General features: G+C 49.3%; 4 protein-coding genes and 1 long non-coding RNA gene across 8 annotated transcripts; 2 read left to right on the top strand and 3 right to left on the bottom strand.

Annotated features, from left to right (window-relative positions):
• Positions 1-436: 436 nt before the first annotated feature.
• On the bottom strand, positions 437-34204 carry Usp20 (ubiquitin specific peptidase 20). 4 transcript variants are annotated; one of them, XM_059260009.1, is made up of 26 exons: positions 34121-34204; positions 26942-27021; positions 24520-24566; positions 23841-23938; positions 22576-22629; positions 20210-20272; positions 19775-19906; positions 18479-18575; positions 18008-18077; positions 16334-16447; positions 14880-14958; positions 11128-11575; positions 10610-10750; positions 10199-10314; positions 9874-10046; positions 9300-9394; positions 5899-5932; positions 5657-5702; positions 4941-5121; positions 4734-4860; positions 4360-4529; positions 4191-4272; positions 3459-3567; positions 2300-2402; positions 1271-1342; positions 437-837 (listed from the first exon to the last, which is right to left on the bottom strand). In XM_059260009.1, exons 4-26 carry the CDS (start codon positions 23919-23921, stop codon positions 677-679), a joined length of 2748 nt encoding a protein of 915 aa, XP_059115992.1. In that variant the 5' UTR covers positions 23922-23938; positions 24520-24566; positions 26942-27021; positions 34121-34204; the 3' UTR covers positions 437-676. The 4 variants fall into 4 exon arrangements, with proteins under 4 accessions (XP_059115992.1, XP_059115991.1, XP_059115993.1 ...); XM_059260008.1 differs by lacking the exon at positions 34121-34204 and adding an exon at positions 30757-30990; XM_059260010.1 differs by lacking the exon at positions 34121-34204 and adding an exon at positions 29652-30555.
• Positions 34205-34363: 159 nt separating this feature from the next.
• Positions 34364-46670, top strand: C4H9orf78 (chromosome 4 C9orf78 homolog). Its single transcript, XM_059260006.1, has 9 exons — positions 34364-34723; positions 35424-35483; positions 37923-37974; positions 40226-40296; positions 42470-42547; positions 43656-43853; positions 45436-45572; positions 45657-45755; positions 46166-46670. The coding sequence occupies exons 1-9, from the start codon at positions 34641-34643 to the stop codon at positions 46255-46257; spliced, it is 870 nt and encodes a 289-aa protein (XP_059115989.1). The 5' UTR covers positions 34364-34640; the 3' UTR covers positions 46258-46670.
• LOC131908893 (uncharacterized) lies at positions 37434-40271 on the bottom strand. Its single transcript, XR_009378681.1, has 3 exons — positions 40165-40271; positions 39659-39728; positions 37434-37932 (listed from the first exon to the last, which is right to left on the bottom strand). It is a non-coding gene; the product is annotated as an uncharacterized LOC131908893 (long non-coding RNA).
• Positions 46671-49944: 3274 nt separating the features above from the next.
• Tor1a (torsin family 1 member A) lies at positions 49945-56828 on the top strand. Its single transcript, XM_059260004.1, has 5 exons — positions 49945-50166; positions 50510-50775; positions 53651-53826; positions 53923-54050; positions 56242-56828. Exons 1-5 carry the CDS (start codon positions 49986-49988, stop codon positions 56490-56492), a joined length of 1002 nt encoding a protein of 333 aa, XP_059115987.1. The 5' UTR covers positions 49945-49985; the 3' UTR covers positions 56493-56828.
• A 2511-nt stretch (positions 56829-59339) lies between these two features.
• Tor1b (torsin family 1 member B) lies at positions 59340-65043 on the bottom strand. The gene is made up of 5 exons (XM_059259024.1): positions 64817-65043; positions 63938-64203; positions 61100-61275; positions 60348-60475; positions 59340-60103 (listed from the first exon to the last, which is right to left on the bottom strand). Exons 1-5 carry the CDS (start codon positions 65010-65012, stop codon positions 59862-59864), a joined length of 1008 nt encoding a protein of 335 aa, XP_059115007.1. The 5' UTR covers positions 65013-65043; the 3' UTR covers positions 59340-59861.
• Between the last annotated feature and the right edge of the window lie 44558 nt (positions 65044-109601).

The following is a 109601-nucleotide window of genomic DNA, read 5'->3' as shown; positions in this document are numbered from 1 at the left end:
AGCCACCCCCCAGGGCAGATGGCACCCAATCTGCTAGCAGCTCAGCAGACAAGGTGGTAGGTCCTCTCTCTCCAAGTAACAACTGCCCACTCTCCATTCCAACCACGAGTCCTGTTTCTATAGTCAATAACAAACACGGGGCAGCCTGCACCTCCAGGAGACTCTGGTAACCAACATGATGGGAGGGGCTGCTGCCAACATGCAGAGCCCCTCACAACCGTTCTGCCCCCCTGGGCATGGGAATCTACCTCTGTGAGTCCCTAAGGTGTTGGACCAAGTACACAGCAGAAAATACCCCAGAAGTGGCAGCCACTCCCAGCACCCCATCCCTGGGGCCAGCATTGGCTGAGGGGCAGCATGGGGCTCCTGGGACACAAGCTGGGCCCGAGCTAGCAAGAGGGCAGGTTTGGGGACACGGTGATGACAGTCAGAGTCCTCCAAGTCTGAGAGAATATATTTCCCAGCCCAGCATCTCTCATGGCAGACGGACCAGCCGCACTTAGCCTCTGCACCAGGCACACAGCAGCGCAGCTGCAGGGCACAGACACACCCTCGGGGAATGGCAGGTACCAGCCTTCAGGGACAACGGACACTCAGCAGGACGCAGCCTTCAGAGGGACGCAGGGCTGTCTGGAGAGGGAGGAGGGCCAGCCATAGCCACTCAGCCTGGCCCAAGTCACACAGCCCGGGTCTCAGCCTCAATCTTTTGTTCTCCATGCAGGCTCTCTGGGTCTGGGAGCTGGGCTACACTCTGCCGGATGGCGATCTCAGGGCCACCCCCATACAGGCTGTTCAGATAGGTCCAGGTCTCCTCGGAAATCTGCCCATAATCAGCCCCTGTGGAACAGGAGAAGCACACTTACACAGAGTCCACATTGTACACCAGTCCTCAGAGGAAACACCTTCTAGGTAGTGAGGACCCCTGGGATGAGGATGGGACCGTGCCCCAGAAGGGAGGGAGAGTAACCCCAGACCCTCCCAAAAGCTGCTACATGTACAAGTGCCATTCTTCTAGGGCCCCGAGGACAGGTCTCTGACTGTTGTCTCTTTCCCAGGGTTAGCTGACGGAAGAGTCAACCAGGCTAGCCGGAGCAGAAGAGGCGGGGTGCGGTGAGGGCCCGAGGACCTGCACCATGGCCTCTGGGCCTGGACTTGGATAACAGGACTTTGACAGGTGGCAAAGCTTCCTGGAAGGACAGGCCCTCATGTCAACCTGGTGGCATGAAGGTACTAAGGGCAGCCTGGCTGGGCTGGGGTGCTGGGGACTCACCCTGCTTTAGCTGGATATGGCCACTGCCTTTGACCTGAGCAATCCTGCTGTTGTCAATGGGCCCAGGAGGCTCTGCAACAGACAGGGCCGGGTTCAGTGTTCGAGAGAGACAGTGCTACCCTTCAGCAAGGCTTATCACCCAGAGCCCACAGAGACCATCCTGGCCTCAGATCAGAGCCAGGGCTAACAGACACTGGTGCACTGATGCCTTCTCTCCGGATTTCATGCCAGCCTCTTAGTACTCCAGACCCAGAAGAGGTACCTCCAGGGGGCATGGGATTATTTTAGACCAATGTTTCAGTGACGAGCATTGGTGGTAGCTGCCACCAGCTGAGTGTCCTTTCCTGGTCCTCTACCATCTCATCTAACCCTCAGCAATGATGGGAAGTGAGGACTGTTTACACAGGACAGAGGTTTGGCCAGCTGGAGAGACCAGCCCAGCTCAGAGCTGGAGGAAGGCAAGGCCAGAAGCCACATGGACAGAACCCCGGGCTATGGTCCTGACCACAGCCACCTGACTGCTTCAGCCAGAAAGGATGGGGCTGGGAAAAGGGATCCAACACCCTCTCCAGAACTGGCTGTTCGTGCTCTGAGAAGCAGGCAAATGCCTAGCACATGACATGCATGGGCTCTGCCAACCTGCCAGGCCTAGCCTGAGAGCCTGAGTGGCTGGGAAGGTGGCTCAGATCCATGGGCTGCTCTTTGCTGGTAACTTTCAGGATCCTGATAGCTCACTTATTACACGGCTGTCTTCATTTCTGCAAATCGGAGCGGTCAGACAAGTACCCCAGGCTTCCTAAAGGTCTAGAGCTAGCTACCCAGGAGGTGAGAACCCAAGGACACGGCCTTGCAGGAGGAGGGGCAGCTGCCCAGGGTCAGCAGGAGTGGACGGAGGATGGGGGGTGGGAACGCTGCTCTGCCATAGTGGCTGGAGAGCAGTGCCAGCCAGGCCTGAGGAACACGGCCCTCTGAATCCCAGGATGGAGCACCAACGACCCGCAGGCGGTCTCCCCAGGCCCTCCCACTCACCGCTGTCCTTCCCCTTGACGAAAGCCTCCCACTCTCGGAACCAGTGCATGCTGATGCAGTAGATGACTCCGGGAGACTCCTCTGCTTGGAATGCCTTGTTCAGCTGGGGGAGAAGGCAGGCTGGGGGGGGTCAGTCTGGTGCCTGTTCCTCATGACTTCCCAAAGTCCCAGCCCAGCCCCTGACCCTCACAGACACTGGATGCCCCAGGCAGAAGATCAATGACTCCTTGACATGTTCAAGAAAAGAGAAAATTCAAAGGGCAGAGAGACAGCTCAGGGGTTAAGAGCACTCACTGCTCTTGCAGAGGACTCGGTTCAATTCCCAGCACCCACATGGTGGCTCACAGCCATCCATAACTCCAACTCCAATGTTCTTCTCGGACCTCTGAGGGCACCAGGCACGCACATGGTGCCCATACATACATATATATATATATATATATATATATATATATATATATATATATGCAGGCAAAACATTCAAACACATAAAATAAATCTTAAAAAAGAAAGGCCAGTTTCCATACTGACCAGCTAGGTCACAACAGATAATGCCTGTAGCACTTTCCCAAAGGACGAGCACACAGAAGATGCTATTTTCTCCACTCACTAGACCTAACAGCAGCTCACGCGGTTCACTGTTCTAACAGCTCTAATGCTGGTGCTGGAGACGATGCCCAGGGCATCCCAGGTGCGGAGCCACACCTAGAGGCCCTCACTGGCACTTCTCTGTGGCTACAAGGCAGATGCCTTACGTACTTCTACCCACTATTTTAAATGCTCGAGGTCTCATATGCCCTGTTGTAAGCACCATGAGGGGAGCGGCCCCACCCACAGCAGTCCCGGTCCCAGCAGCCCCTCTTCTGATGGGCACCACACTCCTCACACTTTCTGTGAGTCTCAGGCACCTTCCACATGAGGGTGCAGAGCCCAGCAGTCCTCAGCTAGGAGTGCTCCATCCCCCAGGGACAGCAGTGCTCCTGTGGGGCACAGGATGGTAACCACTGTCAAGAGGCACTCAGCCTGGACCACTGAGACCGGCGCAGGCAGAGCAGGCCGGCCTCTCACTAACGCCAGAGGCTCTTCTCTCCATTCCCTACCCTCTGCTGCTCTGCAGAGCACTGCCTTTGGTCCCCAGGTCCCAACTCCCCAAATGCACCTTGATGAAAGTGTCAATCTCCACTCTCCTGCGCTTGGCCAGGGCCTCGATCTCCACCTGGCAGATGGAGCACACGTACAGATGATTCACAGCAGGGCCGCCCCCAAACCTGCTCGGGAAAGGAGGAAGAGCCAGCATCAGGCAGGGGAGGTGCCCCCGCCCCGTGCCCTCAGCCACACTCAGCGCAAAGGCAGTCAAGGGTCCTCTGGGCCTGCTTCTCTGTAAAAGGTGCCTGGAGCCCTGCTTCCTCCCGGGTGGGCCACCGAGCTCAGTGTGTGAGGCCTCAGTGCAGGGAGGCTGTGGCGGGAGACAGTGGCCCGGCCCCGGGGCCTTCCAGGATCAAGGGCTGTTCCCCACCACCCACTGGTAGCTGGCAGGAGAGCCCCTCCTTTGCAGGGGCAGACCCCACATATCCAGCTCCACAGGGGCCTGGGACTGGGCTAGGCTGCCGTGGGAGGGCTCTTGGGGTCACCGCACTTAACCCCAGAAGCCCCCAGTCCTGGCCCCACACCAGAAAGCCTGTGCTGAGTGGAGGTCAGAGGCCTAAGGCTACCCCCACCTCAGCCCTGAAGGCAATAGCCAAGGGCTTTCTTTCCATGGCAGAGCCGACAGGCTGGCCATGTGTCAGGCTGGATTCCCAGCAGCCACTGTGTCACCTTCGCTGGAACTGTACTGCCCAGGGAACCAGGGCAGTGGGGTCAGTCACCACTCCAGCCCGCTCCCAGCACTCACCTGCCATACAGGTGCTCCCAGACGCTCTGTGGCAGAATGACCACCAGGTCATCGATGTAGTGGTATTTGTTGGGTGGGATACCTGTGAAGGGAGGTACAGGAGGGAGAGCTGGGGCTTGGGCCCAGCCGGGCACCCCCAACACACCACCTCTCCCAGGGGAGACCTCACCTCCGTGCGAACACAGGAAGGTGTGGTTGGTGATAGGCCCTGGCTCTGCAAAGGTGTTGAACTTGTTCAGCCATTCTCGAGACACGTAGAACCGCAGCAGGCTGGGCTCCCGCATGGCAGCCAGGGACACCACCTGCTGCCGCTCCCGCATGGCCTCCTCGCTGCTCTTCCTGAGAATGGGGAGGCGGGGATGAGCCAATAGACCTGGGCCCAGGTTGTGCATAGACACCAAGCCATGCCAAGCCATGCCAAGTATGCACGCTGGGGTGTGGCCTGACCTCTCACAGGGCCACCACAGAAAAGCTCAGGAAAGCTAGCTTACAGAAACTGCAGACACAGACAGACACGTGGAGTGGGCTCCCCACCAGACCTACCTGTAGAAGAGCACATAGGCCTCCACATTCTGCACCACTGTCTCATGGACCTCGGTGACATACTGGTCATCGAATTCATACCACTGCCCATTGATCACATTCTGACAATAGGCAATGTAGTGCCCACCTGGCAGACAAGGACAGGTTATGGAGACCACAGGGCACGGACAGTGAAGGAGGGCTGGTTGGAGTGTGGGGCATACTCACTGCCTGCTGTGCCATGGTGACAAATGACAGAGAGGAGGTCATATGTGGTGACCTGAGACGTGCATTCCTTGGCCAGAAAAGGGCGTAGGTCGAGTCCCTCGAGGGGGAAGGAGACATGGCTGCTGACTTTGAAGGAGTACATCACCTCATGCCGGAAGCGCTTCAGGTGGACACACAGAATCTGAGGGGAGAGGGCAGACGCCAGTCACCCTGGCCATCTAGGGGAGATGACAGGGAAGCTCACAGATAGGACCCCCACACGGGAGCGAACAGCCCACTTTCCCTCACGAGGACTGGCGGCCTATGGTGTGGCTGCTAGGGAGGCGAGCTGGGCTGGTCCCTGAGGAAGCCGACTCTGCCCCCCGCTCGCCATGTTTACTTTCCAAGAATTCTGACACTGGTTTGGGGACTTTGAGGAGCCTCCCCAGGACACCATGCAGCCGCAGCCTGAGCCTTGTCTCTGCTCCAACTACAGAAGACTGTGCCAACCACAGCGACACTGCTCTCCTGGGGACCTCAGCAAGCCCCCGAGAGAAGAGGGAACTGAAGTCCAGAGGACACCTGTTACGATGGGACCCTGTCAGCACTCCCTGGGTGTCTCACCCCAAGCCCTTCTGTGTTTGTGCAGGGACAGGTCAGTCTTCACACGGCCCACAGGCCATGCCAACGTCCTGTCCACACGGACCCCAGCCTAACAGCCAAGGTGGTTCACTCACCTCAGGCAGACACAGGACTTTACAGTACTTCACACCATTCCGAAGCCTGCAGAGGAGGACACAGAGCCACGGTCAGTGTCCTGTAGGGAAGGAGTCAGTAGAGGGACCAGGGTACAGTCCCCTCCAGATCCTTGTCATCCTGGAGGTTAGCACAGGACTATCCGAGGGAACCCCTGGGGAAGTGTAAGCAGGAGGACTCTGGGGACAGGGAGCTGGGGACAGGCCCCCAGGGCACAACTTACTTCTTACACCGCTCACAGCTGTACATGTTGTCACCTAGTGCAAAGGAGCAAAGGTCAGAGGTCAGCAGGGACAGAAAATGGGGACAGAGAGGGCAAATAGGAATTATGTTTAAGGGGGAAATGGCAGGAAGTGACGGGACTCCAGAGACAGAACAAGAAACAAAAAGGTTTATTTGACAGTAACAAAAACAAAGGCACAGGCAGGCAGGGGGCAGAAGAGGAGGGGGCAGAAGAGGAGGGGGCAGAAGAGGAGGGGGAAGAAGAGGAGGGGGCAGAAGAGGAGGGGGCAGAAGAGGAGGGAAGCCAAGGCTGGAGGAGGCAGGGGATGGAACCTGGATGGAACCTGATTGCCATCGCCGGCCTCCGAGAGAGAGAGAGAGAGAGAGAGAGAGAGAGAGAGAGAGAGAGAGAGAGAGAGAGAGAGAGAGAGAGAGAGAGAGAGAGAGAGACACACACAGAGACACACACACACAGAAAGAGAGGGAGGGAGGGAGGGAGGGAGGGAGGGAGGGAGGGACAGAGACAGAGAGACACACACACACAGAGACAGAGATAGAGAGAGAGAGCTCAGCCGAGCTTTACGACCCGAGTTCCTCCCTGGGACTTACCTGGTGAAAGCAGAGAGCCAACTCAAGCTGTCCTCTGACTTCCACAAATGCAATGTGACATGTGACCACACGCAGAACAATACAAATATGCTTCAAATGTAAAACTCCATCAGTGGTAATAGTGCACACCTTTAATCCCAGCACTCGGGAGGCAGAGGCAGGCGGATCTCTAAGAGTTCAAGGCCAGCCTGGGCTACAGAGTGAGTGCCAGGACAGCTAGGATTCCACAGAGAAACCATATCCTAACAACTAATTAATTAAACTAAAAAATTAAAAATTAAAATTTTTTAAAAACTTCAAAAATCTAAGAAAACGTGGGTGTTTAGATTATAACATTCCAGGTGTGCAGTCTGTGCAGCCCTGGTGACTGAGCCCAGGGCCTGGTGCGACTAGACAAGCAGTCTGCCACCTGAGCCATACCCGCAGCCCGCTTCAAATTCTGTACCTGAGAAGGGTGCACAGAAAGACCTCCTAAAAACTCAACAGCCAAGTGACCTGCTATCAGAACAGACAGAGACTAACATGTATGTGTATGCACCTGCATTGTGGCTGCACATCTGAGCACTCGCCTGTGTGCGCATGTGCAGAGGCTAGCATTCACTATCGGGTCATCTTCCTCTATTGCTCTCTACCTTGTCTATTGAGACAGGGTCTCCCACCACACCCCTGGAGTTCATCAGTTCATCTAGACTGGCTGGTCAGTGAGGCCTGGGGTCCTCCTGGCTCTGCCCACCCCGATTATGGGGTTATAGACACACGCCACCATCCCTGGCTGCTGGGGGTCTGAACTCAGCAAACACTACTCACTCGATCGTCTCCCATCCCCACAAACAAACAGGAGGTTTTTAAAATAGATTATGATTTATTTTCTGGGTACGGGTATGTGCCATGTATGTCTACACACCATGCATGTGTGCAGTGCCCGAGAGATCAGAAGAAGGCATTGGTTACCCTGAAACTGGTCACTCGAGTTGGTTGTGAGCTGGTTGTGAGCTGCCATGGGGTGCGGGGAACTGAACAGCAACTGCTCGGACCTGCTGGGCCGTCTCACCAGCCCCCTTAGCTCCCCATGAAATATATTTAAGGTGCTCAGCATCACTAATCATTAGAGGATACAGATCAAAACCACAGTGGCACCACCGCACGCCCAGGAAGCTTGCAACTGCTCCGGAAAAAAAAAAAAAAAAAAAAACAGCAATGAGCTGGAACATGGGGAAACCCGAACCACGTGGAACTCTTCCATGATGGAGGTGTAAACTGCCGTTCCCACAGATCTAGCAAGAGTACTCCTAAGCGTACACAGACAGCATTATGTTCACGTTACGTCAGATCACGGATGTCCGCAGTAGTGACATCACAGCAGCTGATGGAGTCACAGAGGCGGGGTCCATCCGTAGACAGATAAAAATGGGAGAAAATTCTGAACCTTGTTTCCACAAGGGGGAAGAGGTCTGCCAGCTGGGAGGAGTCAGTCTCACACATTCAGAAGGAAGAAGAGCTGGGTGGGGCTCAGGGGTCAAGCACAACCCTAGCCAAGGCAAGGCTCTGAATTCAACCCCCAGCCCCACAAAAAGGACATTGTGGGGCTGGCACACAACAACGTAGAACGGTGACTATCAGGGACAGGAGAGGGACAGAGCCGTTTAATGGACACAGTTTTAGTTTGGCAAGATGAAATATTCTGGAATTGGAGGTGGTGGCTACAGTGATATTAAAATACACAACACTACTGAACTGTACATCTGAAGTCAAAAAACAATTAAAATGGTTAGGGTAGCAAAATTGGTGTTATTTGTATTTTACAATTGGAAAAGAAAGCAAAAAAAAAATTTTTTTTTTTTTTTGGTTTTTCGAGACAGGGTTTCTCTGTGTAGCTTTGTACCTTTCCTGGATCTCACTCTGTAGACCAGGCTGGCTTGAACTCACAGAGATCTGCCTGCTTCTGCCTCCCGAGAGCTGGGATTAAAGGCGTGCACCACCACTTCCCGGATGCAATTTTTTTTTTTAAATCATGAAATCAGTGTTATGGATCAGCAGGTAAAATGCTTGCCATCAAGCCTCACAGCCTGAGTTCGATCCCAAGACCCACATGCTGCAAGGACAGATTCAAGCCCAGGTGTCTCCTTGCTCCATACTAGGACAGTAGTGTGTACACATTAAGTAAATAGGTAAATATTTTAAATTACATTTAAGCACTCAAATTGGACATTGGTGGTGACATCTACAATCTCAGCTGGAGAAGTGGAGGCTAGAGGAACAGTGGTTTAAGGCCAGCCTGGGCTACACAATGAATCTGAGGCCAGCCTGGGCTGCACCAAGACCTTGCCTCAAAACAAAACAAACCACTTCTTTAATAACCAAGGAAGCATAAGGCTAAAGTGGAGTATCCCTTCTACCCACTGACCTAGTAGAAAATAACAATAGGTCAACAGCCAAGAGTCACAGGCAACAGTTTGGGAGGACAGGTGTCCAAGCCTTCCCTGGTGAGTAGCAGGTGAACATCTATCTCCTTTGTTTGGAACAGTCTCATGTAGCCCAGGCTGGTCTTGAACTCACTATGTAGCCCAGGATGCCCCTAAACCCTAATCTCTTGCCTCCACTCCTGGAGGGCTGGGGTCACAGGTGTGCACCTCCTGTAGGCTGGCAGTGGACTCTAACAGGTCAGTTTGTAAAACACTGTGGCCATGAGTCCATTAGCCCTGGGCTGTAGGTTAGCTGAGGCACAGCCATGATGGATGGGCTCTTTGCAACACCCCACTCCCTGTGGTCCCATTCTGGTAGTAGGCCACTCACCCTTCAGCTCATCAGCAGCAAAGAAAGCAGCCAGGCAGTCCTCCAGTGTGACGACAGGCCCCCAAAACCAGCTGGGGGTACAGGATACCACGAACCTGGACAGGAAGGGGGTGATAGGTGCTGTAGGGCCTGGGTATGGGGGTGTGGCCGAGGTCTGTTCGGGCCTGACTGGCAGCTTGACACAGCTGGAGACTAGGCCTTGAGCTGGACATTTTGTGTCCATAGGCTATGCAGGGGCCCAGATTACGTGCCCTTCCGTGAGGCCAGCTGCCTCGGGGATTAAGGAAGCTGCCCGCGATTCTCAGGTCACGCATGGGCCCAGATGCTGCCTCACTTTTATTTGTGGCTTGGCCACCCTCTGGGTTGTCACTTACCCTCTACCTTCAAGGAGCATGTAGTCAAGGCTATCCCGAAATGACCAAGACCCTGAACCCAGTTATTCATCTGCATCTTTGGCCTCCAGCTCCCCCGATCCATGGACTCTCCCTGGCCCCAAGAATGCTTGTTCCTGCATTTCTGGGTAGACCCAGGAAAGCAGGCCAGGCTGGAAGCCCCAGCTAGCAGGATGGCGTACCGTCGGATGTACTCCACGATGAAGGCCAGCCAGCCCTGGGAGGAGTAGCTGTCCCCACAGGCTCCCGGCTTGGCTGGTACATTCTGGTAGATGGCAGAGTGGAGTTTGGCTAGGTCTTCCTTGCCAGGGATGGGCAATGACAGGTCCTGGAATGTCTCCACCGTGGTAGACACCTATGGGGTGAAAACCAGCCTGGTGCCCACCTCTGCCAGTGTCTGTTGCCCCAGCAGGTGAAGCAGACGGCTTGCTCCTGGGGTAGGAATGCTAAGGGGAAGTCCACCCTGCCCTAGGTAGTAAACAATGCCAGACTGCCCTGGACACCCACCCGGTCACAGGTGAGACACTGCACCAGGCTGAGGACAGAGCCATTGAAGACATCTGAGATGACACTGCGGTAGCTCTGCTCCTTCCGCCTCCGGCCACCAGTACTGGGCACCTGGGCTGGGAACACAGCACAGGACTAGGCCAGCCTCCCCCGCATGGCAGGCACAGGCACAGACAAGAGGCACCTCAGCCACACTGTGCAGCCCTCACTGTGGATCACATGATTGGTTATATACGTCACCCCTTGGCATCTTAGCACCACCGTTTGTAAAATGGGGCTCCCTCTCATATCCCAAGGCTGCAACAAAGGTTTAAAGGCTCAAGTGAGCAGCACACAGACTGGACCAAGGTTGTAAGTGCCCCAAACTGGCCACCATGACATCCCCAGCTGAGCTCATCACTGCCCCCGAACCTTTCTTGAGCACGTACGATGGCCCCATCCTCACAGGGCTTGCACGAGGAGGGCTGCTGGACAGCTTGGTATGGCCCTCGTGGTGGTGGACAGGGCTGCAGGGGCGAGAGGAGCTGCGGATGTGAGCTTCGTTGTCTGGCTCTGGGGACAGCAAGGAGGAAGTACTGGGCCAGGGCGGCCACGCTAGTGCCCTCCATGCCAGCTCTGGGGCCAGAGCAAGAGAACCTGCCAGCATCTCCTCCCACACCTTCCTCTATGTCCATCCCCAACCCCATCAAATACACCGGGACATAGCAATCCAGTCTGTTTCCAACTAAGGCTCAAGACTAGGCAGGGCTGTGGCTCTGAAAGCCCAGTGAACCTGGTACTGAGGCGGTTCCCCGCCTGTGAGCAGGGCCCAGGGGCAGAGTCTCCCCCACCCCATGGCTGCTGCATGCTAGTGCTAGGCAGGCAGCAAGCACAGGGCTTACAGGCGGTGACTTCCCCGTGGCCCAAACAGTGACCTGGTTGACTGATACCTGGGGTCCGGCAGGGGCTGGTGGACCTTGGTGATGGTGGCTGGGTCTCGATGGGTTGGTTGTCAAGGGAGGCCATGGCCGTGTCCACATCAGCATCCTCATCCACTTGCTCTGAGTTGGTGCGCTGCTGGCCCCAGGAGAACTTGCGGTCCTTCATGCGCTCCTTCTCAGAGATGGCTCGGCCCGCCTCATCTGGGATCAGCAGCTCCATCTCAGCCTTCGAGTTACCTCCACCACGCCCTTGCCCATCACCCTCCCCCCTGTCACTGCTCGAGTCACAGGACAGAAACTCGTCCTCTGACGGGCTCCGGTCTCCATCACGCCTCTCCTCTGTGTCACTGGAATCTGAGTCCCGGGCATCAGTGAGTGCTGTCACAGCAGCTACCATGGGCTCCTTGAGCTCCTCGTGAAGCTGGTCCATCAGGCAGCGTAGGAACTCCTGGGTGTCCTGCAACCAGGGCCATGTCACCAGGGCTTTCCAGGGATATTAGAGCCACCATGGGCACTGCTGCTTCTGCCCACAAGGCCGCCAGCCACCTCCAGCAGGTCCTGGTAGGCACCCATGTAGACAAGTGGCTTAGCCCCCATGGCAGTCTCCACCATAGTTCTGTGCTAAGCCCCACCTCCAACCGGGGCTCAGAGAGACTATGGGACTCCTCCCAGGTCACACAGCACACGAAGAGCCAGGGGACACAGAACCAGTTTCAACTCTGATTCTGCACGAACAGCCACACCCAGCCACTGACATCTCCTTGCTCCCTGAGCAGAGGTCAGCAGGGTGGCAGGGACCCGGGAAGGGTGAAAGTATAGGATGCTGCAAGCCAGACCTGTCAAGAATACTGCGCTGAACAGCGCTACCCAACAAGCCAGGCAGCCAAGCTGATCCCTTCTCTACGGTTGCATCTTCCTGCTTCCCCACACGGTGCCACCATGTGTGTGACACTGGGGCAAGGAGAGAGGCCCTGGAAGTAGACTCCCATTCTCCTGGCTCACATGGGCAGGACAAAGATCAAGTTGCTTCCCCCAAAGGATGATGTCATTTTGGGATCCAGTACCTAATCCAGCCCTGCAGGAAGCTGGGAGGTGACCTACTTAGAGGCAGAGCTACTCTAAGGTGGTGATGGCAGATGACCTCAAGGGCTGAGAGCATTGGAAGACATGGGCTCCAAGGCCAGCAGCAGCCTGACGAACCCTGAGCCACTCCTGGACCACACGAGGGAAGTAGCTCATAGGCATCCAGAGGCAACTGAGGTTCTACCTTGGATGGAAGTCCCCAGGAGAGGTCAGTGGGACCCACAACTGGCCTCTGTCCATCAGGAGGGCAGGAGTAAGAATGACCACCTATTGCTCCTTCCTTTTACAAGATTAGGGGGATGGTTTGCTCAATGTGCCAAGCATAAGACCTGACTTCAAGCACCAGAATCCACATTAAAAACAAAATCAGATGTGGTGACATGCACTGGAGTCCCAGCACTGGGGGTGCAGAGACAGACAGATCCCCGGGCTAACTGGTCAGCCAGGCTCAACCAATAATCAGTGAGCTCCATACCAGTAAGAGATGCTGTGTCAAAGGGGGTGGTCCCTGAGGTCACCTTCCAACCTCTCTGCAAGTGCAGATGCATGTACACGTACACACACACACACACACACACACACACACACACACACACACAATCTTTTTAAAAAGAAAAAAAATTTTTTTTTTAGATTTATTTGTTTATTATGTATACAGTGTTCTGCCTACATGTGTCCCTACAGTCCAGAAGAGGGTACCAGGTCTCATTACAGGTGGTTGTGAGCCACCATGTGGTTGCTGGGAATTGAACTTAGGACCTCTAGAAGAGCAGCCAGTGCTCTTAACCACCGAGCCATCTCTCCAGCTCCAAAAAGAAAATTTTCTAGCCAGGTGGTGGTGGTGGTGCACACCTTTAGTCCCAGTACTTGTGAGGCAGAGGCCAGGCCAGCCTAGTCTATAGGATACAGAGAAACCCTGTCTCAAAAAACCAATAAATAAATAAGACTTAGAAATGTCTGCAGAAGTACAAGGACCAGGGAAAGCAGCTTCTGCTGGGGTCTAGATGGATGTCACAGCACAGCCAAGTGGCACCACTGGATGGTGTCCACTTGGTGGTAAGGGACAGGCTCGGTTGTACATCTTCTGAGCCTTGCTCCCCTGGGACATGGGGAGCAACATGCCCCCTTTGCAGTAGACAATGAGCCCAGGCCACTGGGGTCCCCACTTCCCAGAACAGGCAGTAGAGAGGCAGTGTAGACTTTCTCAGGCAGACAGCCCGGTACCCACTCCAAGGACCTGAGCACATGCTCCAGGGCCCCCAGCCTGGACTGGGTGGCAGACAAGAGTGTGAAGGCACCTCTAGTGTCCACCACTGCATCTGAGAGACCAGCATATAGGCAGCGGAAGATGTGGCCCAGACAGGTCCAGCTCTGACTGCAGGTTTAGCTAGGAATCCCTACCATACAACAGGCCATGTGGGCCCAGCATGGGCTGAGGACTCATACGGCACATTCTAGATTTCATGATTTCCTTTCTTGGCTGCCCTGGAACTCACTGTGTAGACCAGCCTGGCCTCAGACTCACAGCAATCCACCTGACTCTGCCTTCCTGAATGCTGGGACCAAAGGTGTATGTCACCACGCTTGGCTTGTGATTTTCTAAAAATCACAAAGGTCTCAACGGTGCTCTCTGAGTTAAGTTTTTCTTGCTAGGGATGGTAGAGCATACCTGTGATCTTTGATTTCAGCACTCAGCACTCAAGAGGTAGGGGCAGGTGAACTCTGAGTTCAAGACCAGCCTGGTCTATACAGTGAGTTCCAGGATACCCAGATTTACATAGCAAGAACCACAAAAAGGAAAAAAAAAGCAACAAAGCCGGGCGGTGGTGGAGTACCGCCTTTAATCCCAGCACTTGGGAGGCAGAGCCAGGGCGGATCTCTGTGAGTTCGAGGCCAGCCTGGTCTACAAAGCGAGTTCCAGGACAGGCTCCAAAGCTACACAGAGAAACCCTGTCTCGAAAAAACAAAAAACAAAAAACAAAAAACAAAAAACCCAAACCAAAACCAAACAAATCTCCCCTCCCCCCCAGAAAAAGAAAAAGCAGGGCTCTCTGTGCAGAGAGCTTGCAGTGGGAGCCTGCAGCCCCCAGCCTGGTCTCCAGATCCACATCAATTGGGGCCTAGTGGTACACCTATAATCCCAGAGCTAGGGAGGCAAAGACAGCAGGGTCTGGGGTTTGTCAGGTCAGTAAGTCTACCCTAACTGTGAGTTCCAGGCTGTTACGTGATCCTGTCTCAAAACAATAAGGTGGGGAGTGACTAACGAAGAATATCCAACACCAACCTCTGTCCTCCACACACGTGTACATGCTCATGTGCGTGCACCACACACACACACACATACACACACACACACACACACACACACACACACACACACACACACACACACATAAGTAAACAATAAGAATTAGTAAGAAAAGACTCCGAGGAGGCTGAGGGGCAGGGCTGCTGCAGGCAGGTGTCTGGGCGTCCTCTCCACTGCTTCTCTCCTGTGTGGCTGGCTTGGGGGACTTGGTCCCTTAACCCTCAGTTCCTTGTCTGCAAGGCAGCACTAAAGGGTAGCAGGTCACTGGAGACCTCATTTCCGTTAGTAAAAGGGCTCTGACAGCAGCCTTTCTGCCTACTGTGAGGTCTGTTCTGGCTGGGCCAGTGTCCCAAGCAGCTCGACAGCTTACCTGCTGGGCATAGCCTCGGAACATCGGGTTGACCAACTTGATCCCATGGGACAGGCTGGTGGGGACCACATAGCTTGGCCTGTGGGGAGACCAAACCTGCTAGCACAGGTGGCCAGCCTGGAGCTACGCCATGAAAGGCAAGAGGACAAGGCAGATCAGACCCCACAGGGGCTGTTCCCACCACCCCCACTGGCCCCGCTGGCCAGGAGACAAGCCCACAGGGTCCATTGCTAAAAAACCTAAAACTTCACAGAAGTACAATGAAATACTATCACCAATGTGTCCCCACCAAAGAGGACACATCAAGACCCTAGTGGTCCCTAGAAGAGCAGGCTACAGTGCACCCAGGAACCCCAACAGCAACTCTGACCTCTGACCTGTGGAACAGTATAAGCAGTTTCTTTTCCTTCTTTTCTCTCTCTCTCCTTTCTTCTTTTTTTCCCCCCTCCGAGACAGGGTTTCTCTGTGTAGCCCTGGCTTCCTGGATCTCACTCTGTAGACCAGGCTGGCCTTGAACTCACAGAGATCCGCCCGCCTCTGTCTCCCGAGTGCTGGGACTAAAAGTGTGCACCACCACCACCCGGCTGTACTGTTAGTTTCTTAATCCATTTCCACACCTACTGTGTGTGGTGTGGGCACGTTCAAGTTCTCCCTACTTCACTTTCCTTTCTTTATTCTTACATTTGTTCTTTTGTTTGCTTGCTTTTGTAAGCTTGAGGACTATTTTGTTACAGTTTGAGAGCAGAACAGGGCAGGCATGCTGTAAACCTTGCAGTTTCAGGGAGAAGGGGAAGATCTAGGAGAAGGGAGAGTCGGCCACCCCCCCCACCCCCCCACCCCCCACCCCCTGTGAGCTAGGGACTCTCAGCGAGCAGGCGGTCGGTCAGCAAGCAGCTGATGGGAGGCCCTTCAGGAAAGGGTGAGAAGCCCCAAGGGCCAGAACAAGCAGGGTGAGGGTTTCGGCCAGGATGTGACGCAGGGACAGAGGGAATTTAGTGAGGGTCTGTAAGCAACTGCCTCCCCTTCCACTTGCCCAGAGACCATGCTTCTCATCTTTACATGCCATTTACTCTGCCACAACCCTGGCCTGGCCAGCACCCAACACTCCTGGGCAAGCACCCCACCCCCGACTACAGCCTCAACTGAGACCCGACACTGGCAGGATGGTCTGCAGCTCTCTGCACAGACATCTGTCAAAACAGCTGTCGCCCAGACTTGATGTGAGTTCAGACCCTAGTTCATGGTCACAGGCTCTGTGGCTGCAAACAAGAATCACGCCTCCAGCTCTGTACCTGTCTCCCCACTCATCAGACAGAACTAGATCAAACCAGACACGCGGTGCAGGATTGCTGTGAGCATTCGAGTGCTCTGGAGAATCCAGAGGATGCGCTCCATCAAGACAGCAAGGCTGTCCTGCCCCACAGATCTAGTCAAGGTCAGACTCAGACACTCACCGTCTCTTGTGCCAGACCTCAGAGATCAACTTCTGGTAACTTTTGCACAAGGCTGGCTTCTTGTCCGTGCGCACCAGGCCACCACACTCCAGGAAGAACTGGGTGAGTGGAGGGCTGGGTTGTGGGTGGAGAGCCAGGACAGAAAAGAAATGGGAGGAACACAGTGTTATTCAGAAGGACTAGGTGAGGGCTGAGAGATGGCTCAGTGAGTCACTGAGCCTGGTGAGCCGAGTTCAGTCCTGGACCTGATTGGTGAAGGAACAGCCAACTCCTATGGCTGCCCACGACTCCATCCATGCTCACACACACATTCACAATAAATAAATAAATACCCTTTTTTAAGGAGCAAAGTGAGCAACAAAAGACCAAAATGGCCATGGAAGATGAGGCCCCCACACCCAGAACTCCCTGCAGATGACTAAAAGGACCCCACCTAGACCAAAACTCCCCAAATTCATGTTAAAGTCCTGACCCCTCATGTCTCAGTATGTGACTCCACAAGAGACAGGACCTTTAAGTAGTAGTCAGATCACTATGGAGTGCTGGATAGGCCCCAGGCCAGTCCCAGTGTCCTGACAGAGGAATTTTGGGGTGTACAGAGGCAAAGACCTCAATGGAATGTGACTACCTACTGGAGGAGAAGGGCCTGGGGAGAAACTGCTGACAGTGGGTCTCCAGGATTGAGAGCCAGGAAGGCCTTGTCAACTGCAGCAAACAAATATCCCTTTCTCCTGAGTCAGATGGGGGCTCCCTGCCACAGGTCCTGAGGCCGTGACTCTGTACGAACAGAGGTGGAGCGCCCCCTGTCCCCCAGAGCCTACACTGCAGGACTTGTCAGGTGGGAGGGCACCTCAATTCCCTTTCCACATGTTTTAGAAGTTATCACACTGCAGGAAACCACATATTCGCATGTGTGAGCATGCACACACTGGTGCATGTACACACATATGTCAAACATATGCAAACAATGTCAATTGACCATATAGCCATGAGACAGCCACCGTGAACCTTTGGGGGCTGTCCTTCCAGACTTTTCTAGGTGTTCTTATCTGTTCCCTTTCCCCCTCCTCCCCTCCCTTCTGTATGTATATTGGCTGTTAACATACAAACTATATATACATAGGGAAAAGGGGAAGGCTGCTGGGTTTGCCCTATCATCACTGGGTCAGCTGTGTGTGTGTGTGTGTGTGTGTGTGTGTGTAAATGATGAACACACATACTCTCAATCACAACTGTTTAGAGACCCCCACTAAACAGGCCTGCACCACACCTGGCAACCTCCCTTCTACCTGCCAGGTTCTGCACCCCTCCAGTAAATGTTGGCCTACACTCCCCGAAGGACTGCAATACAATAAACTTATTCTCTTGCAGACAGGCCACATGTACACAGTATCAGGGTGGAACCCAGGGACTCGCACATGCTGGGTCAACCCTCCCCAATCACTGGTGCTGGGCACCCCTGTGCCTGTCATGGCTCCTCCTCTCTGTCATGTGAGGGCTGGCATGAGACTAAAAGGGATGGCAGTCACTGGGCATGCCTGGTTCTAGGGGTTTTGAAGTCTATCTTATCCCATGTCCACGGCCAATGTGCAACACACAGAGTGGAGATGGCTGCTCTTTCTAGGGTTTTGCCAGGGACATCTCCTGCCCTTCCCTTAGGAGAGGACAACCTACCAATTGGACAAGGCCTGCAGGGCAGCGTTCATGTAACAGGAGTTCCCCAGGTTCTTCATGCCTGTAAGGCCTAAAAACAACATGGAGAAGGACTGAAAACCCTGTCCAGAAGGACCCTCACAAGCCTCCTCCACTGAGGAGCTCCACCCAGGCCCTGCTGGAGCATAACTGTATTCCACCCAGAGATCTCTCAGAACACCTAAGCAGGGCTGGGTGTGCCAAACAAAAGGGCCCTTAGCTACTCTGCCCAGCTCAGGCTCCCAACCACATGGGTAAGGAAGCCACACACACAGGGCCTATGACCAACACTTCGTGCAGCTGAGAAAGCAATGACCGAGTCACTAGGACGGCACACCCTGTGCACATGCCACCCTGCCCACTGCACCATGGCAGCTGGAGCCAGCAGGGACAAGCCCCTGGTACTCTCCATGCCCAGCCTGGCCCAGCGGCTCTCCTGTTGTCAGCCATTACCTCGAGGCTTCAGGTCATCGTCCTCAGACTCAGATTCTCCTTCATCAGCCACAGCAATGGGGACGGCTTTCAGAGGGTGGGAGGGGGGTGGGGAGTCCTGTGTTAAAGACCCAAGTGAGGAAACTGGGGTGAAGGGGGGGACCTGATGCACTCACCTCCTCCCAAGGGAAGCATGTGCAGCCCCTCGGCATCTAGCTAGCCCTGAGTGACCCAACAAAGTGAAGGATATCATGCAAAAAGGGAGGTTGGGGACCTTGCCCTGGGAACTCCCAGACTTGTGTTTAATTTGTAAGAACTGCTGTTTCCTTTAGAAGACATTGGAAGCAGAGGAGGAGCAAGAAAAACCACACAATCCCAGTTTCTCCAGCAAGCACTGCTAACTACTGTCCACATCTGGACATGTTTACCACTTGACACACAACAACGGATATTATACACTGTCATAGGCCGAAAAACTTAAGGGTTGGGGAGGCATCTCAGTGGGTAGGAGAGCACACTGCTTTTGCAGAGGACCCACATCAGGGAGCTCACAAGAGCCTATCCCAGCTCCAGGGCATCTGATAATTCCCTCTTGCTTCCTCAGCTCCTAAACTCATGTGCACAAACACATGCACACATACAGAAGAAAAATACAATCTTCCCCCCTCCCCTTTTTAAAAATTAAAAATAAAAACTTCTGCAAACATCTCCCGGTCACACTGTATTCAATAAATGCTTTTAGCTATGATATGCTGTCTCAGCAAGAAGCCAACAGAGAAACATGCACACACACCCCCCACCTGCACATATCCAAACCCTCCTGCACCTACCCACATACCCACACACATCTCTGCCCACAATACCCTGGCCTTCCAGGGTTGCTAGTCTAGCCTGACGGATGAGTTTGCTGGCCCCTACCAAGCACCAGCCAGGCAAGGGTGGATGGAGCCTGCCATCCTGAGGAGTGCCCAGTGCCCTGCTGCCAAAGGGACAGTTCTCTCACAGGGGTTTCCACAAAGGAGTATGCCACAGTAACTACTCTTGGGTTCCTCAGGATATACTTTAGGTGTGGGACTGCCAGGGACTACCTGTGACTTTGCTGAGTCCTCCTATAGCCATGAATGGACCCCTGCACCTACCCAACCCACCCTGCCCCTGCTCATCTGTCCCCTCACAGCCTTACATGGGTCCTGTCACAACTGGGCTCAGCGAGCACTGAGCTCCTTGTCACATACTTCCTCTGGACTCCCTGGCTCAGGTCACACTGCTCCATCTGGACACTGTTGTCCACAACCAGCCTGAGCTCTGCGCCCCTACCTGCTCTGAGAGCTTGGCTGAGGAGCTGGGCAGGTGGACTGCCAGGCGCTGCTCCAGGAAGACTTCGCGCTCACAGGCATAGCACCACACCCGGAACGTGGTCAGGTTCACAGTCAGGTTGTGCTTTTTCACCTGGAGGGGGAGACCCCAAAGAAGGCTGAAGACAACATGGCCGAGCAGATGCCCTGACCCAGCAAGTCCCCCCCCAACCCCCTGCACCACAGGGAAGAGGCAGCCTGGTCAGTGTCCAGGAGCTGAGGCTAGCTCCTCCTCCGCCAGGGCAGCATCCACCAGACAGGGCTAGTGTGGGAGGCTATGCCTGCTTCCCGACTGCTCTGCTTTCTAGGCCCAGTCACCAGCACCTAGGGCCGGTGGAGCTAGGAGGCTGCTGGCAAGGGCTGGGCCCTGGGCTCCCCCCCCCCCCGCCACACCCACCTGTGCGTGAATGGTGCTGTGGTCAGCAAAGGACTCTCCACAGCCAACATAGGGACAGGTGACCTGGGGAGAGACATGAGAGTGGCCTGGAACCCGCAGCAGAGATAGTAAGTCCCTAACTGTACCCCAAGGCAGTATGACTTGGAGCTATCCAACACATGACTGAGGGGCTCCCACCCTAAAATAACAAAGGCCTATGCCACCAAAGATGAGGGTGGCCACCAAAAAAAAAAAAAAAAAAGTGGCCCTGCACTGAGTGAAGGAGATGCTGCGCCCAGATGCTGGGGCCAGTGCCTGTCCCTTTACTTCATGGGCCAGGAACAAGGGACACTAAAAGGCCTGTGGGTGCTCAAAAATAACAGTGTCAGCAGCCAGAGCCCAACACTATCCCAACATCCCATAATCGGGTCTGCTCACCTCTGACCCCTGCCTTTGGCCTCACATTTGTCTCTCCCAGCTCTGCCTCCCCGCAAACCCAGTTTCAGAGTCTCTTCCACGGGCCTTTACCCCACTGTGGGAGACAGCAGACACCAGTCCCCCTTCTCCAGGAGGGCCTGGTGCCACGGACAGTCTCGGGAAGACCACTGCCTGTGACCCTAAATCCGTGCTCAAAGCATACCATTCCTGGTGTCAGGCTCCCACATCTGGCCTCTGGAGAACCTGGGGTTCCAGTGAAGCGGGACTAGGTCCCTGGAAGCCCTTCCGGCTGTCTCCTGAGTACCTGGTGTGCTACAATCCTCACTCTGAGTGACAGGTCAGAGTACCTCTGGGGTCCTCTAACTTCTGCAAAGATTGACTTGGTGTTTTCCTCACTTAACATCTTGCTGGAGACTGACTCTTTAAGACCAAGTATGCCAGGTAACCCAGGCTGGCTGTGTAGACCAGGCTGAGTGCAAACTGTGACCATCTTCCTGCTTCTGCCCCTCACACATTAGGAGTACAGTTTGCATCAGCACACCCAGCCTGCTAGAGTTTATTTTTTAATAGTTTTTCCCTGAGCATGGTGGCATATGCTTTTAGTCCCTTCAGGAGGCAGAGGCAGATGGATCTCTATGAGTTCAAGGCCAGCCTGATCTACACAGTAATTTTCAGGACAGTCACGACTACGTAGAGAGATCCTGATTATAAATAAATAAATAAATAAATAAATAAATAAATAAATAAATAAATAAATAAATAAATAAATAAATGAATGAAAATTTTGGGGGCTGGGTCACATGCCTTTAATTCCAGCATTTGGGAGGCAGAGGCAGGTGGTTCTCTGATTTCGAGGCCAGCCTGGTCTACAAAGGAGTTCCAGCACAGCCAGGAACTATACAGAGAAATCCTATCTCAAAAAAAAAAAAAAAAAAAAAAGGATTTGTTTTAAACAAACAAACAGGGCCTCTCTGTGTAGCCCTGGCTGTCCTAGAGTTCACTGTGTAGACCAGGTTGGTCTTGAACTCACAGAAATCTTCCTGTCTCTGCCTTCTTCTGAGTGGTGAGATTAAAGATGTGTACTACCATACTTTTTTGTTTTTGGGTTTTGGTTTTTTTTTTTTTTTTTTTTGGTTTTTTAGAGACAGGGTTTCTCTGTGTAGTTTTGGTGCCTGTCCTGGAACTCACTCTGTAGACCAGGCTGGCCTCGAACTCACAGAGATCCGCCTGCCTCTGTTTCCCGAGTGCTGGGACTAAAGGCGTGTGTCACCACCGCCCGGCCCATACATGGACTTTTAAAAAGAAATTTTAAATAACATTTTTGAGAGTCATTATAAAATTTACCACGTATTTATAGGAAATTTGAATACTACTTGTAATTCTACACCCCAGAGAAAAGTGGCACATCTTGATACATCTACCTTCATTCTTTCTTTTTTCTTTGACACTGAGTCCATGTAGTCCAGGCTATCCTGAAATTTGCTATGTAGACCAGGCTATGCCACCACACCTCTCCACTTCCATTCTTTCTGATGACGGCATTCATGGCACTAAGGGACGCCCTGGATGCTAGTGAGGGCTGCATACCACCTTAACCCTTGACAACCCTTCACAGCATCTGGTTATTCCACGCTGTCCCCACTGGAGGGCCTGCAGACAGCGTGACTGCCCGTAGTTCACACACAGGGAGGGAAGTGAGGCCCTGGAGACACTGCTCCTGCCAGGAGGCTCAGGCCCCAGCCAAGACTCCACACAGGCAGAGTTTGCAGAGACAGGCCCACCTGGCTCAGAGTCTTCCCCACTTTCTTTCCTCACTCTTCAAGGCTGCCTGAGTAGCCATCCCAGGGACTACCCCTGGGGCCTGAACCTGCAGTAGTACCCACTGGGGCTAGGTACTCCCAGGCCAGAGTCCAGACTGAGCCCACCCGTGGACCATGAGGGTTCTTTACCTGGAGGCAGGCCCATAGGTTAGGTCCAGCAACACCACAGGACTGGCAGGTTCCCTGAGGGAGGGAGGGAGGAGAGAAAGGTGTAAGTGGCTGAGGCCGTGAAGCACAGGGCATCCTCTCCATCGGCTGCCACTCACACAGCCCAAAGGCCTTGGCTTCAGAGCCCTTTCTCAACCTACCATCATACAGGGGCCTGTGGGCACTGTGTCTGAGCGAGTTTTTTAAATCACATGTTTGTAAAGGTATTTCAAGTCAAGTCAGTTAAACCTTAAGTGGCCAGCAGACTCCTCACACTGACCCCCACCCCAAGTTCTTCTGTGACGTCAGCTGAGGGGCGGGACTCCAGCCCTGCCTGAAGGCAGTCTCGGTTTCCATTAGCAGCATTCCAGCAGGCCAGCTCAGCAGTCCCTGGATGTCTGCACTGGACTCACTGTCAGTGCCCTCTTTCGTCCTTGTCCCTCAGAGGCTTTTAACGCTACTGGCTTATTCTGGAATTTTCTGATATCCAGAGAGACGCTCAAGACGGCTTGGTCTTTCTGCCAGACCCAGCCAATCCTCTCCCACTCCTCTTCTTCCTCCCTATACTAACTTCTGCCTCCTTTGAAGAAAACCTTGTGGTCTGCTCACTTTTTTTGTTTTGTTTTGAGACAAGGTCTCACTATGTAGCTGTGGCTGGCCTGGAACTCAGAGATCCATCTGCCTCTGCTTCCCCAGTGCTAGGGTTAAAGTCGTGCCACCAAACCTAACAACCCAGGGCCTTGCTTGCACTCCAGCATGGGGCCACATCCTCAGTCCTTGCAGGCTTTTTACAGAATTTCACTTCAACACCTAGAAGACAATGACTCCCTGTCACTCAGGGAGGAAGCTCCTCTTCCTCCTGCTGGCATCCCAAGCAAGCTAGGGGCTACATCTGTAAGAAGGGATGGGAGGCTAGGGTGTGGCTCAGCAGTTCTGTACTTGCCCAGAGTGCAGAAGAAAAACAAGAACCACCTCTGTACGCTCATGCCTGCCTTATGAAGGCTGTGCACCCAGCCAGTGGAAATGGATGGAGCCATTAGTGACTCTCAGGGGGTTGATCTAAACTGATTAATGGCAACAGGACCCAGCGCCGGAAGAAAGCTCCCAAGCAGATGCCAGCAGGGCCATTAGACACAGAAGGCTTTGCAGAGCTGGGGGCAGGGCAACACTGCCCTGCCTCACAAAGGTCCCCCCAAGCATATGGCAGCCCAAGGCTGGGCCCCAGTTCCTGAGGACTGTTCCTCTACCTTAGACTTAAACAGCAAGTCCTCTTTGGTCACCTCCCCTATGGAGTCCAGGTGAGGGCAGATGTCTCTGGCGTCTCCCATTCTGACCCAGGCTTCCCTGTAAGGAGATACAGCAGGTTAGCAGCAGCCCCTGTTGACGATACCACAGGGAATGAGAGGATTGAGCATCCCAGCTCAATCTCATACCAGCCGGTAAGCCAGCAGGCTGCTTCGCCTCCCTGGGCCTCCCTCTCCTAGTCTGAGAAGAGGGCAGCTGTCTCACTAGGTTGGTATGAGGGTCCACAGAGCTAGTGTCAGAGTAGGGCTGGCACATGGCTTGACAGACAGCATTTTGGACAATGCTCACTGGTGGGGAGACACCAGAGTCCTGCCGATCCCCCAGGAACTGCACACTACCCTGTCCAGACCCATAGGAGCTGTAGGTGATTTAGGAAGAGGTCACATTCATGTCCGTGATCTCCTGCACCAAGTGGGCAGGCAGAGGAATGGCTGCTTTCAGAACTGCCTTCTCTGACCAGGCAGGGCCGTCCTCTAAGGAGCCCAGGGGAGGCTGAGTGCCTGAAGTGGCAGTCTCTGTGGAGAAGCTCAATTGGAGGTCACATCAGAGGCAGACAAGTGGCCCTGCCTTCAGGAGCACCCGAGGACAGGGAGAGTGGCTGAGCACTGGCAGAAGACTCACCAGGAAGCAGGATGGAAGAGGTCGCCAAAGCGTCAACAGCAGCGTATCTGGGTGACAGATGTCATGGAGTAGAAAAGTTAGCTTTGCTGCTGTGGTAAGTGACACACTCACAGGAAAAGCAAACTCAGACACTAAAAGTACTAGGGCAGAATAGCTAGGTCCCTTCATTCGTGACAGACATCCCTCCTGATGTTCATCTGAAAACCACTCCTCTTTAATCAGAAAAAGAAAAAGGAAATCTGTCTGGAAAAACCAATGCTTTCCTACCAGATGGGGGCACACTCTGACCATCCAGGCTATAGTCTGGTCACAAGGCAGAGGAGCTACACTAGGCAGGCTGGGGGAGGGCACATAGGATATCCTGGCATGCTTTTGCAAAATCCTGGTAATCCGATCATTTTAAAAGGAGACACCAGGTCTGTAGTGGTCATGTCTATAATCTCAGCACCTGAGAGGTAGCAGGACAATCACAAGTTAAAGGCTGGGGCTGGAGAGACGGCTCAGCAGTTAAGAGCACTGGCTGCTCTTCCTGAGGACCTGGGTTTGCTTTCCAGCAACCACATGGTCTGTGGCTCACAACCATCTTTAACTCCAGAGGGTCAGACACCCTTTTCTGCCCACTGCAGGAACAAGGAGAGCAAATGGTGCATACACATATATGCTGACAACACAATCACACACACACGCACGCACGCACGCACGCACGCACGCACGCACGAACGCACGCACGCACGCAAAATAAAATAACTAAAAAAAAAAGTTCAATATCACCCTCTGCTACACAGAAAGTTGGAGACTAGCCTTGGGTATATGAGATCTTTAAAAAGATCTTTAAAAAAAATCAAAACAAAGCCAGGCTTAGTGGCATGCCTTTAATCCCAACACTCCGGAGGCAGAGGCTCATCTCTGTGAGGTGAGGACTAGCCTGGTCTACATACTGAGTTCCAGGACAGCCAGGGCTACATGGAGAGACCCTGTCTCAAAAGAGAGAGAGAGAGAGAGAGAGAGAGAGAGAGAGAGAGAGAGAGGAAAGGGAGAAAGAATTCAAAATAAATAACAATTAAAAAAGAAAAAACAAAAAACCCGCTTTAGGGTCAGGCAGTGGAGGTGCACAACTTTAACCCCAGCACTCAGGAGGCAGAGGCAGGTGGATCTCTGTGAGTTCGAGGCCAGTCTGGGCTACAGTTCAAGTTCCAAGACAGGCTCCAAAGCTACACAGAGAAACCCTGTCTCGAAAAAACAAACAATAAAAAAGCCTGTTTCCATGCTTTAATACTTCAGTAGGATCAGTCTAGGAGCCTGACAGCTGATTCTGGCTCAACTACTATCAGGAAAGGTTCAAGCCGGGCGGTGGTGGCGCACGCCTTTAATCCCAGCACTAGGGAGGCAGAGGCAGGCGGATCTCTGAGTTTGAGACCAGCCTGGGCTACAGAGTGAGTTCCAGGAAAGGCACAAAGCCATACACAGAGAAACTCTGTCTCAAAAAACAAAACAAAACAAAAGAAAGGTTCAAATCAACCACAGGTGTGGGTAGAGTGTGGCGTGCCCTTATCAACAGCCAGGGCTGCACTCTCCCAAAGCCAAAGGTAGACACAGTGCATTCCCTCTCCACCCCAGGGTCAGGTCAGCCAGGCAGAACATGAGACACTGTGCTGACAGTGCCGGCCACTCGGCTGGACACAGTCCTGTACCAGCCCAAAAAAGCCTCCCTGTTGTTTCCGTGGCTGTCACGGCCCCGGTAGCACAGACCAGGATAGTTCCTTCCCATCTCACATCTCACCGAGGGCCATCCCAGAGCAAGGGCCAAAAGGTGGTCAATAGGCTTCAGGCCTCTCTCACTCGCTCACTTGTGAGTGCTCTCTTTCTCTCTAAAATGTGTTAGCCTGGTCTATAGAGCGAGATCCAGGATGGGCACCAAAACTACACAGAGAAACCCTGTCTCGAAAAACCAAAATAAATACATACATACATACATACATAAAATAAAATGTGTTAATTTTTATTTATGTGTGTGTGTCCAACAGCATGTGTGTGGAGGTCAGAGGACAACTATGGGAGTCAGTTCTCTCCTTGCACTATGTGGGTCCCCAGGGTTGGCACTCAGATTGGGAGCCTTTGGACGCAAGCACCTTGACCTTCAGAACCATCTTGCTGGCCCTTGTTCTCTAAATTAAAAACAAACAAAAAAATCAAATAAAGGCGAAGCTTTGCCATGCATTCCACACTCCCCACTTCACTTTTATCCTGAGCATCCTGGGACTGGTGTGACTTCATCCCGCATCTGCCTCAAAGGCAAATGCCCAGCGCAAGAGCCATGTATCAGCAAAAGCGACATGTGAGTATAATCCCATGGTCTTCTAGGACAGCCAGCTCCCCTGTCAGTATTTGAGGGGTACACCTTAGAGGAGGAGGTGGGACCTACCTGAGTCAAAGGCACATGCAGGAGGAGGCCAGCATGCACATTCTCTGTTGACAGTGACCGGCTGCTGAGGAGGTGTGCACCTGGGGGTAAACAAAACAGAATCTACTTTAAAATTTCTCTTAGTTGGGCTGGAGAAATGGCTCAGTGATTAAGAGCATTGGCTGTTCTTCCAGAGGTCCTGAGTTCAATTCCCAGCAACCACATGGTGGCTCACAACCATCTGTAATGAGATGTCATTCCCTCTTCTGGTGTGCATGAAGACAGGTCACTCATATACAAAAAATAAATATCTTAAAATTTTTCTCTTGGTTGAAAACATCCCACACCGCCTGGGGGAGGCCACACACAGTGGGCTGTCTGGGGCTTCCACAGGCTTTGCGTTCCTCATGGACGGTGACAGCCTGCTTCCAGGATGGGCATAGAACTGGCAGGAGCTCTGGACAACAAGGCCTGGCCCCTCCACCCATGCCACCGAGTCCCTCACATCACCTTTTGAGCCTTTCCAAAGCCCTGAGCTGCTCTGAACCCCCAAGTCTTCAGCCACCGGGGGCTACACCACCACTAGGTTGATCAGAGTTGCCGCAGCCCCTGCTTCCTAAGTGGGCGCAGTCTCCCGGATGTGGAGTTCAAAGAGGGAGGGGCAGTTAGAAGGTAACTTCTCAAATGGCCACATGACAACAACAGGGTTCAAAGTTCTAAATTCCAAACCTACTTGCAGCCAGGTTGGGTGATCTGTTCAGAGGCCGAGTGCCTGCTGGCACAGGCCCAGAGCTATTTGGGGCAGAGGTGGGGTTTTAGTGTCTCTGTCACATGTGCCAGCATTCCAGAGGGATGTGCTGAGGAAGAAGGAGTCTAGTTATGATCTTGGTGCCCACAACAGAATGACAATGACAGGCCCATTTTTCCCCCCACACAAAGTCTCACTATATAGCCCAGGCTGGCCTAGATTTCACTGTATAGCCCAGGCTGGCTTCAGACTGGTGATATTCCTGCCCTTGGGCCTGGGACTGCAGACAAGCATCCACACACCCAGTGTCAGGCATACTTTTAATTCACAAGAGCAAATGGAGTCCAGTTCCCACAACTTGAGAAAAAAAAAAAAAAAAAAAAAAAAAAAAGCCCCACGGCTAAAGTCTCAGAATCGTCAAAACCTAATCCTCCCAGGAGGAAACAGGCGGTGTGCCATTGAGTTTGTCCATGGTCAAGCACCTGGCTGGTTGGATGGCAGTCAGCTTTGCAAACAACTGGTATTGGTCCACACAGAACCTGATTTTAAATCTTTCCAAATGAGCAGACATAAATAGCTGGACTTTCTGGGTCACATCGAGGTTTCTTAGGACCCCACAAGACAACCCTGGCTCACTGCATCAGTTGCTAGTGCCTGTTGTATGTTGCTATGGTATTTGGTTCTGAAGCATGAGCATACCATCCACAGTTTCACACAAGGCAGTTTAAATGAGAGTGCAACCCCACGTGTAATGGCACACACTTATCACCTCAGCACTCAGGCTGCTGGGGCGGGAGGATTTTGAGTTCCAGATTTGCCTGGGCTACAGAGAAGGGCCTTTTCTAAAACAACAAACCCAACTAAGAGGGCTGGGGACATGGCTTAGTTGGCACAGTGCTTGCCTGGCACGTATAAAGCCCTGGGTTTGAGTCTCAGCACTGCGTAAACTGGGCACAGTTGGCGCATCCCTTTAATCCCAGCCCTTGGGAAGCAGAGGCAGGTGGATCTCTGTAAATTCAAGGCTAGCCTGGTCTACAGAGCAAGTTCCAGGCCAGCCAAGGATACACAGCAAGACCCTGTTTGTTTCAAAAATAAATAAATAAATTAAAACAAAAGAAAAAGAGAGGGGGAGCTGAAGATATGGCTCAGCCATTAAGAAGAACACTTACTTTTTCAGAGGGCCTCAGTTCAGTTTCCAACACTCACAATGGCGGTTCACAGCCACCCATTCATTACTCTAGCTCCAGGGAAATACCACACCTACTTCTCCAAGAGTGTCCACACCAGACATGTGCGCACATGCACACACACAAATGAATAAATAAATAAAAACAAAAACAATAAGCCAGGTGCAGTGGCACATGCCTTTAATCCCTCAGGGTGGGGGCGGACAGAGGTAGGTGAAATCTCTCAACTGAAGGCCAGTTTGGTCTACAGAAATGAATTCTAGCCAGTCAGGATACATAGTGAGACCTTGTCTCCAAACAAAAAACTAATCAAAAGAAACCTTTTTAAAACACTTTAATTCCAGCACTCAGAGGCAGAGGCAGGCGAATCTGAGTTTGAGACCAGCCTGGTCTACAGAGTGAGTTTCAGGACAGCCAGTGCTACACAGGGAAACCCTGTCTCAAAAAAACCAAGCCGGGCGGTGGTGGCGCACGCCTTTAATCCCAGCACTCGGGAGGTAGAGCCAGGTGGATCTCTGTGAGTTCCAGGCCAGCCTGGACTACCAAGTGAGTCCCAGGAAAGAAAGGCACAAAGCTACACAGAGAAACCCTGTCTCGAGAAAGAAAAAAAAAAAAAAAAAAAAAAAGAACGAAAAAGCCACAGAGAAAGGGGACGGGAAACTGAGGAAGGGAGGGAAAGGGTGGCCCTCTTCTCTTTAAATTAAGGGTGGTGGTGGTGGTGGTGGTGGAATTACTGAACAGTTAGCAAGCTAGCATACGGACTAGACATTAGACAATAGTATTTTTAAGAATTTACCTGGGAGTGTGGGTGAGGGTGCACATTGTGCTTGTGTGTGTGGAAGCCAGTGACCAAGCTTGGGTGTCCCCTTCTCTGGAGCTGTCCACCTTGTTTCTTGAGACAGGGTCCCTCACAGAACCTGCAGCTCATTGATTAAGCTAGACTAGCTGGCCACTGAACCCCACAGATCTCCTCATCTTTTCCCTCCAGTGCCGGGATTACAGACATATACCACATACCCAGATTTTTCACATGATGACTGAACTCAGGTCCTCATGCTGGCTAGGAAAGCACTATGCTGACTGAGCACCTCCCCACCACTGATAACCACTGAACTGTCCCACCCCACCCCAAAATTCCTACATGTATTTGGAGGTAAGGACTTGGGAGAAATAAGTGAAAATCAGGTCTCTGTGGTGGCCCTGACGGGACTCAAGCACAAAGAAGCAATGGAGGCCGTCACACAGAAGGCCAAAGAGTCCAATGAGAAGGTGCTGTCTGAAACCTAAACCCGTCCAGAACTTGAGACCACTAATTGGTATTGCTTAAGCAGCCCCTCCTGTGGCCCGTTGTCACAGCATCCTTGGAGAATGGTTGTTATAAAGGTTTTCCAGAACATCGTTCTCTGGCTGTGCACGATGATAACCTCCCTTATTCTCTGACGACTGCTTGAGATACGTGGGCACAAAAGGCCAGACTGCCTGGGCTTACTTTCCCATGAATCAGCAACAGTGACATTATGAAACGCAGATATGGAAAATAAAGGGGAAAGCCAGTAATCGGTGACGGCAGAATGAGGCTGATCGGACTACTCAAGCAACCCTCTCTGGCAGGAATGGCAGCTTCGCTTCCGACAGAAGAGCAAAGCCTGAGGTCACACAGTGAGGAATGGACACAGCCGGAAGGGTGTGCCAGCAGGCCCCTAATAAAGGCTGAAAGGGAAGACCTGTTAAAGCCCACGGTGCTGGGTACGGGTCCCCTGAAGAGCAGCTGGTCCTACTGGGCAACCGTCCTCAGGGACCCACTAGACTACACCCCCATGTCTTGGAGCTGGAGAGTAAGGACGGAGGCAAAGAGCCCACCTCTCCTGCCCTGTGAGACCTGAGACCTTAAGAGTCTGCACCTGCAAGGACAGCCTCTGGCACCTTCCCAGGGAGCTGGCAATGGAGGAAGCCCCACCCTCAGGGGCCGGGTGGAGGCGGGGCCTAGAAGAGGCAGCGCGACTGCGCACTCCCTCCGAAGGCCTGGCAGCTTCAGGTGCCCGTTACTCATCACTTTCCCCAGAGCTTCTGGTAATATTCCTCCAACTCCCAGGGAGTCGCTGGTCCTTTGGGATCTGAAGGTGGCACTGCCGGGCCTCCGCCCACACAGGTTCCTACAACTATCACATAGATCCTCTCACTAGCCAACCACAGCCCCTTCCCCGCACACCACACTCCTCGCGGACACATGCACCTTCCTTTTCCAGACACTGCCCACCTCCCCACCCCAGTCTTACTTCCCTAAGTCCCCCATCCCTTTGACTCTTCACCTAGAGCCATGTGGCACCCCACCCCCTGCCTGGAACTAGGCCAGCTTCTCTCACCTCAGGGTCTCCCTGCCCACCACGGACCGACCCTACCTTAGGAGCTCTGCTAACAGCTGCAAGTCTTGAACTTTCCCAAGAATAACTTCGCAGGACCCTCACACTGCCCAGGGAGGCCAGGATGCAACCCACCCATCACCAAAGGTGGGGAATGTGAGCCTTGGAGTACAGGAATAACTGGCTGAGCCCCAGAGCTCCGGAGCCCCAGAGGCAGGACCCAAACCTGGGGGACCTGCCCTGCAGCCAGTGCTCTAAATGAACTGTGGCTTCCAACATCCCCAGTGTACCAGCCAGCAGGGCACAGGGACAAATTTCACCTCCAAGCTCCAGCTACGACTACACAGCAAGGCCTTGTTTTGTTTTTAGAGAAAAAGAAAAAATCGTGCCAGCCTGGGAAAGCCCCAAACCTACGCCTTTCCTTTTCATTGACTCCTAAAAGCTGCCAGCAGAGGGGTGCAGGTTCAGGCCCTGATCTACACTTCTTGAAGCTGTGTGGAGCAGTGAACTGCTCTCTGGAGGATGGCTCAGGAGAGGGTGGGAAGGAAGGCTTCCGTTGGAGCTAGGAGGTAGCCTGGCTAGCCTGAAACTTACATGGTAGACCAGGCTGGCCTCAAACTCAGAGACCCACCTGCCTCTGCCTCCCAAGTGCTAGGATTAAAAACCTGCCCCATCATGCCTGGATTTTTTTTTTTTTAATGATTTTTTAATGGTGAGATAGTCAAATTTAGCCTAGACTCAGGCTGGCTAGTCTAAAATTCTCTATATAGCTGAGTATGACCCTGAACTTCTGACCCTACCAAGGGTTGGGCCTACAGGCATGAAACCGTATGCCAGGTTCACGCAATGCTGGAGATTGAACCCAAGGTTCATCATGCATGCTAGGCAAGAACTCTACCAGCTGAGCCACATACTCTGTCCTTCAAACAAGAATTATTTTTCTTTTTTTCTCTCTCTCTCTCTCTCTCTCTCTCTCTCTCTCTCTCTCTCTCTCTCTCTCTCTCTTCTCAAGACAGAACTTCTCTGTGCAGCCCTGGCTGTCCTAGAACTTGCTCTGTAGACCAGGCTGGCCTCAAATTCACTCTGCCTGCCTCTACCTCCTGAGCACTGAGATTAAAAGTGTATGCCACTGCTGCCTCCACCACCTGGCTCAAATAAGCATTTCTTGCATGCTTACAATGGCAGGGGCAATCCAGATGTGAATGCTCCTTGGGCATCCATCTAGCTTTAGAGAAACCAGCACCTATTCCCAACTCCCAAGCCAAACTAAAACCAGAGACTCATCTTGGAACTAGAAGAGGAAAACCCCTTACTTTCCTAAAGGATCCCTCTGTGAAGCAGTCTCACTTTCAAGAACCTGACTCAGGGGCTGCTGTCTCTCCACCCAAGCACCTTAGGTCAAATTCCCGGCTGTCAGGCTCTAATCAGTACTTGTGTTACAAGAATCAACTCCATCTGCCACAGCCCAGGAAGTGGATGCCACCTGGCATTCTGGCTTCAAGAAGGAGGGTAGGAGAGGGGCAACAGCTTTGCATCTAATGTCTCTCTCTGTATTGTCAAATGAGGACTGTCTGGAAATGTTCCTGACTTTGACTCTTTCCTTGAAGGTACCAGAGTGGCCCAGTACCCTAGGGGCTATAGGGCAGGGCACGCATGGCCAGGCAGGGGAATCAAGAACCACCTCTGAGCCTCGAGAGTTGTACACACAAGTCCCTGGGTTCCTGCAGCAGTTCCCAAGGAGTCTCTTTTTCAGCCAACAAAGACAATCCAATGAGTGCCACATACATCTGAGGATGGCTGAAACAGTCTGGCGGGCGGTGTCAAGACTCTGACACTTAATGCCTTTTCGATCAAAGCCAAAAGGCTGTTTCAAGACATCCCAGTCTTTTCTTTGTCCTAGTGTAAAGAGAATGGCAACCTTTGAGAAAATTGTTCTGGGGAAAAGCCAAGGCATGGCAGACTTGCCTCCCTGCTTTAGAATAGTCTTCCAGAAAAAGTCTCCATCAGCCCCTCCCCCAGCCCATGAGCTGGACCGCCAGATGCCATAGCAGCAGCAAAGACCCATGGAGGCCCGCTGTCCCTGATGCAATTCGCGCAGCCGACACCACTATGCCCCCGCCCCATTTCCCAGCTGTGTAACTTGAAGCACCGGTTACTTGTGTAAGCCTCAGCCTTTTCTAACTTCCTCAGTTGGAAGGCAGACTCAACTGCGTTTACTTCGTAGGGTTAGACGGGAGACTTCTCGGGGAGAATGCTTAGCCCAGTGCCTGCCACAGTTAAGTATCCAGTAAAAAGTGCTTTGCTCCAGAGGAAACCAGTAATTAGGGAGTCCCTAAAAGTCCCAGGTGAGCCATTACGCATGCATTTATCTATCTCTTAAGTGTTTATGGACACCTTTGAAAGCTAACTACCCTCGCAACATCTTGGGGGTGGAAGGTGTGTAGGGTAGAGCGGCAGTCCTCCAGGCCAAAGGAGACACCCCAAGCTCTCGAAGGGCAGTCCCCGGCCTCACACCCTTGGAGCGGCCTCCGAACGTCAGTGGCACCCCTCCTAGGGACCAGTGGCTGCAGCCCACCCTGGTACTGGCAGTTGGCACCGGGACTGATAATCACCCCCGCCCAGCGCTCAGTGTTTCTCCGTGAGGAATAAATTTGCACGTCTGGGCCCGGAGCCCGAGTGGCCTCGCGCTGGCCTTCGGAGCGACATGCGGCCTGCTTGGGAGAAGGGCCGTGGGGTCTTGGCGCGGACACAGAAGCCGGTCGATGGGATGGTGGGCGGCGGGGACCTCTCCCCATGTCGCGGCTGCCCCGCAAATCTAGGCCTCCCCCGTTCGCAGCGGCGGCGCGATCGTCCCTGCTCTAGCGGCCCAGCCCACGACATCAGGCAGCAGCCGTCCGGAACTCACCTGCCGTCGCAACCGCGCCGCCTGTCAGTCAAGCGCGCCCACCGCGACGCCGCGCAGAGTCTTGTGGCTCTGCCTGCCGCGCCCCGCCTCCTCACTGTCAGCCGTCCAATCGGAAGAGCCTATGCCATGGAAGGGGGCGGGGTCACACGGCGCTGCCTACTAGGAGGCGGGCCCGTGCGTGCTGGGGGCGTGGCCGTATGAGTGTTGAGTGCCCATGCATGCCGGGAGTAGGGGGAGTGGCCGTGCTGCTGGGGCGTGGCCATATGGTTCGAAGGCTGTCATGCTGGTGGTGAGCGTGGTTACATCGCTGGGGCGTGGCCGAGGGTGTGGCTACGCGGCCGTACCTGCCTTTGCTTTTCCGAGCTGGGATCTGGGGGCCGTGCTGCTGGGGCGGGGCCCGGCAAGCCGGAGGCGGGCCTGCAGGCAGCCGGCGGTCTGACGACACTTTTGCGCGCCGGAAGTGAAAGAGGTTCCCTGTACTACGCGGCTGGTAACATAGCTCCGAAAGTCTGGCGCCGCTATGCGGATCACCGGGAAGACTTTCCGCCGCCGGCGGGCTGACTCGGAGTCGGAGGAAGATGAGCAGGAATCAGAGGAGGTTCGGTACGTGTGTGGCAGGGCCTCCACGGTCCAGGAAGAGGGAGACAGGCTTGGGGCTGGCTACCGGCTGGCACCGCGCTGACACCGTTGACCGGGAGCCAGGGTTGTCTTTCAGAGGCTCCTGGGGATAAGGCCACATTTTCCCGGCTGCGAAGCTGGGAGAGGTGTTGCGGGGTCGTACGGGTCTGACTGACGGTGATCTACCGTGCCAGGGACTCGGCCAAGGGAGACGGATGTCCTTGGAACTGAGTTAGTGTGGGAGTCCCTGAACCTATGTCCCTATTCAGGGTACCATCTGTGGGAGGCCAGTGCCCACCTTTTAAAGGGTTCCTATGAGGAGGAGAGAGGAATAAGAAACTTTTAGATAGAAAGATAGCAGAGAGGAGACAGACAGAAACACAGGATAGCTTCGGGAAGACCTTATCAAAATCCACTGGCCCCTTCTGGCTCTTCAAAAGGGCTTTTTATAACAATGCCAACGTGTGGACGAAAGACCTCCCCCTTAATAGATCAAAGCACATCGTGCAACCAAATGCAGACCCTTCCAAACGCCTGGTAACCAGGCCTGTGGTCCAGTCATCCCCTTGTGCAGCCCTGCTGGGTAAAACAAGCTCAGATCTCACTAGGAAACCTCTGTGGGTCTCCTTGAATTTCGCAGAGCATCTCTCAGCCTGTACATTACTGTTTATTCATTTTCTCCCAGGTTAAAACTTGAAGAAACCCGAGAGGTGCAGAACTTAAGGAAGAGGCCAAACGGGGTGAGGTGGGTACCACGGGGGTGGGGACGGCATCAGTGAGACACAGACACTTCCCAGCTAGGGTCTCAGTTACAAATCTCTCCTCCTTCAACATAGTTATTTCTCTAGACATGCACCTTCCACTGCTCACAGAGGGGATCAACGTTCTTTACAAATGTTTAACTTGCCACATGCCCTGAGCCTGGTGGTCTCAGAATCTGCTTCAGGTAACTAACTCGAGTTTTTTTGTGGGTTTTTTTTTTTTTTTAAGATTTATTTATTTATTATGTATACAGTGTTCTGTCTGCACGTATCCCTGCAGGCCAGAAGAGGGCACCAGATCTCATTACAGATGGTTGTGAGCCACCATGTTGCTGGGAATTGAACTCACGACCTTTGAAAGAACAGCCAGTGCTCTTAACTGCTGAGCCATCTCTCCAGCCTTTTTTTTTTTTTTTTTCTAACTCGAGTTTTTAATTACACTGATGAACTGTGACTGACAACATGTTGACAGATAAGAGTTTGGAAAACTTAGAGAAGTATAATCAAGAAATAAGCCAGGCGGTGGCGGTGCACTCCTTTAATTCCAGCACTTGGGAGGCAGAAGCAGGTGGTTCTCTGAGTTTGAGGCCAGCCTGGTCTACAGAATGAGTTCTAGGACAGCCAGGACTGTTACATGGAGAAACCCTGTCTCAAAGAACCAAAAAATAAAAAATAAAATAAACAATACCTGGTGTGGTAGTTGATGTAGCAACCTGGGCTACATAGCAAGACCCTTTATTAAAAAACCTGGTGGGCTGGAGAGATGGCACAGCAGTTAAGAGCACTGGCTGCTCTCCCAGAGGACCCAGGTTCACTTCCCAGCACCCACATGGCAGCTCACAACCATCTACGATGGGATCTGATGCCCTCTTCTGGCCTGCAGGCGTACATGCAGACAGAACACTCATCAAAACAAACAACGCTGAGGTAGAGAGATAGACAGCATTCATAATCTTTCCATGCATTGGTAACCATTGTTAGCATCTAAAGTTCTTTCCCACCTGTTTCTTTTTTATTTTTGAAGATTTTAATCAATTTTATATCTACTTTTTTCCCATGCTTTTTAAAAATCGACTCATTGTGATGTTGTGAGCTTCTGCCCATATTGTGTGTTTTTCAGAAAATCTTTTCAGAAGACTGTACAATGCTGTACCCCAGGAGTATGTACTGTAATTTGTTAGTCGACTGCCTCGGTGGGTGGAGTGACTCACACCTATACTTCCAGACTTGAGAGACTGAAATACTGGGAGTGCCATGAGTTTGATGCCAGCCCAGGCTACAGAGTGAAACCTCCTCTCAGCAACAACACAGCCAGTCCTAGTGGCCCAAACCCGTCGGCCCAGCTACCTGGGAGGCTGAAGTGGGACAGTCACAAGTTTAAGGCCTGCTGGGCAACTTAATGAGACCATATCTCAAAAATCAAAGAAACAACAAGTGTCGGGGATAGCTCAGTGATAGTCTGAGGGCCGAGCCTCTGTGAGGCCCTGACTTCAACCTCTGTAGGTCATTTTGTAAATTTTCACCATCAGCTATAAATACGTGGTGCATATTCTCTGGCATTTGTCTTCTGTTACAGTTTCCTTGACTGGCAGAATCTTATGCTGGGATTTCCAGACCACAGTGATATCAAATGGTCATGCAAGAATGTGCACTAGGTGCCTCCCTTGCCTCTCCCTCCCACTCAGGTGTGCCGAGCACTGTGTCCTCCTCAGTCACGGTGTGCCGAGCACTGTGTCCCCCCACTCACGGTGTGCCGAGCACTGTGTCCTCCTCAGTAACGGTGTGCCGAGCACTGTGTCCTCCTCCCACTCACGGTGTGCCGAGCACTGTGTCCCCCCACTCACGGTGTGCCGACCACTGTGCTCTCCCTCCCACTCACGGTGTGCCGAGCACCGTGTCCTCCTCCCACTCATGGTGTGCCGAGCACTGTGTTCTTCTTTGGCTTTTGCAGCTACCTTCCTACCTACCCTCAGTACTCCAGCCTGCAAACCTGATTGTCCCAGTTAGCCTCCTGTTGCTGTGACCATGACCAGAAACAACGTGCAGAGGAAAGGTTTATTTGGTGTACATATTTTGATCGCATTCAGTTATTGGGGGTAGTCATGGCAGGAACCTGAGGCAGGAACTGAAGCAGAGACCGTGGAGGAACACTGCTTATTGCTTGCTTCCCAGGTTTACATTCAGCTACCTTATACAACACGGGACCACATACCCAGGGGAGGGAGCCCTGCACACACTAATCATAAGAAACTGCTCTACAGGCTTGCCTACAGGCCAGTGTGATGGAGGCATTTTCTCAGTTGAAGTTTCCTCTTCCCAGATGACTCTAGCTTGTGTCAGTTGACAAAATAACTAGCCAGCACATTGATTTCCTCCTTGTCTCTGTGTCATTTCTCTTTGTGTCTTTGTTTTCTTTTGCTCAGTGCTGCCGCCCTGCTGGTGGGAGAGAAGGTTCAAGAGGAAACTACTCTGGTGGTGAGTATGGGCTCCTCTCTGGGGCTGCTCTTCTGTGTGTCTTCCTAAGGTATAACCATGGTGCCAGAGAGATGGCTCAGTCAGAGTCCTTGCTGTGCAAGCACAAGGGTCCAAGCTTGGATCCCTGGCGCCCACATGAACAGCTGAGAGAGGTGGCACACACCTGTAATCCGAGCCCTGGGGAGGCAGAGGCAGGACGAGGTGCTGAGTAAGCAAGCTAAGAGACCCTGCCTCAAAGCCTGTAAGTCAAAGGATTGGGGGAACGGCTCTGTGGGTAAAGTGCTGAAGTTGTTGCTGCTGAAGTATGGGGACCTGACTCAGGCCCCTAGTACCAACACAAAAGCTGTACATGATGGCATACATCTATAGCCCCAGCGGGTTGGAGTGGAGACAGTGGAGCTCTAGAGCTGACTGGCCAGCAGTCTACCCAAAGCAGTAACCTCTGTCTGAGATACTTAAGCTGGAAAGTGATTGAGGCAGATGCCTGACTTTGATCTCTTGTCTCCACAACCACACATTTGTACACACAAATGTGCATATACACTCCACACACAAAACTAACATGCATGGTCACATATATCTTAAGCCCCCGGGTATCTGCCCCATGGGGTTTTCTTCCCAGAGTTCAGGGGAAGATGCTTTAAGTAGCTGGGATCTAATCTGAGGGATATTAAATGAATCTACACACACTGAACTCTTTCAGTCCATTCACTTATTCTTCTAAGTCAATTCTACAAGTGCCGTGGGGGTACCAGTTTATATGCACTTACAAGCAGTAATTCTTTGGCAATGCAATGCAAAGCTTAAAGTTTTCAGGTCATAGAGAGAGGTGATAAGATCCACACATAGAGCAGTAATTATCGGCTTTCATTTACAACCCCAAAGGGGAGTGACTAGTGGATAGAGTCAACTAAGGGCTAAAATCAATTAGGGGATCTAAAGAGGAATGTTATGTGCTCAGACTCTGTTCTTAGAAGTGGCTAGGTAAAAGGTTAGGTGTCTACGTGTCAGTATAAGTCATGAGTAAAATAACACTGGCTTTTCTCCTTTGGCACCGCTCCTGACTAAGCTTATCCCCCATCAGCACCACTTTCTGCATCACAACATGCAGCATTTGGTTTATAAAAGCACTTTCACTCTGAGTCAGTTGCTAAAGGGAAGAATCTTTAGAACTAAGGATAACCACTGGGCTATGGGACAAAAGAGGAGCACTTAAGCTTAATTTGCACAAGAAACGAAGCTTGGCACCTATCATCCGACTGGCCTTAGTGGTTGTCTCATAGGGTCAGTGGAAATATTTACCTTATCTTAGTAACTAGAAGATGGCCGAACACCATCCTGGTAATTTTGCAGGCAGTAATCTCTTAAATTAGGGTCTTGTGTTAATAAACGGGGTGAAGGTGAGGATTTAAGGTTAGCGAGGTTAGCTTTTCTTGTAGGCAAGATGAGCTCAGAGCACACTAGTGCTCATGTGTCTGCAGTCTGTCCTTGGATGTATGAGAAGTGTCTCCAGGTGTCTCTTTATCCAGAGATGGCCCTGGCTAGATGTCTGCTAATGAAGGTAATTCCAGAAAGGCAGACTCTAAGTCTATGCTAGACTAAGAGGAACAAAGGCCTGATTATGGGAAGGGGTCTTGACTGTGTGACTGTTTCCAAACACAGCTGGGGGATGTTATCCACATACCTCAAAATGTATAGGGGAAGTAGTGCCCAGTGAATGATCAGTCACAGTGTTAGAAGTTCCTGGGAAAAGACTGGAATAGCACACAAGAAATCACTGCAGGAAACAGCTAACACATTAAAAAGCTAATATCACCCAAACTCCTTGAGTTTTGGCTTCCCTCTGGCAGAGCCCTTGGCTATGCCAGGTTTTTTTTAGTCAGTGTCAGCTGAATTCCTACTTCATATTTCTGCAGCTCACAGCACACATACACATACAAAGTAAGGAAAGCTGGGTGGTGGTGGTGGAACATACCTTTAATCTCAGCACTTGGGAAGCAGAGGCAGGTGGATCTCTGAGTTTGAGGCCAGCCTGGTCTACAGAGTGAGTTCAGGACAGCTTGGCTGTGCTATCTCAAAAAACAAAAATAAAGAAGAAAAATAAGGTGGAGAATGATTGAGGACACACAACATTGACCTCTGACCTTCATGGGTATGTACATGTATGTGTACGTGCACCTGCACACTCACAGATCACTAACTCAGCTGCGGCTATTCTAGATGCTTCCTCTAAGCTGTGTGCTTTCTGCAGGATGACCCTTTCCAAATGACGACAGGTGGCATGGTGGACATGAAGAAGCTGAAGGAGAGAGGCAAAGATAAGTAAGTGGAGGGAACTAGGGCAAACGCACTGTCGCCTGGGCCTGAGCAGGCAGGGAGGGCGAGGGCTGCTGAGACATCCTGCACAGAGCTACATACAGCCTCTGTGCTGTGCCGGGGTGTGCTAATTAGAAACAACCCCAGTGGAAGGCTCAGAGCCAAGAGAGAAGAATGCTTTTGTAAGGGGCCTTGTTCATTATTTCAAACACGGGGAAGCTTTGTATGAAAACCTAGTTACAAAAATTACCAGAGTCCAGCTCCAGCGGGATTCTGAGCTGCAGGACGGAGGTGTGGAGTCGGTGAAAATGAAGAGGCTGGCCACTGGTTGTCTTTCAAACAGATGCCCTGAGTAACTCTAGCCACTGTTTTTATATGAGTTCTAGTGCATCCAGGCACGAGCAGTTTCAATACATGTCTCTTTAATCGTTTTCCAAGAATCATTACCATTTTCCCAATTTAGTTTCTTTTCCTCTTCCTCACTCCCTTGACGTCATTGACCTTTTCCTCATCTCATTAATTTTTATATTGCAAGCCAAATGGTTATATCTAGCCAGGAACATCTTATCCATGCTGTGCCCTAGCCAGCAGCAAACATGCGGTTATTAAAAAAAGAGATTCAAGTCTTATGATTAGTCCTTAACAGTGTAATATTTTATATTTTTGTAATCAGCCATACCTAGGATATTATTTTCAAGTGTAAGTCAATTTCTAAATAATCTGTATATCACTTTATGTGGACAACAGTTGTAATCCTATTTATAAATTCTCAAAATGGTAGTGATTACCTAATTCTCTAACTTTTGGGGCCAAGTTTATATTCTTCCTGGCAGTTTCTACGTGTACTTTTACTTCCAAGGGAACTGGGAGTTTTAACTGAAAAAACATCTAACCGTTCATGTCCTGGCACCAGAGAGATGTCTGACCTTTCATGTCCTTTGCCTTTTCCTTATATGTTCCTGTAAGTTTTTAATGTCATCTTTTCAGAAACCATCTCCCAATATAGTTATTTCTTTTTTAGGATAGTTAAGTAAGCAAGAATCATTAACCTTCGTGAGTTCCTCCTGCTTACTGAGAATGACTGCAAAGGCAGCCAGGGGTGACCGGAGGAACTGGTTTCTGTGAATGATTGCAGAGAGGTTCATTTCCTTGGAGAGACTTTTAGAAAAAAGTATCAGCTTTTCTTTCCAGTAAACTCAACTACAATCACAATTGGCAAAGAAAATCTAAGAATTACCATGAGAATGAGCATGGCCACAGTTAGAGAGGCCTGAAGCCTCCCTAGGACCAGCCCAGGGGTCTGCAGCACCTGAGCTCCCTGGGATCAGCACAGGGGTCTGCAGCACCTGAGCTCCCTGGGATCAGCACAGGGGTCTGCAGCACCTGAGCTCCCTGGGATCAGCACAGGGGTCTGCAGCACCTGAGCTCCCTGGGATCAGCACAGGGGTCTGCAGCATCCCTTCCACAGGTCCTTCCAGGTGGATGGGATTCTCCAAAGGGCCTTGCCTTATAGAGTTCCATTCGCAAAACATTTATGCACCATTCCCAGGGGTGACAGCATGGCTTCCAACAAAAAAATAATGCACTGAAAACCCCAGCACTCAGGAAACGAAAGCAGGAGGATTGGGAGTTCAAGGCCAGATTAGACTGCATGAGACCCTCTTTAAAAAAAAAGTAAATGTATTTAAGGAACTAGGGAGATGGTATAGTGAGTAAAGTGAAGGGCCTGGGTTGAGATGCCTGACACACATAAAATCCAAGTGTGGCAGCATGTGTCTGTAACCCCTGCATTAGGGAGTGCAGGCAGTGGATCCTGGGGACTTGGTAGCCAACCTGTCTATCCAAAATAATGAGCTGTGGACTAGTAAAAGTTCATCTTAAAAGACAAAGGGGAGGAGCCAACGGGAGGAGGGGCACTCTGACACAACCTCTGACCTCCACGTGTGCATGCAGGGTCACACATGCATACACAGGAACTACCTATTATACACACTTGCAAAAGAAAGTATGCACTCATTCTCTAAGTCTAAAAGCTGCTGCCGCCTATTGCTTGCATGTGTCTAGGGTTTTTTCTCTTTATATACCATACTGTGTCATAGATTTTCATGTATTTTCTGTTGTATCAGAGCTGTCTGATGTAACTTGGCCTCAATGAATGTGACCTTCTTCCTACTCTCAGGGTCAGTGAAGAGGAGGACCTGCACCTGGGGACATCCTTTTCTGCAGAAACTAACCGGAGGGATGAGGATGCAGACATGTAGGTACCAGTGTGTCTCAGTGTCTGTAACACTGGAGTCGGCCCCAGCCAGACTGTCACAAATGTCTAGTCACAGATAGTGCCTCTCGGGTTTCCTTAGCCATGCCCTCCCAACTTCTCAGGCTTGAGATCTTTGAAAGCCTCTTAAAAGTCCTTTCACAGGGTGGGTCTTATATTTGCACTTACATTTCTGTCCCTCCCTCCTCCCCTCTCCTTCCTTCCTTTCTCTGGAGGGATAGATACCAGACAGTACATTCTCAGCCCTTGGATGTTTTGACTAGTGATATTTCCCCCAAACACAAGGACTGTCGCCACTTCCACCAAGGCCTTCAAAATGTTCCAGAGTCCCTCCCTAGAACCCTACCCACTCTTCCTCTCTTTTCCTTTATCTTGATAAATCCAGTTCATTCTGCTGGGGGGGGGGGGGGGAGAAGAGAAACATAATGCCACCTTCTGTCTTAAAGAGCCTTGGATATGATCACATCTGGAGATTGGGTGTTGTAGTCTCCAGTACACATTGATGTTTTCAGTTGAAATTTTCAAAATTTGAATGAACTCAAGTCAGGTATGGTGGCACACACCTGTAATTCTAACATCAAGGAGGCTGAGGCAGGAGGATCTCAAACTTGAAACCATCTAGGTCACACAGTGTGAGACTGTCAAAAGTAGCCTCCAGGTATTTTTATTTTTCTTAATTTCTCCATGAACTGATAATTTCCTCATTGGAGACAGGTGTGTTGACACTTGAATTTAATCCCAACACTTGAGAAATAGAGGCAGGTAGGTCTCTGAGTTCAAGGCCAGCCTGGTCTGTATAAAGAAGGCTAGCCAGGGCTTCATAATGAGAACCTGTCTTCAAAACAATTGTCCTGTATTGATAGGTGAGATGGCTCAATGGGTAGAGACCTCTGCCACCAGCCTTAGGACTGTACTCAGTCTCCAGGACCCGCGTGTGGGAGATGTCAGCTCCCACATGTGTGTCGTCGTGTACATGCTGTGCACATACTTGGTACATGAGGTAAAAGGTGAAAAGGATTTCATTAAAATGCTAATTAGCAGGTGCCTGTGGTGGCCTCTCCGGCCCCCTGAGCCTGTCGTCCCTTCTCAGGATGAAGTACATTGAGACGGAGCTGAAGAAGAGGAAGGGGATTGTGGAGCAAGAGGAACAGAAGGCCAAGCCCAAGAATGCCGAGGACTGCCTCTATGAACTGCCAGAGAACATCCGCGTCTCATCCGCCAAGAAGACGGAGGAGATGCTGTCCAACCAGATGCTGAGCGGCATCCCCGAGGTGGACCTGGGGATAGAGTATGTCTCCCAGCCCTGGCTGTGCCCCTGCCCTTGGGAAGAGCCACCAACCATCCAGTTAGCGGTTACAGAGAGCACAGAGCCTAGAGCACAGAGCATTTGCCTAGCATTCCTACGAGTTCCGGGAAGCTGGGGAGCTGGCTCAGGTAGTTAAGTACTTGTCATTGTAGGCATGAGGACTTCAGTTTGATCCCAGAACCCATGTCAGAAAAGCCGGGTAGAGAGGGCACACTGGGCAGGTGGAGGTCAGAGAGCTGTTTGGGCCCCTTGGCCGGCCAGCCAAGCCTCCTTAGTGAGCTCCAGGCCAGTGAGACACCCTGCCTCAGACAAGGTGGGTGGCTTCGTATCTGAGGTGGTCCTCTGGCCTTCCCATGCACGCGCATCCGCATGCACACACACATGCATGTGCACACACGCACAGAAGCACAGGTGCTCACAAAAGTTATGGAGGTCCTTCTCAGTCTCCTTGGGAACCTGCAGACAAGTTCTCTCAGGCAAGTTGTCTCCAGAAGTTTCTTGTTATACCTGGTCTCCGTGGCTGAAGAGACTTGAGGGCCCCTGACCTCTGGAAGCAAAAGTGTCTCTGTTTATTTCCATCAAGGGCCGTGTAAAAGGCTGGTCCGTGCCTCCTCCGTGAACCGTTTCTCACCTGCAGGGAAACAAGTACAGTGAGTGGTCAGCAGCTTCATTGCTTAGAGTAAAGTGTTAGGAGGTAGCGTGTGGATTCTGGTCTTTTTCTGGCCTGGCAGGGTTTGAACCTTAGGCAGCCTGCTTCATTTTTGTGGAACATGATTTCTTGTGTGTGTGCATATGTGTGTTTCTGGGGATTTGAACCAGGACCTCACTCATGCTAGGTAAGTACTCTGCCACAAAGCTGCATCCCAGCCTAAGATTTCCTTTTTGTTTTGTTGTTTGTTTGTTTGTTTGAGACAGGGTTTCTCTGTGTAGCTGTGTAGCCCTGGCTGTCCTGGAACTCACCATAGAGCAGGCTGGCCTCAAACTCAGAGATCCTCCTGCCTGTCCTCTGAGTGATGTGGTTAAAGGTGTGCGCCACCACTGCCAGGCTCCAAGATTTCCTCTTTGTCAAAGAGAACACATCTGTTCTCCAATGGCTCTGAGTTCTCCATACCGATGTGATGACAGGGTCAGGCCAGGTAGGGTGGCACACATTGGTATCTGAACCCTGGGGAGGCTGAGGCAAGAGGAGATGAATCTTGAGTTCCAGGCCAACTGGGGCTTCGTAGAAAGCCTTGTCCTAAAAACAAAAAGAAGCCATGTGGTAATGGCACATACCTTTAATCCCAGCACTCGGGAGGCAGAAGCAGGTGGATCTCTGTGAATTCATGGCCAGCCTGGTCGACAGAGTAAGTTCCAGGACAGCCAGGGCTACACAGGACTACCCTGTCTTGAAAAACAAAACCCAAAAGGAAAGAAGGAAAGGCATGAAGCAGCCTGGTACACTGTAGAGCTCGGTGCTCTGGGACAAAAACTTTTCCTTGTGCAGTAGGAGTGGCCAGCCTCACTGGTTAATTCCAAAGGTGTGCTGATCTCATATGAGGTGTGCCTCTTTCTCTTTCCATAGTGCTAAAATAAAAAATATCATTTCCACGGAGGATGCCAAGGCCCGGCTGCTGGCAGAGCAGCAGAACAAGAAGAAGGACAGTGAGACTTCATTTGTGCCCACCAACATGGCTGTGAACTATGTCCAGCACAACCGCTGTGAGTGCCCTGCCTGCCCCCACACCCCATGAGTCTAAAAGCCCCACCTCCTGCCTCATGGTCCCTTGTTCTTTCTCTGCTCAGTTTATCACGAAGAGCTCAATGCACCCATCCGAAGAAACAAAGAAGAGCCCAAAGCCCGGCCCTTGCGAGTGGGTGACACAGAGAAGCCGGAGCCTGAACGTGAGTACAGCCCTGGGTGGCACTTAAGTGGCCTGTGTAGTAGTGTGCCTGCTGGGCAGGGCAGTGCTGAAGCCCTAAGGGACGAAGGCATCTGACCCAGACTCCTGCTGAGGACCATGGCCATGTGCCTTCCCCTATCCAAGCTGGGGGCTCCTCCTTGGTAAAATGAAGAGAGGTGTAGGGGCAGCCCGTTGGTTGCTTGGGGGACCCCAAGCTGTCAAGCTAGTAGAGACTGAGTTTGAAAGTTTCGGAAAGGGAAAAGCAAAACACCAGGAAATAACAGCCACATGGCAAGGTCCACCTGAGCCTCGGTGCTGGGCTGCTGTCGTGGACAACTCCAACCAGATCCTCACTTTGGAACAGTGGTCTCTGCTGGTTCCACCATGACAGGCAGCCTCTGTTCTCCTCAGGGTCCCCTCCCAACCGCAAGCGTCCTGCTAACGAGAAGGCCACAGATGACTACCACTACGAGAAGTTCAAGAAGATGAACAGGCGCTACTGAGGGGCTGGATAGCGCGTACACACACCATGAGAAGTTTGAGGAGATGAGTGGGGAAGGAGGGGAAGAAAGCACACATGCACACACACACACTCACACATGTCCAAGTACAAACAATGCCCTGCGTAGAACCCGCTTCTTAGTTGTTGGGGTTCTCTATCAGATGGCGCTTCTGCTTACCTGCTAAATTTCTGTTCTGGTTTTGGGTTGGAGACTGCGCCACCTCTCTGTGTATCCCAGGCTGGCCTTGAACTCCCTCTTCTTCCCTACTGGGATTTTAGAGGCCCCACCACACCTGACTGGCATTTTCAAGCACTGACTTTGTAGTTTTCAAAGTAAAACAATGTATCTATGTCTATGTTGTTTCCTACCTGGGGCAAACCTTCTCAAGAGTGTTATTAAATTGTTTGTAAATATGTTGCCTTTGCCTTAATGTTGTTCCAGCTCAGGAAGACCTAGGTGTGTTCATTGTGGGTTTGTTTGTTTTGGTTTTGGTTTTTCGAGACAGGGTTTCTCCATGTAATTTTGGAGCCTGTCCTGGATCTCACTCTGTAGGCCAGGCTGGCCTCGAACTCACAGAGATCCACCTGGCTCTGCCTCCCAAGTGCTGGGATTAAAGGCGTGCGCCACCACTCCTTGTTTATTTACGATTTATTTATGTATATGGGTGTTTTGTCTTCACGTATGTCTGTGTACCCTGTGTGTACACACAGTGCCTATGGAGGCCAGAGGAGGGTGTCAGTTATCCTGGAACTGGAGTTACCCATGGTTGTGAGCCGCCATGTCCATGCTAGGAATCGAACCCGGGTCCTCAGGAAGAGCAGCCTGTGCTCTTAACCATTGAGCCATCTTCTCTAGTCTATTTACATTGTGTTTTGTGGTTATATACATAACCATGGTTTCCATCACTGTTTGAAATGGGCTTGAAAAATACATCTGTCCTGCTGGGTGTGGTGGCACATGCCTTTAATCCCCACACTCAGGAGGGAGAGGCAAGGAGATCTCTGTGAGTTTGAGATCTACCTGGTCTACATAGTGAGTTTCAGGACAACCAGGAGAGACTATATCTCGAAAAGAAAAGAAAGAAAAATACATCTGTCCAGTTCACAGCAGAAAAATGGAGGATGGTTCAGATACACTGTCATTCCCTGACTCTTACAGAGCTACAAGTTCTTTTGATTAAGAAGGAAAAGCAGAGGCAGGCAGATCTCTGTGAGTTTGAGGCCAGCCTAGTCTACAGAGCGAGTTCCAGGACACCAAAGTTACACAGAAAAACACTGTTTTGTTTCCCCTCTTTGGTCCTAGATTGGTCTTGATCTTAATATAGAGCTAAGAGTGACCTTGGCTTCTTTTCCTCCTACCTTTACCTCCTGGAATTAGTTTAGCACCACAGTTCCTGGCACAGGATTTCTGTAGACATTTTGCCCTCAACAAGGTTGAGCATTACTCTCCACTGCCTTAAGTGTGGGCCTTGCACACTGACTTCCAAAGAGGAGAGAGGTCCACAGGGAACCTCACAGTGGAAAACACGTAGATGCAGCCTTGTGCTGATTCATTTCTGTCAGTGACACAAACCTAGACGTACATGGGAAGAGGAAACCTCACCTGAGAAATTTCCTCCCTCAGATTAGGCTGGGGGGCTTTTTCTTAATTACTAATGGATGTAGGAGGACCCAGGCTGCTGTGGGTGGTGCCATCTCTAGGCATGTAGACCTGTAGCTGAGGGGCTGGAGAGATGGCTCAGTGTTTAAGAGCACTGACTGCCCTGCTAGAGGACCTGCGTTCAATTCCCAGCACTGACATGGTAGCTCACGGCTGTCTAACTCCAGTTCCAGTGGATTCGACACCCTCACAGACAGACATGCAGTCAAAAAAAAATGCACATAAAAATAAATAATAAAAGAAAAAGCAAGCCAGAGGGAACATGCTAGTATGTAATTCCACGGGCTAGTAATTCCACGGACTCTTCAGTTTAGGCCCTCAGGTTCCTACCTTGAGTTCCTGCCTTGGCCTCTCTTCATGGAATATACCTGGAAGATGAAATAAACCCTTTCCTCCCATAAGTGGCTTTTGGTCATAGTGTTTATCATAGTAATTGAAAGCAAAGTAGTACCGTCAGAGGCTGGAGAGATGCTAACAAGTTAAGGGTGTCATTCTTGTACAAACCTGAGTTCAATTCCTGGCACCCACTTTGTTCACCACACCCCAAAGAAATTTTAAAATGAAACAAGAAACAAGGTCTGAGGTATGCCTCCACGATAGCATTTGCCTACAGTGCATGAGGCCCTGGTCTAGGCAGACTTTCCTGTCCCAACAGCCCACTACCAAATAACCACAGACTTATTAATTATAGGTGCTTGGCTGATTTAGGCTTGCTACTAACTAGCTCTTTCAACTTAAATTAATCCGTATTTCTTATCTATGTTCTATCCTGTGGTCCTAACTTTTTTCAGCACGACATGTTCATCTCCTGCTTCCTCTGCATCTAGATGGCGACTCTGCTCTCCTTCCCAGTGTTCTCTCAGTCTGGCTCTCCCGCCTAACCTCTTCCTGCCTAGCTATTGGCCAATTGGCTCTTTATTAAAACTAATGAGAGTACGCCTTTAATCCCAGCACTCGGGAGGCAGAGCCAGGCGGATCTCTGTGAGTTCGAGGCCAGCCTGGGCTACCAAGTGAGCTCCAGGAAAGGCGCAAAGCTATACAGAGAAACCCTGTCTCAAAAAAAAAAAAAAAAAAAAACCTAAAAAAAAAAAAAAAAAAACTAATGAGAGTAATACATATTCACAGTGTACATAAGGATTACTCCACAGCCACCTCGGATTCATCTTAGTGCCCCCCAAGTGTCTATCTAGTATTCCTCAGAACTCCCAAGTCATTTAAAAAACAAGGCGCGTGTCAGATGCATCCAAGAGGAGTTGGGGGGTCAACACTGTGGGGAGCTGGATGGGTTCCCTAAGTAAGAAACTGGATGAACTATGGGCTTTAGTTAATATAGTGGTTCATAGATTTTAACAAGTATAATATAAAGATGTCAATTTTTAAAATTTCTTTAGACATGGGAGTCTCATTGTGTAGCCCTGGCTGCCCCTATAATTTGCTGTGTAGGCCAGGGTGGCTCCAATTTACAGAGATCCACCTACCTTGGCCTCCAAGAGTGCTAGGATTAAAGGTGTGTGCCACACTACCCAGCTCTCAAATGTCAGATTTACTTACTTTTTATTTTTTTGAGGCAGGGTCCACTATGTATTTTTGATGTGCCTCAAACTTGTACAGATCTGCCTGCCTCAGTTTCTTGAGTGCTGGGATTAAAGGCGCACACCACCCACCGCACCTTGACCCAACGTCAGATTTTAATAATAGGGAACCAGAGGTGGCGGGTGTCATATGGGAACTCACTATAGCCTCACATTTCTTATTCATTTATTATTATGTGTATACCGACATGAGTTTATGTGCAGCTGATGCATATAGATGCCTGCGTCATTTTTTAAAAACTGTTCTAAAACATTGTTATTTGATGAGGGTGGGGGGCATGTAATTACCACCTGATTCCTATCAAGGTTCAGAAGCAGAAAGGGCTTTGCCCTTAACAAAGATGGCAGCTATTAGCGTCGGGGGACGGCCTGCCTGAGACAAAGAGGGCGGCCCGGCAGACAGGAAGCGGAAGTTCGTGTCCGGCGGTGCGCAGGGTACGGTGGGCGCTGGGACGCGCAAGCGGCGCGGGTCCGGGCATGAAGCTGGGCCGGGCCGCCCTGGCCCTGCTGCTGCTGGCGCCGTGCGTGGTTCGTGCGGTGGAGCCCATCAGCCTGGGCCTGGCCCTGGCCGGCGTACTGACTGGCTACATCTCCTACCCGCGCCTCTACTGCCTCTTTGCCGAGTGCTGCGGTCAGAAGCGGAGCCTCAGCCGGGAGGGTAGGCGGGCACCAGGGACGGGCGGCAGGCGGCCGGGGCGCTGCGGCAGGGGGATGCTCCGCGGCCAGGCCAAACTTTGGCCCGAGGCCTGAGAGATGAGTTGCCGGGCGGGGAGCTAGGGTGTCAGCCCTGCGCGGAGTTCACCGGGGTGGCCTCCCCGCGTCTCTTCCGCTTGGCTTTGGGGAACATCCCCAAGCCCAGGCCTTAGGAAGGGCAGAGTTCGCGGCACCAGGGTCCTTCAGCGCTGTCTAGACCGGGCTCTGCGGGCTCTGATAGCCTGGACATGAGGCTGCATTCTGCCTGCTTGCTTCTCTCCTGACCAGAGTGATCTTTCCATTCCCAGCGCTGCAGAAGGATCTGGATAACAAGCTCTTTGGACAGCATCTTGCGAAGAAAGTCATCTTAAACGCCGTGTCTGGTTTCCTAAGCAATCCGAAGCCCAAGAAGCCCCTTACCCTCTCCCTGCATGGGTGGACAGGCACCGGCAAAAACTTCGCCAGCAAGATCATCGCAGAGAATATTTACGAGGGTGGGCTCAACAGTGACTATGTGCACCTGTTTGTGGCCACGCTGCATTTCCCCCACGCCTCTAACATCACCCTGTATAAGGCAAGAGCATTAATTGGCCGCCATCGTGGATGACCTGGATTTGGGGTTTCTCTGTTGTGGGATGAGATGTGGGAATTCCACGTCAGTGAGTGAGCCTCAGTATGGCTCTTTGTATGTCAGTTCCTCTTTAAAAGCTGTGGGCATAGCTGGCTGTGGGCATGTCTGCTATTCTGAGGGCAGAGAGAGGCTGGAGGAACTACTAGAGTTGAGGATAGCCTGTGCAGTGCGGCTCGGGAGCGTGTTTCAAAGGAAAACAGTGAGGGCTCGGGTCGCCCGGGGTAGAGCACTTGCCCACACCCTGGCCCTGCCCGCCGGGCCCCAGCGGGAGTGGTAGTGGATATGTACGTTACAGAGGGTTTGTGATACATAGAGCAATTAGACCACCAAAGTTTTATGGGTGACCTCTAGGCTCGGTAACACATGGCAGTGGACAAGTGGGGACATAATCAAATCCAGTTTCACGGTCTTCAGGTCCCACCCGCATTGTGAAAAGGAAACATGGAGGTCTAAGTTTGCTTTGACTCGGCTGTTGCAACCCGCTTTTGGAGAATTATTCTGGTTAACAGCGCACACCTGAATCAGGTCCTAATGCTCCCTCCCTCCAGCTGTGCAGCGTGGGGACTGTCTGCTAACCTTTCTGAGAGGCACGCTCTTTGATACAGAATGGTGCTTTGCCCTCACTTGTGCGAAGCGCCCCACCACCACCGCTTTCTGTTAAACATCCGGTCACCATAACTGTGTGGCTTTGGGCAGGTTGTTTAATCTCTGTGCCTGTGATCAGCTGGGTGTTTTCTACACAGCTGTATTCTCAGCAGGGTGAGGCAGGAGGATCACATGTTTGAGGCTAGTCTGGGCTACATAGTGAGCCTCTGTTTGAAAACAGAGAAGGAGAGGAGGACAAATGGAGGGAGAAAGAAAAAAAAAAATAAGGGCCCAATAGTATTTCCTCAGTGGCTTAAAATGTTCAGGGACCAGTGCTTAGAACAGTGTCTTATGTAGTGGCCTGCACAGTCTGTTGTTCTGGTAGGAGACTGGGCAAACCTTGTCTGTTGGGTTTGAACAGTTGAGTGAGCTCTGTGTAAATGGTCAATTGCCTCATGGTGTTAGCAGGCCACTTCGGGTCTCTGAAGGTTCCTCTAAGGCAGTGGTTCTCAACCTTCCTAATGCTGCGACCTTTTTCTTTTTTTTGGTTTTTCGAGACAGGGTTTCTCTGTGTAGTCTTGGCTGTCCTGGATCTCACTCTGTAGACCAGGCTGGCCTCAAACTCACAGAGATCCGCCTCGCTCTGCCTCCCAAGTGCTGGGATTAAAGGAGCATGCTACCACTGACCTGGTGCGACCTTTTAATACAGTTCCTCATGTTGTGGTAATCCCCAACCATAAAATTATTTCGTTGCTACTTCCTAACTGTAATTTTGCTACTGTTAGGAATCATAAATATCTGATATGTAGTCTCTGTGAAAGGGTCATTTGACCCCAAAGGGGTTGAGCCCCACAGGTTGAGAACCACTGCTGTTAGGGGAAGGCGGTCCATACCTGCAGATTTGCTGTTTCCATTAGATACAAATGGGACACTGTAACCTTGGCCACAGGAGCCAAGGGAAGAACCCCAAACAGATGTACAATGTAACTGCTAGTGTGTTCTTCAGGAAAATGCATAGCTGATTTCTTCACCTCACTTCAGGAGGGTGGAAATACCTACAGACTGTGGAGAATTTGGCTGTTTTTATGAGGATAATGCTTGAAGAGGTCTGTGTGTCTCATCTTAGTGTGTAACTGGGCTAGCGTGAGAGAGACTCTGATGTCATTTTAAGATTTTGTTTGGAGCCAGCTGCTCACGCGCTCATTATTGTAGCCTGGGCTGGCCCTGAACTCGGCTTTATTGTATTATTAGTTTAGTTTTTAAATTCTGTGTGTCTGTGTACTTGTGAGCATGTGTGTGCATAGGGGCCACAGGTCTATCTCTAGTGCTGTTCCTCAGAATCTGTCCACTTTTTTTGAGACAGGGTCTCTCGTTGAGACCTGGGGCTGCCAGTTAGGCAAGCCCCAAAGATCCTGCATTTGCCACACCTGGCTTCCTCATAAGGGTGCTTGTAAGGCAGGCGCTTTACCCAGTAAGCTTTCCTCCCACCCCTGGCCTGGAACTCTTGCTCTGTCTCAGCTGGGGTCACAGATGCATGTCACCAAGTCCCTCTCCAAATGTGTTCTTCTGGCCAGGCGATGGATTTCTGAGAGCCTCCTCCTACCCTCCCGGAGTGCGGAGTGCTCAAGTTCAGACTCCCTAAGGGAGCCCTGTGCGCGGTTTCCCACCTGGGAGTCAGTGCTTCTCCAGGCTGGACTGCGGAGCGAGGGATGAGATGATAGTAGCTTTCTGTCTCTTACCGAGAGAGAGAGAGATCGTCATCCACAGGACATACGTGACATTGCCGTTGAGGACAGAGCTGATGCCTGGCTGACAGCGGCATCGGTGTGGTCACAGTGTCACAAACCTGGAGCTTTGCCATAGGGCAGGGCTGGATTGAGATCCCAGTTTGCTCCAGCTTAATTATCTTGTCTTAGACAAGCTGCTGAAGTGCTCTGTCCCTCGGTGTCCTCACCTGTGGCCTGGCATGGGTGTGATGCGTGATTGTGAGGGAAAGGTGTATGTGTGTAATGCTCACAGCCTGGTGCTCCAGAAGTGCAGCCATCAGCCTGGTGCTCCAGAAGTGCAGCCATCGACCTTAGCGGGTAACGCTGTCCTGAAGGCCTGGGTGTGGCTCCGGTAGAGGGCTGCTTAGCCCTAGTGAGGCTCTGGGTAGAGCTGCACGAAAACAAAGAAACCTAAGCTGAGAGCATTGCCCCCACTAGAGCTCTGAATCGGGCCCTCTTGTCTCCAGGACCAATTACAGATGTGGATTCGAGGCAACGTGAGCGCCTGTGCTCGGTCCGTCTTCATCTTTGACGAGATGGACAAGATGCACGCAGGCCTCATCGATGCCATCAAGCCTTTCCTAGACTATTACGATGTGGTAGATGAGGTCTCCTATCAGAAGGCCATCTTCATCTTCCTCAGGTGAGCTGTGGCTGGGATGTGGTGGGAGACCCTTGCTCCTGGACCTGGGGGTTTGGGGGGAAGTGCAGCTCCTCCTCCCTGCAATTATTTCTGCAGCAATGCGGGGGCAGAAAGGATCACAGACGTGGCTTTGGATTTCTGGAAGAGTGGGAAGCAGAGGGAAGAAATCCAGCTCCGAGACATGGAGCATGCCCTGGCCGTGTCGGTCTTCAATAACAAGAACAGTGAGTATGGCCGTCCTTCATGAAACCAACCTCCTAGCCCCGCACCGTCAGTTCTGTCAGCCTAGGAACCATACTTCATGCAGTCTTGGTGCTTCCCTGGCCCAGCCGAATCCCTGAGTGAAATCTGCTAACGAGCCACAGGCTATTTTATAAACGCTGAAGTTGGGCTGCACCACTGGTCATTCCTTGTAGAGGAACAGCGGGTAGTTGAACCGGGAGAAGGCCACTTGTGACTGCAGGGAGGTTGGTAACTGGGTAAGTGCCCTGGGACTCTGCAGCCATGCCTGGGCCTTCCCACTCTACTGGACATGCAGACGTTTGACCTGCTTGTTTGATTCAGTCGACCCTGTTCCCTTGTAGAGAAGACAGGTGCCTGTTGTCCCGTCTTTACAGAGGACACCCAGGCTCAGTGCAGGAGCTCGTGCAGCACCACACAGCCTGGGTGACACCTCCATCCTGCACTCAGAGCTTTGACCTCTCAGCTCAGCTGCTTCTCCAGCCACTGTCCTGCAACCTTTGACCTTGAACCTCAGGAGGCAGCCAGCCATGAGGGTGACTCACTGGTCATCTCACCAGGTCTTTGGTTGTTGAGGTGACAAAACAGAGGGCCATAGGTCTCATTGGAAACATGCTCACCAAGAGATCTCTACTGAAGTGAGGTGACCAGCACAGTGTGGTGTTATCCTGTGCCAAGGGGATACTGCCGAGGAAAGACGAACATGGTTAAATGTTAAAGTCTTTGTGCTAAAAAGGATGCCGACACACAACAGGAAGTACAGATTGATTGGCAGCAGTACATCAGAACACTGTGTGCTGAAGGTAGCCAAGACCTCCTGCAGGGCTGTAGATGGAGAAGAGACAGTCAAGACATCTGGCTTGGGTGGCGGGATGCTGACAGCAGGGCTGGGGTGGACAGTGAAGAGCGTCCTAGGAGGAGGAGACATGTGCCTGAGTCATCCTGGTAGGAGAGGAGCTGGAAGGAGACATTTGACTGGGGACCCACATCTGAGATGGCAGTAGATGAGTGGTGTTACTTTCATGTTCAGACGCAAACCCAGGGCCTTACACATGCCAGCTATGTGCCTCCCACTAAGCTAACCCCAGCCCCGCTGGTGTTTAAGGCCATGTCACCATGTCATCTACTGGTTCTGCTTAGCACTTGCTGGGTCAAGTGGTTGGGTCCTCCTCATTCAGGCTGTGCTGGGGGGTTTCCTCCCCAGCCAGGCCAGATGCCCCCAGCCATGATCCCCAGGGCTCCATGTACACCTGGCACAGAGTAGGTCTTCAAGACAGCAGTCACTGGTGGCTGTTCATAGTTTTGGTCTTTGCTGTGGCCACAGGCCCTCACTGAGTACCGTCAGAGTGCAGGGCTCCATTGGGAACTGGGCTCTTGGCACAGCTTGCACGGGAAGCCAGAATGCAAAGATGAATGAGTTAGGCAGGATGTGAAGACATGTCAGAAGCTCCCAGGCATCCAGCAGGAGCTGAGTCAAGTGTTCTCAGTACTGGGAGGCTGAGCCATGCAGAGCTCGGCTTCTGCAGCGAAGCACTTGTCAGAGTCAGACCCTTGAGGTGCACAGCCTTGTCTGCACATTACCACCCGGGGGAGTCTAGGCAGCAGCAGTGGGTTTTCCAGACGGTAGTTTCCTAGATGGAAACTGACTGGTGGAGTCTGTCTCTGGGGGTACCCCTCCCTTCTCTTTGCACCTCTTCCAACCTGTCCCTCAGCTTCTGGCCACCCTGCCTGGATCTCACATGGCACACAGTATGGTGCATGTGGCCCTCTATCCCATCTCCCACCTCTAAGGTACCCTGGAGGGGCCTTTCCAAGCCCACAGCACTAAAGTGTCCCTTTTCAAACTTTTTTTGTTTTCATTTTTGTGTATGTGTGTATGTGCATCCGGTTGTCCAGAGAGGGTGTTGCATCCACTGGACCCAGAGTTACATGTGGTGTAAGGAGCAACAAGCCTCTTTAACTGCTGAGCCCTCTCTCCAGCCCAAAGGTGTCCCTTTATGTCCCCCTGCCCTTGCTGTCAGAGCAGCAGCACAAGGCAGTGTTTGTAGGCTGTCCCCACTCCTGTCTCTCCCTCACTGTTTGGAGACGGGGTGGTATTGGGGGTGGTCTCCAATGGACACTTAGTTATACTTGGACAGATGAAGAGTGAGTGGCACATTTTTGTCTTTTTCTCAGGTGGCTTCTGGCACAGCAGCCTCATTGACCGGAACCTCATTGATTATTTTGTCCCCTTCCTGCCCCTGGAGTATAAGCACCTGAAAATGTGCATCAGAGTTGAGATGCAGTCCCGTGGCTATGAAGTAGATGAGGACATTGTAAGCAAGGTGGCTGAAGAGATGACGTTCTTTCCCAAGGAGGAGAGAGTCTTCTCAGACAAGGGCTGCAAGACTGTGTTCACCAAGCTGGACTACTACCTGGATGACTGAGTCGGCTGTAGACAGCCAGGCCACTCCTCTCCCAGGAGGCGGGCGGCTCAGGACACTTTTCTGCCGAGGTTACCAGGTACTGCCTTGGGGACTGTTTCTGCTCCTCAGAGCCTGCAGGTGGCCATGCTGTAGGGACCACAGACACAACATGGACCCAAAGCTTCCTGGAGCCTCCAGGAGATGAAACCTCCCAGCCTGCCCCTTCCCGGGCTCATGATTTTTTTTTAAATTATGTTTTAATTTCAGGTGTTTCTGTTTTGAGGCAGAACAAGTAAGTTTTACTGCAAATGTGATAACTTTATTTTAAATGGTTTTTAATGTATGAGAAGCCTTTCAGCTGTTGGCTTTGTGTGTCTTTTGAAACTCTCAGGCTGACATCACCAGGGTTTCTACTGCAGAAGCCCAAGCATGGGCATCTGCTGGATAACATCCCGGGAACAAGGGACTGACCCTAGGGGACTGAAGCCAGCCCTGCCAGGGGCCATGCAGTGGTTGGCTAAGACTGGAACACTGTCACAAATGCACCCGTGTGCTCTTCCCTGGACTCAGTAGTATGGGAACAGTTTAGTGGCACTGTGATTGTCAGGTCCACTCCAGATGTCCAGCAGGCAGAGCTCCAGATGGGCTTGTTTTATGCACACACAATGCCTGCCAGTGGGTAGGGCTCCTGTAGGTGTGGCTGCCGTTTAGGTCACTCACGGGGCTGGACTTAGCAAGGAGAAAAGGGCCTGAAGGTTCAACAAGTCAAATACTAGGTCAGTGGCTGGCAGAACCACCCCTCTACCAGCCTGGGCGGGGCTCCCAATGATGGTCCCGAGTCCCCAGGATCATGTCAGGTCTGACCACTCACCCAAGGCTGGAGCCCAAGCACTGAGCCCCAACTGAGGGGCCGAGTCCTCTGTTCGTAGATATGACAGAGTGGGTACTGTGTTAGGCTCCTAGATGTTCCACTAAGAAAGGGAGCAGCAGGGTGACAGTGAAGAGGACTTCCTTTCTAGACTTGTGACAGAGCCATATTATCAGTGCTGCCTGAGAAGCCAGCTTAGTCATGCTGAGATCTGGCCCACGAACAGACTAGAATCAGGTTCTTTACCAGTCCTGGGCCTGAAGAGCCAGCAGCCGGGTCTCCTCTCTCGAGCTAGGATGAAGACAGCTATGGCCAGGTGGATAGATCACCAATAGGGGGAGGTCATGTGGTAGAAAAGCCCGTCTCTGGCAGCCCCCCGGGGCCCGCTGCCTCTGAACTCCAGAGCCTGTCTCAGGAAGATAGAAAACTGAGAAATGTGCCCAACTTTGGCCTCTGTGCGTGCATGCATGGGATTGCCTACCCCTCACATGTGCAAACATACCACACAGAAAAGCCAAGAGCGAACATTGATTTTGTGGTTCGGCCAACCTGTGCATCCAGGTGTGGAAAGGTAAGGCATACATGGGCAGCTCCAGAGCCTTCATTCTGAGCTCTGTGCTACCACACCAATGAGGGAAACTTAGTGAAAGTGACATGTCACAGTGTACCACACTGGCTTTATTAGTCTGCCTTCATGCCTTCCTACAGGCAGGCTGGGGCAGCCAGCCCAGGCCTTTCTAAGTTACAGATCAGTAAGAGCAGTCCAAAGGTGGCCAACACGTGTCCACATATTGCACCATTGTAAACAGAAAAGCTTGTTTCTTCTTGATTAGGCACCCAACCGGTTATAAATGGTAACTTGGCTCCAACCCAAGAATATGGCATGAAACTCCGCCTCACCTTGGCAGGCTTCTGTTTGCTTTCTACTTTGAGACAGGGTCTCTGTATGTAGCTCGGCTGACTTTAAACTCATCTTCCTAAGTGCTAAGATTACAGGTGTGTACACCACTGGCCCACTGTTCACTTGTGTAGCCTAGGCTGGCCTCAAAGTTGACAGGTACTGGGATTGAAGGTGTGCACCACCACACCCATTTTTAAAAGACTAAATGTGAGTCTCTAGAAGGCATTTCCATGTTATAAAAATAGCCATTCTTCCACATTCCATAGAAATACGGCACAGTGTTCTCATGTCTGCAACTGCAGTGCAGCTGAGGGACAGAGAGGTTCACGAGGCCAGAATCGCAGGCTTACTTCCTACAGTCAGAGCAGCCCAGCCCAGGACCGCCACACGGCATCACCCTGAGATTACACCCAGGATCCACCATAAATTGAGGACTGGGGGGTCTAAAACTGTGCCCATATAGTTCTCTACACATAGACATTGACAATAAAACCTTTTTTTTTTTCCTTTAAGAGTTTCATGTAGCTGAGGCTAGCCTCAAACTCACAACTGGCAGAGGAACCCTGATCTTCCTGCTAGGATCATGCACATTGTGCCCCCACACCCAGCAATAATACAACCTGAGACTAGGAATACTTATTCTATGTCCTTCCTAGGTTTTTGTTGTTTTTTGAAACAGCATTTCTCTGTGTAGCCCTGGCTGTCCTGGAACTCACTTTGTAGACCAGGCTGGCCTTGAACTCAGAGATCCCTCTCGTCTGCCTGGCCTCCCAAGTGCTGGATTACAGGCGTGCGCCGCCACCACCACCACTGGGTGCTTCCTAGGTTTTAAAATACATGGCATCTTATACTTTTATTACCTAAGGTTTAGAAATAAAAGACATGTTTTTTTTTTAAAAGGCATCTCTGGTGTGTGGCAGGTCCACTCCTTCAACCCGGCGGTCTGGCCTAGAGCTTGCTCTTCCTCTGCATGTGACTGGTGCCCTAGGACTGACGTGACCTTCAGAGCAAGTGTAACAGGCCAACTCCAAAGACCTCCAACACTGACAACCCATTCTGACATGACCGGGGATGAGGCTAGGGTGAATCTAACAGTCCGAGGCAGGCTGCAGCCCCTACACAGTGGGACACAGTCCACAGCCAGGGCTGTGAGCAGCAGCTAAGGTCCAGCCTCCAAGGCTGTGTGCCAGTGTGTGACGGGCCTCAGAGGGAGTCCTCACTGCTCACAATGACAGTTCAGCCGAGGTCAGGCCCACATGCTCCCCTCAGACTGACCAGCTTTTGATGCACCAGATTTCAACTGACAGTGCCAGTCAGGGCAAAACCAAAAAACCTCGGGTGCTTCCCCAAGGCTGCAGCACCCTGCTGTAGCCTATTGGTGGCGTCTGAGGCATGGGTACCATTGGCCTCCTGTGTTCAGATGTTTCGAGGCACTTGATTCACAGTAACAGTGTAAGGGTTCTAAACATTCGGCTGCTGCCGTGCAGCATCGGCAGCATCCCCAGAGTCCACAGGTGCAAATGTGCAAAGCCCCAAGGGGTCTTCAAAGTACTTGGGCAAGGCAAGGCCGTGGAGGTGGTGGGAGGCTCCCCTGAATCTCCCACCCCATGGGGTGAAGAGCTCAGTGGAAATCCAGCCGTGACTGCACAGTCTTGCAGCCCTTGTCCGAGTAGATCTTCTCGTCCTTGGGGAAAAAGGTCATTTCATCTGCCACCCTAGTGACGATGTCTTCATCGACGGCAGCCCCTCGTGCCCGCATCTCTGCCCGCACACACATCTTCACGTGTCTGTACTCCAAGGGCAGGAAGGGGATAAAGTAGTCGATGAGGTTTTTGTCTATCAGCCCACTGTGCCACAGACCACCTGCAGAACAAGACAGAGGGTCCTGTCACTGCCACCTGGCCACACCGTATCTGATCCCAGTCCATCCTTCACGTCTTTACCCTTTCAGAGACCGTCAAGTGACATACGCCCTCTAACACTCCGAGGAAACTCCCTATGGCAGCAAAGCCACAGGCAGGAGTGACGCCGGCTTCCGGAGCGCCGCTGAGAAGCGGCAGCTCGATGCCGGCAGAGCCCGGGTGCCCCAGCTCCGTAACGGACTCACTGTGTTTGTTGTTGAAGACACCCACAGACAGCACGGGCTCCAGGTCCTTCAGCTGGATCTCTTCCCTCTTCCTTCCTGCCCGCCAGAAGTCCAGCGTCGTCTTAGTTATCAGGTCTCCGCCTGCATTACTGAGTTGGCCAGAGACGCAACACTTCAGTTATCCCATCTCTTTGCCAAATACATTCACCCAAGGCTCAGTTCCTTTTCAAATGCTAGAACTGACCCCGGGGTCACGGGCATGCTGAGTAGGTGTCACAACAGCATCATACGACACCCCACTTCCAGGTGTGGGCCACTTCTAATGCTCCAAAGCCTTTTTGGTTTTTTGAGAAAGGATTTTTCTATGTAGCCCTGGCTGCCCTGGAACTCACTCTGTAGACCAGGTCGGCCTCGAACTTAACAGAGATCCGCCTGCCTCTGCCTCCTGAGTACTGGGATTAAAGGTGTGCACCACCGGGCTAGCGCTCCAAAGCTTTAATCCAGGACGTTTGGAACATGCTACCAGACAAGAACAAAACTGCCTGCAAGGAATGTAAATGCTGTGTTTAGATTTTAAACACGGGCTGGCAGGAGCACCACGTGCCTCACTGAGGGATCACTGGCTCATCCTCAAGCCAGTTTCTATGCCAGACTGACTGGGAAGTGAGAATGGCACATGAGCCATGGCTTTGCCAAGCCGGCAGCTCTGTCCTGGATGGCCAGGGGAACCTCGTTCTAGCACTTGTAGTCCCTGAGAAGCCTCCTTGGCTGACCTGAGGAAGATGAAGATGGCTTTGCGGTAGGAAATCCCATCCACCTGCTCATAGTAGTCTAGGAAGGGCTTGATTGCATCAATGATGCCGGGATGCAACTTATCCATCTCGTCAAAGATGAAGACGGAGCTGCCACACGCGCTCACATTGCCTCGGATCCACTTCTGGAGCTGGTCCTAGACCAACCGTAAAGAGAGGCACAGCTCAGAGGATGTTCCAGAGGATGAGGGGGGAGAGCCCCCTGGGCTTTGAGGAGCCATCACCTGCATACTTGCCCCACACAACAGAGCTAGACACTTTCCAGAGGTCACCACAAGCAGAAAGGCACTAGCCATCTAAGCCTGGCCACCTGAGCTCAATCCCTGGGACCCACATGGTGGAAGGAGAGAACCGACTTCCGAAAGCCATGTGCTGACCTCCACATACGTTCCCACACTGTGCCAATGCATGCGTCTGTAACAGCCCTCCGCCACAAAATGGGAAGTAGACAATCAGGCAGAAGCTGGTTGGTCAGCTCACCCACAGCAGCCTCAGAGAAGGAAGGAAAGAAGCCTGGAGGTGCTTCTGCCAGGCTATTCATCACAGCAACAGGAAGACACCAAGACACCAGGCACACAGAAATGACAACCAGATTCAGACCTTCACCATGCAGGGGACCGAGGCTTTGGATTGATGCGGTGAGTACAGGTGCTGACCTGGCTGGCGGGAAAAGCACTGAGCTACATCTCTAGCTTTCTTCAAACACCCAAGCAACAGCCTCTCATTCCCTAAACAGGGGGGGCCACAACCATGAACTACCCCTTGCAAATACTGTATTTTGAGAGCTATAATCCAATTTGGAAAACATGAACATTACCTTGTGGTAGGCACTGTAGCCTGGTAGAGATAGCATTTCCTCAGCATGAGCAAAACACAATGGTTTCTATCCCCAGCACCTTAAAATAAAACCATCTCTTCCCTTTGGCACTCCGCCCTGCCTCATGTGAAGACAACAAATATTCACTTTCACTTCCTTCCTCGCTTGGGTTTCGCTTTGCTGTCCCAGTCCTTGAAGGACTAGCACCCTAAGTAAGACAATTATTTAAGTCGGAATCAGCCAAGGAAATGTGCAGAGATCTCACAAAGTCTGGAGGTTTGGTTCTTTGAGACATGAGGGGTGGGAGGAGGCAATGGGAATCAAAACTGGTAAGAGGAAATCTTCTCTGCACCCTGCAAAACACGGGGCAAAGCCCAGGCTGCAGCACTGATGGAGAGCTTTAGATGAGGCCATGCCCAAGTCAACTAAGGCTGCCCCACCTAACACCCTAGGCCCTGCTGGGCAGGCTAATCACTTTATGGGTGCCGGGGACATACGCTAGAGACAGATGGGAGGTGACGAGTACAGGCTGTAAGAATAAGTCACCTTGCCTCTCTTGCCCATCTTTTCTCGTTCCTGCCCCCTTCTCCCTCCCCAAATTCCAGGGATTGAACCTATGGTCTCACACACAATAGTTGGCTCCATCATTTTTTTTTCATTTTTTTCTTTTTTTTTTAAAATATATATTTTTTAAGATTTATTTATTATGTATACAGCATTCTGCCTGCATGTGTCCCTGCAGGCCAGAAGAGGGCACCAGATCTCACTACAGGTGGTTGTGAGCCACCATGTGGTTGCTGGGAATTGAACTCAGGATCTCTGGAAGAACAGTCAGAGCTCTTAACCACTGAGCCATCTCTCCAGCCCCTCCTTTTTTTTTTTTTTTCAAGACAGGGTTTATCTATGTTTAACCCTGGCTGTCCTGGAACTCACTCTGTAGACCAGGCCTCAAACTCAGAAATCCACCTGCCTCTGCCTTCCAAGTTCTGGGATTAAAGGCGTGCACCACCACGCCCAGCTGCTGGCTCCTTCTTTCAACGTTCATAGCATCCCTACCTCACTGGATTGTGGGAGTCTGTTGGAGTCCAGCTCTGACCTGTTGAGGAGTTCCTGGGGGGAGGAGAGGAATGAGGAAATGATAGAAAGACAGGAGACACAGGAGAGCTTCGGGAGAGCCCTGGGTCAATACCCAGCTGCCCAGTCGTTTACTCAAAAGGGCTTTTTTGTAAAACACCAAGGGGAGAGGCAGAAGACTTCCCCTTGCTAGATCAAAGCACACCGTACAGTCAAGTGTAGACCCTTCCAAACACTGGGTAAACACACCTGTGGCCAAGTCATCCATTTATGCAGCCCTGCTGGGTAAAGCAAGCTCAGAGTCTCTGACCCAGAGTAAAGCCTTAATAGGGAGCCTCTGTGGGCCCCCACACTGGATTATTTTGGAAGAGCAATTTTAAAAAAAGAGAGAAGGCTGGATATGGTGAGGCACACCTATAATCCCAACACTTAGAAGGTGAAGGTAGGAGAATCAGAAGTTCAAAACCAGCCTCAGCTATATAGTGAATTTGATACCAACCTGGGCTACATGAGACTATCTAAGACCCCCCCCACACACACACATATACACACAAACACGTACCATAAGATGGGCAAAGTGGTGGATGCCTGTTAATCTCAGTCCTCAGAAAGCTGGGGCAGTAGGGTCCCTAACATCAAGGCCAGCCTGAACTACATAATGAGACCTTAACTCAAAAAGTATAAATAGCTACAGGCTAGGCATGGAGGCTCACACCTTTAATCCCAGCACCAGGGAGGAAGGGAGGGGCAGGTGGATCTCTGAGTTCTGAGGCCTGCCAGAGCTAGAGTGAAACTGTAAACAAATAACAGAAAGGAAGAAGCGTAGGGGAGAGGCCAGATGGAACCATTGCAAGGCAGAGTGAAGCAGAGGCCAGAGCTGCTGAGCGGGTAGCAATAGGTTTCCTTGCCTGGTACAGTTTTGTCTTCTGCTCATGAGGGAAGTGCAGAGTAGAGACGAAGAGGTGGACAAAGTTGCTCTTCAGGCCTTTGGGGTAAAGGTTCTCAGCCACAATCTGGCTGACAAAATTCTTGCCCGTGCCAGCCCAGCCGTGTAAGGACAGAGTCAGTGGTTTCTTGGGATTTTTATTGTTCCTGAAGCCGGTCAGTGCCTTGAGAATCACTTCGGTGGCAAGATGCTGTCCAAACAGCTTCTCCTCCAGGTCCAGCTTGAGGGCTGCGGAGGCCAGCCCGGAACACAAAGAAAAATAACGTTAAAAAAAAAAAAGCACCTGTTGCCGGGCGGTGGTGGCGCACGCCTTTAATCCCAGCACTCGGGAGGCAGAGCCAGGCGGATCTCTGTGAGTTCGAGGCCAGCCTGGTCTACAAAGCGAGTTCTAGGAAAGGCGCAAAGCTACACAGAGAAACCCTGTCTCGAAAAACCAAAAAAAAAAAAAAAAAAAAAAGCACGTGAAACTGGCCAGAGAGAGGCACAGCTTAGCGACTGATCCAGCAGCAGGGTCTCTGCCAGCCTTCAGAACCCCAACCTTAAGGATCTAGAGTCAGACCCTTAAGTGGCAGTGTCTAAGGAAGCTACTCGGATTCCTTCACCCCGGGAAAAGCCACCTCACCGCTGAGCTCCAAGCTAGCTTTCCCGCCACCCCTGCTGGCTCGGAAAAAATGCAAGAGCCAAAGGCGGGCTTTCTGCATGGAGGTGCGCGCCTGAGGGGGCGCACAGCCGGCCGCTGCGTTCGGTCCTCCGGGCGGTCATCGCAAGGCCTGCGAAGGTGTGGCGAGATCGGGCCGAGTGGGTCTCCCGCCCGCCCCGCCCGCGACCCGCAGGCACGTACCCGAGGCGTTGAGGGGCCGGTCCTCACGGCAGCACTCGGTGAAGCGGCAGTACAAGTCGGAGTAGGACAGGTAGCCGGTGAGCGACACGGCCCCGATGGCGATGCCCACGCTCACGGGCTCGAACGCCATCGCTACGTGGGCGGCCAGCAGCGCCCACAGCACCGCCGAGCCCCCGAACGCCCCGTCCCTCCCCATGGCGCGCCACCGAGAGGAGTGCGCCGCGCTGGGATTCAGTCCCAGCTGTGCAGCAGACCTACTTCCGGTACGGAGCGTCACTTCCGCCCGCCGTACTGGAAAGGGGCGGGAGTCTTGAGACGCCATCCTTGTGAGTGGCAGGAAACCCTATAAGGACCTTCGAAGGCATTTCATGCCTGTCTTTTTTGTTTTTGTTTTTGTTTTTTTCGAGACAGGGTCTCTCTGTGTAGTTTTGGATCTCGCTCTGTAGACCAGCTGGCCTTGAACTCAGACATCCGTCTGCCTCTGCCTCTACTGGGATTAAAGGCGAGAGCCACCCAGCTTCACACTTGTCTTTAACAGGTCTTATTTGTTTGTTTGCTTTCTATTTCTCTTTTTCTAAATTAAAATATGCATATATATGCATATTTTATATATATATATTTCCAGGGGTTCTGACACCCTCTTCTGGCCTCTGTGAGCATTGCACACACGACACACAAATGTACATGCAGGCAAAACACTCATATACATAAAATAATTGAAAAACCATACACACATAAAAAAATAAAAATCGAAAAAAAACAAATGGGTTTGGAGAGACGGCTCAGTGGCTAAGAGTACTTATGCTCTTGCAGGGAAGCAAGTTTGTGTTCCCAGCATCCCACCCCACCCCCCACCCCCACCTCTGTCGGCTTATTAACTAACTGCCTGTTTCTCCAGGCATCCTCTTCTGTCCTTCGTGGGCACCTCCATGTATAGGGTGCATATATATAAACTCAGGCACAAACATACACATAAACTAATACATAAATGAATAAATAAAACCAAACAATAATAACAATAATAATAGTACATGAGTGTGTGTGTGTGTGTGTGTGTGTGTGTGTGTGTGTGTGTGCTTTGTATGAGGCCAGAGGAGAATGTCAGATTTCTTGCTTTACCTCATCTTCCTTTGTGATAGGAAGCTCAGTGAACCTTGAACCTGGAGCTAGGGCTGTGGTCAGGACTCCCCAGCCACCTTTCTGTCTGGTGGGGGTGGGTGTTACAGACCAGCATTGGCCATCCCACCTAGCATTTATCATGGATGCTGGGTGTAGTCAGATTTTTTTGTCAGGACCCATGGTCCCCAATAATGACACAATGACTTATTGTTAATTATGAAAGCTCAGCTAATAGCTTAGGCTTGTTTCTAACTTATCTCTTACAACTTAAATTCACCCATATTTTTAATCTACGTTTTTGTTTTTGTTTTTTTTTTTAATGTGGCTCAGTTACCTTTACTCTGTATTGCCCATGCAGCTTCCTCCTCGTCTCTTGGCCATCTCCCTCTTCCCAGGATCCCCTCTTCCCAGAATCCTGCCTAGCTCCTGGCCAGTCTGGTTTTTATTAGAACAATCAGAGCAACACAACTTCACAGTGTACAAAAAGACTATTCCACAACAGCTGGGTCTCCAACTCAGGTCGCCATGCCTACACAACAGGGCTTCTTACCCAACAGAGCCATCTCGACAGACCGACTTTTTCTTTCTTTTCTTTTTCTTCTTCAGCAACCACTCTGCTACTAAACTACACCCAAAATTCACAGGGCCTTTGTTTGTTTGAGACAGAGTTTCACTGTGTAGCCGTGGCTGTCTTGGAGCTCACTCTGTAGCCTAGACTGGCCTCAAGCTCAGAGATCTGCCTGCATCTGCCTCCCAAGTGCTGAGACTAAAGGCATGAGCCACCAATGACCAGCTCATAGAACCTTTTTAAAGAGCCCCTCAGAATCCCAAATTTGGGATTTGTCATCCTGTCTCATTTCCCCTGGACTGTGATGAGCACTGCTCAGATCTGCCCACCCCTGGCCTTCCTGAACAGCTGCAGAGTACTCTTGGTGCTAGTCCCAGGGCTAAGCATCAGGGGCATAGAACACTTAGAGACACATGCTGGGTTTGACAAGGAAATGCAGACATCCATTCATGCTGCATGTCACCTGGCAGGCCCCAGGCTGCCTTCTGGGAAGACAGGAGTACAGCAGACCAAATTGGTCCTGCTTTTCAGGACTTACAGGCTATGGAGGAGGCAGGAAGAGGACAAGGAACAATATTGAGCCATCAAAGTTCAGGGACCCTGCAGTAGGGAAAGCCTTTGCCTAAGCTGGAGATTAAAGGTATTATCCAAACAAAAACTCAAGGAGTTGGCCAACCAAAAACCAAGCAGTGGCGTGGTCTATTTAGAGAGCAGAGTTTGTAGACGGCCAGTTTGAAGGGCTGAGACTGTTGTTCATTGTGAGAGTGTTAGGAGGTGAGGATGGAGGGCAGTGCAGAGACTAGAAGGTAGAGGGTTTACAGACACTGAAAGAAGTTAGCTGGTGTTCTGGAGGAGAGTTGGGAGCCAACTCAGAGATCATTCACCAGGGAGAGAAACTATCACAGCAGTCCACATATACTTAGCCCAGGCTTTGCCAAACTTGGCTGAGTTCTTTGGACAGTCAATCTGCAACAAATATCTCATGAACTCTGACTGTGTGTCAGATCCAGCACCATATACAGTACCAGGCTTACATCAGAAGACAGGACAGGTGTGGTTCCTGACCTCACTACAGAGCCACTGATCATGACTGTTCTTATTTCTGGGGGTTCCCAGAAAAAGCTAAGGCTCCCAGGGCTCCTGAAGGCTGGTCTCAGTGACCTATCCCAGTAGACTAATTAAAGAGATGATTAATAGTGAAAAGCAGATAAAGAGCTTTCATCAACATTAGGAAGAGGAGCAGATAAGGGAGGCCAGTGACCGACCCCAAGTCCATCTTCTGGACACTGACATGAGCTTTAGGTTTAGATAGAGGAGGAACTGGGACAAGGGACAAGAGGCACTCATAGGTAAGCACTTCTGGTCAAAGGGTGGTCTGGTTGATCATTATCTCAGTCTAGTTCTGGATGATGGCTCATAGGAGTCCATACTCTTTAGAGACAAGTCAGTTTCCAGGAGCTTGCTCCAGTCATCCCTTCAGAGACAACCACCCTCACAGGATGGTGTGTTGGCTCACCCATGCTTGCCGTTGGTGTAGTTTCCTTGTCATATGGATGTTGATTGATCGGTCCTGTTCCAGGAATCCAAGCTGACTGGGTCAGGACGGTGGCTGGAACCCACTTTGGCAGTCTGAAGTACAATACTGTAAAAGCTGACAGTTAAGTCAGGTGTGTGGCGCACGCCTTCAGTCTCAGCACTCAGGAGGCAGAGGCAGGAGGATCACTGAGTTCGAGGCCAGCCTGGTCTATACAGTGAGTTCCAGGGCTACACAGAGAAGTCCTATCTAAAAAAACAAAACAAAAGAAAAGACAACAACAAAAAACCCAAAAGACAAACAACAAAAAGCTGACAGTAGCTACCTGTAATCTCAACAACTGGGAGGCAGAGGCGAAAAGATTAGAGTAAAAGGCCATCCTTGGCTACACAGTGAATTTGAGGCTAGTCTGGGTTACATAAGACCCTGTCTCAACACACACACACACACACACACACACACACACACACACACACACACACATACACGAAGGAAAAAAGGAAAGAAGGAAGAAAGGAAGGAAGGAAGGAAGGGAGGGAGGGAGACAAGAAGAGAAGAGACGCTGGGCGGTGGTGACTCATTCCTTTAGCCCCAGCACTCGGAGGCAGAGGCAGGCAGTATCTGTGAGTTCAAGGCCAGCCAGGTGTACAGAGCAAGTTCCATGACAGCCAGGGCTGTTATACAGAGAAAACCTGTCTTGAAAGACCAATAAATAAATAATTTTTTTTAAAAAAGAGACGCAATGAGACGCAATTGCAGGGCTTCACAATGCTTTAGTCACCTTGAGGGATTGCCTCCAAGCAAGGAGACAGTGCCTGTCACATTCTGATCACTTCGGACCTATATTGAGCTAGCAGGGGTCAAGTCCATAGAAGGGAGGGACTGGTTCTGTAGCTGAAATAATTCCTTCAGGGAGCAGCTGGTGGCGTGACCTAAAAACACAAGCAGTGGCAGGCAGAGAAAGGGACTTGAGAATCCGACCTGGAGCCAGGGTGTGATGCCTGGGGACAGGAACACCATGGAGACAGATGGAGAACAGATGATTGGGAAGGGACAGCATGGCCTTCAATTGTTCAGACCCTATGGTCTTGTCTGTTTGGTGGTTCTGAATAGCTAGGGTAGCCAAGACCTGAGAGCCACGGATTCAGCATCAGTTGAGGATTCTTGCTGCTCAGTGCTTCCAAGATGGTGCTGTTGTGGGATATTTGGACACTATTGTATTAGGACAGGCCCATAGGGTCAAAGATATTGGCTCAAACCAGTTACCAAGGTATGTACATAATGTACTTCCTTATGAACCAACCTGGAGTCTGCCTGAGGGCCTAGCAGCAGATGCTGTCAGAGTTTCTGAGCGTGCCCAGCCAATGAGGGATGACCACAAAATGCCACCAGTTTGGGACACAGCTTAGGTGCTGGGAGGAGGGTCTCTAAGGCCTCCCACGTTATTAAACAAATGAGTCTGCTGTTTGCCTTCACCTGACTCCCGGTGTCTGTTTCACTAATGCCGTGCCTTCTCACCCCCTCCCCCAAGGGAGCCCTTAGGATCCAAGCAATATCTGATACCTGAACATGGGGTTTCTGTTACTTTCTCTTCCTGGTGTAGGTTCTGATCATCTCCCTCCCTTCCCTCGAGGCACTGGGGAGTGCCCCCAAGATGGTGTGTTTCAGTAAGAAGGCCCCTCAGTGTAGTGTTCTTCAGTCCCTTCAGCAGGTAAGCATTGGGACCCCCATTTCTTTCCTTCTTTTGTGTTGTCTGTCATGTTTGTCTGTCTGTCCCATTAGGAAGGCACAGTTTTTTCTATTTTGGTTCACCCGGCACCTCCACATAAGGACTGACCCCCCAGGAGGTGGAACCAAGGCTCTGCTCCTGAACACCAACCCTTGTCTGGAGACACCCTGGGAGCATGCGTCCATGGCCTAAAACACCATGGAAGTCCACCACTAAGCACAAGACATAAGGGTCCAATACAAACTGTCACCCCTGTTGACTGTCATCTTCTGTTGTTTGCTTGCTGTTTCCCTCTAAAAGATGGGTCATCTTTTCATCACCCCACCACTTCCATCCATCTCTATGGTAACCAATGATGAGGAGACAGTTTGGGCGAAATCTGTCAAGGGGAATGCAGCTGTCATTAGGTCATACGCTGCTCCCCTCTCTGCTCCACCACCACCGAGGGTGGCTACGCCTCCACCACAGCATTCTTGGGGTGATCTACCCCAGAACCCGGCTGCATCAGGAGGTGGCTCCTCTCCCAGGGTGCCAGGCATCTTCCAACCCTCACAGCCTGCGCCCGTCAGTCCATAGGCCTACAGAAGCCTTGCCAGTCAATGTGGGCCCAAATGCCGATGTCCAGGCCTGGATTCCCACCCCATAGCTGAACTCTCCCTCATCCTGAAGGCAGTCAATGAGTCAGGCCCAGATTCCCCCTACTTTCAGCAGGTCCAAGTAGTTACAAACTTATTTCGATTGGTACCATTTGCTTAGAGCTGTGTTGGAGCCTGCAGTCTATGATGATCAGGCAGAATCCCAAGCCCGGATGAACATCCTGGTGACCTATGATATGCTCATAGGGCTTGGGGAATATGTCCCTCCTGTGCACCAGACACAGTTGGCTTATTTTGAACAGGCCTTGGACCTGGCCCTCAAGGCCCTCAGAGCCAGTACTCCCCGGGACCCCTTGGCGTACTTTCACAATCTTATCCAACAGCCCGGGGAGCTCTTCCCTGACTTCCTGGCCCATGTCAATGAGGCCGTAGAGCAGAGAGTGGATGTGGGCCCCACTAGAGATATGCTGATTAAACAGCTGACTTGGGAGGGACTCAGTGTCCAACCTGTAATGTGGTTGCAGCTGTGCAGAATGAGGACATACACAAATGGGTGCAGGCCACCAGAGATCTCGACCCCGGCACCGGTCCCATCGCCGCTCTTACCGCCTCCCTGGACGCTCTCCTCACTGACAAGCAGCGTGCTGATGACACCCCCAATGGCCTCCAGGCAGACAGAACTTGCTGGGGATGTGGCAAACCAGGCCATTTGTGGTGTGACTGATCCTGGGCAAAACCTAGGACCCAATGCCCCAGATGTAATAAGGGATGTCATTGGGCAAAGGATTGCAGGTCACAGCCTGCTGAAACACCAACCCCTTTAAACTCCAGGCAGGGCGCTCCTCAGTCAATCCAAAAATCTATTGGACAGTGTTCATTTTTCCACACTCCCCAATGCTGACCATCTATCTTGGAGGACATGCTGTCAAAGGCTTGGTTGACATGGGTGTGGACACCACCATTTTAACCGAGACTGAGGCTCTTCACTTCTCTCTTTGGAAATTTAAACCCGGCCCTCCCTCATCAGTGATACAGGAGGCCAACAAGATTCTAAGATGACCACCCATCCAGTCCATTGGAAGGATCTTGATGGCAATTGGGGAGCCATTCACCCTATCATTTCCACTGTACCTAGGAACCTGTGGAGCAGAGATATTTTGGAGGATATGGGTATTGTCCTAACTACAGATGACAGAGCCTATTTTGATGACATCGGGGTCCATGAAAAGGCAGGTCTTGGTGTCCGAAACCCTGCATGAGATCCGCATCCCCTGCTGAGCAGTGGTGCTGCACACCTTTAATCCCAGCATTTGGGAGGCAGAGGCAGGTGAATCTCTGTGAGTTGAGTTCAAGGCCAGCCTGGAGTTCCAGGACAGCCACGATTGTTACACAGAGAAACCCTATCTCAAAAATTCAAAAAAAATTAAAAAAAAGATTCACACCCCCACTTGTAAGGGCCACTGTCCCCATGAGATCCACCATGATTGAGCCCCCATCCCCATTCCATCGACATGGCTCTCAAGAAGTATGGGTGGAACAGTGGCCTATAATTGAACCCAAGCTGTCAATCCTAAAGGAATTAGTTGCAGAACAGCTAAAGATAGGGCACATAGACCCATCCACAAGTAAATATAATACCCCCATATTTGTTATCCCTAAGAGATCAGATGCTACTGCCTCCTGCATGATCTTCATGTAGTTAATGATCTAATGGAAAAAATGGGGTCTACACTGCCAGGCCTCCTCCACCCTAGCATGTTTCCTCCTTATTATACATTAGTTTTAGATATTCAGTATTGCTTTTTTCAAATTCCCCTGGCACCACAGGATTGAGATCATCTTGCCTTTACTGTGTGGGAACCTAATATGCAAAAACCAGCTAAGAGATATCAATGGACTGTTTTGTCCCAGGAATGGAGAATAGCCCCACTATTTGCCAGTTATGTTTCTCAAGCTTTGGTCAATGTCCCCAGGGATGTTCTTTTGATCCATTAAGTGGATGATCTCCTTCTGCCATACCCAAATGCAGCTTTTCTGCAAAAGACTGCCAAGGGAGTATTAGAAGATCTTGCATTGTTACATCTGATGGTGGCTCCAGATAAGGTCCAAATGGTACCCCCATTTGCCTTTTTAGGATTTCCCATTGCTAAGCAGGTCTACCCCTTTCCTTTAAATTGGAAATGAAGGAACTGTACTCACTCTCAGAATTACAATTATGAGACATGGTTAATTGGCCTTAAACCTTTCTTACCCATCCCTGAACAAGAGATGAGACACCTCTTTCCATTGTTGGAGGAGGTTAGGCTTCCACAGGTTAGGCTTACCCAAGAAGCTAAAGAGTTGCTACAAAAGGTTTTGGCCATTCTAGCCATCTCCAGCCTGCAATACCACGATCCCCAAAGACTCTTACTGGCAATGGTTCTCTGGATACCCAAGGGATTTTGGGGAGTATTATGGCAATCTGAGCCCCTTCTATGGATACATCAAGCACATTCTGACCTGCACAGGTCACCTCTAAGTTTGACCAGTCTTTCCAACTCAGCCTTAAGTCAAGGATGCTGGCATGGAGAACATATGAACAAGAGCCAAATAAGCTTGTCTTCCCCTTTTCTTTAAAGAACGCCCAGTCCCTCTGGGCAGATTCTATCTCATCCCAGGAAATAGTTGCAGGATTCATGGAAACTATTGACAATCATTTGCCAAAAAACAAGATCTTAGCAGAACTCCTCACTCTTCTATAAAGATGTACAGGCAGTTCGTGTGCTGGCCTTTCCTCAAGTCAAAGACTCACTGACCCCCATCACCAGCACCATGTTGCTCATACAAGATGTCCTAAATCAGAGGACTGAGCCTTGGTACCTGTTACATGTTAGATCTCATTCCAAATTACCCGGAATATTGGCTCGAGGAAATGAGGTCACAGACACCATCATATTAACAGCCAGTGTGGATCTCCTAGAGCAAGCTAGGGCTCTTCACCAGCATTTCCATCTATCTCCACAGAATTTGCATAGACTTATTCCAGAATTACCAGTTTCCCAACGTAAACGTTTGTCCTGGGCATGTGCAACTTGCACCACTCTTGACCCCTTAGGACTGCTTCAATGTGCAGGGATCAACCCCTGTGGCTTATTGCCATTTGGCAAATGGATGTTACACATTATGCTCCTTTTGGCATATGCTTACACATATGCTCTTAAATATGTTAATGTGGTAATAGATACCTGTTCCTCCTTTGTTTATGACCTTGTCCTTTCTGGGGAGAAGCCGTAAATGCCATCAAGGCCCTTAAGTCAGCCATGATAGTTATGGGGGTACCTTGGTCACTTAAGACTGACAATGGTCCTGCTTATGCATCTCAACAATTCAATGACTTTCTGGGGTCCTGGAAGACTTCCCATACTGTAGCACGAATCTTAAAGAGTCTTATTAATAAAAACAAACCTGGGGCCAGTTATTGGGGTGAATGCTGGAAGATCAGAGAAGCAGAACAAGCCACAGCTACCTCACCTCGCCAGTTCCTCAGCTGATCCTGTTCCTCAGACTGGAAGCCTCTGAGTCCTCATCCAGAATGAATCTCAGCTGAACTGCTGCTCGAAAGCCTAAAAGCTTAACCAGCCAAATACTTCTACTTTCTGGTCCTCATGCCTTATATATCTTTCTGCTTTCTGCCATCACTCCCTGGGATTAAAGGCTGCTTTCTGGGATTAAAGGCGTGAGTCACCATGCCTGGTTGTTTCCAATGTGGCCTTGAACTCATAGAGATCCAGAGGGATTTCTGCCTCTGGAATGCTAGGATTAAAGGATTAAATGCTAGGATTATAGAGGATAGGCATGTGCTACCACTGCCTATCCTCTATATTTAATATTGTGTCTGTCCTGTTCTCTGATCCCAGATAAGTTTATTAGTGTGCACAATGAGACACCTCTTTTCATTGTTGGAGGGGCTCACCTGTCCTTCCACAGGTTAGGCTTACCCAAGAAGCTAAAAAGTTGCTATGCATCTCAACAATTCAATGACTTTCTGGGGTCCTGGAAGACTTCTCATACCACTGCCATCTCCTACAATCTGCAGGGACAAGCCATTGTGGAGAGGACCAACAAAGTTCTTTTTGTTGTTGTTGTTGTTGTTGTTGTTGTTGTTTTTGTTTTTTTATTTTTTTAATGCCAAATGCCATTTATTGAAGGAGGGAGGAGGTCTTAAATACAGGCTTACAGCACAATGGGAGAACCCCGGAGGGCAGAAGTTTGCTACCGATGTTTTACAATCTTGCATCTAAGCTGTTAACACCCAGTATGCAGGATACACAGACAAGGAACTTCCCTTAAGCATTCAGGAGGGTGGAACCCTGGAGGGAATTAGCATAGGGAGGATATCAAGATCAAGGTCAGCAAGCAAGGCAACAGTTACCCAAAATGGGGGCCAGGGCCCTACAGGTCCCCCTTTTATTAATAAATGAGCTTCTGACTTAGGTTGCATGGGACGTCAGCAGGAGAGGACCAACAAAGTTCTTAAGGAGCTGCTGGCCAGGACTATCTCACCAGAGGCTAGGAGAGATCCTCATGTGGCCTTAACAGAGGTCCTTTTCCATATGAACTTTCTCAGTTTTGATGACAAGGAGCTCAGCCGGCCTACAAGCATTGGGCATCTCTACCAAAGAACACACTGCTGCCCCTGGTGAGATGGAGAGATCCTATCTCCCTCCAATGGCAGCCACCAGCCCCCCTGCTAACCCGTGGGAGAGGGTATGGTTGTGTTTTCCTCAGAGTGCCACTACACCAATATAGGTCTCAGCAAAAGATGTGCACCTGGCCACAGATCAGCCTGCTTTCCACCAAGGAGGAAATAACCCAGGATGGGTAATGTACATACTCCCCTTTCTTGTTCTCATTGCCCCTCTAAAGGCTGAAGACTTGTGGACCCTCACTTTTCCTCATTTTGTATGATGCCTTTTGAGATGAAGAATGTTAGTTTAGCAGGCCGGGAGCTAGCTAAATGTATTAAGTAAGGGCTCATGGTCAGCTAAGTTTCTATATTATTCATTATAGCTAACACATGAAATTTTCCAATTAAATCAGACTAGGGCAGAGGTTATGGCCTTTGACTATGTATGTATGTATTTATTGAGGGTTTTTTGAGACAGAGTTTCTCTGTGTATTCCTGGTTGTCCTGGAACTCACTTTGTAGACCAGGCTGGCCTCAATTCACAGAGATCCTCCTGCCTCTGCCTCTCGAGTGCTGGAATTAAAGGCATGCACCACCACCGCCGGCTGACTTTTTTTTTTTTTTTTTTTTTTTTTTTGGTTTTTCGAGACAGGGTTTCTCTGTGTAGCTTTGCGCCTTTCCTGGAACTCACTTGGTAGCCCAGGCTGGCCTCGAACTCACAGAGATCCACCTGGCTCTGCCTCCCGAGTGCTGGGATTAAAGGTGTGCGCCACCACCGCCCAGCCGGCTGACTATTTTTTGAAAAGGTTTGGCATAATATAAAAAGGCTGTTTGATTCCTCCTGGATTCTCACTTGTGTTTTGATTGACGGAGTGGTGCCTTTAATCTTTCTTCTTTTTAAGTGTCTCCTACACCACATCGGGCAACAACAGGTGGCCACTGAGGCGACTCTACAGGTGTTAATGGCTTTTAGACATACAGCTCAAGCCCTCCACAGGAGGTTATGCATGCCTGGCTTTCTGAAATTCAAGACTACTGCCTGACCCTCCCTACTCGGGGTGACTCCCCAGGGATGGACGCTCTTTGAGGGCTGATAGTCAATGACTAGTAAGAGCTTGTTTGGGGGCTAGAGAGATGCCTCAGCAGTTAAGAGCCCTGGCTGCTCTTTCAGAGGTCCTGAGTTCAATTCCCAGCAACTACATAGTGGCTCAAAACCATCTGTAATGGGATCTGATTCCCTCCTCTGGCATAAAATTGTGCATGCAGATAGAGTATTCATATACATTAAATAAATATATAAATCTTAAAAAAAAAAAAAGAGCTTGTTTGGCAAGGCAACCTAAAATAGACACAATCCAGTTGCCAAGCACTCCCTGCCCCCCCCCCTGAGGTGAGGTCAACAAGGCTGGAGCAAAGAACTTTGACTCCCACTGAGCACCCACATAATAAAATAAAAGAGTAGATATGTTAGTTGGGGATTTAGCTCAGTGGTAGCACAAGGCCCTGGGTTCGATCCTCAGCTCAAAAAAAAAAAAAAAAAAAAAGAGTAGATATGTAGTAGGACAGGCCCATAGGGTCGAGGAAATGGCCTCAAACTAGTTGCCAAGGCATGCACATAATGTACTTCTTTATAAGCCAACCTGGAGTCAGCCTGAGGGCCTACTGTCAGAGTTCCTGGTCACTGTCAAGAGTTCCTGAGCACACCCAGCCAATGAGGGACGACCAGGCAACACCACCAGGTTGTGACACAGCCTGGGTGCTGGGAGGTGGGAATATAAGGCCTTCCCTGTTATTAAATAACAAGTCTGCTGTTTGCCTTCACCTGACTCCTGGTATCTGTGACATTGATGCTGTGCCTTCTCACCCTCTCCCCCAAGGGAGCCATTAGGATCCAAGCAACACACTGTGTGAAATGTATTGTTGTGACTGGTGTAATAAAAGCTGAATGGCCAATAGCTAGGCAGGAGGTATAGGCTAGACATCTGGGCAAAGTGGGGGCGGGGGAGAGAACTCTGGGAAGAAGGCAGAGTCACTAGCCAGATTCTGCCTTCTTCTTCCCAGAGGAAGCAGCATGAACAGTACAGAGAGATAAGGTAGTGAGCCATTCGACAGAATGTAGATTAAAATAAACGAGTTGATTTAAGTTATAAGAGCTAGTAGAGAAGCCGAGCAGTGGTGGCGCATGCCTTTAATCCCAGCACTCAGGAGGCAGAGCCAGGCAGATCTCTGTGAGTTCGAGGCCAGCCTGGTCTACAGAGTGAGTTCCAGGAAAGGCACAAAGCTGCACAGAGAAACTCTGTCTTGGGGGAAAAAAAAAAAAGCTAGTAGAACAAGCCTAAGCTAAGGCCAAGATTTCATAATTAATAAGTCTCCATGCCATTATTTGGGAGCTGGTGGTACAGAGAAAGACTTGTTACATAATGCCTTCCTTCTGTGTCCTCCATGCAGAAGGTAAAAGGACAAGGAAGGCCTCACCAGTGTTCATCTTATGTGTGACAGCTGGGGACCGAGCCAGGCCACCTCTCAAGTCTCTCTGTGTGTGTCTGTAGCTACACATGCATCAGAGTGTTTGTGTAGAGGCCAGAGGTCAACGTTTGGTATCTTCCTTAGTCTCTCTCTCTCTCTCTCTGTCTCTCTCTCTCTCTCTCTCTCTTAGATAGATAGATAGATAGATAGATAGATAGATAGATAGATAGCATCTCAATACATAGCCCTTGCTGACCTGGAACTAGCTATGTAGAACGGGCTGGGTTTGAGACTTGAACTCACAGTGATCTGGGATCCACTTAAAGGATTTCATGACCATGTTGGACACCTTCTCTCTTTTTGGGGTGGGTTTTGGGTTTTTTTGTCCTCCACCTTATATTTTGAGACAAGATTCCTCACCGAGTCTGAAGCTCATCAATTTGGCTAGACAAGCTGCCCAGCGAGAGCCAAGGATCCACCTGTCTCCATCCCTCCATCCCCCATTGCTGGGGTTACCGAGGCAGGCATGCAGCAGTGTCTGGTCTTTTTCTGAGTGCTGAGGATCTTCACGCAAGTCCTTTACCATTGGAGCCACCTCCCAGCCCCCATGTTCTTAACACAACTGCGGTGGGAGTTTAAGTCCCCACATCAATCTTAGAGAGCAGCTTACAAACTGCAGCAGCAATCCGCTATATTTACAGGACCCTGCGTGCTTTGTGATCTCACTAGTCACAGGTACTGGTGACTAAGCTTTCATGACTCCAGAATGCCACTCCAAATCCTCCCAGAAACTGTGGCAACACCAAAGTCAGTGAACCTTCTCTTTCAAACAGGCATGGCCTGAGCAAGCTCTCTGGACTTACGAAAGAGTCAGAGCTGGGGTCATATCTGTCACTTCCTCTGCATGGCTGGCATGTGTCATTGGTCCCTCAGTAACTCCAAGAAGGAAAAACACCCCCACTCTACAGATAGGGAAACTGAGGCACAGGGCATTGCCATCACATGTCCAAAGCCACTCAGATAGGAAGAGAGGGACCAGGGCTGGTGTCACGGCTCTGGGCTGCTTCTCCACCTCCTGTGGACTCCAAGGGACACACTAGGCCTGCCCAACTGCATTCCTGCTCTCCATCCTGGGACCAGCTGAGGAACAGATAAAATGACAGATACCTGTAGTTGGATTCTTTTACTCCTTGCTCTTAGGGGGCCCTCACCACCCAGCTCCCAAATAAATACATGGAGATGTATTCTTACTTATGAATGCCCTGCCTTAGCTTGGCTTAATTCTAGCTAGCTTTTCTTAACTTAAATTATCCCATCTACCTTTTGTCTCTGGGCTTTTACCTTTGTCTGTTCTATGTACCTTTCTTTCCTTCTTTCTCCATGGATGGCTCCTGGTGTTCTCCTCTCCTTCCCTTCATTCTTCCATTTATTCTCTTTGCCTGCCAGCCCCGCCTATAACTCCTCCTGCCTACCTATTGGCTATTCAGCTCTTTACTAGACCAATCAGGTGCTTTAAACAGGCTTTTATGGAGTTAAACAAATGCAACATAAAATAATTGTGAGAGGCCAGCTCCCACCTTTTCCAGGGTTCCTATGAGGAGGCGAGAGGGATAACAAAATATTAGATAGAAAGATAGCGAAGAGGAGAAAGACAGAAACACAGGAGAGCTTTGGGAGGACCTGGATCATAACCCAATGGCCCCTTCTGCCTCTTCAAAAGGGCTTTTTATAACAATGCCAAGGGGTGGGGCAAAAGACCTCCCCTTGTTAGATCAAAGCATACCACACAGCCAAGTGTAGGCCCTTCCAGACACCTGGTAAGCATGCCCATGGTCAAATAATCCCCTATGCAGCCCTGCTGGGTAAAACAAGCTCAGATTCTCTGACCCTGAGTAATTTGGGCCTCTACAAATAATGCAACACATCTTTGAATCATTAAACAAATATCCCACAGCATAAATAAATGTAACACTCTAGCACATTCTAATTGGTCTTAATAATAAAAACCCGGAATCAGATGTTGGGGTAAATGCTGAAAGATCAGAAAAGTAAAGGAGCAGTCAAAGTCACCTCTTACCTCCATGACATCTCAGATCAAAAAGGGGCTGAGCTCCTGTCTTCACCACCTTATATTCCTCTCTCCACTCAGCCATATCACTTCCTGTCTCCTGTCTATATGGACCTCCAGACCTCTATGGTTAACTAATGGCTAGCTCCACCCTCTGATCTTCAGGCAAGCTTTATTTGTTAGAGCACAAACAAAATATCACCGCATTTCTCCCTTTTGTCTAAAATAAGAAAAAAGGTTATAACTAATATAAGAAAAACTATAGGGCTGGAGAGATGGCTCAGTAGTTAAGAACACTGGCTGCTCTTCCAGAGGATCCGGGTTCAATTCCTAGCACCCACAGGACAGTTCACAACTGTCTATAACTCCAGTTCCAGGTGTTTTGACACTGTCACACAGACATACATGTGGGCAGAACACCAATGAACATAAAATAAAAAATAGTAATCATAAATAAAATTTTAAAAAAGGAAAACTATGTACAATAAGTACAATAACTACAATATATACAGGTAATAAATACATCAACAATGTCTAGTCCATAAACATTTGACAAATTCAGAGAAAATACTCCGTATTTATCCTATCTTGGTGAGTCCAAAAGGTTGTAATTCATTTTCTATTCTACTTGCATTACCAAAACTCTTTTAATGTCTCTCAACCCTATACACTTTACACTTCTTTGGTGAACTTCTTTTCTGAATCTGGTAACAAGGAAAACTATAACTATAAAGTCTCCAACTCCATCAGAGACCTGAGAAGAAAATAATATTGCCTGAGTAATCAGGAAGTGCAAGCAAGCAACTTCCAAAACAATGTGAGAAATGACAGAAACAGCTGGATGACTGGACAGTCACCAAGGTTCCTCTGTATTGTTGGGGCATCCATCTTTGGCCTGCAGGTCTAGAATATTTGACAAACTTTTCTATGAAGCAGGATATTCTGAAGGGCTGTCCTACCTTGTCTTGGCAAAGTTTGGCAGTTACTTTCTTTTGTGTCCTGCTTGTCCAATTTGGATAGCATACTGTCAGCAGTCCAGGCAAGGGCTCTTTACTGCCCAGTGGCTAACTTTTGCCACAAAGAAAGTAAACTCCATATGGAGTTTCTTTGATTCCCATCATCTTCTCTGAAGTAGATTGGTGCTGCCAGGAGCAGACATGTCCCATTGTCATTAAAAAAAGAATAATTTATGTTATTAAAACATCTTAAATGCCATATTAAGTAGATCTCTGAAGTGTTTGAAGATGACCTGTCTATCTAAAATATATCTTTGTTTGACCTTAAAAACATACCTAATATGACGAGTTCAATTGTAATAGGTGACTAATTACTAACCTGCATTTTCTTATTATGCTAAATAGTTGATAATATTAACTTTCAAGGACTAGAAATTTGCATTACATTGTTAAATGAGTTGTATAGGTACAATATCTTGAACAGTACCAGAAATGTATGTACAGTATGTTCTAACAAAAATAATCTCAAATTTGTATCAATATACAATGATCCACATCAATGTAAAAATTTTAAAACAAGTAGTTATTTTTAAAAATAGATTCAATAATCTACCCTTTTATCCTAACTTATCTACATCCCCCTTTTTTCTTTTCAGAGTAGATTCAATAATCTATCCTTTCATCCTATCATTTCTATGGGCCCCTTTTTTCTTTTCAAAACAAGAACCCTGAATCTAATCTCCTTTGTTCAGCTTTTTACCTGACTATTACCAATAACAACTTGTAAGCAATCACCCTAGACAATGACCAATATCCGTAACCCACTGAATTACCAAAAACCGCCTGCCCCACCTCTTGGAAGTGTGGGCATCATGTTCTTAAAATTACTTCTTGCTATCTGGGGGCAATGGCATCTTTAGGGGACTCTGAAAAAAATGGGATAATTATCAAGTCCTGGGAGAACTAGCTGTATCATTTGTTGTCCAATCTCTGTGTGATCGGAAAATGCAGGGCTTGTCTCAAGTCCTGGCTAGAGTAGTCTGTGAAGCTGACCATCTCAGCTAGCCATCTCGAAATTGTCCTAAGCAGTTTGTAGTCCAAAGCTGATCTTTGGGTGGTGTTTGTCAACTTAATGATGTCACCACAGTCCAGGTGGAATTGTTGTTGTGGGGCCCCATCATACTTTTAGAGACTTCAAAGGTCTCTGTTAGGTATGGTCTTGGTTCACTGCAGAAAACTTATACATTTTAAATGTCATATGCAACAGATCTCAAAAAGTTTGAAGGATCAATATTTATATGTAGATCCAGAGTACAAAAACTTAAATCCTAGTTACTTGACAGAGACTCAAACCTGAAATCATGTACAGGAAGCTAGATGAGGCCTTTTTCTAGAATTAGTTAGTACTCCATATGACCATTAATATCACAACAAAAAGTTTAAAATATATATTAATCTCATAAATTTTGATATAATATTCATAGCTTAAGAAAGTTTTAAAGAGTCAAAATAAAACCAAAGGATCATGAGATTAGTGGCAATAGGGGTTGGGGATTTAGCTCAGTGGTAGAGCGCTTGCCTAGCAAGCGCAAGGCCCTGGGTTCGGGCCTCAGCTCTGAAAAAAAAAAAAAAGAGATTAGTGGCAATAGAATAGTCCCTAATTTTGGTTTTTCTTCTGTCCCACATCAGGTGACTTCTGACATGAGACAGAGATTTTGGATTTCACTTTAACAAGCATGCTTGGGTTTAGAGAAGGACAGAGCAACACTCCAACTCCAAAGCCAGCTTTAATTCTCAATTGAACTGGGACTACAGAAAGACCATTTGCCTTATATGTCTGTAGAGAACAGCAGAAATGAACATTTGGGGAGATTTATGATATTTTATCCTGTTGGAAATATGATATACCAATAGGCCAGTTTACTCTTTTTCTTGGAACATTTTCTCTGGATGATTTGTCCTTTTTCTTCAGATGTCTCATTTGTCCAGTGGTCTTCAGATTCCTTAGCTGGATGCCTTAATTCTCCTGAAAAGACAAAAACAAAACTCTTCCCCATCCCTAACTTTGGGAAAGTTCCCTTTTGGCAAGTTATATCTGATCAAATGAAAAGCATTTGTTATTCGTGTAAGTTAGTTTAAATTGAATGGTCACACTGGTTGATGAACTGTCACCTCTTCTAATTAAGAGGTCTTTCTTGTTCAAATCAAACCTTTATCAATTTTGATAGTACCCTTAGCTTTTCTTCTCCTGTGGAAACAAAAGCAAAACCTTTTCCCCAACATAACACATATCCTGGTTCCCATTCTGAGATCAACACATCTTTAAAGTATACAGGCTGGGGGCTGGAGAGATGGCTCAGAGGTTAAGAGCACTAGTTGCTCTTCCAAAGGTCCTGAGTTCAATTCCCAGCAACCACATGGTGGCTCACAACCATCTATAGTGAGATCTGGTGCCCTCTTCTGGCATGTAGGGATACATGCAGGCAGAGCACTGTATACATAATAAATAAACTTTAAAAAAAAAATAAAAAAAAAAAAATAAAGTATACAGGCTGATTAAATTCCATAGGTTTTTTTTTCTATTATCCAATGTCTCTCTGCAGCTGTTTTTACTTTCTCCTTAGCATTTGGAAAATTCAGAGTTATTAGAGCATTATGCAGTCTATTTCTGGGGGTCTTTTATTACCCCTTTCTGTTTATTTAGCATATCCTTTAGAGTGTGATTTGATTTGATCTTTCTATAACTGCTTGCCCTGTAGGATTGTGTGGTATACCTATAATATGCTTTATATTGTAATAAGCAAAAAAAAAAACTGTTTCATTTTACTAGAGACATATGCTGGGGCATTGTCAGTTTTAATTTGTACAGGTATTCCCATGATAGCCATGACTTCTAATAGATGTGTAATTACAGAATCAGTCTTTTCAGAACTCAAAGCAGTTGCCCATTGAAATCTTGAACAGGTATCTATGATATGGTGTACATATTTTAATTTTCCAAATTCTGCAAAATGAAACACATCCATCTGCCAAATTTCATTCCTTTGAGTACCCTTTGGGTTACTTCCTGTAGGTAGTGGAGTTTGTTTGTATAAAGAACAAGTAGAACATTTCCTTGGCTTGTTGCCAAGCGATGGAAAAATCCTTCTACAAACCTTTGTTATTGACATGGTGTTGTGGTGTTGTTTTCTTTTTTTTTTTTTAATGAAATTTTGAGGCCTCCAGCACATTTCCTACTAATAATTGATCCATTTCATTTTACCTTGTGCTAGAGGTCCTGGCACACCCATATGGGATCTGATGTGTGTTATATATAAAGGATGATTCCCATTCCTGATTATTTCTTGTAATCGCATAAACAACAAAGTTAATTCTGATTCATCAGGAATAAATTCAGTAGTTTCAATTTGTGAAACAACTCTTTCTGCATACTGAGAACCAGTAACTATATTAAGAGGTTCATGAGAATAGCATATAATTCTGACTTTTGGACAGAATCATAAGGGCTTTGAGCCAATTTATTCAAATTTCCTGATTTATAACCTGCCTTTCCCAATTTGTTTCCATTAGTACAGAATGTAGGGGCTCCAGAAATTGGTGTTCCTCATACAATATGAGGAAGAATCTAGTCAGTTCTCTTTTTTTCTTTTTTTTTTTTTCTTTTTTTTTTTTTCTTTTTTTTTTTCTTCCAGTTTTTGGAAACAGGGTTTCTCTGTGTAGCTTTGCGCCTTTCCTGGAACTCACTTGGTAGCCCAGGCTGGCCTCGAACTCACAGAGATCCGCCTGGCTCTGCCTCCCGAGTGCTGGGATTAAAGGCGTGCGCCACCACCGCCCAGCCGCCAACGTTCATTTTCAGCATTAGTCAATTTCAGCATTAGTAAAAGGTACTACAATTTCTGCTGGGTCTATTCCTGCTACTTGAAGTCTCAATTTTCCTTTTTGAATCAACTCAGAGACCTTTTCTGTAAGCCCCTTAAGCCACTCCCCCAGGACCTCCAACTGCCAGGTTCCACCCACAGAATACTGTGAGCGATCGGGGAAATGGAAAGAGATTCCCCATCCCCTATTTCTCTGCTCCGAGTCCTGTTTGTTTTGTCTAGTCCCCACACCCACACACTGTGTAGATGTCCTGTCTTTGAAGTGACCCTAGATGGATCCGTAAGTTTTTGTTGCAAAGTGGGAGCTTGGAGCGAGACCTATCGGATGGGGAGGAAGCACAGGAGTAGCCAGCTGCGCACACGCACACCCTGCACACACTCCTCCATGGCTGGCGCATCTCTCAGCTCCTTCCTATGGGGTCCTCTGTCTGTGTCCAGGGGTCAAAAATTCCTACCTTAAGCCTTCTTTGTTAGCTTACTGGATTCAGTTTTACCAGGATTCAGGTGTCTTTTAGGTACGAGTGGCATTGGACCACCTTTATGCTGTCGCGCTTCAATTAAAAGCTGGCTCTGGAGTTGGAATGTGGCTCCCCCTCCTCTACCCCAAGCACGCTGGTTTTAAAGATTTCCTCCAAAATCTCTGTCCCACAGCAGGTGAGCCACGTGCTATGTGACAGAAAGGAGAGCAAAACAAAACAAAGGGACAGACTATTCCCAATGGGGACCATTGCTACTCATCTCATACGCTTTTGGTTTTGTTCTCTAAAACGTTTGCTAAGGTGTAAATCTTGCCTCAGAGACCTGTAAACAAGGTTACAAGTCTGAGAAATCTGTAACACTGGGGTTAATAGTTAAAAATGTATACTTAGGTAACCTTAAAGGAACCATGTGGTGTGATGCCATTTTAGGATAAACTAACCAAGGAGGAAACAACTCCAAGCTCTGAAGCCCAAACCAAATAATTCCTACACTATTTTCTATCACACCGGTGAACCTTCCCTTATCAGCCTCAGCCAGTAGCCCCTTCTCTTTCTATAGTTTCCTTTTCTCCCTCCTCAGTAACAGGCTGCCCACCCAGTCAGGGCTGTGGCATTAAGCAGAGTACTCCACTATCACATGAGACCTTGCTCTATGAAAACCAACTGTATATCCATTATATTACCCAATGTTACAACCTCACCTTCCATGATGTTTATATGATTCTTGCTAACAATCTTCACCCAGAGGTGCATAGGCAAGTCTGGGACCAGGCTGTGGCAATCCCCAACAAAGACTCTGAATGGGATTACAATATCCCAGAAGGCATCCTAGCTAGGAATCGATTTATAACTTGCCTCCTGGCTGGTATCCACAAGGCCACCCTTAAGGTGGTAAATTATGAAGAAGTCCAAGGGGTCATCCAGGAAAAGCACGAAAACCCATCTCAATTCCTACACCGCCTTACAAAGGCCCTCTTGCAGTGTCCTAATCTGGATCCTGAGACCCCAGATGGGAAACAGCTCCTTATGACCTGCTTCTCCCAGAATTTCCCTGATATTAGGGCCAAATTTAAAGATCTAGTGAGAGGACCCCTGATTCCACAGGCAAGTCTTCACTGTGGCCTTCAAGGTGAACCATGGGAGAGAGGAAAAAGCCCAAAACAAAAACACCTGATGAGGACTAAGGCCTCTCAGCTGACCAAGGCAAAAGCCCAGGCTCCCTGGTTCCTAAAGCCTGAGAACCTCTGTGTCCTTGTTTCCAATGTGCTCAGGAGGGTCACTGGGCCCAGACCTGTCCTAACCCTCATAAGCCACCCAGACCATGTCCAAGGTGCCATCAAGAAGGGCATTGGGGTGTTAATTGCCCCCATGTCCCTTGTGGCATGGGGACATCAAGCCCAGATCAACCTTCATCTGATCTCCTTGGTCTGGCCATGAATGACTGAGGGGCCCTGGGCTCCCTTGGCTTGACCACCACCATCTCCAACAGGGAGGCTGGGGGAGTTATCCCAGTACCAGGGCTATTCATCTCCTTCTGGACACTGGGCCCATTTCTTTGGTCCTGACAAAGTTCTAGGGATCCACCTCTCCTTCTCGTTCTTCTATTGTTGGAGTAAGGAGACAGCCTTACCAGGCTCACCAAACCCCAGCACTTAGCTGTATCTTTAGGGGCATCCCCTCACCTATTCCTTACTAACGGTGCCAACCTGTCCCACTCTCTTGATGGGAAAGGACCTCCTAGCCAAAGTGGGAACCTCTATTTCTTTTGCTCCCCCATCCGCTTGACCCCAGGCTCGCCAGCCATTCCCCTCCTCCTTCTCCTCCAAACCACACGATCTGACACACCTCTTCCCTTACCAACCTCTCAGGTAGATCCCTAGTTATGGGATACCTCAAACCCCTCTATAGCCAAACTTATCATCACACCCCTTATCATTCAACTACAAAACTCCACCAAATATATAACCCAGGCTCAATATCCACTTTCTTTCTAAAGCCTCAGGGGACTTAAGCCTCTCATCTCTGACCGAAGAAAGGATCTTCTGCTTCCCACTTCTCCTTTTAATACCCCCATACTTGCAGTTATAAAAACCAATGGAGCCTACCGCTTGGTTCAGGACCTCTGACTTATCAGCTCAGCAGTAGTTTCCCTTCAGCTCATAGTGCCCATGTCTTAACATTTCAAAATGACTCAAGTTGCTGATTTGACCCTTAAGATGTGTGCAGACTGCTTGTTTCTTCTGGCTTCTGCTGCCCATCGTATTGGGTTCCAAATTCTTCAGCTGCTTCTTCCTCCACCTGCTCTAACCATCCATCTCTCCTCACCTACTTGGTAAATGTCCTCTCACTGGCTCCTGGAGCCTGCTGCACCCTCCAGGGCTTCACTCCTGTGGGGCCACAAGAATATATTATACAGATTCAGCTGTGTATTAAAGCTATACCTAGAAAGGCACTTTTCTAATGGGAAGCCATTTATCACAGAATATTTGGTGTTATTCAGCTGCTCCTCGTTATGCATTTCTTGTGCTCATAATTCCCATAGAACATGTATGTGTGAGCATCCTGCTCGGGCCAGTACTTGGGTAAGGTCACCTAGTCAGGGCCTTCTGCCTCTGAGCTCCCTGTTCCCTTTTTAGCATGTGAATTGAGTATCTTCCTTTTGCAAATACCCCCTTTTAGCTATATCCAAAGATAGGTCCAGCTCCAAACAAAGCATTGAAGGACAATTGAGGAACAGAATAGCTACCAGACCACCTGCTAGGCGCCTGATGCCCCTGAACTAAGGTAAAATGTCCTTTTGGAGGCAACCTGGCTCCTAGATGCATAGCTTTGTTTCTTGTGCAGATGAAGCCCAGACCATCCCTTGCCTTCAGGCCTAGTGGCTTTCCAGAGCAATTGACTGAGAACAAAGGAGGTCTTTGCATATCCAGGTGGTGTGAAAGGTGGAACAAGATTCCTGAGACACAGAACCATGTGGCCAGAGAGAAGAGAGGAGGACAGAGATTCTCCTGAGGGTAAAGCAGATCTCTGGTAGAGTATTCTGAGAGCCAGGAGTAAGGAGCTAGGAAGGAGAGATGGAGGATGAAGGACCAGAGGATGAAGATGAGGTCAATAATCATAGGAGCTTACTAAAACTATGAGCACAGGAAAAGTGGGCACAGAGAAGAGCTGAATGTGAGGATGGAGCTGAAGATGTATAGATAGAATTTTGTGATAGAGGAATAAAGTAACGGACAAAAGAGCTTGGTGTATCATTTCGGCTGTTGGTAGCATCTCTTCTGGGCCCCCTGGGAAGGAAATTAAGAGGCTGGACCTCGAAATTTCTGAAGCCTCACCATGCAGGCAACTATTGGAACCATTCCTGTTTCCTGGCCTCCTCCCCCTAGGAGCTGCCAGTTAATCTCCACACAGCTTCCTCAAGCCCATCTGAGCCTCTACAACCTTGTCCCTCCTGTCTCTCAGCTCCCACTTGGAGCTTATAGAAACTCTCTCGAGCAGAGTTCACTTTGTGACTCTTCCCCTCTTCCTCCACAGACTCTAATTTTATTAAAGCCCCTCTGTAGCTGTAGTACAGTTCAAACAGCCAAAACTGGCATTTTCGATATTCAGTGATGACAACTTCTGCCACAAACAAATTATCCAAAATTATCTTATATCTACACAAGCTTTCTTCTCTATTTCTTCTTGTCTACACCTATCTGGAGTAGCCCTTATATATGGATGTTTATCCTCTAAGAGACCCTCACCTCTAATCAACAGCCAATCATAATAGGGTTAGGAAATTACTCTGTATCAGTCTGTCAAAGGCCAGTTCAATCCCCTATAACTCCCCTACCCATCTCTCCTTCACTGGGTCTTATCACCTATGCATGGTTTCACTATTCTTCTATGATAATTCCTGTCCTGAAAACAAAAATCATAAAAACAGGGTTTATGATAGAATTTAAAAAACAAAACAATACTTGTTTAGTAAGGTACTAAAGCTGCACCTTCATGTACTCATACAGGAATGTACAAGTGTTATAAAGGTCTGAGAATGTGAAATCTTAGGAAGCACTGAGGATAACTTCAGTTCTGAGGGTCTAAGAAAGCGTTGTCTGAGGATGTGAAAGCTTAATTTTGAAGGTACAAGAAAGTGTTATGTAAATGAAAGTTCTGAAGGTTTTTTTTTTCTTTTTATCTTTTTATTTTATTTTATGAGCTTTAGTGTTTTGACTGCATGTGTGTCTGTGTAAGGGTGCCAGGTCTCCTGGAACTAGAGTTAGACAGTTGTGAGCTGCCATGTGGGTGCTGGGAATTGAACCTAGGTCCTCTGGAAGAGCAGTCAGTGCTCTTAACTTGCAGAGCCATCTCTCCAGCCCCGAAAGTTCTGAAGGTTTATGAAAGTGTCTTAAAGTATCATGTAAATGAAAGTTCTGGAGGTATAAGAAAGTGACTTAGGATAATGGAAAATGTTTCAGATTTCTTTCCCCTCTATGCTATTGTTAAATTTATAATTAATGATTCAACTAGACCGCTTGCACTGTAAGTTCTGGAGACTTCTCACCAGCGGGTTGCCAAAAGGAGATACTTATCCTGGTGACACTTAAATCAACTTCTAAAATACCTGTCCTCTATTCCTTCTTTCTCTGTGATCAAACTAGAGATCACTGTCAATGTTGGCCAGAAGTAGGCTGCCCTTAGCAGTCCTACAAAAGATCCAACAACTTCAGACAGACCTTCAAAACATAATAAACATCTTGATGCCTCTGTCCAGTGGATCACTGATAGTCCAACATGAAATTGGATGCTACCCTTCTCAACCCTCTTTTCCTAATCCTACTAGTTGCACCCTGCTTTATAAACTTCTTGTCTAGATTTCACAATAGATCCAAGAGATTTCTAATCAGACTTTTAACCAGTTACTATTACAGGATTACCAGCCCCTAGCTACAGAGCCAGAGACCTGCAGCACTCGGTTACATCCTGCTGATGAAGATCAAGATTGCCCAAAGAACCTTGATGCCCTGATTTAGCAGGAAGTAGTCTAATGATAACATCACCCCCTTTCCTGTGACCTGATTGTTTATTAATAATAAACAAAAAAGGGGGGGATGTAAGCCCCTCAAGCCACTTGAGTGGCCCAGGCCCCTCCCCAGGACCTCTAACTGCCAGGTTCAACCCACAGAATAACTTCCCTACTGTTGGACCCTGCCCCCACCCTGCACAGGAGTGGTCAGGCCCCTCCCCCAAGGACCTCTAACTGCCAGGTTCCACCCACAGAATACTCTAACTGCCCTAACTGATGGACCCTGCCCCCACCATGCAGAGAAAAAAGCCCAATCTCTGGACATGAAATCCCACCAATCTCCACCCTGAAAAGTTCCACCCCCTTCCCAAGAAGCTCTATATAAGCTCTCTATCCTGTTCAGTTTGCTGCTTTTTCTTGCTCGCCAGGAGGCAGCCACCTTTCTGTTTTTTTCCCTCCCAATAAGTCTCTTGTGTGAGGTTTGTTGTGTGGTGTGACTTTGTGGTATTCCTTGGCTTCCAGTTGCCAGGATACCTTTCCATCCCAGCTGCAATGCTTACATTTTCCACATAAGTTTTAATTTTTTACTTTGTTTATGTGGTAAAAAGATCCATTCTAAGATAACATCTTCCTCTGCATTAAGATTCCTGTAGGGGAATGCATAGAGGGTAAATAACCAGAATGCAATCAAGCTCTGGATCCAAAGGATCCAAAGCCAATTCTCTCTCAGCTTCAGCTGATAATTCTCTTGAACTATTTAAGTCTTTGTCACCTTTTAAGGTTTGGAACAAATTATTCAGTTCTGGATTTGTTACTCTAATAGTGGGCCATAGATAGGCAATGTCTCCTAGCAATTTCTGAAAGTCATTAAGATTCTCCTCTTCGTATTTTTTGCGGGGGGGGTTGTTTTTTTTGAGATGGGTTTTCTCTGTATAGTTTTGGTGCCTGTCCTGGATCTCACTCTGTAGACCAGGCTGGTCTTGAACTCACAGAAATCTGCCTGGTTCTGCCTCCCAAGTGCTGGGATCAAAGACGTGCACCACCACCACCCAGCTCCCCCTTTATATTTTTCAGGAGCAATTTGTAATCCCCAACAAGGCAAAATTTTCTTTATTTCTTCAAACATTCCTTCTAAAGTATCTACATTTGAATCAGCTAGTAATATATTGTCCATATAATGGTGAACTATAGATTGAGGAAATTGTTTATGTATCATTTCCAACAGTACAAATATTGGCACAGAGTTGGGCTAGTTAACATTCCCTGTGGGAGAACCTTCATTGATATCTCTTAACAGGCTGAGAATTATTATAAGTAGGCACCATGAAGGCAAATTTTCTCTGTCTTTTTCTTGTAAAGATATCGTGAAGAAACTATCTTTTAAATCAATAACTATAAGAGGCCATTCTTTAGGTAATAGAGAGGGCAAAGGAATTCCAGGCTGTAGAGAACCCATTGGCTGAATCACCTTATCAACAGCTCTTACATTCTCCATTTTCCAGATTTCTTTTTTTTTTTTTGGTTTTTCAAGACAGGGTTTCTCTGTGTAGCTTTGTGCCTTTCCTGGAACTTGCTTTGGAGACCAGGCTGGCCTCGAACTCACAGAGATCTGCCTGCCTCTGCCTCCAGATTTCTTTTTAATAACAAATACAGGAGAATTCCAAGGGCTGGTTGTTTCTTCAATATGCTGAGCATTTAGCTGCTCCTGTACCAGCTGTTCTAAGGCCTACAGTTTCTCTGATGTTAAAGGCCATTGCTGAACCCATACAGGCTTGTCTGTTAACCATTTTAAAGGTAGGACTGTTGATGTCTTTGAAAGATCAGCAAATGTTGTGCCCTGTTCTTGTACAACCTGAATGGTCAGTGACTGTTCTTTATAATACCTTCTAATATATTTCCCAGAAACATACGTTAATTTATGATTTGTTTCTGAGATTGGAGGAATGTTAATCTGGGTATTCCATTGCTGTAACAAATCATGTCCCCATAAATTTATTGCTGTGTTAGCCACATATGGCTTTAATTTTCCTCTCTGTCTTTCTGGCCCTATACATTTGACCCATCTCACACTGTTTTATGTGAGATAAAGTTCCAATCCCTAAAAGCTAAACATTTATCTCCTGAAGAGGCCAATTTGGATGCCAAGATTCTAGTGCAATTATAGTTATATCCACACCTGTGACTACAAGACCTTCAATGACAATGTCATTTATTCATGTTTTTAATTTTTGTCTTTGTTCATTTATAGAAGTTTGCCAAAATATTTGCTTTATGGTTTCTCCTGAATTTTTTGTTCTCTTTTCTATAGCTGTTTTATCATCCAGAGCAGTATGGTTTTTGTTTGATTGTTTGTTTGTTTTTACAATAGGCATTGAGTTCTTTAATTGCTCTGGGAAGGAGTTTCCTCCATGATGACAGGAAAGGACTGAACCAAATTTGACATGGGGGCCTTCAGAGGCCTCTTAAGGTGTTTCCTGATAACAAAGGATTACCTTGACTGTCCCTTGTTGATCTACATTCATTAGTCCAACGTCTGCCTTTGCCACACATTCTGCATACTCCAGAAGGGAGGGGCGTTCTGTTGGAATTATTCTTAGGAAAAAAACATTGTTTCTAGGAATGCCCTGTTTACAATTCCTTTTTAGGTGATCTTGTTTACTGCAATTGAAACACTTGACATTTTGATTTTTCTTTGAACCTCTGGAAATCACCTCTCCTATCCAAGCATCATCATGGTTATAAGATTCAATATTGACCGTAATTTGGATGCATTCCTCTAAGGATGTTGATCTTGCTTTTAATGGCCTAATTACCCTTTTTTATTGTGCATTAGCAGTTTCAAAAACCAGAGATTCAATTATTATTTGTATAGCTTCTGAATTTGGTATTATTCTATTTACTGCTGAAGTCAATCTTTGTAAGAAGGTTTCTTTCTTTTTTTTTTTTTTTAAAGATTTATTTATTTATTATGTATACAGTGTTCTGTCTGCACGTATCCTTGCAGGCCAGATGAGGGCACCAGATCTCATTACAAGTGGTTGTGAGCCACCATGTGGTTGCTGGGAATTGAACTCAGGACCTCTGGAAGAGCAGTCAGTGCTCTTAACCACTGAGCCATCTCTCCAGCCCGTAAGAAGGTTTCTTTTGGGTCCTGCATAACTTTAATAAATGATCCAGTTTTCTTTCCTACTTTTTCAGTTCTTTCCCAATCATTCAAGGTTGCTGCATGGTATAAAGCCAGGGTGTGGTCATCATATAGAGATTGCCTTTCTATATTAGCATAATCTCTCTCTCCAAAAAGTTGGTCTTGGGAGATTGCCATACCTCTAGCTCTACTTCATTGTTCAATGTTCTTAGCCTCATCTTTCCACCAAGTCCTCCACTGTAATTGAGGATCAGGCTCCAAGACTGCCATAACCAAGTCTCTCCAGTCTTGAGGGATAATTCTATTACAAGTTGATCATGAGTTTAACATCTGCTTCACAAAAGGTGAATGCATGCCATATGAAACTATTGCTTCCTTGAGTCTCCTTAAATCTAACATTTCCACAGAAGTCCATTCAGCTCTTATACAGCCTTGGATGTCTATCATTCAGCAATTCCTGTAAGGTTACTGGATAAATTAATGTTGGTTGTTTGAAAACCTTAGGCTGTTCCTCTCTAACCTTATAATGCAATGCTGACATTGGTTCTCCTTTAAATTCTTCTGTCTGGATCTATATATCTCTATGATCTGTTTTAATAAGTTTTTTCTAAAACTTGTATCTTAGAACTCATATTACCCAAATTTTTAGTGAGAAAACTGATAATGTTTATATTCAACATTACATAAATCTCATCTAAATTAATTATCCTTTCACTTAATTGTTCCATTTTTGAAACTGTCCAGCATATTATCATGCAGAGACCTAACTCCCTTTATTGTAATATTGTTTCCCATTTTTTTTCATGTAGGAAAACTCTCTCTTTTAACTAATTCCTCCCTTTAAGAATTCCCAACTGTCTCACCAAATCTGCCAATGGTGAGGATTCAGATGATGGTGGAGTGTGACGCTGACTGCTACTGCATAGAACAGTAGAAGCCTGAGCAGGTGTCAAGGTAGCTACCTAGTGTTGCAGCAGCCTGAGGAGGGGGTCCAGAGAAAACCCACAACCCTCTGAGTGAGGGAACCTGCTGTCTGAAAAATGCACATGAGATTGCGGGGGAAGAAACACATGCAGCAGGAACTGCCTAAAAGCAGAGCTGGCTGGTGGGGAGGGCCAACTCCAGCAGTGTATTGAGCCGTGTGCCTGTGGAGTTGGGCACAGGGGGTGGGTGTGGGTGTGGGTGGGGGGAGTAGGAGGCAGTGGGCAGTGGGGAGGCAGTGGGCATGGGGGAGGCAGTGGGCATGGGGGAGGCAGTGGGCAGTGGGGAGGCAGTGGGCATGGGGGAGGCAGTGGGCATGGGGGAGGCAGTGGGCAGTGGGGAGGCAGTGGGCAGTGGGGAGGCAGTGGGCATGGGGGAGGCAGTGGGCACAAGGAGGCAGTGGGCAGTGGGCATGGGGGAGGCAGTGGGGATAGGGGAGGCAGTGGGCATGGGGGAGGCAGTGGGCATGGGGGAGGCAGTGGGCAGTGGGGAGGCAGTGGGCATGGGGGAGGCAGTGGGCAGTGGGGAAGCAGTGGGCAGTGGGGAGGCAGTGGGCAGTGGGGGAGGCAGTGGGCATGGGGGAGGCAGTGGGGATGGGGGAGGCAGTGGGCATGAGGGAGGCAGTGGGGATGGGGGAGGCAGTGGGGATGGGGGAGGCAGTGGGCATGGGGGAGGCAGTGGGGATGGGGGAAGCAGTCCTTTGGTCTTTCCTTGACTTAAGCCAGTTATCTGCAGTTCTGAGACAGACTTCTCAAGGGCACATAAGAGTGAAACATGCGCTGGGTGGTGGTGGCGCACACCTTTAATCCTAGCACTCAGAAGGCAGAGCCAGGCGAACTCTGTGAGTTCAAGGCCAGCCTGGTCTACAGAGCAAGATCCAGGACAGGCACCAAAACTATACAGAGAAACACTGTCTCAGAAAAAAAAAAAAGCCTAAGCTATCAGCAGAACATTTATGATTAATAATAAGTCTCTGTGGTTATTTGGGAGCTGGGACAGAAAACTCTGACTACAGGTGGGACTTCTGGGAGAGAGAGGAACTCAGGAGATGAATCTAGGCTCGGAGGAGGATGCCAACAAGACACTGAGGAAGTCAGACGTATAGAATGGAGGAAAGGTAAAAAACCATGTGGCAGAATGCAGATTAATAGAAACAGATTAATTTAAGTAATAAAAACTAGTTGGGAACAAGCCTAAGCTAAAGGCCAAGGTTTCATAGTTAATAATAAGACTTCATGTCATCATTTGGGGGCTTCTGGTCCAGAGAAAGTCTGACAAGAAATCCTGGCTACAGATCCATTCAATAGGGCAGGCTATCTCTGTGAGTTTGAGGATGGCCTTGTCTACATAGTGAGTTTCAGGCTAAATGAGTTAAGTGGAGAAACTATCTCAGGGTGGTGGCAGGGAGTCTTTTACAGCAGAGAGATAGGTCGGCATTAAAGGAGAATGCTGCTTTTGCAGAGGACCCATTTGGTTCCCAGCACCCACATCAGGCAGATCACAGCCACCTCTAGCTCCTTCTCTAGGGAAATCCAATGTCTCTGACCTCTAAGGGACCTGCATTTATGTGCACATACCCTGCCACACACATAATTAGAAAAATGCTGTGGGATAATGCTTTTGTACACTGTAAAGATTTGTCATTCGAATTTGTCATTCGAGTAGCCAGGCAGGAAATATAGGAGGGGCAACCAGACTAGGAGAATTCTGGGAAAAAGAAGAGTGGAGTCAGGAGTCTCCAGCCAGACACGGAAGCAACATGAGAATGCCATACTGAGAAAAGGCACCAAGCCACGTGGCTAAACATGGATAAAAATTATGGGTTAATTTAAGTGTAAGAGTTAGTTAGTGATTAGCCTGAGTTACTGGCTGAACATTTATAAATAATATTAAGCCTGAGTCAATTATTTGGGAAGTGGCTGCTGGGTATTTGGAAACAGGCAGGCGGGAGAGAAACTTACGCCTATAGAAATAAGTGTTAAGATATAGTCCATAAAGTTCTAATAATTTGACTACTACTAATAATTAATTTTATTTATAATTAAAATTTATAATGTGCTACTGTTGTTTGTGGGCAATCATATGCTAAAAATAATTCCCCAAATACATTTTAACACTGGCAGCTCTGTGGTCATCAGAAAAACATATATATGAAATTTTAGGGTATGGTGACTCATGCCTGTAATCCTACTATTCAGGAGGCTGAGGTAGGAGGATGGCCATAAGTTCCAGGCAAGCCTGAACTACATGGTAAGTGCCAGGACACCCTGTATTACGGATTCTTGTTTGTTTTGAGACAAGATCTCATTATGTAGCCCTGGAACTCAATATGTAGACCAAGCTGGCCTGGAACTCACAGAGATCCACCTGCCTCTGCCTCCTGAGTGCTGGGATTTAAAGTGTACACCAGCATGCTCAGTTCATCTGGGCTACCTAAGCTGAGGCGCTATCTTTAAATTAAAAAAATCCATCCAGGCATGGCAGCAACACCTTTGATCCCAGCACCCAGGCAAGATCTTGTGAGTTCCAGGCCACCTGGTGTAAATATTGAGTTCCAGGGTCACGTAGTGAGACCCTGTCTCAACAAGCAAACAAATTCATCAGGCAAGATGGCTTAGTGGGTAAAGGTGCTTGGACCAAGCCTCGGCACCTGAATTTAACCACCAGTATCCACACGGTGGAGGGAGAAGCCAATGTACATGAGTTGTTCTTTGACTTCCGTGTGCCCAGCATGGCAGGCTCTCTGGAACACACATAAAATAAGTGAATTAAGTCGGGCAATGGTGGCTCATGCCTTTAATTCCAGCTCTCAGGAGGCAGAGCCAGGTGGATCTCTGTGAGTTCGAAGCCAGCCTGGTCTACAGAGTGAGTTCCAGGATAGGAACCAAAACTACACAGAGAAACCCTGTCTCGAAAAACCAAAAATAAACAAACAAATAGATAGATAGATAAGATAGATAGATAAGATAGATAGATAAGATAGATAGATAGATAGATAGATAGATAGATAGATAGATAAGTCTAGTAAAACCAAAATACCCCACCACAGTCTGTAAGTGTTTGGGGTCTGAGGATGTATCTCAGTTCATAGAGTGCTTGTCCAGGATCCAAGAAACTCTAGCTTCAATCCTCAGTACTGCATGAAATTGTGGGCATGGTGACGTGTCTATAAACCTGGTCCTTTGGAGGCAGAGACAGGAGAACCAAGATTTCACGGTCATTCTCTGACATATAGTGAGCTGCAGACTAGTGAACTAGAGATTTGGGCTCGGAGTGGAGCTCAGTAGTAGAGTGCTTGCCTGGTTCTAGTTTGACTCTGTAGTGCAGGGTGGCCTTGAACTTGCAACTCTCCTGCTTCTTCTTCCTAAGTAGCTGGGATTATAAGCCTGCACTTGGTGTGTGTGCTCATGTGAACTGACATATGTGCACAAGTGTGTAGAGGCCAGAAGTCAACCCTGTCTGCCTTTCTTCAGGAATGTTTTTGTTTCCATGTGTGTATGCACAGTGTGTATGCACACATGTGTGTTCACATGTGTGAGCATGGGCACATGGAAGCCAGAGATGAACATCACATGCCTTCCTTCATCTCACTCCACCTTATAACCTAAGACACAGTCTTTGTCTGAACCTGGAGCTCACCAATGCCTGGCTGGCCAACAAGCACCATGGATCTGCCTGTCTCTCCCTCCAGCTCCCGGTGTTGAGACTGCAGGCAGAGGCCACTGTACCTGGCTTTTACAAGGACCACTGACATCTTCCCAGTCCCCACCTTGTTACTTGAGATAAGGAGCTCAATGGTTAGGAGAGGCTGGAGGCCCAGGATCCACCTGGCTACCATGCTCTGCTTTTAGATGAGGTCTCACTATGTGGCCCTGGATAACCCGGATTCACAGAGATCCACCTGCTTCTGCCTCCCCAGTGCTTAAAGGCGTGCGCCACCGTGCTTGGCTTTATGCTGTGCTTATCATGTAGATGCTGGAGATGGAACTCAGGTTGTCATGTCTGTTTGTCATGCACCATACCTACTGCGTCATCCCCCCAGATCCCTGGCTCGGTTTAAAGACAGTATGTTTGGTCGCCATGAGTTTCCTGAGCTTATGGTAGATGGCCGCTCCTTTGCTGGCTCCCTGGCCCCTCTCCATTCCCTGCTCTCCTTTGCACTTCCTACCGTGGCTCTCTTGAAGCACTGACTACAGTGTTTCCGTTGTTACTCCAACAACATTCCGAGGAGCCTCTGGGGGCTTCAAAAATTAAAAGGGGAGCAACAGCAAAAAGGGCTCGGATGGCGACTCTGCTGTGGACAGGACTCTATGCTGCGGTTTGGACGCCGGCGGATATTTTTCAGGACCAGAGACAGCGCTCCCTGGTCCTCACCTGTTTGCCAGGGGAGCTGGGGATGTGAGGATGAGAAGTCACGTGTGCTTATACCAAACGAGCGCTAGAGGGGGCCAGAGAGCTGCAAGTCTGCGGCCTCACACAGGCATTCAAATCGCACCCTCTCGGTTGTTATTTGCAGTCCTGAGGATGGACTGGGTGTAGGTGTGGGTATATAAACAACATCTTAGCAGAAAAAAATCAAGTCCCAGATTACTATTATTGTGCATGTGAGTGATGTGTGGGTGGATATTCATGGTGCCTGTGGAGTTGATGCTCTTCTTCTGCCCTTAAATGGTGTGGTGTTTTGAATGTGACGTCCCCCTGTAGATTCAGATGATTGAATACGTAGTCCCCATTTGATGGCCCTGTTTGGGTAGGTTTAGGAGGTGCAGCTTGGCTGGAGGAAGTATGTCACTGGGGGCAGGCTTGGGGTTTCAAAACCCAGCCGTCCCTTCCAGTGTGTTCTCTGCATCCTTCTTGTGGTTTGATGTACGAGCTCTCGGCTTCCAGCCCAGCCAGCTGCTTCCGTGTTGTTCTGGCCATTATGGACGTTAACCCTCTGGAATTGTAAGGCCAAAGAAACCCTCCCTTCTGTAAGCTGCATTGGTCATGGTGTTTTATCACAGCAATAGAAAAGTGACCAAGACCCACGGACTCCAGGAAATCAAACAAATCACCAGGCTTGCATGGCAAGTGTTTTTACCCAAAGAACCATCTTTCTGGCCTCCAGATTTAATTTTTAAGTTTTTATTATTTATTTTACGTGTATAGTGTTTTGCTTGCATGGATGTCTGTGTGCCATGTCTTTGGTGCCCTCAGAGGCTAGAAGAGAACATTGGATCCCTGGAACTGGCCATGTAGGTTCTGGGAATCAAACTTGAGTCCTCTGGAAAAGCAGCCAGTGCTCTTAACCACTGAGCCATCTCTGCAGCCCATTTTTAAAGTTTTTTTTTCTTTTTAATATGTTCATTTGCTGGGTGGTGGTGGCAAACACCTTTATCCCAGCACTCGGGGCAGAGGCAGGTGGATCTCTGAGTTCAAGGCCAGGCTGGTCTACAGAATGAGTTCCAGGACAGTGAGGGATACACAGAAAAACTCTGTCTCAAAAGAAAAAAAAAATTACTGTTTGTTTGTTTATTTTTTCGAGACAGGGTTTCTCTGTGTAATTTTGGTGCCTGTCCTAGATCTTGCTCTGTAGACCAGGCTGGCCTCGAACTCACAGAGATTCACCTGCCTCTGCCTCCCGAGTGCTGGGATTAAAGGCATGCACCACCACTGCCCAGCAAAGTATTACTTTTTATTTAATTTTCAGATTTAAAGGGAAAAAATGCCAGCTGTTTTCCACTAAGCTCTTAGTGCTACACTCAGGGACTCATGTGGGATGTGGCATTCACACACACACACACACACACACACACACACACACACACACAATACATTTTTAAAAATTTATTTTAATTGTATATATGTGTGTGTACATCGTGTATATGCTGGCCCACAGAGGTCAAAAGTGAGGGTCAGGTTCTCTAGAACTGGAGTTACAGGTGGTTGTGAGCTGCCATGGGGTGCTGGGAAAAGAACCCAGGTCCTCTCCAAGAGCAACAGTGCTCTAAACTGCTGAGCAGTCCCTCCAGCCCTGATTTCTTCTGCCTTTGATTACATTTGCCTGATGTGGCAGCACATGCCTTTAATTCTAACACTGGAAACACAGAGGTAGGGAGTCTCTGTGAGTTCCACACCAGGCTGGCCTACAGTGAGTTCCAGACCAGCCAGAGCTACATAGTGGAACTCTCTCAAAACAAACTAAATTACGTTCAATTATTTCACTGTGTGTGTGTGTGTGTGTGTGTGTGTGTGTGTGTGTGTGTGTCTCGTAGTGAAGTGTGGGGGTTAGAGGACAACTTTTGAAAGTCAGTTTTTCCTTTCACGGTGGCTGTTCTTGTCAACATGACTGACTACATCTGGAATTAACTAAAACCCAAGCTGCTGAGTACACCTATCAGGGATCTTTCTTGATTGGATAATTTGAGGTGGGAAGACCCACCTCTAATCTGGGCCACACCTTCTGCGGGCAGCCTGAAGGAGGTGGGAAAAGGAAGCATTTGCTCTTCACCAGCTTGCGCTCACTCTGGCTGGCACGTCCATTCCTTCACTGGTGTCAGAGTTTATTTCTTCAGGATTCTGGTGTCTACTGAAGACCATCTGAGACATCCAGCCTCATGGACCAAACAACTATTGGGTTCTTGGACTTTCCATTGGAAGACAGCCATTGCTGTAATAGACCACAGCCTGTAAGCCACTCTGATAAATCCTTTTATATGACTAAAACACTTTTTCATCATGTGGTCTGGTGGTTTGAAAGAAAGTGGCTCCCATAGGGAGTGGTACTGTTAGGAGGTGTGGCTTTGTTGGAGTAGATGTGGCCTTGTTGGAGGAAGTGTGGGATTTGAAGTTTCCTAGTGAGATCCGAGCTTGCTTTACACAGCAGGGCTGCATAAGGGGATGGATTGACCGTTTGTGTGGCTAACCAGGTGTCTGGGATGGTCTGCACGTGGCTCTGCTGGGGGAGGTCTTTTGCTCCACCCCTTGGCATTCCTTTAAAAGTCCTTTAGCAGAGACAGAAGGGGCTGGTGGGTTATGACCTGGGCCCTCCAGAGGCTTCCTGTGTTTCTATCTGTCTCTCTCCTCTATATTTTTATCTAAATCTCTTATCCCTCATTCCTCAAGAGTGGGGGGGGGAGGGGGGAGTGGGAGCTGGTCTCCCACATGGTGGCAAGTGCCTTTACCCAATGAGTCATCTCACTGGCCCTATTTGTTTCTAAAGAACCTTTCTGTTTGTTTGTTTGAGACACGTCTCTGTGTAGCTAACAATGACCTTGAACTTCCGACCCTTCTATCTCCACCTCCCTGTTGTCGAATATTATTTTAAGATGTGCTACATTTGTTTATGCTGTGGAATATTTGTTTGATGATGCAAAGATGTGTTGCATTCTTTTATGTTGCATTTGTTTACTACTGCGAAGCTGTGTTACTTTGCTTCTCTAAAACACCTGATTGGTCTAATAAGGAGCTGAATAGCCAATAGCAAGGCAGGAGAGACCCCATCAGAGTGGCCTGTGGCAAGTCTACGTGGCATTTTCTTGACTGTCAGATGGATGCTGAGGATTCGAACTCAGGTCTTCATGACTATGAAGCAAGCATTTTACTATTGTGCCACCCCACACACTTTTTTGAGATAGTGTCTTACTGTGTAGCCTAGGCTGGCCTTGAACTCATAGAAATTCTCCTGCCTCAGCCCTGAGTGCCAGAATTACAGGTAAACAACATCACATCTTGCTCAGAGTTCTGATCATTTCTGTTTTGATTTGGTGTGTGTATGTTTGTTTTGAGGCAAAGTCTAGCATAGCCCAGACAAACACTCAATTCCCTGTGTAGCCAAGGATACTTCAGCCACTGGGCCATGTCTCCCAGCCAAACTGTAACCACCTTGAGTAATAACGACTATGGTCCACGATGCTCTAGAGTACCACTGTCTGCCTCCCAGAACAGTTTTTAGCAGTGGATACTAACAGGCAGAAGCTGGGGGCTTCTTACCCTGGCCTGGCTCGGGGGATGCAGCTGACTCTGACTAACTGCTGTGACGTGGGACTCTGAGACTCTGGGTGAACAGAAAGTCACCACAATGCTCTGCACTCTGATGCCGTCCTACATTGGGCTCCTCCTTCACCTCACAGTGCCTGCCTTGGGGTTGTTCTCATACACCGAGGCAGCCTCGTACTGGAAGGAGTAAGGAGAGACATGATCTCTGTCGGGGTGTCTGGGCTAGCAGTCGAACCCACGTGTTCTTGCTCCATCTCCCTGCTAAGCTAATGTTGCTGATGTGCAGAGGAGCCAAAGGCAGGAGCTTAACCCAGTGTGCCGTTCCTGAATCCTTCCCTCCCAGCCTTCTCCAACCTCAGGGGGGCATGTGGGGACCATGACTCCTCCCTTGGGCATAAGGACTTAGGTCCTTCTCCCTGATGCTCAATGCATCTCCCATATTTTTATACCCAGCCTGGTCCAGATAGTGCATCCTTCAGATTGTTCCAGTACTGCAGAAGTGGGAAAAGCACACACACACACACACACACACACACACACACACACACACACACACACACACACACACACACGGAGGAAGGGGGTGGTGTCTGGTGTGTCCAGTTCTCACCACTGGATCCTCTGATGACAACTTTTTTGTGGCTTGGTGGTTTTTGTTTGTTTGCGTTGTTTTGTTATGAGACCCTGTCAAACTCCACAGAACTCCCACAAAAATCCAACTCAAAAGAGCTCACATCTGGCGAATCTGGCCTCTAACCTGAAGAGTGTCATTATTAATATTTTCGTGGTTGAGGGGAAGGTCACAAAGCATCGCCTTGCGAACTCGGTCAGAAGAGGCGGAGCACTTTCCACTTCCGGCCACTAGATGGCAGAGCAGGCACAGATAAGCACAGACCTGCAGGGAGATGCAGATTCCTTGTGGTTCTACCCCAAAGCCAGAGGCTGAGAACTGCCCACAGGAGACCGCAGGTAACCAAAGAACCCCGCTGAAGCAGAACCGTTCGCAGATGTTAACTTTTTTCCAAGTCTTTAAAAATTACCGCAAACGCAGCTGTAACTCAGCAAAATAGATGTCAACGAGGGGTTCTGGGAAATTCCAGTTCCTGTGCTGATGTCCAATAACATTCCGCTCTTGCTCACCCAGTGACTCAGAGGTGCGTTGACTTATTAGGGGCCCCGACTGCAGGAGGTTCGGAGGTATTTGCTGGGGTACCTGGGTCTGGGTGCAAGGCGCCAGCTGTCCTGGCTCTGGCCCTGAGTGGCTGTGCAACTCTAGGCAACTATCTTAACCTCTCTGGACCTTCATTTTCTCTTCTACAGACTAGCGATAATAATGGGACCAGCTAGAAACCTCATAGCTTCACAATGTGGAACACTGTGTACGGTCCTTCTTGGGTTTTTTTGTTTTGTTTTGTTTTGTTTTGTTTCGAGAGTCAGAGCCCTGCACATTCGAGGCAGAACATAGTCTTAACGGCTGTGCCATCTCATCAGCCCCATCAAACAATGGTTTGTGGTATTTTTTTAAAATAGTCAGCAGGGACTGGGGAGATGGCTCTTTCAGTAAAGCGCTTGCTGGGCAAGCCTGAGGATCTGAGTTCAGATCCCAGCACCCACGAAAGCAAGATTTGGAGGTGTGCGCCTATATTCCCAGTGTGGGGTGAGGCAGCGAAAGGAGGGGGTCCCTCTGGGGCTCTTGGGACTAGAGAACCCGATAGATTAGTTGAATCAGCAATCTGTGCTCCAGGTTCAATGAGAAACCCTGTCTCAAAAAGCAAGGTGAGCCTAGCCAGATGTAGTGGTGCACACCTTTAATCCCAGCACTCAGGAGGCCGAAGTAGGTGGATCTCCATGAGTTCGAGGCCAGCCTGGGCTATAGAACAGGACAACCAGGGCTACACAGAGAAACCCTGTCTGGAAAAAAACAATAATTAATAAACAAATAATGTGGAAAGAGACGGAAGAAGACAGCTGACATCTGCCGCTGGCCTCCACACACACACACACACACAGTCAGTCAACACATCATGCATGGTAAAGTATGCTTGAGACCAATCTAATCTACCTACCTAGTGAGACTTTGTCTCCAAAATCTAAAAAAAAAAAGTCAAAAAAAAAAAAAAAAAAAAAACAATGAGAAAAAGTAAACAGAAACACCCTACTCCAGCACAGCCTCGTCATTTCCAGCCAAATATCTCCGGTCAGCACCAACCTCTAGGCCCGCACCAGGCATGCCCATGCCCACAGAAGGGCATCTTGACTCAGTTTTCCAGTCTCCTGGGGCCAGAGTCAAGCAGCAGGAGGAGCCGAGCTTCTGCCGAGGTGTTGCGGTCCTCAGGAGAGGCCACTTAAGGAGCACAGTGTGGTAATCGTTTTGGTAACAAAGCATGTGGTTTTATAAACAGTGACTTCACATTTTCCAGCGAGGAATGTTTGGTCTGGTATGGAATGAAGCATGGTTGCCTCAGAACCTGGTAAACCAAAGAATCCAAACCAAACGGTCTTACTAAGACTTCCTTCCCGAGCTGCAGCCATCCTTCACAGCTGGTTTGTACGTGGGCGTCTCCTACGCAGGCCTGGTGCCCCTTCAGGCTGTGGGACCTCAAGAACCGTCCAGCGAGAGCAGAGCCATGGAGACCCACCCAGGGGTCACGGAAAGTCCCACACTCGGGAGTGGGCTCTGGCTGCCCCGTGGTGTTGCTCAACCTGTGTCCTGTCTGCCTTATTGTCCTTAGTTAAACTGTGAGGGTTCAGGCCTAGGGCCCAGTGGTTAGAGCCACAGCCTGGGTTTGATCCTCAGCACCAAATAACCAGGATATAGTGACGCACACCTGTAACTTCAGCATTTGGGAGGTGAAGGCAAGAGGCTCAGCCGTTCAAGGTCATGTTCAGCTACATAACCCTGGCTACACGAGATCCTGTCTAAAAAATAACCAAAGTGTTAAACAAAAGAAAAGATAAAGGAGTTCAGGAGGTAACTCAGAGGGCGAAAGCATGAGCCACAGAAGCCTCCAACCAGAGTTCTGTCCCTGGAACCCAGGAAAACAGCGGCTGTAGTGGTATGCAGGCCAGAGTCCCATCTCCTACGGTAAGATGGAAGGTAGAGACAGGAGGATCACCTAGAAGCTCATGAGCCGACTAGAAAACACGGCAGAGCAGAAACAGAAAGAGAGACGCTGCCTCAGAACACTGGAGAGAAGCTGGGGAGGTGGGGCTGGCTGCATACCTTTAATCCCAGCACTCGGGAGCCAGAGGCAGGCGGATCTCTGTGAGTTCGAGGCCAGCCTGGTCTACAGAGTGAGTTCCAGGACAGGCACCAAAACTACCCAGAGAAACGCTGTCTTAAAACCACCTCCCCCAAAAATTAAATAAATAAATAAATAAATGTAAATAAAATAAAATAAATATTAAAAATGAGTTAAATAAATAGATGAATTAAGCAAAAATTAAAAACTTAAAAAACAAGGTGAACTAAGAACCTTCAGACTTCCACACCACACCCACACTCATACCTGCACGGTCCACACGCACATTAGTAAGTAATTGTTTTACCGTGGGCAGGAGCTGGAGAGGGGCGGCTGCTCTTGCAGCCATGATTGTAGGACTCGGGTATGATTCCCATCAGGAGGTTCGCAACTGTCACTCCAGGCACAGGGTACAGGGATGGTGTTGCATTTATTTATTCGTCTGTGGGCATGGGGAGGTTAGAAGGTAGCTGTGGGAGCTGGCTCTCTCCTTCCACTAGGTGAGTCCCAGGCTCATCAGTCTTGGTGGTAAAGCCTCTACTACCAAGTCAACCATCTTCCTGTTTGCTTTTTTTAAACAATAAAATAAAAAAACTGGACACATAGATATTGCTGTTTGAAGACGTGAAGCAGTGTGCTATGGCCGTCTGTCCCCATCACTGCGTTACAGATAAGGCTCTGAGCTACAGGACAGCATCAGCCGAACTGGGCCGGCAGACCTGCCCCAGTGGGTCATGGAGCATGGCCCCTTGTCACCCCCAACACCAGGCTGGGGCCTGGGGAAGGGACAGAGTCTATGAACTGACATAACCACAAATTCTGACTTGAGAATTAAGAGTTAAGGCAGGGATAAAGTACTCCTAAGGAGATGCATGTTGTATATGCTATGCATGATGTATATATTACATAGTTAATGATGTTTTAAACTTTTTCATCATGGGGCTGGGGATAGAACCCAGGGCTTTGTACCAGGTTATTAAATAATGTCAGCTTTTAAAAGGCTGTGGTGTGTGTGTGTGTGTGTGTGTGTGTGTGTGTGTGAGAGAGAGAGAGAGAGAGAGAGAGAGAGAGAGAGAGAGAGAGAGTCCATGTGTGTGTGGAAACTGGAGATCTACAATACATGCTTCCTTAACCACATCACCTAGTTTTTTGAGGCAGGGTTTCTCACTGAGCCTGGATCTCACTGAGCCTGGAGCTTATTTATTCCAGTAGACTGGCTGGCCAGCAAGCCCCAGGGACCCTCCTGTCTACACTTTCTCAACATGAGAATTATAGGTGTGTGGCATCATGCCCAGCTTTTCATGTGAGAGTTGGGGATTAGAACTCAGATCTAATGCTTGTGTGGCAAGCACCTGGATTGGTCTAATACAAGTTGAACAGCCAATAGCTAGGCAGGAGAGGGATAGGAGGGTCTGGTAGGCAGAGAGAATAAATAGGAGGAGAAATCCAAGCACAGGAGAAAGAGAAGAAACGCGAAGGAGAAAAGAATGAGGGAAAGAGAGAGATGCACACAGGGCCAGAAGTCCGGCAGCTGCCGGTCATAGGCACAGCAGGAAAGTAAGACATAAAGAAGGCAAAACGTAAGGAGAAACTGGTTAAAAAAAGAGCTAAGCCAAGGCCAAGCATTCATAACTAATAAGAAGTCTCTGTGTCATGATTTGGGAGCTGGTTGGTGGCCTAAAAGAAAAAGTCTGGTACAGTTTCGGGTGTGGTTTGGGTCAGACAAGGCTGTGAGTGTGGGTCTCCACAGTGAACGCCTCTGTAGGAAGAATCCACACACACTTCCTTCCCAGAGAATAGATATATTTTAAAGACCACGTGTCTTCCCCTCCCCCCTCCCCTCCCCCCCTCCCCCCCACCCCTGCTCCTTTGGCTATCTCACTATTGAAACAGTGGATCCCAAGGAATTGGAATTTCCCAGGGATCTCAGGCTGAGAGAAGGAAAAGGCTGAACCAGCTAGCCAAGAGGCATGTGTCCAGGAAGGAGATCTCGCAGCTCCCGCATCTTGTCGGGAGAGTAGAGCTGAGACTGGGTCAGTGATGGGCAGGGCCACACCTTGACCAGGACCACTGCATTTACACATACCTGTTGCCCTCTATGTAAATCTGAACTTCATGTCGGGACGCCAAGATATACTTGTAGTGGGGTAAGGGTGACTGCATTGGATAAACCTTCTTTGTCTGTCCTAATTGGTCTACTGAGGATGCACAGGTTAGCTTTCAACAGCAGTGTGAGGAGCCAGTGAGAAGACACCAGATGGGACTCCCAGTTCTCAGAAGACTGGGCCATGTGCACTCCTGTGGCATGTGCCTCTCAGTGGCATTTTTTATGGCAGCCAAGCCCAATAGACAGGCTAGCAGTAGGAGTAGGGGTGGACTTCTAGCTCTTCCTCTTTGGGGTGTCGAAACTTCCTCATCCCTCCCCTAAGCCTTGGGATAGACTCAGTGAGGATGCTCTGATCTCAGGATGTGTGTCCTTGTCCCCAGAGTCTCCAAGTGGTTGGAAAACTTCCTTTGAAAAAGCACCAATGCCGGGCGGTGGTGGCGCACGCCTTTAATCCCAACACTGAGGCAGAGTCAGGTGGATCTCTGTGAGTTCGAGGCCAGCTTGGTCTACAGAGCGAGAGCCAGGAAAGGCGCAAAACTACACAGAGAAACCCTGTCTCGAAAAACCAAAAAAAAAAAAAAAAAAAGAAAAGAAAAAAGAAAAAGTAAAAGCACCAACTTTTACTTTTTTCAAGAAAGCAAGCTTTCTTGTTGGACTATTTTTGGACTGCCAGCCCATAAATAATGACCTGGAGATTTATTATTAATTATGAAAGCGTGACCTTAGCTTGGGCTTCTTCCTAACTAGCTCTTATAACTTAACTAACCCAATTTCTTTTTTAATCTACGTTCTGCCACGTGGTTTGGTTACCTCTTCTTAGTATAGCATTTCCGACTTGCTCTGAGTCTGTTGGCGAAATCGTGCACCTAGATTCCTCCTCCCCGCTTCTCTCTCCCTGCCTGGAAGTCCCACCTAACCTCTTCCTGCCTAGCTATTGGCCATTTAGCTCTTTATTAAACCATCAGAAGGCTCCTTGGCAAAGACTCATCTTCACAGTGTAAACAAATATTCCACAACACACCAATCTGGTCTTGGGGCCAGCTCCGCCTCCGGCTTGTAGACTCTTCAGTCAGTCCCCTTTGGAGATAGCCAGGCTTCTCTTGATTGGCTCCAGGAACCCACATACCCCTACTGGGGCGAGGGGGGGCGGGGGGGGAGCGAGGAGACCTGTGGGTCATACTCTGTAGGTAGAGGGAGGGTTCTAGATTGTGATTCTCTGTCAGCAGAGCTCACATTGGCTCTCACCGACTAAAGAAGCATTCTGGTTTTGTGTTGGGGTGCTGGTGGTTCCGTGTGGCCATCAAGGATGTTTGAAGCACTGACTCCTAGGGATGAGAACATATTCTTATTCGGGGGTACATGACTTCTCTGCCCACCAAGCCACAATTCCTCTCCTGCCACAGCCGAGGGGGGCTGGGAAAGTCCACAGCTCTCAGATCCCCAGTGAGGGAGACAGGTGAAGTTCAGAGGCAGAGGGCATGCACACGCCATGTCCTAAGTTCTGTCTCTAGCACCAGAAAAGAAAACTAACCAAGCACCGGAGAGGCAGAGGCAGGAGGATTATGGGGATCATCCTTGGCTGCACGGTGACTTTGACGCCAGTCTGTGTGACATGAGACCCTGCCTCAAAAAAGCAAAATAAACAAAATAGATTGAAAAAAAAAATGTTTAAAGACCTTGGAGAATCTGATCCCTGGCACCTGTGCATTGTTATTCTAGTCCTGGGATGGCAGAGACACCAGGGCTCATTGATCAGTCAGCCTTGCCTAATTTGGTGTGCTCTGGGCCAATGAGAGACCCTTTTGAAAGACTCCCAAGGCTGCCCTCTGACCCGCACGTGCATGTTCACATGTAAACACACACACACACACACACACACACACACACACACGCACAAGCACGCACTTTAAAAAGGGGCTCGAGATTCTGGTAGAGTGCTTGCCTAGTGTGCATGAAGCCCAGGGGTCCATCTCCAGCACCATATTAAAGTGGGCGTGGTGGCACATGCCCATAATCATAATCCCAGCCACTGAAATGTGGAGGCAGGAGGATCAGAAATTCAAGGTACTTAGTGAATTTGAAGTCAGCCTGGGCAAAATAAACAAAACAAAACAAAATTCTGCCCTGGCTCCCACTCTCCTGCGGGAGCTCAGCCCTCTCGCTGGCCCCGCTCATCCGCCCTCTGCTGCACGGATCTGGGCCTTTGTTCATTCTTCTCCCTCTCCAGGGCGGCAGCCCCTGCCACGAAGCACTTTCCGCACTGACT

The sequence above is a fragment of the Peromyscus eremicus genome, chromosome 4 (assembly GCF_949786415.1).
Source record: "Peromyscus eremicus chromosome 4, PerEre_H2_v1, whole genome shotgun sequence".
NCBI lineage: Eukaryota > Metazoa > Chordata > Mammalia > Rodentia > Cricetidae > Peromyscus > Peromyscus eremicus.
Note: the sequence above shows the minus strand (reverse complement) of the source record. Positions and strands in the feature narration are given on the sequence as shown.

Bases quoted from the DNA above. Each gene is read 5' to 3' on its own strand.
- Usp20 (XM_059260009.1), bottom strand. From the start codon at position 23,921: ATGGGAGACGCCAGAGACATCTGCCCTCACCTGGACTCCATAGGGGAG. The intron at 5,122-5,656 runs GTGAGTGAACCA...CTCTCCCCTCAG, and splicing joins AAGTCCTGTGTCTGCCTGAG to ATTCTGTGTGTCCACCTGAA. The intron at 4,861-4,940 runs GTGAGTATGCCC...CTTGTCTGCCAG, and splicing joins TCACCATGGCACAGCAGGCA to GTGGGCACTACATTGCCTAT.
- C4H9orf78 (XM_059260006.1), top strand. From the start codon at position 34,641: ATGCGGATCACCGGGAAGACTTTCCGCCGCCGGCGGGCTGACTCGGAG. The intron at 37,975-40,225 runs GTGAGTATGGGC...TGCTTTCTGCAG, and splicing joins AAGAGGAAACTACTCTGGTG to GATGACCCTTTCCAAATGAC. The intron at 40,297-42,469 runs GTAAGTGGAGGG...TCCTACTCTCAG, and splicing joins AAGGAGAGAGGCAAAGATAA to GGTCAGTGAAGAGGAGGACC.
- Tor1a (XM_059260004.1), top strand. From the start codon at position 49,986: ATGAAGCTGGGCCGGGCCGCCCTGGCCCTGCTGCTGCTGGCGCCGTGC. The intron at 53,827-53,922 runs GTGAGCTGTGGC...TTATTTCTGCAG, and splicing joins GCCATCTTCATCTTCCTCAG to CAATGCGGGGGCAGAAAGGA. The intron at 54,051-56,241 runs GTGAGTATGGCC...TCTTTTTCTCAG, and splicing joins GGTCTTCAATAACAAGAACA to GTGGCTTCTGGCACAGCAGC.
- Tor1b (XM_059259024.1), bottom strand. From the start codon at position 65,012: ATGGGGAGGGACGGGGCGTTCGGGGGCTCGGCGGTGCTGTGGGCGCTG. The intron at 64,204-64,816 runs GTACGTGCCTGC...TGGCCTCCGCAG, and splicing joins CCGGCCCCTCAACGCCTCGG to CCCTCAAGCTGGACCTGGAG. The intron at 60,104-60,347 runs GTGAGTCCGTTA...CTTGTTCTGCAG, and splicing joins TGTCTTCAACAACAAACACA to GTGGTCTGTGGCACAGTGGG.